General features: G+C 39.2%; 2 protein-coding genes across 2 annotated transcripts; one reads left to right on the top strand and one right to left on the bottom strand.

Annotated features, from left to right (window-relative positions):
- Nucleotides 1–12,105: 12,105 nt before the first annotated feature.
- On the bottom strand, nt 12,106–42,526 carry PLPPR4 (phospholipid phosphatase related 4). Its single transcript, XM_033067272.1, has 7 exons — nt 42,395–42,526; nt 28,713–28,898; nt 24,285–24,414; nt 23,530–23,725; nt 20,278–20,335; nt 18,840–19,013; nt 12,106–16,863 (listed from the first exon to the last, which is right to left on the bottom strand). The coding sequence occupies exons 1-7, from the start codon at nt 42,470–42,472 to the stop codon at nt 15,526–15,528; spliced, it is 2,160 nt and encodes a 719-aa protein (XP_032923163.1). The 5' UTR covers nt 42,473–42,526; the 3' UTR covers nt 12,106–15,525.
- A 50,123-nt stretch (nt 42,527–92,649) lies between these two features.
- PLPPR5 (phospholipid phosphatase related 5) lies at nt 92,650–135,938 on the top strand. The gene is made up of 6 exons (XM_033067730.2): nt 92,650–92,942; nt 112,484–112,616; nt 114,815–115,065; nt 123,816–123,992; nt 125,465–125,584; nt 133,757–135,938. The coding sequence occupies exons 1-6, from the start codon at nt 92,712–92,714 to the stop codon at nt 133,787–133,789; spliced, it is 945 nt and encodes a 314-aa protein (XP_032923621.1). The 5' UTR covers nt 92,650–92,711; the 3' UTR covers nt 133,790–135,938.
- Nucleotides 135,939–144,179: the final 8,241 nt, after the last annotated feature.

The raw sequence follows: 144,179 nt of genomic DNA, 5'->3' as shown, positions 1-144,179 counted from the left end.
ATGGGTAAAATGAATAGCCATTAAATATATCACTGATTATCACCTATATTGCGAGGCTATCCCATTTCAGAAAAAATCCCCAATAATATTTTAGAGAAAATAATACTTAGCTGCCAGGTAGTTGCTTTGGTGACAATTAATCTTTTGCTGTTTTGAAGGAGGGCGTAAACATTAAGATTTCTCTAGTTGAGGAGCAATAACGCACACAGGGGAGCCTTCCTGCCATCACTGGGTAAGAATGGATATTGTGGCAGAGATATATGATACCAATACCACTGTGAAGTCGTGGGTGAAGTGAGGAAATAAGCTCGAGTTTGGTGATAAAATTAAAAAATGTAGGATGGAGATGTCAAGTCTAGAGTCATTGTACTTCTCTGTAAATAATTTAGTCCTGAAGTAATGTCTTCTGTCTGAAAATAGCTATTTGGCCATTTTATAGCAAAAGACTAACATTTTCAGAAATAGAGAAGTTTGGAGGTTGTTTTACTTTGTGGTAGGTGACTCTATGCTCCTTATGAATGTCTGTGTCTGCTGAAATTAGAATATCTAGACTCTTAATGAAATGTATCTTGAATAATTTTCCACCTTTTAACTTTCTCTTGAAGAAGTTTAAAAACAAGTTAGAAGAGTTGCCAACATAACTGATAGAAGAGATGAAATTTTAGTTATGTAAAGCTGACTCAAGTTCTGAGCTCTTATGCTAAAGGAGAAATCAGTGCAGTGCAGGCTGGGGACCCCTTGTAGTCCATTGATGCTCAGTAGGTGCTGAGAGTCTTGTACACACACACACAGACACACACAGAGCCCTGCATGGACATTCAGACCATTGAGAAAAGCCATGCTAGGAGTCTTATACTGGTTTTGGTTTATAACCAGAGATACTATCAGAATAAAGCTTTGCTGTTGAAGGACTGCTTTACTTTTGATTTATTTTCTTCTGTGTAATTTGATCCTGTTCTCATTTTATTTCAGTGGCTTTAGATCAGACCCTATCACTAATTTCAGTTCCATTCGGTTTCCCTGGTAACGTTTTATTTTTAGCATCATTATGCTTCAGAGATCTGTCATGGAGGGTTCATTTTAGTTTTATTTTATATGTTTCATTTCATGGCAAAATGGTAAAAACCCCAAACCCTAGTCTGCTCCACAAAAGGTCTATAAATATCTAAAAATTGTGACCATCTTACATGGTTAAAAATTTTATTACTTTGCTGCTGCCTCCCCCCATGGATTCAGTGGAAGATTTTCAGAGTACAGGTTGTTAGACATCCATGCATTTTTAAATCTTTTGAAAATCATTACCCCTTTGTGCACTAGTTATTCTGATTTTTCAGATCTACTACCACAGCGGGCCCCAAACTCTTAGCAGCACAGTGATTATAAAATAATTGGTCTGGCAGAAAAGGAGGAATACTTCTCTCATTCCTCTTCAACACTAGTCACCTCCTCTCTCTGCAAATTATCTGGACAGAAGTAAAGAAACTGTGGAGATTGTATCTGTTTCCTCTTCTGGGTTCTGTTTAATGACATGTACTTGTATAGTCACCTGAGTGCCTTGCCTAGAAATTCCTTCAGTCTCTGTTAGGAATATGGCTGGCTGACGTTCTTGGTTTGGAGTCTCCAGCAATGATTGCATAATGGGATTATAGTTGGAGATTGCAGGTTTGTTTTTTTTTCCTTTTTCCTTAAATATTACTTGCTTGTCCTTTTGACATAAAATGACTCTGACTTAAAGAACAAATGTAGCACTTAGAAATTTTATATATTCATTTAAGTAGCTAATGTTTATTAATTTTAACCCTATCTGAGACATTGGCCAGGCACCCTGACAAAAAGCACTGCTTGAGAACTTAGGCTGAATTTAGAGGGAGTGAAAATAACTCTGCTAGATATTGAGTGAAAAATTATAAAACCCACACAAAAAGACTACAACACTCTGAGTAAAATATCAATATGATGTTCAGTGATACTACTTTGTTGGAAAAGGAAAAAATGTAAAATTGTATTTTAAAGCTGTCAGTGTTTTTCCAGGTAGTTTGGATTTAAAGTGCTATTAGCCCATTAACAGATCAAGGACTTTCTGATTGTGTCTTTTACTCAAGCTGCATGGGAAAGATGATCTGTCAGAATTTATCAGCAGATGAATAATTATTTATCCTTTTATAGAGGCTTCCATTTATAGTATTTGTCAAGCAAGTTCTCTTATAGGGATTATAATATGAGCACTCCATGGTGTGATGAAAGCCTTCCCATACTTCAGGCTTTGTAATTTCCTTTTATCTGAAATAATTGCCATAATAAGACATAAGGTCTAAAAAGCTTTAACTAAAGGTCCCGTGCTTTTCAGAAAATGCCTTGGTTACAAGCAGATGCTTCTATTTTCTGGCAGTCCTGAAATCAGGACTCTTCTATAAATGAAAAAGAACCCAAAATTTTGATGGTTGCTAAGGAAAAGGGGAGAGAGAAATAATCCTTCCTCTTCCTTGAAGAAATGACCAATTCATGTCATAAAGTGTGCCATTCTCAGTATTTTTTAGCTTTGTATCTTCATCTAACAATCTTGACTTAATCTGTTCTAAAATAGTCTGATGGGACTTAGATGTTAGTTGGCCAATAAGATCTCATCACTATCTCTTGAGAGATGAAGAAAAATAATGAGGAAGTTGCCATTTCTGGCCTTTGGCCCATCCCAGCTGCCTACCTAAGAGCAGGGCTAATGGGAGTTAATGGGTTCCTTTCTGCCAAATTTGCTTGTTTTCTTCCCACAGACACCTCTTGCAGTGAGCAGGAGTGAAAGGCTTTTAAAAGAAAGAATTGCTGGAGCTTACATATTACAAAGGTTCATACAAATTGCCTGTCAGTCAATTGGATTTGATAGGCAGGAAAGACAGATTGGTGAGAAATGGGGTTAGGACATTTGCGAGGTTCCAGCTAGAACATTTCTCATTTCACAGTTTTGAATTTTTCCACTAAGGGGAGAGCTGAAATGCTGCTGCTTCTGTTTGTTGATGTGGGTTAATAATTAGTCACTGCTTGATTTGATGGTTTTGTTAGTGCTGATTATTTGATCTGTTTTGGAAGACATTCCTGTTTTGAAAGCTAAATGTGATGGTACTGCACTTCATTTGCACTTGGCTCCTGTAGAATCTTTTTCTTAGAAGAGAGAGGAGAAATGAAGAGCAATAACAATAGGTACCTGGAAGAAGTATCAACCTTCTAGAAGCATGTGTCAGTCACTTTTTGTTTCTGTAGGTAAAGGGGCACAATGCTTCCAGTGATTCATGCTGCCAGTACAGTGGGACCCAAGAGTGTCTCCATGGGTTGTGGTGTAGCAGTTTGTGTTGGGTGATGCAGAACCCTCTCTGGAGTCCTGGCTGCCAGGATTAGCCTCTGGGGTCACCTTTGAACACAAATATTTTGGCCACCTTTACAGTTTACTGTCATGATCTTCCTCACCATGTAATGACAAACACAGGAAGAGTGTACTTCCCAGAACATGTGCAATTTAAGAAGAAATAAAAGTAATGATATGGTAAAAAGGAAGACATGGGTAAACACAGTCTATTGTATAGAGTTGTAGTTTTTGTGAGAAAACAAGGGAAGGGTACTAGGACATGGCAATAATACTACAGTGAGGAGTAATAGGTATTATAAAATCTAAAAATACCTAGATTTCCACTTTTCTAAGAGCATTAAAGGAGAACGGAAGAAACTGGAGACAGCAAAGATTTCCATAACTCATTGTCTGCCCCTCTTGTTCACATTCTTTCTATATTCTTGTCCATGTTGGTGAATCACTGACTGTGCTGAATCACTGAAACTGCTACAGGTTAATCATTTCCCAGGCTCTTACTGCTAACAGTTTTCAAAGCCCAAAGCCTCACACAGGCTTCTTATGCTGGACCAAGGACAGCAAGGGCTGCACTCAGCCCATTTGTATCCACATTCTACACAGCCACACTAAGGATAGTGCGATGGGTTTCTTACTGGCAGCTATCAAGTAATTCTGGCAATTTCAAGGGAATATTTCTTTCTATTTTTAAAAATTGTTTAGAAGTTAATTTAATCCACTCATCGATCTTATATGTGTCCATATGTGTGCCATATTTTGACATTATGATTGCTTACCTGGGCAGAGCTGTAAGTTGTAGCAAGAGCTAGAAGATTTGCTAGTTTTTGAACATACAAGGTTACTTGATAATATACATTTCCTCAAGATTGATTTGGTTCCAGCGGACTTCAGATGATGAAAAGACTGGGTGACTATGTTAGCTAACACACAGTTCCAGAAGTTTTTAACATTTGCTATGATAGCTAAAGGATCTTGTTTATTGTAACTGACTCTTCACTGTCCCAAGAGCCGCTAGGTTTTAAATTTTTTTAAGGTGATGCAGACCACAGTTTGAAAAGATACAGCATACAATATCCAAATCTTCTGTCCTTTTGTCTCATCTTCTTAATATGCACTCATTATTCTGATACATACTAAGCACTCTCAAGGAGTAAAAATGAGGCCAACCTGAATTAAAGTATTTTCTTCTTAAGATTCCTTTCAGGCACTTGATAGTACAGAGATTTGAACTCTGTGTTCAGTGAAGAGACAATATAATCAACTAAATGCTCAGCAAAACATCTAAAAATACGTATTTGGAAAGTATATGCTAAAAAGACATAAAGTACTTTCAACACTTATGCTTAAGTGATAGATCTGTGATGTTCATATCCAGAAGCTTCTGCTTGCATAGGTTGTTCTATGGTATTGGTACCAGAGACATGTAAGTATTGCAAATACCTGGACTTCTGGATTCATAGCACCTTAATCCAATTGAATTTCCTCTTCTGGGAAAAATGAAGGATCTTTTCATTAATGCAGGAACAATTACTGCAGTTTACATAAGGTCAATTCATACTTTTTAGTAGAAGGCAGCATTACTGTGCAAACTGCTGCCACAGAGTATCATTATGCTGTGAAAACCACGTAGGAGTGCATTTAAATGGAGCATTTTATTTTTGTCTCTCAGAAGAGAGAAAAACGGAATAATTTTACAACATGCAGTTTTTTTCCTATTTAAATGATAACATCAGAATTCTACCAGGAATTGGCAGCACTCAGTCAAGATTAATACAGTTGCAGGCATGTACCAAATGTCATCCTTGTGCCCTAAATATAATACATATAATAAATATTACATTTCTACCTGTAATTTATTATACAACTACTTTGTTTTATGTAGTCCAGTCTTTTAAGAAGTAATAATCAGGGTGGACTCAAAATTCAATTTATTAGCTATATATCAGTGCTAATCAGTGCTATATCAGTATATCAGTGCTCTCTTTGGATAATCCAAAACTCCATGTTACCATAATTTAAAACCAGAAATACATTTTCACTTTTCTAGAGAATTATGAATAATGACATACTGACTACAGAGAAATAGCATTTCAGCCTTGAACTGTTATCATTATTTTTTTTTCTAAAAATAAACCCTAAAGTCCTGTTTCTGCAGTGATTTAGACAGTGGCTTATTTTTATTTGTTAAAAATGTTCCTTGATTCCAAATAAAGCAGTTGCACTGTAGGTGAAACAGGCTGATTAAGGCTCTACAAGACTGGAACAATACTGGGTGTAATAGCAATTGGAATGGGCACCCTTGTAAGTGTGTGGTTCTGATAGTTGGATTCCTTATGTACAAGAAAGTACCATCAACTGGAATAGGAGAGCTGGATTAGAAATATGGAATTTCAACTTCATTTTCTAGCAAATAGGAATAAACACTGCAAAAGTAAATACTCTGTAACTGCTTCAGGAGCAATGTCTGGATAAGAAACGAACGATCATGCACTATAGCTTTTTTTATTTTTTTGAGAATGCAAAGCACTATGAAAATCAGATTAAAGCTTCTGAATGATAATTATTCCTTAATTGTTTAGTTTTTCATCTCCAGTTTCCACTACTCCTAATAGAAAGTATGCTAAACCTGTGCAGCTACACTATACTATGAATAATAACTGATCATCATTTATCTGTTTCAGATTTTAAATTCTGATTGAACAAAGCAAGTTACATGCAGTCTGTGGTATACTGCTGATCCATGGTTTTTCCTCAGTGTAGCAATGATGCAGCACATCCAGCAGCTACATCTGTTTCTATGGCAGCAGATCTCTTGCTGTGTCTCTCTACATGCATTCCTTTATACAACAGACTGTACAGTCTAACGTGGCTTAGTGGCATACAACTGACACTGCCCAACTCACCAGCCTTGCTACAAATCCACTCAGTGAGCTTCACTGGTAATATGTTCCTTCAGGTTCTGAAGTACAGTAGTTTCACGAATACAAGCCGCACGGATTATAAGCCGCACCCCCGGTGCCTCGACAATGTTGCTGTCTTTGTCAATAGATAAGCCGCACCCCGAATATTAGCCGCACTTTCGTTCGTCGCGAGAATCCGTGCGCAGCTTTCACAAATTGGCCAATTAGTAAGAGGATCGCGGCATAGCGGGCTTTACTGGCTCGGGGCGGGGCCAGGCAGGCTCGGCCCGCTCATGGTTGCCGACGGGGCCGGGTGGCCCAGCTCAGCGCCACGGCTCGGCGGGGTGGCCGGGTGGTGCTGCCGCCGCCGCCGCCGGGCTCGCTGGCCCCCCTCTCCCGTCAGCACCGCCCCGCTGCCGCGTTCGCTCGCCCGGCTGGCAGGGCTGCCGCCGCCGGGCTCGCCCCGCGCCGCGCCTCGCGAGCGCCGCGCCCGCCCCGCGCCGCGCCCGCCCCGCGGCGCTTTCGCGGCTCGCGGTTCGCGGCTCGCGGCTCGCGGTTTGCGGCTCGCGGCTCGCGGCGGCGCTTTCGCGGCTCGCGGTTCGCGGCTCGCGGCTCGCGGTTCGCGGCGGCGCTTTCGCGGCTCGCGGTTCGCGGCTCGCGGCTCGCGGTTCGCGGCGGCGCTTTCGCGGCTCGCGGTTCGCGGTTCGCGGCGGCGCTTTCGCGGCTCGCGGTTCGCGGCGGCGCTTTCGCGGCTCGCGGCTCGCGGCTCGCGGTTCGCGGCGGCGCTTTCGCGGCTCGCGGTTCGCGGCGGCGCTTTCGCGGCTCGCGGTTCGCGGCTCGCGGTTCGCGGCGGCGCTTTCGCGGCTCGCGGTTCGCGGCTCGCGGTTCGCGGCGGCGCTTTCGCGGCTCGCGGTTCGCGGCGGCGCTTTCGCGGCTCGCTGTTCGCGGCTCGCGGTTCGCGGCGGCGCTTTCGCGGCTCGCGGTTCGCGGCTCGCGGTTCGCGGCGGCGCTTTCGCGGCTCGCGGCTCGCGGCTCGCGGCGGCGCTTTCGCGGCTCGCGGTTCGCGGCTCGCGGTTCGCGGCGGCGCTTTCGCGGCTCGCGGTTCGCGGCTCGCGGTTCGCGGCTCGCGGTTCGCGGCGGCGCTTTCGCGGCTCGCGGCTCGCGGTTCGCGGCGGCGCTTTCGCGGCTCGCGGTTCGCGGCTCGCGGTTCGCGGCGGCGCTTTCGCGGCTCGCTGTTCGCGGCTCGCGGTTCGCGGCGGCGCTTTCGCGGCTCGCGGTTCGCGGCTCGCGGTTCGCGGCTCGCGGTTCGCGGCTCGCGGCTCGCGGTTCGCGGCTCGCGGTTCGCGGCTCGCGGTTCGCGGCTCGCGGTTCGCGGCTCGCGGTTCGCGGCTCGCGGTTCGCGGCTCGCGGCTCGCGGTTCGCGGCTCGCGGTTCGCGGCTCGCGGCGGCGCTTTCGCGAGCGGCGGCGCTTTCGCGAGCGCCGCTTTCGCTCGCCCCGCCGGCAGGGCTGCCGCCGCCGCCACCAGGCTCGCCGGCCGCCCCCTCCCGTCTGCACCGCCGCCGCGTTTCCTCGCCCTGGCCGGCACTGCAGGCCCCCGCACCGCCGGGCTCCCCCACGCTGCTGGCCCCGATTATGCTGGGCTTCCCCCGCTGCCAGGCAGCCCCACCCGCCGGCCTTCCTGCTTCTGCCATGCTCCCCTGCACTGCTAGCCCCAGTTCTCCCGGGCTCCCCCGCCCTGCTGGCTCAGGCTCTGCCGCCCGCCCCCGACACTGCTGGCCCCGCCTCTGCCAGGCTTTCCCACCTCTGCCGGGGCCGGCCGGGCTCCAGCTTGGCTTGGGGCTGCCGCGGGCTCTCACTTCCGTGTTGGCAGCTTTTAGAATTTTGTTAATAGATTAGCCGCCCCGGAATATTAGCCGCACTTCCGGGTTTCCACCAAAATTTTGGTCAAATTGGTGCGGCTTGTATTCGTGAAATTACTGTATTTTGGTTGTGTTAGCTGCATGTCCAGTCCTAGATTAGCTACTCTTGTAATTTTCAAAAAATTTGATCTTGAATATCATAAAGTACCCATTAACTTCTGTATCACTTCCTAGATTAAGATATACTCTCACCAGTTCTTTTGGTTCCTCCCCTTACCCTTCTCAATGACAAGAGCTCAGGGCTTTGTAAACTAGGCACATTTTGTATCTTAGGTATGGAGGAAATTAATTGTGTTGCAGTGACCTAGTCTTCATTTATTTGATGAATAACTGAAGAGGAATTAAGAAAGCACTGATTGTACTAATTAGCTGCCTACACTGCTTGATAAAAATCACATGCAAATTTAAAAATTATTATTTTGTTCTTTCACTGCTGCTTACTCTTCTATTTTGTATAGCATCTTGAACTTTCTCCTGAATCACTTTTTTTTCTTGGGTAAGGTATAAGTTTTGGGGCTTTTAAACTTATATCTGAATTGTTCCGCCTGCATCATAAAAGAAGTTGGTGAATGGAGAACTCTTTCATAAAAAATAAAACTCTTTCATTAAAAATAAAAGCATTTTAAGAAACCTCTTTCCACTGTTTGCCTTGGTTTGGCAGGTTAGACAAGTCTGCAATCTGTTAGGCTTACAGAGCTCACAGCACATTTGTTTTGTGCTACCAATCAGAATGTGCTATATGAAACTGTCCTGATCATTTAAACTGCGTGCTTCTCTTCAGTTTTTCTGTTCATTCTTTGGTAGTAAACCAAGGCATAATTTGTCATCATACCCATAGCAGTTCTCAGGAAACTAAAGCCTAGAAGTGGCCAAAGCCTGCAACTATTCCCTGCCAGGCTGGTTCATAATGAGTGTTGGGAGATATAGGATGTTGGAATCACTTCTGTGAAAACTCTGTCTTGCAAGAGCAAAGATACTTCTCAAATGCTATAGGAAGAAAATAAGTATCAGAGGAGACTGCAACAAATGCACAAGTTTTCAGACCCTGCTGATGCTCTATGGAAAAAGTGTACACCTGGACTCTGGTAAGTATCCACACCTCTCCTTGATAAAGCAAATAAATTTCAGGGTGGCTGACCCACAGGATCAGTAATGTAGCTCAGGCAAAGAATATTGCATCAATGTGTACATGAAAGAACACCGAATACTGTGAACTTTGATAAACCTAGCCTGTACTAATTGAAAACATTATAGCTAATTTTAGAGAACATTCAGATATGGCTATTACTTACAAAGTATAGTTATATAGTTTACAGGTGAAAATGAGCAAAGCCATTGCTCCCAGTTGTGTGATGTTATTCACATAGCAGAGATGATCTGGCCCTAGCATGGGGTAGGAACAGACATCATAATCCACAAACTCTGTTTGAAGCAGAGCAGGAACAGGATCATGTTGCACTCAGACATGCTCCAGTCTCCTCTGAATGATTTGGTGAGAGAGCAGAGCTTTTCCTTATGCATCATTTAGTACCTGCAGAGATTTGACAGATCCACAAATCCCCAAGACTCCCATTTCCTTCTGAGCAGCACTGAAAAAGTAATAGAGTATGAAAATGCTGAATGACACCTGACCTTTGAAGGTAGGGAGAGGTTTGGAAGGGGGATGTTTTTTTCCCTTTGAACATGAGACAAGCTTTCTAGGACTGAGCAGACTTACTTTAGTCATGGATAAATTCTTAGGGTTTTTGGTTGTTTTTTTTTTAAACAGGAATGTGCTGATAAAGCAATTGAATGTGAAGATTTGTGTTATCCTTTATGGCAAAAATCACAGATTTAATATATGGGAGGTATCATTAAATGATGTCTATATGCATATTTGGAATGCCTGAAGAGATTACTGCAGGCAAAGCAGAAAAATTTTAGAGAGAGTATTTGCAACCTTGACAAAATTTGTTCCTTGATTTAAACTTAAGGTTTAGCTTTCTCCTTATAAACACTGTCTTGAACATGTTAACTTTGTGTTGTGTGTGTTTTTATGCACATGTATGCAGCTGGAGTTTCCTTACTTTTATTTTGAATGTAGAATATGAAGACACTTGGAATTTTTATCGCATGTTTGATACATTCTGTGCTTTAAGGTTTGTGAAAAGATTTTATTCTTAACTTTATGAACAAGAGTTCTAAAGCATTTAAAATGTTACTGCCAAATTAGGTGTGCACTCATCTGTCACACCAAAGGCCTTCATAAATCTGCACCAAACTGATTCTGGTATAGTCTTGTCTTATGCGACTTCTTATATGAAGGCCTCTGAAGCTCTTATAAGCCCAGCACAAAATAGATTTAAGTTTCAGTTTAATCAGTCATACCTTTGTAAACGTGACCACGTTTAGTCATCAATCTTGATTACAGTGAGCAGCTCTCTTAAATTAGTGACACTCTTGCTGTAGCCAGAATGGTCTAAGAGAATGTGACAAGGTTTGTCATCTTCATCTTAGATGAAGTTTTATAATATAATCTCTATCAAAGATACCCTTCAGAGGGGGACTTTGTTTTTAGCCTAAATTCAGATGTTTAAAATGTGCCCTTTAAAATGTTTGAGCTAATTGTCTAGGCCCCTTTGTGACCCATGGAAGGGGCCAATCCCAGGGGAGATCTCATCAGATTTGCATTCATCAGCTTTCAGCAGTCCTACCCTAGTCTGTTTTTCTCTCTTCCATCCTTCACGAGGTCTCTCCCAGCCATAGCTGCGTGTAGCTTTTCCAGGCTACTAACACGTCCCAGAGGATGAAACACCGTAACCTTGGGCCACAGCCCTTATGCTTCACACAGCCTCACTCACGGCATATAATGCATCTGCTGCTGGCCAGATGAGAGGCCTCTCCTGAAACTGGCTGCTCATGCCATGGGCGCAGGACATTCTTCAGCCCCAGCCACAAGAAGAAAGCACCTTCTGTCACCACAGAGGGAATAGTATCACAAATGTACAGACACTTGCCTTTCTTTGAGAGACAACATACTGGTTTTTTATTACTTTCTTGCTTGAGGGCTTCCATCTTAACTTGTCATGAAAGTCATGGCACAGGGATTGCCAAGTGACCCAGATTTGCACCACAGCTTGAGGCGATGTCAGTCCACCCACCCTGTGCCTTGGCGTGGAGCATGGCACATGTGTGACATTGTCACCACTCAGCTCTGCACTGCCTGGCTGGAGCCAGCAGGGACAGCAGCTGCCCAGTGCCCCCAGCCACAGCAGGTCACCTGCTCCAAAGACACACAAGTGCAAAGGCGCAGTCTGTGCACAAAGGCCCAGGCACACTTGGGTTCTCAGAGTCATTTGCTGTGCTGCCATGCATTGGAGGGGCTCTGCCGCTCCCTGTGGTCCTTATTATAGGCCATTGGCAGTGCCAGTGCAAGCCTCAGCTACAGCTGTCTTCCACCCCAGGCACCTGGGCCCTGCTGCTGCCATTTCAGTCAGGGTTTTTCAAGACAGGCTTGGAGACAGTCTTTGCTGTTTGTTTACCGCACTACCTTGTTTGCCTTCTAGGCTGCTCCTCTCAGGTTTGCCTCTGACATCTGCCCTGTTCTCATTCACAAATCCAAGGCTGGCCTCACTATGTCTGGCAGCTCTACCCAACACTAGCAAGATGGTTTAGGGGCATTTGGGCTTAGCAATGCAGCTGGTGCTGCAGAATGATTGAGCAGGCATGTCCTCATATGGCTTGATGTTCCCAATTCCCTTGGGGTTTTTTGTAAAATGTTTTTTGGTTAGAGAAAAGTTTGTTTGGGCACTGTTCCTTACAAATTCTTACTGCTGTGCAGGTGTCAAGGTTTCTCACTGATGACCACTTTTACACGTAATGAGATACCTAATTGTGAAAAACGATTTGTGGGGGGGGAATGAGACTTTTCTTCACCACAGATAAACAAACATGAATGAGGAATTTTATCTTTATTTCATGATGTTAGCACAATAAACTCACACAATAGCATTGATCTGTACTTATTTAACAAAATACATTTATAGCAATTTACAAATTATTTTCCATTTGAAAACATGGCATAACATTTTATTAAACACAATACTTTATATAGAGAATTCTCATTTAAAAACATATTTTATTTTAAAGTATTTTCTTTTCTCAGTAAAGCACAGCCTAACAAAGAAATTCGTGCCTGTTAGCAAGTAAGAAAATCAGAACACTAAGAAGATGTCACCTGTCAATTTATTTGATTAATTTTAAATTAAGGTACCAGTGGAATGTAAACAAAGAGTAATTTTACAAAAGGCTCCTTATCAAATATACATGCAGAGGTCTGAGTTCCAATGTATATATTATTACACTTCTGCTCTCTAACGTAATATAATTTGATAAGCCATTATTAAAAACAGTAGCCTTTGGCACTTTGAGTAAAAAAGAATATATCAATATTTATGTATAGAACATAATTTCAATGATTACACAAGAGCTTTAAAATCTTTTCTTAAGAAATAGGAAACTTTAGGAAAAATATCACACTGCACTTGAAATAGTGCAGCAAGTTTTAGAGTAATAAAAGCAACATATATGCCAATATATATCTGACTAAAACCAAGGAATAAAGAACAAACACTCCCACCAGGAATCCTGCTGTTTCCAAAACAGCTAAATTGCCAGAGGGAACATTTTCTAATCTTTGCTTTATTGCCATTATTCTCCATTTCAATTTTCCTTTATTTCCAGGTTCATCTACTTATGTTCTTTTCCCCTGCACTTACAAACTAACAAATAATTGCATCTTATTTCCCTGCATTGATAGGCCAACAGTGTTTGTGTCTTACCCATTCCTTTAAAGCTAATCCTACCTGCTTTATCCTGTACCTAGACTAAACTTAAATCCAAAGGGTTTTCTTCACGACAGTCCAAGTGTTTGTAATTCCTTGGAATCTTGTACAAAATTTCATATTAAATACCAAGGACTAAAGATACATCCTTTTGAAACAAAAAAACAAATCCTGACTTGGAAATACTAGCATCTGAGAACTTATTTCTAAAAAAATTACGTACTTCTTTTTCTTTTTCTCCTGGTATCTAGGATTTTTTTCCCAGCTGATGTGCCTTAAAGTGTTTCTTCAACATATAGTGCCGTTAACATAGACAATATGCTGCAACCCTACTTGGTAGCTTCTTACATGCAACCTGCAGAATACTTTCTCCCAATCATCCTAAGTATGATGGGGTCATCTTGTATCAATAGCAGAAGGAGTGTGGTCATTTCTTTAAGGACTGGCACTCTTCCATAGCACTGGGTGATGGGCAGGTGAGGGAAACATTGCTTGGCACAGTTGGCTTGACAGCAAGCATTCAGTAAGCCTGGAGCACCTGAAAAACTGGGAAGTACATATAAAGCTTTCCATTGACTCACAAACACCATCCTCATCCTTGTGAAATTACTTAGGTTTGGGTTGGGTTTGGGATTTTGTTTTGGTTTGGAGGTCTTTTTTTTGGGTTTTTGTTTTGCTGTTTGGTTCGGGGTTTTTTTGGTTTTTTTTGGTCTATGTGTTGTGCTGTTGATCTTCTTGAACAGAATGATTCTTCCTTCTACCTCCTACTTGGCTGGGGTAGGGTGGGCTTTTCCTTAGAGTTCTGTGGGATAGGGTCCGTAGACAGGTTCTGACTATAGAGAACGTATCTGGTCTTCTGATACCCTAAATGAGAAGAGGACTTAGACCAAAACACTTCTCTCAAGAAGCCAGAGAACAGACCTGATCTACTACTTCTTATTCAGTGAGAGGACTGCTAAGCTATTCCCTTCCCCTCCTAGCAGGGGAGCTGGCAGGTGTCTGAGAGGAGTTCTCCTTCAGGTAGAAATAGGAGAGAATGAAGAGCTGCAGTGGGTGAGCACTGCCCCTGGCTTCCTTCAGGGTTTAAGTCAGAGCCAAATGAAATGAGGCATTTCTTCTAGCAGGCCCATTCTAAGACATGCCATGTTTATTCCTTTCAAAGCTTATCCTTTCAATAACTTTTTGGCAATGGAGATTTTTAGCAGGCAAGGCTTTTCATTATACCCAAAGCTTGGTTTACTAAGATAATTCATGTTCTCTCAAGTGCAGAGACCTTTTATATTCTTAAGTGGCAGTGGTGGGAAAACTATCACGGTTAAGAAGGCTCTGGAGGGTGTCTCAAGGGAAGTGAACTGTAGTAGTGGCACAGTGCAACACTTGTTCAGTGATTCTGCTCTTTTTAGCGAAGCACAAATCCCCTCCATGATGGTGATTGGGGTGAAACTTGTGATTGTTCTTGTGGCATACTAAGCAAGTGAGGTGAATGACTGCTTCTAAGTGTGAGCTATGATATTAATTCCTGTCTCCTTGGAAGCTGGTCAGGAAAGTTGCCATCTATTTTTATTTACTCATGGCTCACCTTTCACATTTGCACATCTTGCAGTTATTGGTGACCTCCATTATTTGTTTAAAAACTAATAGAAAAATGGAAGGGCCGCTGAAGGACAGAATAAGAAGTTTAAAAATGTAAAATCTTAATTACTTGTAGTACTTGATAAGACCCCTTAAAAAATGTAATTGAAAACAATTCTACAAGTTAGCCCACTAAGAAGCAGCCTCTTCATTAGTAGCACCTGTTCTTAAACAAAAGTTGAGCAGTAGCAGCAAAACTATTCAAAATAGATAGTCATTCCATTCTAATGGAATGTCACCCACACACTTTTTGTTGCAGTAGACATCTTAAAGAACTACACAAAACCTTTGCAATCTTTGAATGTGACAGATCCACTATAACAAAGCTGTAAATATTTCCTACGCTAAATGAATGCAGCCAGCATCATCATAGTATTAGCAATATTACTTGTAAAGTAACTGCACATCAATATGTCATGTTTGCAGAGTCTATTAATTATGTAACTTTTCAAAACATGTAAAGTTATCATCAGCACCATCCTGTATTAAAGATTTGGTGCAAATTCTGCAAAGGTGAATATATACCATTGATACAGCCTTTGCTGTGAAAAAGTCAGTCAATATTGGACACAAATATAAAATAAAAAGTTGGCACATTCAGGAAATACAGTGTCTGTGTTCAAGACCATTCTTTTAATTGACATCGTCGCCCTCAGATAAATGTTTTGAATCTGAAGAAACAAGTTGCATGAAAATGTTTCACATTAGTTCTGGCATTGTGCTTTTCCCCCCACCACATGCTTTTCACAGGCTCATGCACATTGCACATCAGCAATGCAGGGCTGCTGGTCAATAATTTGGCACATAAAGGTAAATATCAGCTCAAAACAAAGAGAGCAGAACCTGTGTCAAGATGTGTTTACTTTGTGGTGGTATGGTCCAGCTGATATGTCTCCTCTCAGTCCTTATATGCTCGTGTGGGGGATGTGCCTTTGTAGAAGATGTTTCTGGTGTTCTCTGGACTGCTCCCTCTCTCAGGAATTAAAATGATGTTACCTTTTCTTCGAAGTGTTGAGTCCCGGCTAGAAGAAATGGACAGAGTCTCTGAGCCAATCTCACTTCCCTCCACTGGTGTGACTCTTATCGTGGTGATTCCATGATGGTGATGCTCGGTGTTATCTATGTTGCTTCTTTTCCTGTCACCTGACCCGTAACTGTCTTTTAAGGAGTCACAGCTCTCAGAGTCTCTGTTAAGATCATTTAGCTCATACGTTTGACGAAGAGTGACTTTTTCAGGACCTTTCCACTTCCATGACCCACTTCCTTCACCTTCTGATGGCATTTGAATTACAGGTCTGTTATTTTCTGGATGGGCCTCAACTCTTACAATGCTACTTGGCTCATGGTCTGTCAAGGTTTTATATCTGATGGCTCCTGTACAGGTCACTGTGCTTCCCTCTGAACTCTTTGGACTGCCCTGAAGCACTCCTTGCTGCTTAGACATGGCTATTACTTGCATGATTCTTGGCTGGCTATTACTCCTGCATGCAACACTCTTCTCAGCAGCTTTCAGCCATTTAGCTCTTGCTGAACTACTTTTGGGTGATGTGTTCACGTTCTCCTGAGTCTCTTCAGGAATGTGTACTAGCTGGGATGAGCCAGGACGGGACTGAATAGAGACCCTCGGCCCACCAGTAAGACCTGAGTTGTTACAACCTGGTACGCTGCCAGGTTGGATTTTCAGGTACTGGCTAGTTGGGCCATGATGGTCACCATTTACACCCACTCTGGAGGGTTCTGAGCTTGACCTCATTTCGATAGCCCTTGGTGGTGACTGGCCAGATTCAGTCTCTATTACCTGCAGTGACAACTTTCTACTTTCATTCTTGTTCTTCCACTGGGACAGCAGCTGTTTGGAACGGGCAGAATCCATTGATGCGTGTATTGTTGCATTTCGTCTTGCTGGATCTTCCAAGGATGGTGTGTTGACTCTTGGCAAAGTGTTGCTGAAAGTAACCATGTTTTCCTTTCCCATTGGGCTTCGTGGTGTTATTATTTCTACATCAGCATTTGCTCTCTTGAGATTGGTCAGAGAGCCTGAATCTCTGTGGTTTCTATTCAGGATACTTTCTCTACGGTGAGAGACAATGCCATCGCTGCTGCTGCCATTTTTACCTGGCAGGATTCTGTTGGCATCTTGGCTGAGGTCTGTCAATGACCTTAGAGGTTCTCTGTGAAAATTTGGATGAAACACATTCTCGTCGCTTGGTAAGAAGTTCCCCACAGCATATAGGCCCTGATATTTGGACAGAAGCATCAACAATTGGTTAAGTTAAAAAGGACGCATTTTAAGGTACTTTAATTACATTCTTTTGCTTTTAAATAGAATTCAGTGACATAATTACTCCAGCTAAACTGATGGGTATGCTCACTTGCCCTTCCTCTCTAGTACAGCCTTAGTCCAAATTCTGTCCTCAATCTGGTACCTCTAGGTATGTATGAAGTAGTCTCACTAGGATAACTAGGGCATATTATTCATGGCAATAAACAGCTGAGGTATGGATTATCTTCCATGAGCTTTCTTTTAATCAAGCAACAGATACAGCTACAGAAGTAATGTTTTAGAGAAAAAGCAAAATAGATGTTTCCAATCTGTTAGGCAAAGCTATTTTACAGCTATACTACCGCCTGTCCTGATTTACTGAATCTTGTTACAGCTTGAGTTGTTCTCTGCCATTAGCAGATTCTGCCCTTTCTACTGCACAATAACCATGTAATACAATATCTACATCATAGAAACATTTATCAAATTTAAATCAATTGCTTTCCAAGCTGTGCAGAACTTTAATAAGATTTAGTTATAAAACATTTTCCTAATCAGTAGACTCACTCTAAAATGCTTTCATTTAAAAAAGGCTCCACTGAGGGTACTCTGTGAGAGGGTCAAATATCTGACTCAATCACTTGAGTTAGTCGTTCTTTACACTCCTTTCAGAATTATTTGTAGTTTCACATTATTTCTCCATCCTCCTATTGATGTGTAGTTTTGAGGGCAGGTTTACTGAGTACAGGGACAACATATGAGGACAACATACCCTGTGCTGTGTGATGTCACCTAACAGTAAATTAAAACCTAACAAAGCATACTTGTTTGTGTATTTCAAACATGGGGACAACAGCTCCATTTAGTAAATCTACAACAGAGAGTCATCTGAAATAATAATCTCAACTGAGTGCCTTTCTGCTCACAAGGCAATCATAGAGGCTGACTTTAGTAGCTCATGGAGTTTCTGTTATTACTCTGACTGCTCCTTCTTCTGCCACTGTGAAAAGCATTTTTCCTGGGTCACCTCTGCAGACCATCTGCAGGTACCTCAGGTTATGTTATCACAGAAGATAGGGGGTCAGGAAATGAACTTATTTTAGTATTATACTAAAATTCATCATTGACTGCTTGGAGGTAAAACCATCCCACTGTCTGTTAAGACCCTTCTGTTCACCTGCTTACACTCAAGCAGGGGTGTCAGCAGAAGCTCTGCTCCCAGGCACCTGTGGTGCTCTCTGAGCAGCCGGGGCAGTGAATTCCTGCTGGAGACATACTGAGAGCAGCAAGCAAAAGCAAGTGTTTGATGAGCTTCCTTTCTGACAGATACAATCAGGCCTGACCTACATGTTTCCTCACAGGACTCTTGCAAGGTGCTTCATCTCTTTTGACAAAGTACAAAGGAAAAGAAATAATATGATAACATAGGAATAACCTGATTTGACCATCCTTTTTCCCTGGCATGGTTTCCTTCAGAACTCCAAAGAATCACAAGTGTACAATATTGCCTTTAATTTCTTGGAGATTCAGCAATTCACTCAGCTGAGTTGCTCATACTAATTAAATAATTTTTTGAGATCATAAAGCAAATACTGTCAGTATCAACTCATGTCAGCAACAAATACCGATTAGTCAAATATTTTTCTTATGTTATGCTTTTAAGTGTGGATTAGAAAAGAGTGGTTTTTTGTATTTAATAAACACATAAAGTTAGAACTGTTTCTGTATACAATGCCGGAGGATTATATTCCACATTGAAATACATGTTTGTTTTTTCCTGTTTACTTTTAAAGTCATTATCCCTAATTCATCATCTTCAATACATATTGACTTTATTTATACTTATGGCATGTGAGCATGATGAAAAGTTTTCATAAAAATACCCACTACTCTTATTCCAGCTTTAGAAGTTTAATTTGCTAAAACTTAACCATGACAATTATATTTACCAAATAGAGAGCAATTCCTCCTCCTATGAGAAAGCCACAGTAAACATCAACTGGATGATTCTTATACTGGGTGATACGAGTCAGACCGCATATAATTCCACAGATGATAAAGGCAAAGACCAAGAGTGGTTTAAGAAGTTTTGAGGAGTCTGTTAATGTAGAATTGAAGTACATCTTGAAAAATAAAGAAATAAAGAAGCAGTTGAAGAAACTTAAATATACCTAAGAGGATGTTTATTTCTCACATTCAGTGTTCCTTTTATATATAAATCATTAGTACACAGTAATATTACAAGTAATCAATTTAATTTTACTTTAAAGACCTGTTAAAATTTGCTGACTTACTGCAGAAAGATCTGAAATGATAAGGAATGGATTTCCAAAAGCATAGGCAGTGTTGCTTATTGACATCAATTAGGATAAGTATTTTATGCCTCAATACTGTTCGCAATCAGCATCTAAATGTTCTATAAATGTGACTAAGGAGCCACCACTTGTGAAATACAAAAGCCAGATGTCACACCAGATGAATGCAATAACCTGTTCCAACAAAAGCTACCACCAGATGCTTTAGAGAGTCATTTCTCAACTCAGGGCCATAATATCAGGGAGGTCACAAAAACTGAGTGGAGGTGGTTCATCAGTGTTATTCCAAATTCTGGCCTTTCCCTGGGCAGAATAAACACTGTCAAGCTCCCAGTACATGCACAATACTATTATCTAAGTCATTAACTGGTCATTACTGTTGTTTTCCTCTGATTTTTACAGCACCAGTGATGGAATTACTTTTAAAACTTCAATTAAGTTGTCTATAGTACTAGCACTGTGGGCCATACTGAAGAAATGTTGCTGCTCAGAGGTGCAAAATCAGCTGTGATTGCTGCAGCATGTCCCACAATTCTCTGCTAGTGACTGATGGGTTTTATTCACTTGCTTTGCAGTAACACCTTGAAGGCCTCTGGGAGTGATTGTGCCATTTCATCCATGCTGCAAATCTCTGGAGGTGAAATCAAACTACATCACATGGATGTATGGCCCTTAATGCTTCAAGTTTAAAAGCAGAAAATCAAGAGAAGACAGCAACAAAGAAAAGGAAGCACACATAATGATTAATTTGACTGGTAAGTTAAAATACCACTCTAAGACAGATAAACGCTGCATTTTATATGAGGATAATATGAGGTATCAAATATACTTTAACATAACACTTTTGTTTGCTTCTTAACAAAAGATATGAAGCAGTTGATTCTTTTCCTTATTCTTTAACAGCTACAATAAAAACAGCTTTATTAATAGTTTTATTTTGCTTTAAAATTGCTAGGATAAAAGCATCCATCCATCCAAGATATCCAGGCAACACATAATTTTATACTATACAGCAAATTACTTTCTGACTTTTGTCTTGTATAAATGAAACTGAACAGAGTTGGTTACTCACCGAAACGTACACTGCTGCAAAGGCTGCTAGGGTGGCATGTTGAGAAGGGAATGACTTTCTGCCAAGGAAGGACACTCAAATTATACTTCTCAGTTCAAATGCACAGTGCTAGTGCTCACTGATAAAAACACTGGGTGGTACAGCCATCTTATACTTCCTAAGCTATATGTGATCTAGCAGTAACATTTGTCATTGCGTGACATTTTTCTCAGAGAGAGGCAAACTACATCTTTATTTTCTATGTCTATAGGTTTATTTAAATTTTAAAAAATTCAGAACCTTACATCATGACAGCAGCTAATGGAGCACAGCAACACAGGGACAGTATTTTAAGAATTACTGGGCCCCTTCTTGAAGGCCAGAGAAAGAGAATAAATGAAAACATGTCCAAACTCTGAGACAGTAGGCAATATCTTGAAATTGTTGAGGGCCTTCCGCTCCAATTGAAAACCTGGAGACTTAAGTTATGTGGACTGGGTCTTGAGTTAAAATCTTCAGATATGAAGTTTAAAAGTGACAGCTTAGCTTCTACTTTTCTGACACGAAAAGGAGGTTTTGCGCATGCAGGAGCTACACAGAACCATCACATCAGGCTCTCTAACATTTTAGTATTATTAATCTTCTAGACCCATTTCAACTCTCTAAAAACAACTAAAGAAAAGTGATGTGAATATGAAAGAGGTTTTTACTTAGCAGAGAGAAAAAAAGCTGGGTTTGAATTCAGTAATACCTGTTCTACAGTGGACATCTAGATCACAGAAGCCCTAAAAAAAGTCTAAGCCTGCACATCTTCATGAAGAAGAGTATGTCTACCTTGCAGTCACTACAGCAACTTTCACATGACAAAGGCCAGTTTGGGATTAATACTTGAACTATAATTCACAGAGAGTCTTGCCATCCTAACTGGGCTCCACATACAGCCAATTTCCTAACAACACCTAAGTGAGCTACTTTAAAACAGCAGAGACAGAGTCCTTTAACTTTAGACAGACATTTGTTCTGCAAAGCAGCAGTCTGCTTTCTAAATTTCTTTCCTACGCATTTTGCCTTGTCTGTTCTACATAATTAATTGGCAGTTAAAAATGTGCATGTAGTTCAGTGTGAATGCCATACTGCTGACCTGAATTTGAGCCTATGGCTCCAGCAGGTTCATGAGTCTGGCCAAGATGAAATCTGCATGGTTCCTTTTGCATTTCAAAAGACAGAATTTCTAAATTCTTCTTCATGTTATTTTATTTTTAACCTCCCTGAACAAATCTTTCACAAATAGTATTCCTGCAGAATAAGCTCAGGGCTGAGGACAGGGGAATAAAGACATGACGAAAAAAAAGGTAAATGTTTATAATAGCTAATCAACTCCTTTACCCTGTGCAGGTTTTAATGAAGCATAAATCTACTTAGAGTCTCTGTGGAGCTAATGAGTATATTTTAGTCTATGAACTTCTCTACCACTTAACCTTAATCTGACGGTATTTTTGTAGTATATAAGGTGCACAATGGCACAGTCAATCTTCTCTTTATTCTCTTTTCTATTCACATGCTTTCAGGGCAAACACAGACTAAATGTACTCTCTAATGGTGTCACTGCTTTTGTTCCTCTATTTGTTATCTTTTAATCTAAAATGAAAATAACTCCAGCTAAAAATATGTAGGCTTTTTGTATGGCTCTGTATTGAAAAGGTGAACAAAGGTCTCAAAGAAAACATGTCCTGAACTCTGATGACAGGGTATCACTCTAAATGCTCATGCATGAGGATGTGTAGAGGGGCAACAATGAGAGAGTCCTACTGAGAGAGAGAGCCATACTGAGTCAGAACATCAGAGATGACAGAGGACAGAGACCTCCCTGGAGAGCTGAACAAAAATGACTGAAAAGGCTCTTTGAAGATAATAGAGGAAAAGATGGACAGTAGGAACCACTGGATATTTGGGGATGTTGCATAAAAATGATTTGATGTAATCAGTTGGATAATTATGTGCTCCTCTCTATACCATTCAAACAGGAGTTCAGAGGCAAATTTCTGGAGCCAAAGTTTCTGGGAAGTACAAATCAAAAATGAAGGCCATTAGCAAACTCAGAACAAGTTCCTTCCATACGGAAGTTATTGAAGTCAAATTAACCTCCTGTACTGTAGAAGTTGTACCATAGTTTCTATATAGGTGACTGAAGGAAATAGCAAGCGCTACCCTAGAACAAGTAGCAAGTGCTGCTTGCTGTGGTAAAGTTGAGATTGGCATAAGGAAATAACAACATAATAAAGGAAAAACACAATAAAATTGAATGAAGGAGAAATTGTGGGTGGTGTCAGAATATTACAGATTGCCAAATGTATCCTCTATGATGGGAATAACTTTGAGACATTGATATATGGTTGCTTTTCTAGGGAAACAGAAACACTCAAAACCTGATTGCTTAGTATTAATATTTTGCATTTAATTTCACGGTATTTTTTCGAAGTGATGGTACTTAAACTTAGGAGTGATTGGTGGTTTTGTAATAGCTACAGGCAGTCAATTCAAAGCAGTAGACATCATATTTGAGATAATGAAATTAATGAGATGTAACTGTGAAAATTTTTCTGCTTGCTCCTATGTAATCATGTCCTATTTTCCCTGGGACACCATGCAGTTGCAAAACACTGCTTGCAAGAATCAGGCTTCACTGGCAGTATCCCAGTAACAGCAAATGGTTATGCGGAAAGAAATAAAAAACCAGTTAGAAATACCATGCAAGAAAAGACAGGTTTGGGAACACACAGCTTATTACTATTGTTGTATTTCCTCTAATAATACATATTTCAATGCGATTAGTATAAAAGAATTAATTAGAGAAACAGAAAACAAACTTGTCCAAAAACTCCAAACACCTGAACTGTAATGTATGTTATACAGAGGTCTCAGACCAGGCACTTGAGAGACTGCTTCCCCTGCCCTGCGGGTAAGGGAACTTACCCACAGACCACTTTGGATAGCAGAAGTTATACATAGTGATAATTGTATAGGAAATTGTCCCATTTGAGGGGGCAGGACACCTTGTAGTGACTGTGCTTTGGAACCTGACAAAGTCTTCCAAAGCCTAAGGCTAAACTAATATCTTTATGGAGAAAATTGAACATCACTATAAAGACATTCATGCATTCACCTTTAACTCTCATTCAGACTTTAACTAGGAAAAAAAATCTTGAAATTGGAACAGAAAATAAAAAATAGAACAAATACTTAAAAACGTACACAATGAAGAACAGAACCAACCTTCCAGCATTGATAATATTGAGATCAGCTCCTGAGCAAATATCTTCCACAACATACGAATTCTCAGAGCAAGATACGTTTAAGGATGTATAGTTGGGCTTGCAAACAGTCAGGAAATATGGTGCCTGATATCCTGTTGATAGCTGTATAATATCAGTAACAAGAGCAGTTGCACAAAGACCAAACACATGAACACCTAGGAAAGAAACAGAGCTTGTTAATTATATGCATTAATTATGTTGACTAATTGTGCAAACGACATTCAACAGAGCTCTGATGGCTTTTAAGTTGCTAGATTCTAGCCCTTGTTGAGAGGCAGATAAACACATTCCAGAAAAAGAATGTCAAATCTACTGAGAGTTTCTGACAAGTTTTCACTGTCATGTTGAATAGTGTGACAGGTGGGTTGAATCCTTATGATGCACTGAAGACAGGCAGGGGAAGCTATACACTGAAATCATTAAAAGGCAGCCAGCTCGAGGTGGGCAGGGAAGGAAAAACAAATTACTCTTTTAGAAATACTGACAAATAGTGCAGGAGAGGAAAGGAAAAATGGAGAATGTAGATGCTCCATTATGAGTATAGGGCTGCTCTGTTGCAGTCTGAGTTTCTTCTCATGTTTTCTAGCAGATCTATGCTAGTGATAGCTCTGCAGAAGAGCTGTTCAGAAAGGCTATTTCAGAGAAGCAAACCTGCATGGTGAAAACCGAACGTATGTGCAAAGTTCTTTTCTGTAACGACCAATTGAAACCCACCAACAAATCGGACAGCTCTTCTAAGAAAAGAATTGAAGTTGCATCCTCCTGCATTAATATTGGCCTCTGTTCCAATCCCATTTCTTCTTTTGGACAGGCAACAGTAGAGAATTCCTTCTCCTATCATTATCTGCAATGACAAAGGACCTATTAAATTGAATATAGCACTTACTCAGAAGATCCTGATTGGATTTAAAGGGCTGTAATACAACTGTAACACAACCAGTGTCATCCACTGACATGCACTCAACTTTAAAAGATTTATATCAGTATGTAAACATAAAGTAATGCAACTTAACCCGAATGAGGGCAGGCAAGAAGATGGCCCTGAAATTAAATGCAAATGGTATACAGTATACAGTGCTCAGTGCTATCCAGGCCTTGATCTACAGCTGAAACTTAATGCTTCTACAGCAAAAAAGTAATAATTATAAAATATAACCTCTAAAATAATCCAGAGCCACTGCAATATCGTAGTGCTCCTGAAGTGGTTTTAGCATTCAGTCTTGGCCACAAGCCTAGCAATCCTGAGCAGCTTCTAATTATGTGACAGCCTGTTCTTCTGTATTTGTTTAATTTGGCTTGGGTTTTAACCAGATTCACAGCAGCAGAAAAAGTTCTGTCCTTATGGTCCCTTGCAACACACCAAGCAAAACAGATTATGACCAAAACCTTAGACGAGAGTGTATAAAAGGGAGAATATAAATAAAAAATAGTGTCACTTGCTGGAAAATCCAGACACATTTATACATTTGCAGTCTCAGATATAATTGTTTTCCTTGTTCAATAGAACAACTATATTTGGAATTCTGTACAGGGTTTGTACAGAGTTCAGAGTAAGGGTTGAATTGAAATATTGCAATTAATGAGGCAATTCTCACCAGCAAAAGTCGATTCACTTTGCCTATCCGCAGCTGCACTGAAAACTAATCCATGGAATGCACAAAGCTTATAATGCAATGAAATGCTGAAGCATCCGAATTATGCTGCATCTGCTGTAATTGCCAGTGGTGTTATCTATACTGACACCTCCTTCCTAGGAAAAGGGAGTTAAAGTGGAAAAGCTTAGTCTAACTCTTTATTAGCTGAAGTTTAATAAATGGAAATTTCTTGACTAGGAATATCAAAGTAGTGAAGGTTCTCTTATGACATGGAAAAGCCAGTGGTAAGGGTTATTTAAGGAATTCTAATTAGCTGAGAACTATAGCCACTATTATCTGTCTACATTTGATCAATTTATTGCTAAAGCTTCTCAGAGAAACCAGTAGTATTCCAAACTCAGTAAAACTCTTAGCAGTTTTTAGCCAAGTTCGAAGGAATGTCTGGTACAGGGAAAACACCAGACAGATGGATTAGCTTGTGTGATAGAGCAAAAAAACAACAAGGCCTATGTCAAGGAAAATTCAGAGGCTGGCATTTTCACAAAAAAAGCCTCCCAGAGTAGAGCAGGCAGTAGGAGCGAAATTGCCAGCAGTGAATTTCTCTCCTTGAGAATTGATTTCCCAAATCAATGTGATTTAATGTGTTTGTGATCTCTGTTGGAAAGGACATTGTTACCTCTAAGCAGGTTTTTAGTCAGTGGCTGATAAGAGTTTGAACCTTCACTGATAAGATTAAATAACTGGTCCTAACATTTCTGAATGAGTAACTAGAGAGAAAATCTATCAGAGGATCAGATTCAGAGTTCTTTGAAGCAAATTGAAATCATGCTGCAACTCAGGTGTATGCATGTTCCAGACATAACATATCTATCTTGAAATTATCTTCTAGTCCAGGTGTTCCTCACTAAAGTCTCCTGCAGTTTTTGAATACATACACAAAATTTCATCTATGCCACAAGCTATAAGACATATATCAATAATACATGTAGTTATTTTCTGTAACCCTTCAGAACTACAGAACAGACCTGTTTAAATGCATTTGCTACTTACTAATAATGAGAAAAAAAGCCCAAAGAGAAAAAACAAAATGCAAAGCCCCAAAGCAAAACAGATCCTTGTGTAATAATGACTTGGGAAAATAAGTCATAAAATGGTAGAATATTTTTGATATAAAAAATTACTCTGGAGTGAATAGATTTATATATGTTCTCCAGTCCTGGGAAAATTATTATACCAACATAGAAAAAAAAATCCTATTCTAATATTTATACAAGGTTTTAAAGAGGGATTGAGACTGGAATTTGCTTGTCTTCTTCCCCATGCACACTTTTTCTTTTTTTTTCTCATATATACTCTGCTAGGTAATATTTAAAATGTGACTTAATCACACCTGTATTTTATTGAGTCTTGATGACCTGCCTCATACTGCAGTAAATCCCTGACATGTGGACAGAGGCCAGGATATGCAACATTACTGGAGTTCCTCAATTCCTCACACAGCTCATACTTTCTTTTCTTTCTTTTACAAGTTTTATTGAGTGTGTCATGAATTGAAGTGTATATGAAAACTAACTCACAACATGTTAAACTTTACAATATGACAATGGCATAATTGTTATTTTTTACACTGAGCTTCACTGGCCTAGTTTTCCAAAGAAAAAGAGAAGGATTGGACAAAAATGTTACCTAGTTCCTTACTTCCAAAGTGGTATTGAACAATAAGGACTCAATGCCTTCAATGCTTTCACTGAAAGAGGTTGTGTATTTTGCACTGTCACTGCCCAGCCTCTAACACAGGCATCAGATTCATGCTCACACCAATACAAATGAGCTACACCTTCCTAAGGCTTGCAGATTTTAGCTAGTTATACTTTGAAGCTTTGGGATTTACTTTCTTTATCAAACTTTCCTTTTTATAGGCATGCTCAAGTATGGATTTGAGTTCCTCACATGATATGCATCTGATTAATTTTCTGTACTACTGGTAGAATGATTCAAGCAAGTATAACATTTTCTACTGCAAAATGTCATGCAATGCTGAAAGAACTAAGTTATAATCAAAGCCCTTAACAAATACTTTATAATGAAACAGACATCTTTTACCCTGATTTAAGGTGTTTGATTTTACCTAGGCTTAACATAAACTCTCTCAAATAAAAGCCAGGTTTTCCCACCTACTGTGGCCCAGGTGAGCCTAGACAGATTCCTTCTACAGCTCTTTTAGAAAAGTCCAGTTTGTTGTCAGAAGACACACTTAAGAAATCCAGCCAAACCCCAATACTAACATTTTGGTTTTATCACAGTATTTGGTGTTCGCAGCAATCTTTTGCACCAGAATCACAAAGACTTTTAGCTCCCAGTTCCTAAATGTATAATTTTTAGCCTGCTGAATCCTTCAAAAATGGTTTCTAAAGCAACGAAAATCAAATGCAGTAAGAACTGTTTCGTTTAAAGAAAAAAAAAAGACAAATAAAGGATAAACATTCTGGAAACCAAAGAGAGAACAGCACTTGGTAATTTTTATACAGGCATCACATTTTATAGATTTTGTAGCTGTAAATTGGATAGTATTATAAAATGAAATAACTGACTGAAGTTAAGGAAATTAAGAGAAGCTGGAAGCAGAGTTATATTTGCAGCTGGCCTTTGAGAAGTGCCTAACAGAGATGCATAGTCATTGCTGTCAGGGGGAGAAGAGATCCTTTCAAAAGGTTGATCATGTTTTTAGATGCACAGAATTACCCACTCAAGGTGAACTTCTCTCTCCATTTGCCAGACAGGAGTAGTGCAAGAATAAGGCTCCTATCTGAACTGCTAAAATCAGACAAAATGAATTCTCTCATCTATCTATCTATCTATCTATCTATCTATCTATCTATCTATCTATCTATCTATCTATCTATCTATCTATCATGATTTCCACTTTTCTTTTCTGTAAAGTACTGACCCATCTGCTCATTCTGACAGGATATTTCTGTTCTGTTGAAATCATCTCCTCTCTTTGGGTGAATGATTAAACCAGCCCACTTTTGCCTGCTCTTAATGACTAACTTATAATTTAGAGGTGTTTCAGTTCTATTTGGGAAAATGTAATTAAGTTCACTGACAAGATTGATATACCTTCTCTCTGAATAAAGCTAGTTCAAACAAAAGTGGCAAGTTTAGGGCTGTGAAAGGACTTGCATTTCAGAAAAAAAAATCTTGCATTTTTGATGTATCTGAGAGTATGGAGATGCCCTGTCTGTAAAAGTTCAAATATTTGTACAGCATAACAGAATGATTCAAGCTATTCTCATCCAACTGTAGATGCTGTTTCTTAACATTAAACCCACCATCAAGACAGGGAGAGCATATGAAGTGCAGTGTGGAATGTTCTAAGGAGTATATCTCCTTTTGTTACAGAAGAATGAAACATGAATTTAAAATCCTAAGGAAACTAGCCTGGATGACACTTTACAGCCTAACTGAAACCAAAGGAGCTATTTTCTTTATGCCAACTGAAACAGTTCAAAATCTTTATTAAGTGACAGTAGCACTTCAAACTTACCGTAACTGATGGTCCAGCAAAAACAAGACTAAGCAACATCAAGAAGGGAACAGACTCTTGTGTAGGTTCAATGTATGGCATACTCAGACTCTTGTCATAGCAGTTAAATCCAGAGTGAACCGGCTTGAAGACATCAGTAAGTTCAAGAAAATAGAGGCTAACAACAGAAGATGCCAATATGGGCAACTAGAAGAGAAGAAAGCAACAAATTACTGTTTGGAAATAGAATAGCAGTGCTTTTGCAAAGACAACACAGTCTGTTAACAAATCTCTTTGATATTTGTAGTTTATATCTCACTGCTCCTTGTCATGCCTCTTTTACTATCTCTAAATAATTAATTCTCTAGAGATATGATACTGTTCAGTTGATATCAATAATCCTGCTGTATACCAAGCTAGTCAAAACACCCAGCCCAATCTTTAGCACATATAATTTAGCCTTTTCATCTATGAATCATTAACAGAAAAACTTTGATTTAATTTTTTTTTAAGGAAAGCATGCAGTCTCCCATGTGGGGCCTTAGCACTCTGCTATTCATCAATCACCCTTTCTGGTTCTTTAGCAACTCTCTGTCATGTATGACAGTCTTTACATCAAAGCCATTTTGCATTAAGTTTCAAAGTAATAGTTAATGAAAACCAGTATCCAGTCCTTCTCTAGAATCTAAATATGTGATAATGCACATCCATTTTGCAATTCTATCAAAAAAGCAATTAACTTTGGCAAGACTCAGTCTGTTTAGAACCTTGATGACTCTGGCTCACAATTCTTTTATCTTCTAGCTATTTAGTTATCTAACCTTTCGCAATTACTTCCACTAATTTATTAAGAGCAGAGTTGGCCCTTCTGGGAGCCTAAATTCACCTCTGCTCACCACGAGCTCCTTAAAGCACAGGATCAACTACTAAATCTCTGTGGAAGAAAGTAATTGAAGAGAAGATATAGCAAAAAGGCTTTAAAGCTATTGGTTTAAAAGTGAACAAAGGGAGCACCCTGGCACCCTGGCAGATGGGCACTGGGATATTCCGAGGTGACCAGCAGGATGTGAGGTACCTATGGTTAAGAGCATCTGAGATTATGAGAAGCAGCAATTTTGAAAAGAATTTTGAAAAAGCCAAAAGAATTTTGAGCATACTTGATTATTCTTACAATGCTCAGTTCACATTTACAAAAACAACTGATTGTTTAAAATCAATGTCATTCATGCCATTCTGCAATGCAATATAAAAGCAGAGGTAAAATGGGATCCATATGTACTTTGAGAAAATGATGAATAAAATCTGCTCTGCATGAGAGAGGGACAATGGTTTCTTGCATTAATGGCAATTTTCCAATTTTTAAGCATTGAGTTTATAAAATTCAGGCCCTGGGTGATTAAAGAAGGAGAATTCTTGCTAAATTTATTCAAAACATCTTTTAATGAGTTTTTGTTTAAAAAAGAACAACTTATCTTTGATGTGCTGATTTGAAAAGGGTGACTTTTGTCTTCAAAGTGTTACAGGCAGAATCTGAAGAGGGTGGTGAGTGGAAGAATGTTGCTTGTCTGGTTGTATCTGTGTTCAAGTTGATTATATTGTAATGTCACATAGTATAGAGACTGTGATTGTGTACTAAGGGAGGAAGTGTGGATTGGCATCCTTAAATACTGTGAGCATTACAGAAATAAGACCAGGCACCTAGGAGGTTTGCTCCATTAAACAGTGTGCATATATATATATATATATATATATATATATAAATGTGTGTGTGTGTGTGTATATATATATATCCCCAAACACATCCATATTTGCACTCACTACTATATCATACATAAATATTATTTACAGCATATAAAATACACAGCATGTAACACACGTGAACACATAATATATAACTATTATATAATCTGACAGATATATACATGGAATAATTATATACAATCTCACTAAATTAAATCCTGTTTCTTGCCCATCATAGGAAGAAGTCCAGTTCTTTAGCAGGACACATTATATAATAAATATTATATATATATATGTAACATGATATATATATAATCCTCACTTCATGCTGGATACATGCATGATTAGTCAACACGGGCTAGACTCCTTCCAGTCATTACATAGATGTGCAGGATAAAATAGGACTTCCCTGAACTCTTCATACTCTGGGAATAATTTAGATTGCTGTGGAACTGGGTGTCCTTCTTTCAACATTTGCCTGCACAGAGACCTGGTGTGCAGGGAGCTTGCACTGACTCTGTGCTACTCTTGCTAGGACATTGAAATTCTACACAGCATTTGAGCTCTCAACTTCCCTTCTGCACTACATTTAACTCTTGAAACATTTGCAACATCCTTTATTATTAACTATTTGAAAGTCATACCTAAGGACTTATTCAGGATTCATGTCCCATTGAGCAAAGCACCTTACAATATGACACAGACTTACTCCAGTGGGCTAAATGGAGAAAACACGCAGATGCCTATTGTCCCTTCTTTTCAGAAATCATGCCCTTTTATCAAGGTGTCCCCAAAGGTTAATTTCCCAGAACAGAAACATGGAGCAGGCCACTCATGGAACACCTTGCATTCAGAGTTTAATCTTCACTAATTTTCCATTTCTCCAATATCAGGAAGGGAAAGTCTCTCTTGAGCAATAGCTTATGCATTAACCACAAGGCAAACTCTACTTGGATCACAGTATTTTTAGGCAGGCAACTGTTTTTCATGACAGTATTCAACTATCAAAAATAGACAATTATTTGAAGTGGTATTATATTGTGGAGCACTAAAATAAAAGGTAGTGAATAACTTTTTATTTAAACTACTGTATGTAAGGTGCAACTATTATTAATTTTAAAATAAGGAATTTTAGGAATTGCATTTTACTGTCTTATGACTTCAGTACAGGACTCATGTTATTTCTGACTGTAATTATCCATTCTGCTAAAGAAAAGATATAATTCTAAAGGATTATGAATCTCTGAAATAACTGCTTACAATACTGATGAATAGGTCTGTAGTCAATTTGCTGTATACAGTATGTCAGATCCCAAAGGACATTTTTTCCCATCTTTTTAAAAATACAAATATAAAATGTGTCTTCTAAAAGTCTAACAGTTCTAAAAAGGAAAAGGCAAATGTTTCTAAAATCTTCTAAACAGTCTAACTGGCTATTTAATATATGAATATTTATGGAGTGTTCTGCTTAAGGCAGCAGCATTTCTGTAATTATAGACTTCGGCGCCCAACACCTTGAAAATGTCAAATATAATTAGGTGGTAGAATGTATATTGTTTTAATTACAAAATGGAATAGGAATTTTCCTGTGCCTAATTAGAATAATAAAACCCCCAACGTCAATTCTTGACTAATCCTGACTAATAAGTCTTTATACACTTACTTCCTTGGATGGATAATGGAGAAAGATCCCTCTTTAGCTTTTAATTTAGACCTGTAAATTCAGAATTTGACCAAATGGTCAAACTCTATTCAGCTTAGAGTCTTAAAGTCAGAAGGATAATCAGCATAGCTACTGAAAAAGTTTGATTTATGGTCTATTTATATTTTAAGAAAGATTTTTTGTCTTTTCACTTCTTACCATTTTCTTAAACTGTAAGTTAAAAGCCTTCATTAAACCACAGAACTTTGCAATTAAAAATAATTAACATTATTAATATTTTAAAAGCTTTTGCTGTATTTAGTGAGGAATCATCCAAGCATCCAAAAAGATGTTTTCTGTTCCCAAGAGTTCAACAAGGATGCAACCACCCAGAGATATTGTAAGGAGAAAAATTCCTGTGTTACACAGTGCAGGAGAAACCACAGCAGCATTCAGCAGCACAAGTTCTCTGAACTGATGGGGCATGTAACAAACCTTTCTGCTGGCCAAGAGCCACAGGACAGCTATCACAATGATAGATCACAGAGGACTGAAAGAAGAGATGGCTAGGAGAGGAGTTCAGAGGTGGGGGTAACAGTTCTCCAGGCTGTTCATCTCTGTTCTGTGGGACATGCTCTGATTGCTCTGGGGATCATTTTGGGGTGCTTTTGGTTTACCTGTGAGGATTAAGATTGTCCAGGATGCACAAGTGCAAGCACAATTTGCTACAGGTCATATAGTACCACCTATGCACAGAAGCCATGCTGGTCCTGCCCAAAACTCAGAATTTGGTTACTGCTTAACCTCTGGGCCCAAAATTGCTGGGGCACGTCCAGATACATAGAAATACTTATGTTAAAACTTGCCTAAGGTTAGTTTTCCATGATTTTGAATGTATGAAACAAGGAACCTGTAGAGCTGTAGCCCACTACAGACTGTATCATCACTCCTACTAACAAGCTACAGGTTTTGTACTGAGTTTGCAAGGACTCAGGACTGAGGCTCATCAAACTGTCTTTGTCCTTAAACCTTAGAAATCAGGCTACAGCCAATTTGTTTAACTTTCATATCCTTCTATGGTATATCTCTGCATGATTTTTTTATTTATATCTAGCAGTAACAAGTAGTTATTTAGTATAAAATGAGCTGTAGTGTAGCGCATCCCAAATTTCTTTCTCAGGAGCACTATAATATTGATGGGGATTCGGATTCTTCCTCACTCTAGGAACTACTTTGGTTCATTTTTATGTTTGCTAATGCACTTTTATGCCTTCCTCTCTCTTGGTCTGTCTTTTCACATTACATCCCAATTTACTATATGTAGCATGGTTTGCATACATTGGATTCTTGTTTTTGATCTCTTTGTTGCCCTTCATTTTTGCCAGGTCCAGTTCTGCATTTCTTTAGCTGATCACTGGGTCAGTTTTTATACCCTTGAGGTCTCCAGTACCAGTACATGCCCCATCTCCTACCTACACTTACAACTCCACCACATTGCTCTCTCTGTAATGCAGAATACAGGTCTGGTGTGACAGCAGCGGGCTTGCAAACAGGTCAGTGGAAGGTCAAGTAGTAGGGAAGTCTTATGGGAGTGGATAGAACCTGGGAAACCCTGGCTTCTATAAATTCTCTAAAACTGTACACTGCTAGTTCTATATTTTACTCTCATATTCATCCACACTTAACTAAGCAAAAAGTTCCTCTTTTTCTTCAGGAAACTAACATCTTAAAATTCATGGGTTTTGGGGGAATTCAGCCATGGAATGTCACATACTCAGATACCTGAACCTGTTTTGTAGGTAACAGTTATGTGACTTTTGCTTTGCTAAATTACACTGTCTGGGTGTCCTCTCTTACACTGAACTCATACCCAGATCCTGTGGTGATGTTGCCTGTATAAAAGGTAGGCAGGAAAGAGAGGAGCAGCATGGATGTAGCTTTCAGAGAAAGTCAAGACATGATTTGCCAGATGCAGACTAAAGACAGTAAGATTAGCCCAGCTGTCGAAAGAAAGGATTATGGGATGCCTGATACACTGTTTGGATATATTTTTAAAATAAATTTTAGACTTGGATGGCCAGGAACTTCTCAGTTTTTTAGATAGTTCTGCAACCCTTCCACAGCAAGCAAGGGGTTCCTGAGTATGGGAGCTGTCTCCTGATGTTTCACTTGTTTTCTGGGACTTGGGAATCTTTGTAAGCAATCAAATAAATAAACAGGATTGCCTCAAAGAGACAGCAAATGAGTGCCATTGGTTTCCCAGCATGATAAAAATATCATCTAAGTCTGAGAGATGGATGGTTTAATTAATAACTATGTTTAGTTCCCATGACAGGGCTGTGGCATCGTGGAAGATTCTATTAAATTTATCATAAATGTCAATTCTTGTGCCAAGGAATTCATGGTCTAAATGACAAGGCACAACAGATGGATGAGACAAGAAAGAGGGTTGTAGTGTGTTGGAGGAGACAAGGTGTTCCTTATCTAACTACAAACAGTAACTACAGCTTTCAGCCACCCTGGTTGTTGTCCTGTTGTACTTTGCTGTGGGATTCACAATGGACAGGAGGAGAGAATGGAAAGAGGATAGAATTATCTTATTCTGACAGGGGTGAATACTGAGGTCATTGCTGTGATTGAAGACCTTCCAGAGTAGGTCAGTATTAAGAAATGGCATCAGCCAAATTCTGCCATTTTCTCATTTTTGAGAGCTCATGACTGTCTGAAGAGAAAGTACTAAGCAAGGGATGACTACAGAGCAGGGGACTGGCTTGACAGAAAAGTGAGATTTTAGATTTAATTTTATGTTCTAAACCTAATTCTTAAATGTCTCAGGCTCGTAAAAGAATACATTCAGCCTTTTCCGAAATTGAAGGCTTCCATTTGTATAAAGGCTTTTTGCTTTCCTGCCTGAACTTGAGTTCCTGCTGCTCCTTGTCCCTTTTCTGGATGCAGGTTTCATCTGCCCCGAATCTGTAAGGATTTAGTCTTTTCTCTAAAACTTGTCCCTCACCATTGTCTAACTTTTGTGGAAATTATGTACAGATAAAATATAACTATCTTTCTTCTCCTAGACTTAATGCAATTTGATTTAATTTCAACCTAAAGTTGAATTTCAAATCCCAGATGTCTTTGAAATCTATTATAATTACCATTTTGGAAAATTAAGTTATCTATATTTCCAGCATTGGTTTCAGAATTTAACTTAATTGTTTTGTGACTGCCAATTACAGTCTAGCTTTGGAAATACAACAGCTATCTTCCTGCAACTCGTCAAATTATTCTTATCTTTTGCCAGATCTTAATAGAAAGTTCTCAGTATGTGTAAGACCAAAAAACAGAGTTTATATATCAGTGATACAATTCCGATTTATTTCAGAAATCGCAGTCATGCTGAATGCACTATAATCCTAGAAGTGCTTTATTTCTTTTTTTTATAAATACATGTGAAGCAGCAATCACACAGGGAGAAACCAACAAAATAAAAATTGTTTAACAAAAATATTTTGGGCAGGAGTAATCTATAAATACTTTACAAATTTTATATATTATATATTTCACATATGTATTATATAAATATATGTGTTTAAAGTAAATTCTCAGGCACAATTTTAAAACACAAAACCACCAGTAATGCATTTCTTTTCAGTGTGACTTCAAAATAATTAATTACTCCTTATCTTAATTACTATTGTTTGATTACATGAATTATAATAGCAGTCAATTAATAATTGTTATGATCAATTAATAACTGCATACAGTGAGATTTATGATATTACATGTACTTTTGATTACAAAATTTATTTTATGCTCCTGCTGCAATGTTATGGTAAATCAAGAACAGCGGCACTTCCACAAAAGGCAGCTGTTTCCAGGTCAGTGTCACCAAATTTCAGCTAGAAATTTCTACAAAAACCCCATCTCGAAAAGACAAAGCTGCCAGTCCCTACACGATGCTACAATTTATTGCACTCTCGAAAGCATGCTGATTTCCATACATACGAAACAAATGTAATCCTGTAGGTGCCATCCTTTCACCAGTGGCCTCCTCCCATGCTGTTTGGCCACTTCTGAACTCCCTACAAACTGAACTTTGAGGTGGCAGGATCATCAGACAAGATACCATGTTTGTAATAGCTCAGCTCCTGTGCATGTTAAGGTTCCAAAATATGCTGGTTTTTATTAACTTTGCCTCCAGTGTAATAGATTTTTAACAACTATAAAAGATGATCAGAGATGGTAGGATTATAGATTTTTGGAAGAAGCAGTAATTCAGAAAAATGTATCTCCATTAATTTCTAACATATTCAGGCCTTCTTTTAGTACTGGAAGTATTAGGTCAAGAGGATGTTGCTGGACTGAAAAGGGAGAAGAGCGTTCTTTCACTGAGAGCTACTCAAACTCTACACTAGCCAAGCACATAGACAAAACCAGAAGGGACATCTAGCTTGTGACATTTGCATTTGTTTTCCAAAGACAGCCTTGGCACAGGGGTGACACCTCCCTTTAATTCCCCTTTTATGGTCATCTCCTGCTAAAAGCTGGTACTGCTTAGGCTGTATGGCTCTTCCATAAGCACCAAAGTGACAGGGCTGATGCAACATTGATTACTTGACCAATGAATTATACAGCTGCTGTGAATGCATAGCAGCCTCCTCAGGTCTTGGATAGCCCCCTAATATTTTGGGGATATTGGTCTGTAATGCAGCTTTATAAACGCATCTGTCATCTCTCCTCTGAGAGTCAGCCACATGACTAGATCAGCTCAATGAGCTGAGAGCTAAGTGTATTTCTCCTTCTCCTCTCACACATGGATGACTCTTTTGAGAGAAAAAGATGTATTTGGAAAGTATTATGCTACTTTGACAGTAGCAAAGGGATAATTTCATCTACTGCCATTGGGGATCTTTGTTGGGTGCAGCTCCCAGTTAATTTAAGTATAACAGAAAACCTATCTAGAGAGGACTATAACTACATTGTGCTTCTAAGGCACAGCATTACAGTTTAATATCTTACATTAGGTCCAAAGATCCTGTTCTTAGGAAGCAAGATTTATTCCTACAGCCTATTATCATTCTTATTCTAATCACTGCACTCCCCTAAATTTAGTTTTTTTTGGCAGTCACACCTATTACAAGACTTGCATGTCATTGTAATTTAAGTATTGTGGGTCATACATGGCTGAACAGCTGAAAAGCATTCCAGATGTGACTAAGAAGTGCTACTGAGTATCAAATGATATTTCAAGCCCAGCTCTCTCAGTGTATGTTAGAAACAAAAGGAAGTAAAGCATCTGTTACTGAGACACAGTGGCCATTCTCTACATGCATTTATTTCAATGGGGTCTCATGACCTCCTGAGTTCTGCAGCCTGGAGTTCCACAATGATAACAGATCTTTGTGCTTTCTGCTGGTGAGAATTCCAACTCCTTTGGGGAACAAGGAAAATAAGTGGTCTTCTACTACTGGAAGAAGTGTTTCCAAACTAATTAAGGCCTGGCTGAGCTCTGGAAAATGTAGAAAAAGCAGCTGTATTCATATGTATTCACAACAAAGAGCCTAGAAGACAACATAAGGAAGCAAATTTAACTGCACAAGGGACATTTCTAAATATCTCCAATTTTAGTCCCTGGAAGTTACACAACCAGCAGATGAAGGCTGTGCTACAGCAACACAGTTTAGCTGGAGAATAAATGCATTGAGTCATGCAGATTGACAACACCTTGACCTTTTGCATTCCCACATATTAGGCACTGGATGAAGCAGTAGTGCCACTGAAGTCAAAGGCAGAATTTATGCAACTTCCATGAGAACAAAATTTGAACCAGGAGTTTTTGAAATGGGAGAGCATAAGTAAAACTATTTCCTTCACCAAGAGAAATCTGTCTGTCCTGATTCCAAAGTGTGACCACTCTGCCAGGAATGGAAACTACGTATCTCTGGAAGTTTTCCAGATTGATATTAAAATTCAAGACATTAACATTTCTTCTCTAAGTGAATATAATAATGATATATTCTGAATATGCTGAAAACAAAGTCAGTTAACAAAACCCAGGAATACTTATTTTCAAGGTCTCCCAGAGGTATGTAGACTTTTTACCATGAAAAGTAATTCCCACTAGGCCAGAGGGACATGGAAAGCTTTGTCTTTCTCAGCTATGCAAATGAAATTCAGATAACCCATACATTCAGTCTACAGAACCCTAAAATGCCTTAAGCATAATTAGGAACAAAAGAGACCTAACTGCCTGGCGGTGATGATTACCATGTCCTTCAGGTAAGTGTGCACAAGGCAATCTAAAATTATTCAGCTCTCAGGAGTGTGTGGTAATAAGAGGTTCTGCTAAGCAGAACTATTACCAGTCCTTTAAAATAATCCCTAAAACATTCTTACGAGACATAGGATAAGTCATCATGTTATTTTATTTTATGAATCATGAAACTTGAAAACATGTAATTGAAAGTGTGTTGAGATTTATTTCATAATGTTTATTTGCCCCTAATGCTTTTAGAGAATGACCCATCTACATTTTTCAGAAGCTGTATCTTCATTTTCTTTCCATTTCCCTGTCTTTCAAAGCTCTAGCCTAATTCTCCTTTTGTTTTTCCCATATAAATGAAGAATAGTTCTCATAATCTTAAGAGGAGGCTGTTAGTTTTATGTCTTAACACTTTTTTGGAAACACTTGCCAGTTTGAATTGTCCATCAGTTCATAGAATATGTTCTGAGTTGAAAGGGACCCACAAGGACCACTGAAGTCCAACTCCTGGCCCTGCACAGGCCCATCCCCAAGAGTCACACCCTGTGCCTGACACCATTGTCCAAACACTTCCTGAACTCTGTCAGGCTTGGTGCTCTGACCACTTCCCTGGAGAGCCTATTCCAGTGCCCAAACACACTCTGGGTGAAGAATCTTTGCGCAATATCCAACCTAAACCTCCCCTGATGCAATTTCCTGCCATTCCCTTGGGTCCTGTTGCTTGCCACCAGAGAGGAGAGATTGGTACCTGACCCTCCTGTTTTTCTTGTGAGGAAGCTGTAGACAGCTTTGAGGTCTCACCTCAGTCTCCTTTTCTCCAGAGCAGTTGGCCTGCCTACATTGTATGTAATCATATTTTTATCTAAGCCTGAAAGTCACTGCCACTAAACACATTTGTTTACTGGAATTAATCTCATTCATAACACATTCTTAAGCATCTTAACAGTTGAAACCCCCTAGTGTCAGAACTTATTTGTGTATTGCTGTTCCTAAGGTTCTGCATGCTTGCATTATTTTGGTTGTTCCATGTATCATTTCACTCTTTAAAACATATTTCATTTGTATAACATGAATAGATCCCTTTCCTACCACGTTGAAAAAAATTTAAACTTTCAACTCAACATCTTTTTTTCCAAGTCTGTGCTTTTGTCTAGCATTCAAGAGGGAAAAAACAAGCACATCTTTAGAATTTTTTTTTAAACAATGTGCTTTTCCTTGGGCCTAGACCTTCTAAATAGGTCTTGCTGGAAAGTGGATGTCAGCATACCTACTTTTCTTGTTTGAAGGTGGAAATTTAATGGGCTATGGGGTTTTTTTGTTGCAATTCAGAATGGAAAGGCACTGTCTGCTATGATCAGGAGTGGGAAAATAAAAGAGGGATGAGTGCCAAAAGAAAAAAAACCCACATAAAAGAATTGACAGCATTCAAAGGCAAGAGGTTGAAAGACTGTTTCTTACCATCCATTTATGAAAGTAAAAGCTTTAAAACTCAGAAAGCCTTATTTGAAGTAGGTAAATTTTGGTTTAAATAGTTGGCTGTTGTTGGATTGCATTAGGACCTTACCTCCCGCTTACAAAGGAAATCCTTATGACATGGTAATGCCTGTCAACCACACTGGGTGATTGCTCTATCCCTTACACTTCCAAACTTCTCATTGCAATTAAATGATCTCTGAATAAATCCCTCTTTATGGAGTACAACTTAATCTGGTTCTGTTGGAGCAATCACAACAGAAGATTTGAAGTCATGTCCTTTCCCTGATGCTGCTGAAGTGCTGGCATTTGCTGTGCTCCAAAGCTTTAGAAAGGCATTCTTGTTAGTCTGATTGGAATTAGTGCACATGTGCAAACGTGGAGGGGGAGTTCACAGGGAACACGAGCTACATGCTCCTTTCAAGTATCACATGAACTGCTGTTACCCTTTCACCCAAGTGATTTGAGTACCCAACTGAGAAGTGGGAAATGATTTCAAATCCTCCTGCTATGTAAAGGGACAGGGTTGATAACTCACCAAAAAGTTACCTAATCAACGTTTAGATTCAGGTGTATTGCAGCCAGTTTTTTCTCTTGATGCTGCTTTTCCTTTTCAGTTCAAGAGGGGCTGTAAATATGCAGTTCAATAATTGGAAATTACTCCTGGCAGGGAAGGGCTACACAGGCTCTTGATTGCTCCTGTGACTGAATAACATGGAAGTCTTAAAAGTTCATTAGGACACCTTTCTTTGACTCCCTCAGAGCAACAACTGAGTGTTGAAAAGATCTCCATCTGTTTTTAAATGAATCTGGAAATGACTTGCTGAAGGAGCTAACAGTCCAGATCTGAGTGGAGAAGTTGTCTGCCTCATGTGGGAACTGTAAGCAGAGCTCAGTGTAGGTTCTTCACTGCTCACAGAATCCTTTACCTTATTCCTTGTAACAGCTGCAGGGAGCTTCTATATGTATGTAATCAGTATTACATAAGGCAACTCTCAAGAGCAGCAGGCACACACTTTGTGCTGTTGCTCTGCATTTCATCCCATCTTGCTGCAGGCCAAAGCACAGCCCACCTAACGGCACAAGTTTTGTTGTGTCTTGCAGGACCTCTACATCATTTCCAGCATTACAGTCCTGCTCAGGTTGAGGTACAGTAACCTCCCTTCCTGTCTGGATTCCCAAAGCAGCAAAGAGAGCACAGTGAGTGAAGAAGCCCCTTCCCTGTTATTAGGAGCTTCTCCAAGTTTGACCTCTCCCTCCTATGTAAAGTTTATATAAGCTATATGGCACAGCAAGTGTCTTCCATCAAAGGGCTTGTCTTGAGCAGGCCTAATCACATTGATAGTATGAGCTTGATGTTTCCATATTACCACTCTCTGTTAAGCTTTCCAGTTGGTGCAGCTTAGTGTTAGGTGCTGACCATGTCCAGGTGCTTATGGAACAGAAACATCCCACTGTTATCTAAAATTCCCTGAGAGCCCAATCCCCTTCTACCTTCCAGAGAACCTCCATAGCACTTCAATTGCATCTGAGAGAAAATATATTTTGTTTTATATTTCACCCTCTGTTTATATTTTTGTATTTATATATATATAATTACTATATATATGTAATGATATATATCTATATGTGTGTGTACATATACGTGTGTGTATGTGTGTATATATATATATGTAATGCTTTTGATTGCCAGGTATAGTTAACTTACACTATATTTTACCATTAAGTTCTTCACATTATTATCACAATCTGTTTCCTACCTAGGTATGAACCTCAAAGTGCCTCAGGCTCTCTTCCCTGTGAGTAGGTCACATGAAACACTTTAGTCAACCCATAAAACATTTTTACCTTCCTCTTTCTGCCGTGCCATTAAACAAATCCACATCACAACGGTTTCTTTAAGCTTAAACTATGTCTACTCATGATCTTCCAGAAGTACCCAAGTGACTGTACTTTCCAGGGAGGCTAAGTGCCTCCAAGTGACACGCCAAGCAGCCAGTGTCTCTGCAACTCCACCTGCTACCAGCTGAGCAGCCATAGCAGGTTTTGCCCTAGAAGATGTGCCGAGAACCTCATTCTGTTTTCCAAACAGACATTTTTAGCTCTGATAGAAGAAACACATACTCCAGGGGTCAGCAAAAATATATCAGTGATTACATATTTGAGAACATTTCTATTTTTCTAAGCATTCCCTTATGAAGGTGATTTTTTATTCTATCAAAGCGATACAAGGAGCGTTTGCCTGGAAGCCAGCCCTTCTTGAAACATGTCTTCCTCCCGAGAGGTTCCTGTGCACATAGCCCGATTTAGTTGTGCAACCCTTTCATGTTCTGAGTAATTCTTAGAAATAATTCCTGCTTCAGAAGGCTCGAAAGATGAGATTAATTTTTGCCCGCTCCTTATAGGGAGCTTCGATGCTGATTTCGGCGATGCAAAGCATCACGTAAGGGTTTTGCACCAGACGGTGCGGACAGCGCACCGAGGCTCGCTCGCTGTCCGCGCACCGCGTTCCCCGCGGATCGGCTCCGCGCCGCTCCCCGCGCCCGCCGCCAGCCCCCGGGCAGCCCGCTCGGCGCAGCGGCCACTCACCTCCACGAAGTAGAAGCAGGGCAGGAGGGTGACGCTGTCCTTGGTCACTTTGCCCTTTTGCCGCTCCTTGGCGGACATGCTGGCGGGGCTGCGGGCGGCGGCCCCGCGGCCAAGCGCAGCCCCGGCCGCTCGCAGCCGCCCGCCCGCCGCGGGTCCCCTCCGCCCGCCGCCGCCGCGCCGAGCGCTGCGCCGTGCGCGGGGCTGACGTCAGGAGCCTGCTCGGTGGCGGGCGGGGGTCCCGGCCGGCTTAACCCCTTCGAGCCGGGCCAGGGAGCGGGGGCCAGGGGAGCCCCGGGCGGGGCGCCCACACGCGGGGATGCTCTGGCTGCGGCAGATTTGTACGCACCCGTACAGGTTTGAGAGACCTGAACAGGATCCCGGCGGGCATCGGGGTGTTTGTGATGCTCCTTGTGGAGTCTGCTGAGTTTATCTTGTTTCTGGGAAATATTTTTTCTGAAACAGAGTAGTAGAACGTTCCAGGGAATAGCATTCCTATACAACTAGTGTTCTCTTCTTGCAGGTGTACTCTTTGAAATCAAGAGGCTAATGACAGCTCACCTCAGTCTTAGTGCCAGTCAGGGGGAGTAGTGCAACCGGGACTGAGCCAAACTGAGCTCTTCAACCCCATGTGCAATACTGAGGCATGTGATTTCTCTGATCTGTGAAGTATCTGGTGCAGTTCCTGCTACAGTCTTCAAGAGAACAGAACAAACCTGAGCAATTGTTTCCATGGTGAAATGTGCTAAGATCCTATTTATGGATCAAAGTTTGCAGCCTTTTCTCAGGCAAGCTCCTGTTGATGTCAAAGAGAGGTAACCTGGATAAGGCCTGCAGGAATTCTCTGTAAAAGATAGCATTTTCATTCTTTAGGGCGTTAATAAGGTCTGCAGAAGTTGACTTGTCCCTATAAGCTTATTCTTGCATCATGATGTTCAGCTTTAATGTACAAGGAGAGAAGTGTGACTCAAACAGTCATTGTTTATTTCCTGTCTTTCTCCTTTGGGGGGAAAATGGGAGATTACCTGCTGTTCTTGTTCAGATGGTTGTTAGTATTTTGGCTGCTATGGCAATGGAAGTGAAGGTTCTCATCAGCCCGTTTTCTTTTCTAGCTGTTCTCTTTTCATTTATCCAGAGTGGATATGTGAATCCATGCTCTGCACTGAGTAGACAAGCTGCATGAGAGGGTAAAATCAAAAATATGCTTCATGCCTGCAGGCAGGTGTGGAAGGCAAATCTGTAGTCTGACTTTGAATCATTGAAAAAGACTTTTCAGAGCTGCAATACATGTTGCCATACCAACACATATTCTTGTCTTAACCCTGTTAAGAAAGATTTACAGGTCTGCTGCTGGCTCAGGAGGCAGGGCAATTGTTGGTAGCCTTGTAAAAGGCAGGTCAGGGGCCTCCAGGTAGTGGAGGTAGCTGGGAGGGTTACTGGGAACTGAGAAGCTGTGAGCAGAGGAGGTTTGTACCTGTCTATCAGCACTAAATTCCAGGAAATTACTCTGAGTGGTGTGGGGATGTCTAGTAGTGGTTCATACCCATCAGTACAAGTCTAGCCTTTAAATAAAATTAGTCTCTTTTTATTAACTTTTCTGGTGGGTTATCCCAAGTAAAACAGCAAGAGTTGAGGTGTTGTTGTAAGATTTTGTTCTTGCCAAATATGTAACTATTATTGGGGAGAGTGGGTAATGAGTGATACCACTTAAATTGCATTTCCTGTATCAGCCTTGATTGTGAAATCATGAATCTGGCTTGAAAATAATCAGCACACTCTATTAAAAGTTATTCAAGACTACTTTTTCTGCCCATTTCACACATATTCTGGGAGAATCAGGGGGATCAGGTGCTTCTCTGGTAAAATGAACCAAAAAACTCACATTGTGATATAACTTTAGAAACTGGAAAAATTCCTCCTAGAAATTATATCATTGAACTGCCTAAAGGCCTGTTAAGAATGCATTTATAATAGGTACAGTGAAACACAAGTAGTAACCAGCTTCTATTCTACAAACTCACTATAAAGATGTGTCTGGCGAGCTGTGTCGCTGCTGTAAGGGCACAAAGAGTTGTGCTAATTCTCTCTGTTTCTTATAGAGCTAGGAGAGGGGTTATATATGAGTTAGCTGAAGTGGTTATTTCTTGCTGGTGACAGACCTTGCTACAGAATCACAGAACGTGTTGGCTTGGAAGGGACCCACAAGGATCATCAAGACCAACTCCTGGTCTTGCACAGAACCGTCTCCAAGAGGCACACCATGAGCCCGAGAGCATTGTCCAAATGCTTCTTGAACTCTGTCAGGCTTGGGACTGTGACCACTTCCCTGGGCCAGTCAAACACTGAGAAGGAAGATGAGCCTTCCTCCTGGTGAGGAGTGACCCAGTTTCAGCCTTAATCTTTAACAGACCCTTGACTAACAGTCCTTTTGCTAATTACCCTGTAGGGTTTAGAGTCCACGTGCCTCTCCACTACACTGGAGGTTCAAGACTCCCAAAAGTCTTGAGACTGTAGTGTCTCTGGAAACAATCAGTCTGTCCCCTTAAATACAGTATTCCCTCGAATACTGAATAGCCTGTTCACTTCCTATAGTTCCTTCAGCTGGTGACACAGCTCCTCACCCACAGCACACCTTCTGCAAAAGAACTGTTCATCATGCCCAGCCTCACAAAGAGACATCAGGCACTCTTGGAAACCTGTGACCTGGACAGCTACATCTACTGTCAGCATGCTCTGGCATGGCTGCTGAGTGACTCTGTCAGCTACACAGGATTCTAGTCCAACAGAGGAGGAGAAGGCTCATCAGTGCCTGTGTCCCAGCATGGAGCAGGTCTGTCTCATACCAGTCTAAAGGTGGCATTGATGGGCAAGTATGGACACGTGTAGGGTACATTTCCTACCCTTCTCTCTGGGCTTTCACTTAGGTCCTCACTTGAGACTCAACTAGAACAACTTTTTCAGGAATAAGTAACCAAGGTTAAGGTACCACTACACCATTTTTGATGTGCTGCCAGCAATGGATTCCTAGCTGCCAATAGGGTTGGCAATAAATTTACTGATAAATTGATAGTAAATCAAACTCATTTCTCCAAATCTAGTCTGTTTTGCCCAAGACAGCAACTAGTGAGTGATCTCTCCCTGTTCTTGTAGGGATTAATGAGGCTTCTGTTATATTTTCTGTCCTCTCTCAAACTGAGGAGGGGAGTGGTAGAGAGGCTTTGGTAGGCACTGGGTGTTTGTCTAGAGGCGGTTCACCACAAGTGTCCGATCCATATGATCTCCTAAAGGAAAACATGTTGATGGTAACTAATTCAGAAACACCTCCTGTCCATTTCAATCATGATAGTCTTACAAGACGGTGTGGTGATGTGTGTCTTACAAATGAGATGGCTAGTCATCTGTACAGAATCTGCACTATTCCTGACAGCTTTTCTACCCACCTTCAAGCAAACTCAGGGAAGTGTCATAGAACATTTAGCATAAAGCATAAAATTGTTTGTTTATGCTTTGCTTCAGCAAAACCAATCAAATTCATAAAAACATTTAAAGGAGTTGGGGAGCTAAAAGATAAAATTCATAGATGTGGGCAATAGGACTCTTCTGACTCATCTAGAATGAGTTTTTAGGAGTGATTTGTTATTACGTCAACAAAAAGAAAACTTGGCAATCAGTGGGTACTGCTGGTGACTGAAAGCTGATTTTTTTAGAGCTCAGTTTGACCTAAGATCTTGGCCCCCTAAAGTACTGTTGGTGAAACTTCTTTAGGTGAAGAAAGCACCTTTCTTTGTGCTTGTCAGGCAGACAGTAGCTGCCAGAGTTATTAGAAACATGATATGAAATTCTTTTTCAGTACAATCTAGTGTGTTGGCAACGTTGCACTGCATTAAATGTGATTGCAGGTCATTGTCTCTTTGTCCAGGTGCTCTCTTCCCTCTGCAGCAAAGTCTGCCTTTGCTCCCAGGCTTTGGTAAATGCTGGACACAGGCAATGGCTGTGGTTTCACTGCTTCCATGGCAACAGAAAGCATACTGCAGAAGCTGGGACCAGTGTCTTATCAGTGAATAAACCCATTTGCAAAAGCAGTATGAAATAATATGACAGAGATTTAGAGGAACTGGTAAGTCTGTGGCTGTGCAGATTACCTGGTCAGAGAGTGGCTCTGGGCATTTGTAGCAAGCAGAAGTTTGGCCAGAGGCTGCAGCAGCAGCTGCAGTTGCAGCTACCATTGCTTAGTGACCAATAGAAATGGTAGTTACCATTGCTTAGTAGCCTAAGGAAACCTGCTTTCTTCTGGTCACCACACAATTTCCCCACACAAAGGCCACTTCTGGGGCTCTGTACATGGATCAGGGTTAAATCATATTATATAGATAGATTTGTTTGTTTGTTTGTTTGATTTGCCCACTGAATGCAGAATAGATGATGTGAACTCGGCATATTAAAACAGTAATCCTCTCTTGAGAAAGGGTGGCATATGGGAGCTGGGCTTTGCTATGTGGAATTGACAGATGTTTTTTGTTCTGCTTTACTTGCCATATCAGAATTCAAAAATGCAGCAGTGTGTTTGTATATATATTCTTCTTCCCCCCACACCTCCAGTCCCTCAGGAGAATCTGGGGGAATTTCCTGTGTGTATTGAATTTGCATGTTATTCTATAGGTAAATCTGCCCTGAGCAAGTGAGGGAATGTATGAACAGGCTTTCTAATCTTTGGTGCAACTACCTCAGTACAGTCTGTTATTTGGAGGAATAAAACTGCTGGCTTCTAGGACAAAGCTCATATCAGACAACATGGCAGCATCTTTCCCAGCATCTAAACAAGGTACCTTACGTATGAAACTGATAAATACTATGAAGGGAAAAAATTACTGGATATAGCAAAGTTGGATAGCTAAATGGTATCAAGGGCATCTGCTTAATTATCAAGATTTGCATCAGCTTTCTTCAAATGCAGAATCTTTTTTCCTTGTTTTTTCATGTTAGGGCAAAATCTTCCTCTTTGACCCATCTGTAGATCCCATGTTGGCAGCACACAGCACTCTTGGATAGATGGCATGTGACAGCGCTGGGACATTCATAGTGGAACAAGTTCAAAACATACAAAAGAGATGCACAGTGCAGATGGGAGAATTAAATTCTGCTTTGAAGTTGTAATTACAACAAGCAATTGTTTCTCTGCTATGCCTAATAATCTCCTGTTGTTGCAAAGCTCTGTCTTCTAATGTCTTTTCCTTGGCTGCTAGATATAGGTCACAGCTTTAAAGTAGCAGATGACTCTGAATGATTCCTGGCTCTCCTGCTGCCTTTTACACTGTAGTGTTTGGTTTGAAAAATGAATTTTGCATATTTTGCATGAGTCATGCTAAAATAATTTTTCTGAATCTGTGGCTTTAAGTTCTATTTATGAACACATCTACAGAGTATTTTGCAGACTTACATGCCTGTGCTTTCTGGCCTTAGGCAAGTTATGGGTTGCAAGCCTTGTGGCTGCAGAAGCATAATTCTGGACTATGGTTTGGATTGTGAACTGCTTTCCCTTAAATCAGATTTAGCAAAAGGCTGAGTGGTTATGTGACTTTTTTGTGAAGCTGCCTTGTGTCTGGCTGGTGTCAAGTCTGTGTTCACTATGGCCTGTGCCCAATGTGTGTTTTCTCTGTCTATATTTCTGTGCTGATAATGGTAGATTCTTGGTTACCTACACACATCTGTATTTAAGATCTTAGTTACAGGCATGAAGGTGTGAGAATGTCAGAATGTGAAAATCCCAGCCCATTTCTGGGATATCAATGACTCTTTAAAGCAACTTTGTGTAGATATCAATGAAAAACAAATCTGGATTATTGTGCAATAACCTGTCACAAATATTTTGCTTGAATCTGGGCAAGTTATTGCTAGTTAATTAGGTGTCAGCCATTTGGTGCATGAGCTCAGGCAGAGAGAGGTTCAGTATGAAACAACAGTCATGCAATTAACAGTAGAATCCATTTGTCTAAATGAAAATGCTGGAGGCCCAGCAGAAATTCTCTTTGCCCTGCAGTCTGTATGAAATACCATGTCTGAAAAGGACTGGTATACTTGTCTGACATTTTCAGGACTACAACAGTCTATTGATATTTATTAATCCACCCCTTTCTAACCACTGCACATATTTGCTTCTCAACATAGTATTGCCATATCCAAGGCTCTGATGTCACGTTTTTTCAGCTTAAATAAACACCTTCTCAAAACAGAGAATTTTTATGAAGAATGCATCTTTCAAATTCCTTGAGAAAGGCAAACTGCATACATGACTTTGAGAAGGAAGTTTAGCAAGTGAATTGTAACAACACAAGATAGTATTTTTCACAGGAAGTAGTAGAAAAATATCTAAAGTACTAAAAATTGTGTTTTTCAGAATATTCTTAGATGCTCCAAATTCAAAAGGACAAAAATCTTTTGTTTTTATGATATTGAAGTCCAGTATTAATTTCCATATGAATACATCCATTATTTTGAAAGTCTATAATCAAAGTGCTGTTTGTTGTCAAAGACACAAATGAGGTAGCCTCATAACTGAAGAAAACTCCTGTCCCACACTATTAAATAATAATTTTCACTGTTAGTAAAACCAAAGCATAAAAACCTACCCTATGTGTATATATGCACATAAATACGGGTTTTTGTATTTATGAGGTCTTAAAGTAATGTGACAATTGAATGAAATCACATCAGCTAAAAATGACTGCAATTCCACAATGGCACTCAACATATATCAGGATTAATATTCATATTGCATAGCACCAGAAAACTGACTGATCTAACAGAAAGGAGGAAACCATGAAATACTTATTTTATTATTTGTATAACATTTTCCTTGAAAAAAATCAACATCATCAGGCAGCAGAAAAACTCATTGTCGGTAAACGTTTGAATAAATGCAGAAATAGCATGGTGCAAGAATCAGTCTATCATCTTGTTAGAATAAAAATGAATAAAAACCTGATCTGTGAATAAGCTGAGTAGAAATACCTGGATTATAAAAAGTAGTTGAATATTCCTGGAGACAGCGTTCTTTACAAAATTAGCACTTTGGCAAAAATATAAGAGATTATACAATAATTTTGTACCTTGGTTCTGTAATGTGAGAGTGAATAGCTGTCAGGTGGCTTTCAGCCCCTTTGTGATCATGCTTAGAAGGCTGTTAAAATCAACCATTGCTGAATTAAATGTGGAAAAGTCTGTTAAGAATGGAAATGTAGATGTGAACAGTCAACAGGTGTTCACCATAGAAGTATCTTGCTGAAGTTCAGAGTGCAAAGTCTGAACAGAGATGTAAGGGCAACTGTAACAGTAAGATATCTATCGTGTACAGAGGTGATTCTCCTGGTACAGTTCTTCATCTCTTCTGACTGGAATATCCTAAACACCTTCAAGCCATTATGCATTCTCACTGAATTTTAAGGATTGTAACTATTAGATGTAACTTGCAGGAATAAACGAAGATATGTGGAAGATATTAGATGATTTTGCAACAGTGCAAGGAGAAGCACAGACTGTACGGTTGAGCTGTTTGCAGGTCATGGCAGAGTGTACCAGTAAGTGCTTGTTTTGTGTAGCTGCTCCAGTAAACACAAACAGTAATGGGGAAAAACAGGGAATTAGACATATCTCATGGCTTAATGAGTGCTTTTAGCTTCAAGTTCTTCCCTTCAGCACCTGGCTTTCCCTGAGTGGTTGCTCCTGAATTTGACAGATTCTAGAAACAAAATGGTATAAAATCTTGGGAAATTGGAGCTCAAAGTGTTACCTAAGATAAAGCCAAAGTAGCTCAAATGTACTTCTACTTTGTTGCCTGAACAACAAAGCTTTCAGCCTGTGGAAGCATTCAGGAACACCAAATATTAGAATAAACATAATTCCTGCAGGCCTCTGCTTTGTAGACTAGCTGGTGGAGAATTCTCCTGCTGGCCTTATATTTCTGCAGTGTGTCCCTCAGCCTAGTGAAATGCCTCCAAAAGGAGATCTGACATCTTTATGGCTTCTGTAATATCAGTGTAGGAAACCCCTAAATGAGGGACTAATGCTTTGCTCATATAACTTTAGAGGAATTAGTTTTTACTGCAGATTTTGTAGATGTATAGAGGGGAGAAGCTGTGTAGCCCAAATTCAGTAAAATTCAGCTGCCATTTCCAGGGAGTTCCACCCTGAGGGGACGCTTTATGAATTAGATGGTGAGATCTACAAAAGGAGAGAAGCTCCTTTTGAATGCTGTGGGAGTAAATGGCTTTTATGGACAGACAAACAGCTGTCAATTAACTGAGGAGCAAGGAGCTGTGCATTGCCTGAGGCAGCAGATCATTGTAGGTTAAGGGAGTCCTTAGCGATTTGCTTTGGCAAAAACTATATTGAGCTAAAACACTAACTTCATCCAAACACTTGAAAATCCATAAAAAATAAGGCATTCCTTCTTGGAGATACTCCTTTAAAAGGCCCACAGCATTTTACATACTAGGATTTCAAATTGCAACTTACTTAGAGACCAGAAATCCATTACAATCTGTTTTCCTATTGTGGACAAAGGGATGTGACTCTGACCAGTTTTCAGAAGTACCCCTGAATTGCACTGAAATATAGTTATTGATAGCTTTAATCTAACTCAAATTAAAAAGCAAACTCTTGAATTTTCAAAGAAGCAAAACCTTACAAAAATGTTATTAATTCCAAATTAACTCAAACATGCAGTAGTGTAGTTTTATTCATCTTTCCCAGGAGTTCATTTATGTTGATTGAAGGATTTATTTGTTTGGAGTTTAAATGTCTTTGATAACAGAATATCAATAGAAGTACTTATTTGGTAGAATGTAATTTTCACATGCTTTTCATTACTATTATTTGCCTTCCTGCTCTGGTAGGATGCTTTCTGGATACAAATTCTAGTGATAAATAGGGAACTGTGACCATGACAAATTACATGTCTAAACCCAAGGAAAATAAATGAAGGAGGTATTACTTTCATAACTGCTAGATACTTGATTTTACCATACTTTAAATGGGCTCATCTGTCTATCTAATGGCAATAATTTATTTCAACTATTTTTTCTACATTTTGCTGCTTTGGTAACAGAAAAGTTTACCATTTTGATGTAAAATTCTACATTTAATTGATAATAATTAAATAAGAGTGTAGGAATAGTTCCTTTCATTCACACTGGAATTTAGTTCAGGGAGTCCAACCTGCTGTTAAAAGATTGGAATGTTATAAATTTCACTATAGTAGAAGAAGTAGGGCACGTAATCAGCAAAACTTTCTTGTTTATGTTCGTGCAACTTGATGAATATGCAGATGAACCCTGTCACCATCTTTGGTACCAGAGGAAAATTGTTTGTGACTCCTGGATATCATCAGCTAGTTTATTTATAGCACAAAAGCAAAATTAAAAGCAATGAATGCCCTTATCTTCTAAATTCAACAGGTTAAAATGTTACATTTTAAATTGCTCTGAAGTCAAGATTGTGAGCATTGTTAAGAGGATGAAAAGTATTAATGTTTTCCCAGGACTTAAAGTGTATCCATTCATCTGTTGATGGATTGGTGGCTGGAATAATGAGTATTGATTTGTCTTGGGATATAGATGTGAGGTTTAGAGATTTGGTGTGATGTTCCAGAAGCAGGTATTACTGCCCATAATATGGATTACATATTTCAGTATTTCAGTTCTTCCCATACGTTTTTGTATGTTTGCATTTTATTTTATGCTTTCTAGATACTTGTGCACCTCTTGTTCTATCTCTTTCACATATTTTCCCCATTTTCCTTGCCATTTCGCCATCCCAGTTCTATCACTCAATTCTGTATAAACCTTTTCTTTTCTTGTGCTTCAATGTCTTGTTTGCTCTCTCCTCTATAGTTTCTTACTTTTCTTGCCTCTCCCCATCCTCCCTTCCTTATCATTTTCTGTCATCCAGCTCTTCCAGTCTTCCATTTTAATGTTTTTCACCCTTCTCTTTTTACCTTTGGCAAATCTGTTTCCGGACTCCCTGCACCTCTCTCCATAGTGCTCCAATTCTTTGTTTTTCCCTATCATGCTGCCTCCTGTCCTGCCAGCCAACCAGCTCTGCTTAGGGCAGTAGTTATTTGAGACAGAAAGCAGAAACCAGGAGACTGAGCCATGGAAGTGAAGAGCAATATGACACCCTTCTCTCTACTTGGGGCCATGTCCTGTGCTTACCATACCCCTCAAAATATTACCTGTACCCAGGTCACTGCTGTGCAGTGGCACTGTCCCCTGCTCATCGGCAGAAGTGGTGCTGAGGAGCTGTCCAAGGTATGGCTGGCAGTCCCATCTGTCTTGTTCCATCCTGTTTTGTCCTGTCGTTCTATCTCTTTGTCCTTCAGCATTTTAGCACGGAGCTTTTCAAGAAAGTGACTGAAGATGCAGCCAGGAAGCCTCTCTTTCTCTCATCCTAGTAACTTCACTGCTGTCTGTGGGGCGGTGTGTGTTATCTGTGAGCAGCTAATAGAATCCAGGATAGCAATCTCAAGGTGCTGGAGTCAGTAGGATATTGCAATGCAGGCAGCTCAAACACCACTTCAGCTGGGTAACATAAGGAACACAGTGGAAAGCTTTATCTCTTACTGCAAAGTCTGGCAGCAGAAACATGCAGTTTATGCATGGAAATGGAATTCCAAAGAGATTACCAGTGTCCTGCTTCCCTAATCCCTCGCCTAGGGAGTTTCTAGATTTCTCAGATATGCAGGTATGTTGTTCTACATCAAATTCATACCATCCAATTTGGTTGTCTTTAAGTGCTAGGAAAATGCATTTAAAATGTTTTTCTGTGCATTGCTATCAATATTGTGAACTGACACCTAAGGGCACTTTTCCAGTCTGTTGATCCAACCTTTCATTTAGAATATATGTAACGGATATCTGGTGTATCAAAGATGTGGTGAGAGATATTGTCAGGTACAGGATCAACATTCACCTCTCCTTGTTCTAAACAATTACCTGTTTTCATGGGCATTCTCAATTAAGTAATCTCAAGTCTTGCCTGGAATATTTTTGTCATCTGTTTGACAAAGTAACGTCTCTACACAGAGGATTAGGGAAAGTTTGTCTGTTGTTCAGTTTGCTTAATTTGTACATTTGAGAATTTCTTGTGTGTATTTAGTTTGTTCCTCCAGAGGTTCAGTTTCCCACTCATTTATGTGACTCTTTCCAGGAGTGATATTCTCAAAACCTAGAAAAATAGGGTTATAAACTCTGTTCTCACGTTATCTCAGATTTTCCCTTTAAACATAACACACAAGATTATTATACATATGTAATAATGTATCATCTTTTACTACACTTAAATTCTCAAGTACCTTTTTCCTCAATATATTCCAAATCTCTAAGTAGTCTTTTAAAATGTAAAACTTGATAGGCAAGAAATAAGGGTTGGCAAAGAAGTGCTGAGATTTTTTTTATACAGAACAGCTATTTTTCCAATTTTTTCCTGTTATGAAAATATGGTGAACCAGTAGTGTTAGCAATGTAATGACCAAATGTCTTGGATATCAGTTCTGAGTAAGATCAGCTTTTTTATTTTGGAAAACTGTTGAATGTGGGAGAAATGGAAGCTGATTCTTAAGCAGTGGTATAAAAATAGTCACTTGTGATTTATCAAAACTATTCCTAAAAGCATACCTCTGGCATGTAAGAAAAGAAATTTTCCAGGTTAAGTGTAGTATTCCTCTGTGGGTTTTTACTTCAGGAGTTGTGTGGACTCTGGGGATAGGAGAGAGGACAATCCCCACATGGTTCTGTAGATGAAAGTTGTATTGATTTAAAGCTCACCCCTGCCATCACAAAGTCTCTAAAGAATAGGTTACTTCATAATAAAAAGGAGAAGAAAGAGCATTTTTCTGAGTTATTTACTACTAGTTAATCCACCCTAAGAAAGAAGAATTTCAATAAGATACCGAGCAGAGTGGTGCAGATTACATCTGACATAATGGGGCATGTGTTAATACTGAATTAAATGCAAAAATTAAAAGGAAGTATTCATAGCTGTTCCTCACCTTTGACCTTTTCCACCTCCTCAACCTACACAAAGTCTTGGGAGTGAAATGCTACTTTAAGTGCTATTTTTATCTGGAATGCATTTTACAGTAATCACTATAACAGGATAACATAATTTCCCTCAAGAGTTTCTCTGTGAAAATTGTTGAAAACCAGCAGCAGTCATTTGCCTCACTTCCAGTCTCGAGTGCCTAACCAGAGATGGAAGAATCCTGCTGAATTCTTTGAGATCCAATGAATCCTCACCTGCAATTAAATGCTGCAGATGGCATTAGTTTTTCACTTATACTTGATAGCATCAATGCCTTCAGATGATACTAAACTGCCCCCTGTGCTGTGCTGTTCTCCTGCTATTGATGAGAATTGTGCCTAAGCAGTTTGTTCTGTACAAGTGCAGCCAGGGTGTGTGTGGAAATATTGGTTGTTGCTCACTTCAGATGCTAGAAGTTTCACTGCAAAGCTGAAGGAAAACCTTTACATCTTCAGTTAGTAATTCTGCTCTCCAAATTTTGAGGCAATGATGCTCTATTTAGTGCCTGGGACACTGATGGTATTTAGTAAAACAGCCACAATCCCTTCAAAAAGGATGTTGCTGTGCAAGAGCAAATAAACAAAAAATGTGTGTTTGGTTCCTTCATGTTTTCTTAGGAGATGCAAAGAAATAAAGAAAATAATTTTGTGGCTATGGTTAATGGAAAGTACACAATATTTCAATACAGGTAATCCACCATGTAAAGCCTGAGTATTTTAGCATGATCACTTTTTAGATTAGTACTATATTACACTTAAAAGGGAAAAATCTGGGCCCAACTGAAGATAAAGACTTCAGCGAAATGGTATTTTAAAGTATTTCATGAGGAACTGCACTCCTATGTCTTTCTAAAGAAACAGCTTACTGAAATGAGTCCACGATCCCTTTCTAGGCTGAAAAAAAGGGTAAACGGGAGAAAAAAGTTACATACATCCATAAAGATCACATATATTTGTTATACATACAGGGCAGTTTTTTCTAGAATTGCCTGAGATTTTTGAATAATATCTTATGACTGTTCCTTTCTGAAATTTGGATTTAGCTTTCAAAGGACTAAACTTTGCTATAATGGTATTGATATTTCCCACCCCACTGGTATTGCTTACATTACTTCAGTACCATATAATGTTGGATCATAACTACAAAACATAACTCTTTAAGCAGAAAAAAAGAAAGACTCAAAAAGGCATACCCAGGAGAAAATGTTTCTGTCTCTCTTCTTGAATGAAGGAAAATGTTATCACAGATCAGACTACACATACATAATGTATGTATTTTTTCCTCCTATTTTCCCTCAATCAAGTCTGATTATGAAGGGAAACTAAAAAAATAATGGACAACTAGGAATTTCTGGGCTATCTTGGCTTAGAATGCTTTGATTATTATTAAATGAATTAGTTATGCCATCAGGTGGAGAACAGCTGCATTCTGAACCAGAAAATTGCCTGATTCTGCCTTCATTTTTATTTTAAGCCTGAAGTCAATGCATCTAATGAATCTTTCGAAATACCTTCCTGGCAGGAACTACTCAAAACATGGCCACCTTGTGAGCAAAAACCACTAGAAGCAAATATTGCTTCCTGGTGTTTCAGAGCAGCTCCTTTCATTTCCAGTAGGATTTGGGAGCATAGTCTAGTGCTTTGTTTTTTATGTCTCTTCAGACTATACATTACAGAAAGAAAAGGTTACCAGTTCAACAAACTTATAGAGCTCCATGTAGTAAAGGAGCTGACTTAGTATGGTTATAATACAGAAGAACATTTGGAACACTTTATAAGAACAAAATACTAATTCCCTTACAATGTGTGTTGTAGACATTTATTTATTGCATATTTTAGGTCATATTAATTTTAAAATTTCAAATAGACAAAGGACCCTCTAAGGTCACATTTCTCTGACTGTCCTGGGTGCTTGCCCCAAACATGAGATCTGGGAAAACTGGGACAGTTGCTCTGAAGATGCAGCATCAAAGGGAATATTTACTTTGAAATATATAAAGTTGTCTTCATCTTCCTCTGTCAGGATTTTCCCCCTCCTACTTGAAAAGGCAGGACTATCTTGGCACCTATAATGCAAATTTCTCAGAGATGTGTGCTGTGATGAAAATACGTAGGGTCATCTTGAGAAGAACTGCATTTTATAATTTATATAAAGCCTAGTAATGCTGGACAGAAGACTGCTCATTATGGAGTGTTTGATGGTCAGTTGATATTTTTTTAATGCTGTCAGCCCAGCAGTGCAGTGATCTGTGTTTAATGAAAGTAGCTGTGTAAGAAAAAAAGAACTCATGGTAAAACTGTGTTAAGCATCTTTCACAGAAGAAAAGAGGGGTAATTTTGCTACCTCCCCAGTGAGATGGATACTGAGGAGTTCTTGGATGTCTCGTGTTCTGTTCTCCCATTCTTTGTCCATCACTACTCTTCCTTAGTGCTGTATTCTTCCATGTCTCAGGGAGGCCACAGATATCTGGGCCAGATACTTGGGCACAGATTAATTCTGCCCACATTTAGGTACTCAGTGCCCAAGTTTTCCATATAGTCAGTAGAAGGAGTGGGTGTGTTCTGTGAGACAGAGGCATCTCCAGAAATCAATTCAGGTTTTAGGAGGACTTAATGTACTCCCTGAGTTCTCTTGACTTATGACTTTTGTAGTCAACGAGTTGTAGTTGGAAACCCTTAGCTGAGGTACTTCAGTTAAATAACTAAATTTGGACAAACCCAGGCCTTGGTAAGTATTTTATCCCTCAGGTTATGCCAGGAAAAATCTGTCTCTTAGAGTGTTAGGCTTAATTTGAAAAGAATGCAACCCACATATATAGCACTGAACTAAGATCCACTGAGAGTAGCAGTCTTTAGAATGTATCTTCAATTAATGTCATGTCAAATTATGTTTGTGGTGGAAACACACACATATGACATTTCACAGGAAATATGAAATCACAAGCTGGTATTTCACTGAATAGAGTCCTCCTTGTTAGAGCAGCTTGTGTTTTGTGTTTATCTGCACTGCAATTGTGGAAGCACACCAGGCAGCACTGATTTCATGGCTCTTTGCCCCACCATGGTAACTGCTACATTAGTCTCAGGGCAGAGACCTTCTTCCTGCTTCTTCCAAAATGTACCCATTTGTTGCCCACAGATTTTGAAGGGATAAAAAATGTGATAAATCTGTGGGGGTTAAACTTCTTGCCCTTTCTTGGTAAAAGCTGGGCATTTTAACTGCACTCTAACATTTAACTCCCAGGTGTGGACTGAACTGTATGATGCACTTTCAGAGCAAAGCTACATTTGCTCTAAAATAGCTATTAAACTGTTACATTTCTTTCTCTGCAATAGGATAATGGAGCCCTTAAAAATTACTGACTTGGTCCTGATCATTTTCTGTTTAAAAAGGAGAAGAAAAATTTGACTCCCATTACCACAGAAACAAAGCTAACCAAAGAGGAAAATCGGCATGATATGGCATTGTGTGTATTTAGCACCTCTCATCCTTAGCTCTAAAATGAACTCCAAAATGCTAATTTTCGATTTCAAATTGCTGGTGGTGTAATTAAATAGAAATTTTTGCTGGGGTTATATACTCCTTCTTTTTACAGTGCCATGATATTTTAATATATGATAGTCTTAAATCTTGAATGTACTAATGTACTACCTTGTGAAAAGCTGTTATGGCTATATTCACTCAAAGTCTCATTTGTGCATATATCTATAACTAACTATAACTATAACTAACTAACTAACTAACTATAAATAAATAAATAAATAAATAAATAAATAAATATACTGTTTTCATGGCCTACTTCAGATATCTCTATTAACAAAACAGGACAAAGAAGAATAGGAAGACACATGTTAAGGATGGTGTGTTTCAAATCTTCCTGCTTTAATTTAAATAGATTTCTTGAAATAAATTGAACTTTCAGGCCAAGGAATGAAGAACTTCTGTTTATACTAGGTTGGAAATATGCAAAAATTCCAACATTCCCCTAAATTCACTTCTGGTCCAATGCTCCTTTTTTTACTTGTTTCTAACCTTTCAAATTCAGCAGGAAAATAAATATACAAATCTCTCCTGTGTGTATTCCAAAGGGAAGGGATGGTAACCATCCCAGGCATTGCATGGATACAGCTGCCTGCTGTTAGTAGCCTGCTCAGAATTGTGTGCCTGCAGTTACAGCTGTGACATTGGGGCATCTTCTGCCTACAAATTGGCTTTTAATATCCCCAACAGCTCAGTGCACCAGTGGTCTGTTGTATTACAGGGACATTAGGGCAAGTCTTTCCCTTTGGATTTTTTACCTTCTGAACAGATGATTTGCCACATGTGTCACTGAACATCATGAGGAGTAAAATCTCCCTATTTTGGACAATATCTCTGCTAAGAGAAAATCTTCATCTTCAGGGTACAACTCATAAATTGAGAGTTTCTCAGTGTGATTTCAGCCTTGCTAGAATGTCTATTGAGGGTTGGAGGCTTGTTTTTGCAATAAATACTAATAATATAAGCTACCCCATATGCAAAATTCTCTAAATTTGGATAAAGCTGAAAATGTCTATTTTCAAGTGGACAATGTCATAGAGAAATAGCACAGAGATCTTAAAGAAAAGCAAAAATATGTGAAATTCAGTAGGAATATCATTGCTGTTCTAGAGTAAATACTACAAAACTGTTCAAAATGTGTTAGTATATACTTAATTCAATGACATTTTCTCATGGGGGATCAATATATCATCAGAGTCCTTGGGGTCTTCTTTACAGTTACAGCTACAGACAGCTTTCAGTTCAGATAAAGTGATGTGTGCCTCTGTAACTGCTGCATCTCAGCTGTGCATGCTGCATGTGAAGGTTGTCCACCTATGTACTTCACACTCCTTTGTAACTGCCCAGCTTCCTGGGTATCAATCCATATTCATATTGAAGCACTTGCAATTAGCCTGCTTGTTGGAGCCCTGAGAATAAAAATGTTAGTGTATAAGGGGAAGTGAGGGAAAGGGTGTACATTTGTCCTCTATTATACAATTAGCCTCTACTGTACAATTAAGGACCCAAAAACAATCAATGGGTGTACCACTAACTGGATAAAACAGACAGCACGAAGCACAGCTCTTTTTTTTGATATCTAACAATGATTGTAACAAAAAAAAAGAAATAATAATTGTTTTTATTACCCTCTAGAGAACATATTTTGCAAGGCACAGTATAAAGGGTGGGGTGTAGACTGAATATGCTTCTGAAGAGGGTTTAATTTAGAATTCAGCTGATCTACTTGCAGTGGCACACTTCAGGAGGAACTGTGCTGCACTGAAGGGAGTAATCCCAGCACACACTCAAAATCAGGCCAGTCAGATTGCTTCTTTATTTCATGTTAGGCTCTATTAAGTAGCTGTTTCAAGTGTTTTTGAGGTGGTATTATCAACAACCTCAAAGGTAGTACCGCTGTTCAGTACTAAGGCTCTGCATTTGGCTCCTTCGTTGTTTTCCTGTAGCCGAGAAAGCACTCCGTGAAGAAGATGGAAGCAGAGACTGACATCCAGGCATGTTTTTTAACAGCATCTTTAATAAGAGAGAGAACCAGTGTTTCACTGTGTTCACTCGAGCAGAAGCAGTTACGATATGTCACTAATGCAGAGTGCAAGGGCACGTGAACCCAAGCATGCTTCCTGCTCTGCTGTCTGCTTTTGTCTGTGTGGTGGAGATCGCACAGGAACAAAAAGGACATGAGCCATTTTATTTCAGTCTCTGCAGCTCCTCAGTGCAGGAGCACCACAGATCTTTTGTATTTTCTGCTAGGAAAAAATTATCTCCATACAATTGTATGAAGAGAAATCATGCAGCTCGTTTATTCTTTCAAGGCAGCAAACAGCTTGTCCGTGCGGCGCGGGCGGTCTGTGCTCGCTGTGCCCTAGCCCGGGCGGTGCTCCCGTCCCGGAGCGTGTGCGGCTGCGGGGCTGGAGCCTCTGCCGGGCGCGGCGCTCCCGGAGCTGCGGGCTCTGCTGCCTTCCTGCTCATGCCTTGTCACGGCGCAAGGACATGGCTGCAGTGTTTTTATCATCTGCCCGGCTCTTGGGCAGGGGGATCCTGCTCAGTGCGGAATGAGGGCGAGGGTGAGCAAAGGGAGGCTGCCCGAAGAGCGATGGGCCCGGCTGGGGCTGTGGTGGCATTGGGCGGTGGTGGCATTGCCTGGGACACAACAGGAGTGACACCAAGGCCCACGTCCACCTTGAGCCCTGGAGTCCTGGCAGTCAAACAGGAATTCTGCTGTGGGAGGTGGAAGTCTGCTGTCTTTTCAGCATAATTGATTTATAAAAATCAATCAACAGTGATTTGCATTGCTCCTTGCTTAGCTGTGAAGGACTGTCAGTCATGTGTGCATAATCCTGTTTCAGTTGGCACCAACAATCCCTGTTGGGATTTTCCACTGCCTCAACGCAGTGCATTCAGAAGTGACTATGCATCAAACTTGCTCTGTCGAAAAAAGACTCAAATATTTGGCTTTTAATTTTTAAAAAATTTTCTCAGTAAGTTCGTGTAATGTAGAAGCAGTCACATGCTATTAGAGCTTTTCATGTTTATCCCATTATTCCTCTTACTCCTGGCAGCAGCTGTGTGGGCAGGCAGCCACCCAGAGCAGCCTCTCGCCATGCTGCCCATCGTCCTGACTCTCCCCAGCCCAGAGGCCATGCCCTGCCTTTTCCTTTCATGGCCTTTTAAAAATACTTTGGGCACCTTATTTTCCTTCAACACAAGCATTTAATTCCATTAAAAGCATGTTAAGGTAGTTTGTTTACCTAAATGCCTAATGCATATGGATACTTCCTAAAGACTCTTGTTACTTTGTACCTGGTTCTATTAATGTTGATTTAACAGGCATAACGAGTAACTGATGTTGCTAAGGATGGCAATAATTTTTAATATTTTTAATTACCTAAAATTATCTATCCTCTGGAAGAAATGAGCTAGAGATTGAAATATGCAGTGAAATGTTTTTTAATGCATTGGGGAATTGAATATATTCTAAGAACTCACATAGATGAAATGCTGATTAGTATTTAGGAAGACTAATTATAGCTAAAGATTGCTCTGCAGAGCAGAGGTTGATATGCAGCCTTGCTGTGTCTACAGAAATCTTAGAGTGCAGGACATACAAGAGACTTTACCTTTTTAAAATCTGGTACATGTGTCTTTGTATCACTTACAAAATGCTTTTTGTATGCAGTGAGTGATGGATTGGTATGTAAATAAGGAGCCAAAGCATCACACAGCTGTAGCAAAACTGGATACAACTTCCCTGGAAAAATGGAATCTGATTTCTAAGGGTGTTCATCTAACAGGATGAAACTGTGCAAAGCTTGCAGGATGTAAACAGGAACATTTTTGCTGATTTCAAGGGCTTTGTGAGAGGGGAATAAAGTGTTCTGGAAGGCAATATGTGGGATGGCTTTTAAAAAAATATCTATATTTGTATATATTTTTTGAGTAGGTTTTTCTACTAATATACAGTTGCAAACTCATAAATGATTTCTGGATTTTGACAGAAGATACTTTCTGCAGTAGAGCTGTTCCATTCTATATATGATGCTTTTTCATACTGAACTTTACATATATTTGCATGTTCTGTGGCACCAAGAATGTTTAAGCCTTGGGGCATAAAATGAACTCAGAATAGGAAGAAATTCATCCTTCTACTAAACAATACATTATTGGAGTCAAGTGTTTTCTGGAGCAACAGTGGTTATTCAGAAAAGATATAAATCTAGATAGGTCTTTAGTCTTTTCTTACATAGTGCTTCCAATGTTTCTAAATTGCTATGGACAGCTAAAATGGAAAGAAATGTTGCAAGTGTTGATCCACGAAATAGTTGCTTCCTTTACACAAAATGTTCCACTGAAGGCAGTTGGGAAAATCTCTGAAGTATTAGGATTTGGTTCAGAATATTAGTTTTATAGAATATAGAATACTAAATAAGTGTTCAGTAACATTTATCAGTAAAAAATTGTAAAGCATATCTCATTTTCCAGCCGACAAAAATTCCCTTTCCTAAAGCCTTTTACTCTGAAAATAGAAAAGGAAACATAAAATCCAGTAAATGCCTGAGTGGCCAAAGCATTTTGGTTGAAAGTCCCTGATTTATATTGAGAGAGTGCTAGATGGCTTTAATGGCCTTCTGCCTCACTTCAAGCTAGACACCCAGAATGGGATCCAATGAGACAGTTTAAAAAGGAAGAGCTTAAACAGTCACTGAAGTGACCAAAATAGGCCAAATGGATATACTCCTTCTGGTCAGGATATTATTTTTATATAGTGAGTAGGATAACCAAACCAGATGTATAATTTCCATAGTTCTTGAATATAATGCTTCCCAAATTGCAGCAGGTGAAGTGAGAATTTTATTTGTGTCTCAGATGAATATTAAAGCAACTACTTTCCTAATTATTATGAAAAATTTCATTAGAAACCAGACCGAGGTTTTATGGGTGACTTCCTATAAGTAGCTGTATCACATATCACTTTTCCTCTAATTTGCAGAGAAAAATTTGTGCAGACACACAAATTTCCTGTCCCACAGAGCAGTTGCCTGCCCACTACTCCCCCATCCTCCTGCCCTACTCAAACAAGCTTTTTGTACTGAATTCATCCACTATAATCATGCTTAGGTTTTCTTCCTGTAGGATGGGACTAAATTAGGGAAACATTTGCATCTTGGTTTTGACATGGGGCTCTGGGCAGCCTATTGGTTGTGGCACATCATCCCAATGATGACTGAGTTCTTAATGGAAAATTAGCATGTGGTCTTTGGCTGTGATGGAAGAACAGTGAAGTTTGTATGCCCAGAGCTGCGACCTCTGAGAAACAATTACACCTTTGTCATGGTCCAGGTACAGAAGGAAACAAAAGGCATTGGGAACATGAAGAGTTGCAGGTGTAGATAACAGCAATGGATGGAAGCACAATGGACACAAGTTTTAGCTTCCTTTTTAAAATTTACACTTATAGCTAAAAGGTCTTGATCTTCTGTGTGAAGTCTTTCTTGAGCCACATCCCTTAGCCTTAGTTTCATAGGAAAAGACTTCCAATAATGAAGCTGAGGGGTGCTAAGTATTTGTGAAATACAGGAGCATGGGGCTCTAAAACAAGTGTCATTCCTTGTAGTAAATGCTATTGGGAAAGTATGGCTGTAAAATTTTACAGAATTTGTTTTCAACTTCCTCTTGCCTAGCACTTCCCTCAGGCTGCTTCTACAATACCACCATCTAACACGTTGGAAAGGAATCAACCTTGACAAAATTTAATACAATACAATTTTTTTCTACTAGAGATACTTAGAGATGCATGTCACTGGTCATGTACCATTCATAAAATCCAAACACAAATGAGTCTTCTCATAGGAATTACAAACTTCAGCTTCCTACTGGCTTTCTACTACTTACCTACCCCGAGGTTTCTTTTATGAACATTAGAAACACTTAGAAAAACTCATTATTCTTGGAAGTCATCAATTACATGTTTGTGTATCTTTGGATAATTGTAAGAAAGTAATTATTCCAGCTGAAATGGAGAGACGTCTTGGTAGAGATTGACTGGTGAGGAAATAGTGAGAAACCAGCCAGTGTAAGACCACCCAAAGAAAGGCTCACCTGGTGGACCTGTGGTGTCAGCAGTATTTATTTTCCATCTTTTTTTAATCCATCATGCCCATTCCTGACTGCTGCATACTCTGCAAAATTTTTCTGATGTACCATTTGAAGTGCCTGGAGATCAATCCGTTGTCACTTAAAATCTCATTTTGAACAACTTGGAAATCTGTTTTATAATTCACTATAAGTAACAAGCAGGTTTTCAAGACAACTGAAGCTAGCACTTCACTAACTAGTAAGTCTGGATGGATGCCAATGTGAACAATTCCAAAGACCATTTTTAAAATGTATGAATTACATCTCAAGAAATCGTATCACCAAGTATTTGATACTAAAAGAATGCAAAGTGTTATTCCCAAAGTAAAGCCACAAAGTTGTTAAAAAAATAGCAATATCTTGAGATCTGTCTTTCTGCACATGAAGGCTAGAAGTCCAATTCATTTCAACAGCAAAAGCAAGGTCATTAATCCTTCATTCTAAGAATGACAAAAAGAAATTAAAAAATGGTCTTACCAAGAATCATTAAGTTCTCTCCCAGAATCTTTCAAATATCACTATTCAAGTTGTCCTTCAAATGTCAGTGTCAGATTTCAGTGTGAGGTAGTCACCGCCTGTTCTATTATTACTACTACTGCCTACCTTGATAAAACTCTATTCATAATACACTCTTTTTAAAGATCTGCAGCAAAATGTTAATTTGTCTTTCCATCTATCTCTTGTACTGTTTTATTTCAGTAGCATCTGGACCTCAGGAACAGACACTATATTAATGCTAATTAAAACAAAATCAGAAAAAAATTGTGGCTGTCTGTAACAGTGGGGTGCATTTCTACTCTTTTTTACTATGTGGTATTTAGCATTTATTCATTTTGTTTAGGGAAGTTAGCTAGAAGCCAAGGAGAAATATAACTCACAGCTGTAGCTAAACTGAAGATGGATCATGCTATATCCATAGTCTAAAACTTTTTAAAAGGCCAGTTTTCAACACAGTGTGTGTGAAATTATGAGCTGTATGCTTAATTGTGTAGAAGTCATTTTAGACTGCATCCCTCTTTGCCCAGACAGTTGTTCTCCCAGAGTATGTTAAAGCTTTCAGTGGTTCATTCAAACGAATACGTCACTGCACATTTTCAAGTACTGCTATTGTCCCAGTAGTCTTTGTTAGCTGCCTACAAGCCTTGTATTTTCTAGTAAGTGCCTTGAGGTAAGAGCACTTATATGGACATTTTCTGATCTCACAACAAAGACCCAAAAGGCAGTTGTGGTGATCACATGATTTTAACACTGCTCACTAGAACTGTTTTTACACCCTGATTTGGCCTACTTAGATTCTACTTCATCCACAATAGTCCTTCTTATTTCTTTAGAATCTGTCACAGTGAAATGTCATTTCACTTCATTTACACTTTTATCCCTTTCCTGGTGACCAAGTTTTTTTGATACTGGTATCCTCATCACAATGCTATTTCAACAAACTTTCCCTCTAGAGGTTCTTTTCCTTTACACAAATGCTTTTCAGATGTTGCCTAATGTTGGGGTTTTTTAAACTACTTTATCTTAAAAGTCAGATTTTAGCAGCTATGGCACTGACTTGCTTGATGATATGAGTTAATATTATCTTTTATGTCTCTGCTTCTAATCTCTTCCTTAAAATGTCTCTCATCAGAAAAATGTTCTCTATTGGGTGGCCAAGCAACCAAGACCATTCCTTCTAAGATTAGGCATTGAGTCACCTTGCAGTTTATTTAATGCTGTAGTTCATACATGTTGCTTCTCCTGGGTCTGGAAGAATTCCATTAAAGACCAGAGAAGGCAGTCTTTCCCATCTGGCAGCTCTTTGATCCTGCTCTGGATGAAACTTTGCAGTGACATTTATCAGCATGAAGTGGGATTAATGAATGCTTCTTTTCTCCCATGATAACTTTTTGTAGCTCAGGACAAGTATTCTTGCTCCTGCCACACTCTTTGCTTTTCTCCAGATCAGCTTTGATGACTTGCTCATAGACACTTCAATGAAAATCCCAGATCATTCACACATACCTGGTTGTAAATCTGCTTCTCCCCTTATCCTCTATCAGCTCTTTCTTTATCCCTTATTTTCATCCTTTCCTTGTCTCTGTTATGATTTTCTGCATAATGCAATTCATTGTCCTCATGGTCCTGGTTATTTTCATTGCCCCTTCCTCTTCCTATGGAGCTAGCGGCTCTTCTTCGCCTCTTGATGTGCCTTCCAGTTTCTGCTTTTTATTTCTCCACCTCGATAGCACAGTGAGCTGTCTTTTATCTTGTGTTCATCGCATGAATGACTACTTTTCTGTGTCTCTGTGTTTCAGATCATCATTTTCTTCAGGCATCTACAGTTCTTGAATCTTCCATGATGTGCTGTCATTCCTCCTCCTTCATGTCCTTAAATCCCTTTAAAATACTTGATTCTATGTACCCATGGCAACAGCCACTTCAGATTCTGTGACCAAAGCAAGCACTGAATTAATTCTGCAGTGCTTTTCTTGTTTACCACATCACATAAAAATGGGAGAGCTGGTTTTTCTTATGTGATGACTCATAACTCTCCAGTAGAACTGATGTTTAAATCCTTTTCTTTGGAGCTGAGTGAAGAACTCCCAAAGAACAAGTAATTCAGTGAAAGTAACCTTTTTTTTTCCCCTAGTTACCATGAAACAATCTGTTGGATTTTTACAAAGAGTAAATATTGAATGGTTCAGAGTGTGTTGAGCTTTGGAATATTCTTTGACAAACCTTAGGAGAAGAATGTCAGTGACGGGCATCACGTACCTGGTGTGGTGAGAGAGGAAATAGGATAGACCAGCTTGGTTAGCAGCCATCTGTCACTCCCACAGACACTGCCTCTTGTGAATGAGAGACTGAACACATGTGGAACAATGCAGTAGGTTCAGTCTGAGGGGATGGCTTTGCAAATCCTTGGTAAATGCTTGTAGGAAGCTGCAAGCATCCCTCAGTCGATAGGGACAGCTGCTGATAAGCTGATCACAGCACACTGAATGATAGAGCAGCAGCTAATGTGTTAGGAGAACTGTACAGCTGCTACATATAACATGCGCCACAGCAATGAGAAAATTAGCAGTGACATGCAGGAGTGGCTATGATACATAGAAGGATGCTTAATTAAGCAGGGGTGTAGGTGTATAAAGAGTTGATTGAACTTGTGAGATAAATTTCTGGTGCAGTTTCTCGTGGTAATAATACTAGGAAGAGCCTGCTTATCTGATTATACAGATTTTGAAGACTAGTTCTTTTAGCAGACAACTCTCCTGCAAATAAGATCCATCTTGACCATCTGTTGCCAGATGGAAGTGTTCTACTTCTGAATCACTGGCTGCAAGGACGTATTTAGACAATGAATCTTTCATGGTTAGATCCAAAGCACAAACACATATTGAGGTTATGTTTTCTGTTTACTTGGCCTGAAGTTATAGTATGGCTATATACTCTGTGAACAAGCTGTTAGATAGTAGATAGAAAATCCAGCAGTTCACACCCACCCTTAGTGATGTATGCCAGTTGCTTGGATAAAAAATACATAATTTATCACCAAAAGATGCAAAGACAACATAGAGGACTTATTTCACTATTATTTTGATATCTGTAAATTTTTTTGAGGAATCTGAATGATTCAGCATATGTGATGGGCAGTGTAGGCAGTGTTTTGGTATTCAGGCAGGCCCAGAATACAGCTCATCAACTCATATACCTTCACTTAGAGGTCTATTCTTAAACCTCCCTGGTGAAAATAAAATCACACTCTTTTCTCACAAATTGTTTTCTGTGACTTTTTTGGGTTTTTGTTGTCTATTTTTAACGAACAGAGAGTAGGAGGAAATTAAAAAAAATACTTAAGCTAACCGGGAAGTTTACAATTATGCAGTAAAATTTTTAATTATTGGTGTTTTAATGAAGTATAAAGATGATTATCATGGTTAAGTTCTTTGAAGTTTAATTGTGACTTTTTGCACATTTTATTATGCACAAATTCGGTTTTATGCAGAAGTTGAGAACTGTCAGTGAATTTTATTTCAGCAGAAATAATGCCAGGTTTTAGTCTTAGATTATCTGAGTCTATTTGGCATGAAGAAAATAGAACAAACAAGTGGATTCTGAGCAAATAGCATATAGAGATTTATACATGCCAGCCTCCCTCATGCCAGCCTCAACTTCCCTTTAGGAGCCTTCCCTCCTAAATGGGAAGGAATTGATAAATTATTATGCAGCAATGTCACAGAGACTCTCATACTGCTGACATTGTGCACCACTTTGATTTTGAAAAGGAAGAACGATAGCTGCTCCCATCTGCAGTTGTATCACATCTTATTGCCAATACAGAATTTGCTTAGATAGTCACATGAGGAAAGTACTTAATGTATTTTAGGATACAGTTGAAAGAAAAACAGAAGCTAAAGGCTGGGAAGAAAACTATTACAGTGTATTCAGCCCAGCTCCCTAAAAACCACCATCAGAAATTCTGCAGATCAGCAGTTCCAGACAACTGGGGATGCAGCTATTCTTAAATACAAATTATTTTGTATTGTTTTGATATACATGTGATTGTAGTGACTCTATGCTTTTTCTTTGCACTTTTGGTGAACATTAGTGAAATTGACTTTTTCTGCAAAAAAAATTGGAAGTATTTCACAGGCTCAGCTAACTTTTAATTAATACAAGGTGGAATTGACCCTTGCAACAAAAACAATAATGTGTGATATTTATGTGTAATCATAACTAATCAACATTACTCAAAATGGGAATATTTGCCAATTAAGATGATTTTAAAAATCAGGACAGAAATGTCAATACTGAATAAATTTAGGGAAACTGCAGTATGGCCTCACTCTACTATAGTTTTGTTCTAACAGTACTGTCGATGAGACACAGAGAAAGTGCATTAATCAACAGGATAAGTTTTATCAGCAGCTGTCTGACATCTGATTCCAGATGATGACAGGCAGGTCAATGTCCATTACTCACAGTGGCCCAGCACAACATCCATTGCTGGATAGTGGCTGTGACTGATCACTCCCAGAGTTGAGATCAGGAATGCCCAAACTGGAAAGAACAGAGAAAGTGTGACTGGCCAGAAAGCACTTCAGTGACTCTAAACACTCAGCTGAGCACTGAATGAGGCAATGAACTGTGGGACAGAAGATTGTTATCATATGTAGGTACAACCATGGATACATCAATCAAGCTTGACTCACCCACTGCCTCCACAGCACTCCAGCCATGCCTGTGAGGAACTCTTGGCAGCAGTAATTCTAGTGTCATCAGTGTGTAATTCAAACAAATCCATTTAAATTTGCATGTTTTATTTGTGAGTTATTTCTTCATAGCTTTCAGGATTGAAGACTTGGTTCCATTGAGTTTAAAACCCATTGTAAATAGCCCATTGCATGGCTGGTGTCATTCATACCTCCCTGGCCATTGGTAATGCATTGAGAACTGCAGCTGATTTGGCCTTGCCTTGTAAATCCTCTCCTGACTGGAGAGCAAGCTGCAGACTAAGACATAACATTCCACGTATTTGAATATTTTGATTCTAAATCAGAGAGCAAAATGAAGACAAAAAGCCATTCCAAGATCTATATTATTCCAGACAGTTACTCTGCACTAACTATTCTAGTGAATTTCTAGAGATTCCCACAGTCAGCTGCCTGTGTGGGAAGGTGTCTGTGTAGATGCCTTCTGAGTGGCAAGGGCTTCCTGTTATTATGATAGAGAGTTGCTGCTACATCCGTGGTGGATGGGATTTTATGTCAGCACCAGAATTTTGCTCTTTCACTACAGTGGGCTCTTTTTTATGTACAAAGATATGGGATTAAGATTTGTCTTGATTTCACAACTGGAGTAATTTTATGGAACTCTTTTATTGTTTAATCCCACATTAATTTGCTTGCTTGCAAAACAAGTGCATTCTTCCTTCATCTTCTTAACAGAAAAATGACCTTGTTATTTCTGATACTGCAGCTTGTTGGGCAAAACTTAATCCTGTCGCTACAAACATAATCCCATGAATCCTCTTCTTGCTGATAACACTTTTTACTGTCTGAACTCCTGTGGGAGCTTTTGATTTGGTGTTTGACAGGATTCCAGGTCCTTCTAATATTAATCGTCAGATAATGAGTAATCTAAGAAAGAGAGGGATATAGTTTCTCTAGTTCCTAGCTTTCATCTTTCATGGTAATAAGATTGTCACTCTGTGCTGTTCCAACTGTTTCACAGTTTTTAAAAAACTAATTTTATTTAATTTCAAGAGAGGAGAGCACAGTTTAGCTCTCAACATCATCACAAATTATATACCCATCAGAAGGTCAGCAAAGAATGAAGAAACAAAACATTTGTGCAACATATGTGGAAGCCACTGGGGAAAATACTGTGTTGGTATATATTGCACTGCTTCCAATCTGCTGGTGACATTTCCTCCTCATATTTCATTTACCTTGACATAGATGTTGCTGTGTGTTGGCAATCACTGACAGCCTGGCAGATGTTACAGGGACCTTGTTGCCTGTGGATTAATACACTTGTGAGGTGGAAGGTTATTTCAAGAAAGGGGCAAAGAGAGTAAATGCCCTGGGCTTCAGAAGGAGAGAGCATCTGAGTTCATTACTAAAGTTCACCAGTTAGTGGCACTCATGAATTTTCAGGTGGCAAAAGCAGCCAAGTGTGTCATTCCCTGCTCTAATCAAGGTGATTTGCAACTGTTCTCTCTCATGTGTCTCTCAGCTGATAGCAACCTATTCTTGCATATTTCATATGTCATTGGTTTCACACTTCACTTTTGAAAATGCATTAAATGCTGAATTTATGTGCATGATCTTCATCCAAGTTATCTTAAATACTATTTCTCCCCCAGCATCTTTACCATCAGTATGTGTTTCTTCTGTTCCTTTTCCTGTTATGTATATAGAGATAAGCTCTCTCTCCTATTGGAGAGAAATGCTTCTCATGTACTCCTCTAGCAGATCTAAAGCCTGGAAGGATCCTCATTCCTAAGTTTTCATTTTTGTAAGAGAAAAGCAATTTGGAAATGTCACATATTTGGCTGAGAACAAACTCCCTAGCATTTCACATGAAAAGGTATAGACATTAGTTTACAAAATTCTCTATTATATCAGTCCTATCTGCAGATGAATTCTTTGATATTCTGTAGTTTGGTTTGATATTCAGGTTACATTACATACCAGGCTCATCTCTGTTCTGTCAGTTATTCAAAGAATGTCTTTGCTATTCACAGAGTTAGCTTCCCACTGCTCCCTCTGTCCTCTGTCCTTACACCCTGGGATCAAAACTAATATGCATGTCAGAGAAAAGAGACTTTCAGTTACTGCAGCACCAAGCTTAAAATGTAAGAGAAATCCTCTTGGAGAAAGAGGAATAAAACTGTGAATATGTAGAATAACTTGATGAACTCTATTCCTCCAAAGATGGTTCTGAATATACATTTCAGTATTTCCACCATGAATATTGTTCAGATTATTACAGTATTTTTCTCTGATAGTTTTTCAGCTTTATCTGATTTATGTCAGCTTTAGATCATGTTAGAATTCTTTCTGATATAAGAATTGACACTTTTTTATCTGTGAAAGCCTGAGCAGTGTTTGAAAAAGCACCTGTCTCTGTGTAAATGCATGGAACTGAGAGGTAGCTGGAGCACAGATAGAAATCAAAAGGAAGATCTTCACTAACAGTGGTTTTCGTAAGTAAGTATCATTTACTGTAAAAATTAACTTAAATTTTTTCTCACCCCAATGACATTCAGCACAAGCAAGAGCCATGAAATGTAAGTAATAAGTTTGAAACTCCTCGAGTTTGCACAGCAACTCTAATTCCTGTGCAGCTGAGTATCAGGGCTGTGCCTTTGTGCTCACCAATCTACTGCCACTAGGGGCTGCAGCAACTCTCAACCCAGCCAACTGCAGAGACAAAATACTGAACAATTTAAATAATAGGCTAACATGAAATAAAGTGGTTATATATATTCTTAGACACCTTCACAGCTAAGTTTTTTACTAATTAGTACAGTAACTATCTTGGTGGGAATTTTGGACTGTCCCAAAGGTTTCCCCAAGCAGCTCCTGCCATTCCAGAGCAATTTATGTGTTTCAATGTGTTGATTACCAGCTGGGCAGGAAATCTGGACCTTCCAGGAATTCTTCAGCTGGTTCACCTTAGAAAATTGATTGAAGTGTATACAAATACTCTTTATGCATAAGCTCTTCTGCATTATACTCATGCAGCACATTTACTTCCTGACAAATAGGTATTGATGATAAATAAATAGATATGATACAAAAAGGAGATAGAAATGCCAGTAACTCAGAGGAAAGCATCAGCATTCTTTATTTTTCTTTCTCTTCATTGGAATGTCATAATCTTTTCTATTCTCCATTATCTCTATGAAGACTTCATAGATTTGGCACATAAAAATGGTTTCTTACCATGGATATTTTCTTCACATCACAGTAACCTTATTTCCTTTTTCCTTGAGTAACTCAATGTTCCCCAGACACATTCTCTGTTTAACTTCTCACAAGCCACTACATTTTTACACACTGGGGGGCATAGGTACTACTGATAGTTCTAGTGAGCTTTATTTGAATTTTAGTAGATTCTTTTTTTTAAAGTTTAGAGCATATGTTACATCTCCTGATCTGTTGGTAAGCCCTTTTTTATTGGTATAGGTGAATTTCACCCATAAATGAAAAGAGAGAAATGAAATAGAATATGCAATTTGTATTTCTAGATAAATCCTAAGTTACAGGGAAACCTGTGGTGAAACAGAAAGCTTGTAATGATACTGTAGTGCCTTAGATCTGCTTAGAACTTGTGTAACACATCAAAAATGCCAGGAGATGGACTTACAAATAGCAAATGTGATAATGGAAATAGCAAAATAGTGAGATTAGGGAACTCCAGTTCATAACTAAGGATATTTGATTTTATTTTTTCTGGCTGTGAAATGCAATATTAAATAAATCCCTTGAAGTCATATTCAAGCTATGAGCACAAGTACTTCCTCTTCTGTTTCTGAGTACATTAGAAATGATTAAAATCTAGGCATCTTTTTGCACTGAAAGTTGTTCAAAGTTTCCCAGGGCTTATTGCTGCTGTTACATTCTAAGGGGATGTCTCCTTGTGTGTCTGAAGTACCTGAGTCAGTAGATATGCCTAGAAATTTCTAGGCATATACAGTGCACTGACTTCTTTTTTGTAAAAACATTCTGCTGTAGCCCTGGTCTTGCTGCCCAATTCCCACCCCCTTTACAAGAGCTAAGAGTTCGTGGTTTAGGGCTAACAGTCAAGGTACCAGGTTGATGGTTGGATTTGATGTCTTAAATGTCTCTTCCAAACTTTATGATTCTGTGAAAACCCCACGTTAGAAACACGAGTGCAGTTGTCTCAAGTTGAGGATAGGTATAAATTGAGTGAGTTTTGATCCAAATGGGATCAGAAACACTGAGAGTGGGTTTGTATCAACTGTGCTAAGTGAGGCTGTTCAGCTGCCAAGTGTGAAGTTCACCCTTGGCTCCCATGCTGCTGTCGTTCAGAGCTTCTGCTGCTCAGCCAAATGCTCTTGTCCAGAGCTCCTCCTGGAGGTGTGTTCTTGCTGTCTCTTCCCAAACCAGCACAGCTGGGATTATGACAATCTAGTCTGGCAGCGAGGCAGATTGGTGATGATATGTGGCAGGAGTAGGCTTGTCTGGAGAGGGATCCTGTAGGTTGTTGTTATGCATGCCCCCAGAACAGCAGCTCGAGAGAGACAGGCTGCCTGATGCATACACTGGGGTACTGCCAGAGAAACTGTTTCATAGGCTGCCTAGTAACTACTTACATAAAAAGACTTCATATCACTAAAACAGAACTAGTTCCTTATCGAGAGATATTTATAGGGATGCTTGTAACATTTCAGCCGTGCTCTCACAGATGGCTTCTTGATGTCTCATTCAGGCTCACTCATCTTTTTCCAAACTCATAGCAGCAACCTCTGGAAAGGCAATTTCACATATGTGCGTTTATCCTGTGTAAAAAGTGTTCCAGGCTCTGACCAGTGCCTTCCTCCATGCTATGGAAAAAGAAAATTTGGGATACATCTCAGTCTCTAGAGTTCCTCCCTGTTTGAGTGCACCAAGAGCTTTTGACACTGGCCAACACATCTGCACAACACTCTTACACAACACTCACAAGAACATGTTGCTCCTTTGGTGCTATTCTGAAGAAGATGAATCTTAGTCCCTTTTTATTCTTGAGCTAATGGCTGAAGAGCAGACACATACTGGTCTTTAATTCTCAGTGCTTGTTCCCTTTCCTTCCATGTATTGTTAGCACTCAATAAAAAATAAATAACTGCTATGTTGGTGTCTCTTTAATGAACTGAGCCTATAGTCCCAATGTGCAGTAGCTGTGCATGCACATCTCCATATGCAATATTAATGGTTATATTATGTAACTGTATAATGGACTGTCAAGGAGTCTCTGGGACTCTTGCCTGAGAGAGTATTTGAAAGGAATATGAACAGCAGAGTTTGGCCCTGGATTCATAAAAGTGAACTGATCAACAGCAGAGCACCATTTTCTATTTACTTGATAAATAAGTTCAGCATCTAACAGTCTGAGAGAAATTTCAAGAATGTAGGCATATTTGCTTGTTTATGATGCACTATTTTTTTCATTGCTTTGGATAAACACAAGCTGAATGCAGATAATTGCTGCTGTTGTTTTATAGCACCAAAGACAGGGCTAAAAATGCCCAGAGTGACAAGGTCACAGCTAAAATTCTCCCAGCTTCCAGTGAGACCTGTCTGGTGCATGACTAAATCTAACAGAACTGAGCAATTACTCTGCTTCACATTGCTACTGACTCCCTCATGAAGGGAGGGAGGGAGGCACAATGTCAGGCTGCAGCCACCTTCACCAGGGGAGCAGGGCATCAGAGATGGTCAGTGCATTGCTGGGAGCCAGGCTGTACGCACAGAGCTCTTTGGTTTTTTGATATTGCTTGCAAGCATCTGCTTTCTCTTCTCTTTAGCCTGCTGACTCCTGGACTGCAGAGCCCCAAGCCCTGTCTGAAATATGCACATGTACAGGCAGGGCGTGAGAGGGAGAGAGTCAGCTGCAGTTTACTAAAGCGTCAGAGGAAGAAAGGGAATCAAAGATGAGTTTGGGAGGCCATGGAAGAGAGAGAGAAGGAGATGCAAGATGCTGGAAAATGTGCTACATGCAAGGAATAGAATGAAGGAAAGGGAGTATGTAGAAATACTAAAGAGAAACTGGAGGGAGAGCACCAGGACACCAGAAAGAGAGAACATAAAAATGGGTGAATGGTGAGACATAAATGAAGTACAGTGAGGGGAAACAGCTGGGGAAAACAGCTAATGGATGATTTCAGTATCTTTTGGGAAGAGCCTAGAGGGAAGCTTTTAAAGTAGAGTTTTAAAAATTAAATAATCAGAGAAATAGTAGTTATATTGGTTATATGGGGGGTTTTTCAGAAATAAGAGAGCAACCTAGAGGGACTACCCAGCACTTAGAAGTTTTCTAATTCTTGAAGATTCTACCTTCTCTAGAGATTGTAGTCAATTTACTATACCAGTCATGGACTGTTTCCTACTATTATTTACATCCACAGTACTTGGCTTTCTGCTCGACTTTTTGCTATAGCAGAGCTTAGTAGTGCAGGTTTTTCTTTCAGGCAGTTACTGGCTTTTTTTGTTTTAATTTTAACAACAGATCCTAATTTTCTTGCAAGGGAATAGGAAAATTTTTGTAGGTGCAGTGCTGAGAATAAGGATTCTGTGGATCCTTAAGAAGCAAAAATCCACTGTACTGAGATTGCAAGACAACTTCACAGCTTGGTACTTCCTTTTAGTCCTGTGTTCCCATGCTTCTGTAGAAGCCTGATAGATTAAAATTTAAAATTTGAAAACCTTTAAGCCTTCAATTAATGCTTCTTCAGCAAAGTCCTCTTGTTTATACTTTAAGAACATGCTTAAATTTCTTTGAAGTCAATAGAATTAGAAAAGCTGTGCCAAAAAGAGATAAAGGATTTGTTTTGCTGACATATGCAGCATATAATTAGTACAATTTTAAGGACAAATCTTTGTATAGATACTATTATCTTGAACAAAAATGGCTGTAATACATGTAACAAAATAGTAAAATCTAAACTAATTTGAAGATCTTTCATACTGGAATAAAGAAGTGCACATGAACATTTCTCTTCCTTGATGTAATGCTCACCACTCCTTATTTTGGTACAAACCTGTGTTTTAAGCTGGTCTGTTCTAGTTTACTGTCAGCACATTATTATAAACAAGGCCAGCTTCTGACAGATGGACACAATATCCTGTGCTTCCTTCACAGGTGAACATGATTTCGAGCAGCAGGCATCAGTCTCAGAGAAGCCACATGATGTTGCCATGCTCCGTATTGGTTGAGGTAGGAAAATACAATAGATAAATTGCTACATTCTTGGGTATATTTTTTAATGAAATACTCCCAGCAACTATCAATATGTTTATGTTTATGGGCTGCTCTCTGCTAGCAATCACTTGTGACAACTGGAAAAATTCCTGTCTCTATAGTATTCTTTCATGAGAGGGAATGGAGTCCCTATGCCTGCAATTAAATTTAAAGTGATTGTGATGTTCCAAAGGGCCACAATACAGGGAAGTGAAGTACCTCTGAGCTGGATCCATGGTTTCAGTGATTAAATCTTAATAATACTCTATAAGTCTACAATTATTTTCGTTCTTAAACCACTTTACATTAGAGAGTTGCATATCTTATAGAGTCCAATAAAATATGGTTATGAAGGAGAATGTAACTCTCCATGGGCAGGTTTTACAGGGCAACTCAGTTTAGACTATTTGTGCTCATTTATATTGGCAGAGATTTTGTTCCCCTTTTTTAAAAACCATTTCTACTTCCAAAACGTTTGGATCACACAAAAAATTCGAGCAACATTTTTCTTATCTTTTAGTGCATGCTCATTATAAAGAAAAATCCTGATGGTTCTTCTCAGTTTGCCAGCTGACTTGGTATGAGGGAGCCTGAGGGAAATTATTAAGCTGTATTTTCAGCACAGTCTTTCCTGACTTGCATGTACACACTGGTATCATTGGATTCTGTGGGCTGCAGATCAAAGTGGAGCCTCTTTGGATAAACATTTCTTAGGCTGAGTGAAAGTGAGGCATTTGCATTTAATTTTCTGCTCAGCTGTGGCTCATGCATTGTACTGGACATGTGCTTGGGCCTTGCTGCAGAGACAATTAGGTATTTTTCCCTGGATTTCAGGCAGTCAGTTGTTCTACGGATTTCAGTGGTGTTCAGTATTAGACTTCAGAAGTAAAACTTGACAAGTTTTATGATTTCCCTGTGAATCTAATTCCTAGACTCTGCATCTTGGTACCTATCTCCTTACCTCATACTGGTACTGAGAAAGCAGTGCTTTGGTTCCTGTGGGATGCATAGATCCTTCTGTGATACCTTTAGAATTATCTGATAAATGGAGAGTGAGGGATGTCATAAATTGAGGGAGAATATAGCAGCATGTCAAGCAGAAGATTTTTATGGTGTAAACATTATGACTTAAATGACCTTTCCTAAAGAAATTCTCATCCTCAATGTAGTCATGGAGCCTTCTTTGCCTTTTGAATTAAGGCGCTTAAGGTTTTTTTATCAGCACATACTGGAAGTAATTTCTGTGTGGATAGAAAATTGCTTCATTGTCTGTCATTATTTCTGTCACATAATTTCAACAAGTTTTGTAGCTCAGCAATTTATGTTCACTGTTTTCAAGTGATGTTTGTGATCCATTGTGACACAAATCACTGCAGATCCACTGCCTTTTCTTGCTTGTGCTATGTCACACTGAGACAGCAGCAAGACTCGTGGCCTCTATGTCATCACATCTAATGGCATTAGGGGATCCAAAACTCTGACGATATCATGATGCCATTATATATGTTTGTGATGAAATTTATTGGGGAGATCATACAGAGAAACTAGATCTATAGATGGAGATAAGGAAATGTGATTTCTCTTCCTGAATGTTAGAGGGTATCAGTTAGCCTTGTTCCAAATCTGGCATAATTTGAAAAATCTGAATAAGAATTTTGTACCCACATTTGATAAGATACCCAGGTAGAAAACAACAAATATGTTGTAGCAGATTGTATTCTACAATCAGTTGTTATTATCATTGTTCTCTAGGATCAAAAGGTGATCCAAATGTTCTATCAGCTGTAGTTCTTTTTTTCAAAGCAACTGGATAGGACAAGTATGCAGAATTTGTACATCTGGGTTTAGTATTTGAGTGATTAAATGTCTGTGAGCTTTCTTAAGCTTCCTTTAAAAGCCTAATTGTGTGTTCCCTCTAACGTTAAAGTTGAATAGCAGCAGTGGTAACTAATTTGGTGACGATTGCTTGGAGTGACCTGATGTGTCTGCAGTTTATAGGACTGGCTATCTGTCAGAGAAACTGTTTATTTGCAGAGGCACAGTAGTAACTAAGTGGCTACTGAGTGTGTGGCTTTGCCAGTCTTTATTTCAAGTACCTGTTTTGCATGGAGCCCAAATCTGCTTTTCTGAAAGTCTGCCTATCTGTCAGAGTGTTTGAGCAGGTGTAAATGGAGTGTGGGGTATGACACTGAACTGTATGTACACAATTCCGAGCTTGTTTCTCAGGGAGGTGTGCCTGAGGTGCTGTTGCTCTCCATACCACTGATGTCCTGGCAGCACTTACTCCTGAGCTCTCCAGTAGTGGGTAAAGAGAGGCTTAGCCCTCAGCCAGGGCTTGGCCTGGCATCCTGGCTGGAGCTGAGCAGGGCCAGCACAGCGTGGGGCATGAAAACTGTATGATGGTCAGTAAGTACTTCAGCCCAGCAAGGAGATGGGAATGTGCTTGTTGGAAGTTACAGCTGGGAAAAGTTACATACAGGTTAGTCAAGTTCTATTTCGCTCTTCTCAGAAAAATATTATTTTTTCATGAGTAGCCTGCAGGTTAGGAGTAAAAGAAAAGGTGGAGATCAGAGTGATTTACATTAGAGGAATACTAAGAGCAGCTTCTCTCTTGCAATAAGGCAGAACTAGTTTTTCTGAACTTCTTAGAGCTTGCTCACAAGCACAGCTCATCTGCTAAGCAATGATGTTATAACAGGGAGATCTGCTTTCTGTGCTCTTGCCCTTTTTAAGAATACTTAGTGATTTTTTTTTTTCCTAATTAATTTCTAACCCTTGTGTGAGAAATTATCTAAGCAGATGTACAGAAACTTTCAGGGTCTCTGTTTGCTTTGTTCTTTTTGTGATACTAAAGTTTATACCTCTCAGAATGTCAGCTTTCCCCCACTAAACAGCCTTGTAAATTACTACTCACAACATTTCCAAAAATTTCTGTCCTATTTAATTCACAAATGATAGAAAAGGTGCACCTGGGTATTCTGACTTCTGTTTCAGATTCTTTCATTAGTCAATTCAAAGACATGAACCTCATTTAATCTGTTGATCCTAGTGGATAGAACTAGAAGTTTGTATCTGGTTATCCAAGCTGGAGGAAAGAATGTAAATTCTGTAAGACTTTGCAAGCTCAAACCTGAATCTGCACATTTGGGCTGTAGAGAACCTAAGCTGTACAAACATCTGCTTCGTTCTATTGATGTTAAGAGCATCTGCTGATTCCATGCATCATTTATACACTCTCCTCTATAACTTGTCTTCTGTATCCTTGAATTCTAGTGGTATGTTGTTGCATTTGTTTATTGTTTTCTTGCTAGTAGCTTTTACATTAAAGAAGTTAATGGGACCATTAGGTTTTGAGATTTATCTCCTAAAAACCATGCAATATCAGAAGTTAGTTTCCCCAACACTACCAACTCATGCAGCTGTTATGACAGACCATATATTTAGATTTCAAAGGCCAGGTATTTTTCAATTTTTCTTTAGCCTGAGTTTTCCCTACCTTGTACATTGTTATGCAAAATCTGATATATTTCTTTTTCTCTGAGATGTTTAAACTCATGAGTTGATAACTGAAGTATTTTTTTTCTACCATGTATGCTGAAAACAGGTGTCCAGGTAGCAGCTGTGAGGCAAGCTTAGCTCTCTGTCTTTTAGGGAAATACCTGGGACAAGGCAGTTACCTGCCTGACTGCCTGCTGGACCCATCCTCAACTGCCCAAAACTTAATGGTCTCAATTTGGAACTTCTGAGTGTCACCACATGCAAACTTTTGCCGATCTTTAACACTTCAGTAATTTTAAGCTTAGGAATTCTCACACTAGAATAATTAAGTGTATTATTATCATCTAGTAATTTAAACTATAATTTTTTCCCTGGCTTTCACTTTTTTCCACTTGTGACAATAAGTATACTCACTGGAATCTCTAAATTAGGTATAATTTTTTCACCTGTTATTAACTTTTAGAAATTCCAAAGCTTGCCTTTTCTGACAGAAGAAATTAGACTATTACTGACTCTGGCAGTGGGCAAAAGGTTTGATATATGTATCTATGAGAATATTGATTTCTGTGTACTTCAGATATGTCATCAACCACATATCTAAATTTTGTGAAAAATTTATGGTAATGTGTAAGGAACTTCTGAATTCTTACCGAGAGCTATGAACTGTGTTTAACTACACTGACAGGCTTTGTCCTTTCTGGTTTTTTTTTGGGGGGGGATATGTTATGTAGCAATACAGCAATATCTTATTTTGGTGCCTCTCAGGAGATCTGACTGACATTTGTCTCTGCCTTGGATGTACACTCTGCAGAGTTCTTTATGCAGTTTACTCTTCACTGAATTGGGAGCTTTTTCATATCTGAGCATCAACATGACACAGACAATTTAGAGCTGATTCAACAGCAGAAGGTCAATCTTAGCTTCTTCTTTACTCTTTGGATTCTAAGGATTTATTTTCTGCTGAAGAAGGATATAATTTATAATCTCTCTCTTGTGCAATTTTTCTCATCCTACCTATTTCTTCTCCTTTTTTTTCTTTTCTGTTTCCAATTTCAAAGTAGCTTTTCAACAGTCTTAAAAGCGGGCCAGTAAGTCCTCTAGCATAGGATGCTAAAACTGATTGTGTGAATTTGTGGTGATACTGGAAAGCCAACAGTATTTCACATCACCCATCAAAGTAGCCAGCCTTTGAAATATCAACTTTTCAAATGATCTATATTTGAATTTATAACCCTGAAAATATATTTTTTTCTTTCAATCTAGAATTTTCATTTTTTTTTAATGGATCCTAAAGATACTGCACTGAAGTGAAACACTAGATATGTGTACTGAAGTTTGCCCTTAGATGAATAGAATTAAAGTATGGCTTCTGCTTCTACTAATATTTGTTGGGTGTTCATTTACTTGTGTATTTATTTCCATTCCTAGGCTTATAATTCCCTTTAGGTGTGGAGTAAGATTTTTCTTTTTCTTCAATGAAACAGCACATGAACAGGGCAATACAATTCTGAAATTCTATGCAGATTTATTTCTAATAATTTCTAATAATACTACTACATGTTGTTGATTTTGTCCCATGATTTAACCCTTAAAGCTTTGCATAACAATTTGAATGCAAAATGTAGATCCTGAAAGGAATTACAGAAGATCTAAATATTATTAAAATAGCAGATCTACTGTAAGAGTAATAAAAATATTAACAAAAAATTGGAAAATATATTCAGCTGTTTTATTAAGTATGTTGTAAAAAAATATAAAGCCATTTCAAAACTATGTAGTGCTTTACATACCATAGATAAATGTAAAATACCAGGACAGGATCAAATATATACAATATTTATACAAATAGATACAAATCTTGGATACAATTGAAGTTATATGGAGATTTAATAGAAAATAAATAAATAAATAAATAAATAAATTATAACTAAAAACTCTACTCCATACCTTCCAGTGACTTTGACTCTCTTTGATTCAGAGTTGCTACTTCAGTTAAAAGTAGCCCTTTGGCTCATTTTGACTTAGGGAAAATATACTTTTGACTGTCCTGCATATTTCTTAGGGCACAAAATTGCTTAGGGAAATACATGAGTTTTGAACTAGGAAGTTAATTGCTTAGGCAGTCTTTGTCATGAAATTTACCCAAGTTGTTATAGAGATCATCTTACATGACAGCACTTGTGACTGTCCCCATAATCCCATTCCACAAACAGAAAAAAAATTACTGGGCCTTTTAAAATCTTGCTGAATTTGATGTATCAAGTGTTTGTCAAAGAGCATGGAAGGAAACTGTGAGTTTCCCATCCCAGTAGACTCTTCTTTTTCTTGTGAACATAGCCAAGTTTGCAAGCTCAGGTTCTGATCTTTGTGAAACTTATTGACATATATTGATTAACCTACACTTATTGTGTTGTTCCTCTAAGAGGCTTTTGAATTGAAATTACCCTTCATGGTAGTAATTCCATTACAATTCTTCTCAGTTGCTAATTTCTATTATTTATTTTAGAAATGCTTTACAATGAAAAATGTATGTGCCATAATACAGATCTGTTCTGTCACTGCTAGGAAGGAATAGCCTGCTGTTAGAAACAGGGGAGGCTCTGATTATCTGTGTAGTATTTAACTTTGAAGAACTGCAACACATTTTATTTGACAATGCCCTGAAAAATTAAACTTCCAGCCATATCCAACAGGATGATAAACATTTAAAGAGAAGAGGATTTCAACATTAATCATTCACTGAGAGCAATGCAACTGAGAGAGAACAATGATGCTGATGAAAAGCACTAACTGTGCTAATGAAAGTTTTCAATGTCTTCTACTGACAAGGCAGGCAATGGAAAGCTTTTGCTGCTTTGAAATGGATAAAGCATAGTAATTCAATAAATGTTCTTTATTTGTAGTCTTCCCAATTTCTGAGCTTAGCTCTTGTAAGTAACAGTAACACCCTAGTAAACATTTGCACCTTAGCAGGCTATTTAAGATTTGTGTAATAGAGACTGACATGCACTGAAATGTCCTGTGCAAGAGCTGTGTCTGTCACCCTAGGCAATGCAGGTAGAGCCACCTCCCCCTCCCTGCTCATCCTTCCCTGCCAGCACTGACTGATTGTGGTAACCTGTAACAAGAAGCAGTTTCCCCTGCTTTTCATAGTGCTTCTTTTACTTATAAGAAATAGATCAAAGCACAAAAAGACAGGAAGACAAAGTGTCAAGGACAGTGGGATCCAAGTCAGCTGTACTCTGATGGAAACTAATTAATGAATGATTTTTTTCTGGAATCGTCTCAAAGTGTGAAGAGGTTCCCAGACTTTTTGCTCTTCTCTGTAATGCAATGATTTTTTCAGCCCTGATCATAGGAAATGCCAGGAGAAGAAAATTCCTGGTAGCCAGTGAATGCACTGTGGTTTGCCTTTCCAGCTGGCTCTCCTAGAAGAGAGGGCATAGTGAGTTGTGTACCTATAGGACATGAACATGTAGTTGAATTTTCCTTTCTCTGGGGGATATTTTCAGTATGCTTAGGGATATTTTTAGACAGTGGAAGTATTTTCTAAGAAATTGTGTATCATAACTACCCCAATTAGTTTATAGATTTTATTACTCTATAGTTCTTTAAAACATCCACACTGGTCATATTTTTCTTAAAAACCGAAATGAAAAGATTATGTAGAAGTATCTATTCATTGCATAAAAGTAGTGAGATTCAGTTGCTTGTGCAGAACTAAATTGCTGTATATCAACAGCAATGAAAATTTCTCCATCCAAGATTTTTTTCTATCTTTGGGGAGGATTATATGACAAAATCTGCTCTGCATCTCCATTTACATTATCCTTGTTTCTGGAGCTGCTAGTTGCAGTGTTAATGTAAATTGAGATATAAATTGGACAGTGCATGATTAAAACTTGTGTGGATGATATACATTGTTTAAAGTTGTTCATAATACATCAAACCTGGCTTTCCCTAAGCTTACTGTTGACTTTGGTGTGTAATTAATGCCAAGGTCAGCTGGGACAAATCTGATATTGCTTTCATTTCTGTGGGTTTACTTTTCTTATTTTGTTTTTGCCAGCTGAAAGTTTAATTGTTCCTAATGGAATTAAATACTGGACATTAGGATACCTAATAAGCCAAATAATTTACTTAAATCCAATTTGGATGCTGTCTAGTCACTGTAGATGCAGTATTCAGCATGTTAGATATTAGCATTGCTATTTGAAGAAAACTTTAATGCCATTAAAATTATGTGTCCTAAGGTAGTTGTATCTTTTTAGCAACTGTCCACTCAATTTTCCAAACATTAATTTTTGTGCCAGCTTAGGGAAAATAGGATTCTGCAGCCCTTATGTTCTGTTCTCAGGTCTCCTACTGATTTTAATTTATCTAAATCAGCAGAATTCCTATAACACTTATAATATTTTAATGTCTTTCTATTTTAGAGCTAGTTATACCACATTTACAGCTTTACCACATAGCAGTCACTTCTAAGGAAATGAGCCTTATATGCCTCTAAAAATGATAATTTCTGGCAATATGAAGAGTGTAAAAACTGCATGATCCTGTAAGGGCATAAAAGTAGTCACTATGCAGTCATAACAGAAATGATACATGAATTTTAGTTCTGGTAGATACTAATTAATCTTTTCCCAAAATGAGTCCTGCAGACATTTCACATTCCTTGGCTCTGTCCCAGTGATTCAGCTTTGTTACCCCTCTATCACCTGCCAGGCCTGTGCAGACTCAAACTCTCCTCACACTGTCCTGCTGCCACATTGGTCACTAGCTGCCTGTATGAGTTGTTGAGCTGCTCCTTTTAATCCTTTTGCTCCAGCAGGAGCCTCCAGAATCCCCTACTTACTGCATTTTCCCACAAGAAACCTGTAATTTCAGCTTCTGATGTTCTTACCAACTTTGCAAGTGTACCCTTGCCCAAATCCCTTCCTCCACACACCTTTCCTTTTCTAATCATTTTCCCCACATGATCACTTGCCACTTCTTTCTTTTAGTAGTCAGTTGTTTGTGGTTAAGCTGGGCAGGTGGATGAATAAGGCACTGACTGAGTAAGGATTTTCAGCAACAGTGATCAAAGTGATATCAGTGATATTTGTCCTATTATATCAGTGATAGACTAATTTTTCTCATCCTTTAGCCTATCAATTTGTTAAACAGAATATTTTTAAATGAGGAGAGCAATCTTATGTAAGTTAATTTAGCAGAGCTTGAAAACTTTGGTTATTAATAATTCATTGTGCCAAGTTCCCACAAAGAATATTCAAAATATGGTTTATTTATTATTTTATTATTATTATGGCTCTTTAGTTTTCCAGCTGTTACTTTCAGTTCAGGCTTCACTTCTGAAAGCTGCAAAGGCTGTTGCCTTCTCTCAGAAGTCACTTTTTGATGCTTTAGTTACTTCCTTGCTGCTCTCGTGAATGTTTTGCTAATGCTTGACAGCTTGACAGTATAGTTTTTGCCTGGACAGTAATTATGATGAAAAATTATGGTTAAGTCAAAGGCATAATCTCTTAGATTACTTTTTAAGAACCAATCCTGTAACAGGTTTTATGTAGCACCTTACTGGAGCACATATATATATATATAAATATAAATATATATACACACACAGTATTGTCTCTTCAGAAAGTAGAAAATTAAGAGGTATTTTTCTTGCTACCGCTTTAGGTAAGTGGATGAGCAGCTTCAATTTGTATCAATCAACCAATTTAGAGGAAATACAATTTTATTTTAGATATGAATTACAATAATCAAGTGAATTAAAATAATTTCAGTCAACCACCATTAGAACAGATTGTAACCATTAAGATTAAAGGCAACAAATCTATGGGTTGGAGTAAATCAAATGTAATTCACAGAACCAGAGAAGATTTTAGGTTCAGAGCAGGGCTGACCTCACTTTTTGGGAAGGTTTCTCAGAGCCTTGTGAATGGAATTTTGGATATATGTCCAAGGACAGAAATACCTTACTGGGAGGAAAGTATCTGAATAATGATTGAAGGAAATGAATACTTCCTGCAGCAATGGTTTTGTAGGAATCCAGTCATTTGGAGAAACACAAATTTCAGTTGTGAAACACACGTGAGCATATCTAATGCCTTAGGAATGGTTAGCCTTGTCTCTGAGCTTAGCCTTGTAGCCAAAAAGGACAGTGTAGAGGAGATACCTGCAGAAGGTAAGAGTTTCTCAAAGTGCAGAGGTGTCTGTCCTGCAGGGAGCATGAAAAGTGTGGCTCTAGGAAATGAACCAGTGCAGGAAATTCCTGTGAGGTGTATCCTCAGTGGGCTGGTGAGGATGTCATTCATGGCAGAATCCCAGGGCTTACAAATGCTTTGTGTCTTTGAAGCTGACTTTTGTCACTTGGGTTTTCTACTTTCTTGAGTTTTCTCTCTTTGCTGCACCCTCATGAACAAGCTACAAAAGAATGGGAAGTTTTCAGAGGCACATGTGTGAAAACATAAATGTCTTGTGAATGGCTTGGTGTAAAATAAAATGTGTGATACACATTTCTTGTATCTCCATGGATCATGAATGTGGAGGAATACATGTGGATACCAAAGAGCAGGTCTGATGAGTATTATGAACTAAACTTCAAGTATTTTTAATATTTAAATTTTTCAAAGTAATCTAAGAAAATAATCAGCTCTATTTCATGTTTTCTTCAATGATTACCTGGTAGCAATGGGTACTGTTTGTAATTCTTTTTGGTAAATTCTATGGGCTTGGGTTTTTTTTCCTCTTCTCCATTGAACTGCTGCCTATGTATCCTGAGCTTGCTCTTTCTGTGCTTTTCATTGTAATTTTATGAAGTAACGAATAATGTCCAACTCGGGAATGGGATTTCGGGTGTAATGCTAATGAGAAATGTCTGGTATAATTTGTAGGAACATAAGTAGTTCTACAGCACAACTGTGTGTGAGCTTACCCAGCAGAAACTGTTACAGAGGAAGTGTGGGACTCTTGCCAGCATGAGCCGCATACATTAAACTACAACCAGAGCTGGAAGGAATCCGTGACTTTGGTGCATAATTTATTGTATTAGTCTATTTGTCTTTCCCTGCTTAAAGAAAGTCATTAAGTGGGTTAATTTAATCTTATGTCCAGATTTGTGCTTGAAAGTGAAGTCTTGTCTACCTTCCCTGTTCAGGATACAACTACTAGGGGCCAAGCTGGAGTAAGAAAAGAGGGAACTCTGCAAGTTTTACTCTGTAACTGCCACTGAATTGAGGAATCATCAAACGTGGAAGGAAGACCTTGCAGTTCCATGCAGAGTTCCATGCCAAAGTGACACTCTAATTTCTTTACACACTTTGAGATGGTTTTACATTTCCCCTCCTTAGTATCGCAAAATATTTTATTCTCCAGTCATGGAATTAGCAAAAGATAATAGTAGCAAATATGCAGAGCTAAAAATGAATCATCGTTCTGTTAAAGTGTGGAACTTAGAGATGAGAGGGTGGATTCATCCAGGTAGAGACCAGCAGCCCTGGCCACTAAAACAGCCTATGAGTAGACAAGGACTGATTTTTACACAAGTTTTCCTGCAAATGGAAAAGGTCCCCTTCAGTTAAAACAGAAGTTTATCTCCATCTCTCTGGTAACTTCAGCTGTTGTTCATAGATCCTTGAGCAATATCTCTACAGTATTTGTAAAAACACTGGGGAGTTCTAGGGTCCATTTTCTGTGGCTAGCTAAACTGGGGGTGAGAGCATAAGGTACCCCAGAAAGGTCCTGATGAGCTCACCATTTCCTTCCTTCACGCTTGTGGATTTTCAGCTTGATATGAATTTTATAATGACAACATAGAACCTTGAGGAGAGGGCAAACATTTACGTACTTTCTGTGTATCCCCTTAATGGCAGTACAGAATCTTTAGCTAATAAATTATCTTAATTAGTTTCACTATTTATAATAAAAATGTACAAAGGAGAAGGCAAACTACAGTGCAGAAAACTGTCATATTCAAATGAACAAAATTAATTCAGTAATATGTAAAGAGAGTTTTTGAACTGGTCTGTAAAACCTTCAGGCGTTGTTCAAATGTCTGAACTAATTTTAGATTATGTACAAAGTCAACTGTATGAATACATAGTGTCCTACACAGGGTAGGTCTGTGTGATTTTTCTTTTTTCCCCGCTTGAATACTGCACCATGAATAGGATAATGCTATGTCAAATATTGTGCAGTAATCTGCTATGTCAGTCTTTCAAGGTATCATTAATTACCTTGGGAATTGGCTTTCTTTCATTACAAGAAATTATAGGAATTCTGGGTGAATGAGATGAGGTAGCTTACTTACATATTCTGAGGCTAGTTATATGATTTTTATTGAGCCAATTCTGTCAAGGATTGCCAAGTTTACAGTCAGTTTGTATAGCATTGCAGTTACCAAAAATGAGTCTATCAATGAAAATAAATTTGTGGCTTTGGTAGTAATTTTCTGAGTGGTAGGCTTTTTCCTAAATTTATCTTAGGAAAGATTAAATAATTATTGAGCTTTCAAGTATCAATGATTTATTTAATTTCACACTGACAAAACTGTGTCTGTATTTTTTAATTATAAATAGTGGTAGATATGCTAATGAAGGCTTTAATTCTGGGAATGTACAGGCCTTAGGTACATGGTGTTCCTCTGATATCCCAGGTTTCTCTTATAACCTATTAAGAACTATACTTCTTAATTTGAATACAGAAAGCATTTTTTAAAAGATTAATTATATTATTGATGTAAATACTGACTAGGCAGCTAATGTGACTGCTGCTCATTATATCAAACTCAATAATTTCATTGCTGCCTTGTCCTCCTCCTCATTTGTTTCATCTCTGTCTGCTCACTCTCTCATATTACTTGCACTGCATCATATGAAGTACCCAAGTTTACTGGGGCAAAATCTTGTCTTCTATGAAAAATATGGTCCAGCTCTACATAATAGTGCAATATAAATACAACAGTAATGCTTATGCTGCTACTAGTTTGACCATTTTTCTCCCTGTTTGAATCTTGGAAAACTTAATTCCTATTTTGGAGCTAGTTTATCTATGTGTAAGTGAAAGTTAAGAGTAGAATTGATGACATCTCACTACAGCCCTTTAAAAGAAGGGTGCTAGTCTAAGCTAGTCATCAAATCTTGTGTCATTACTCTTACAAGTGGCATCATAAGAGGCTGGTACTTCTTAGGATGTAGTGAACGACATTTTCAGAAGATGATTCATGCTACCCTAATGTAGTAGAGCTTAGTCACCTAATGGAGTTGTCTCTGTGAACTACATATTAAGACCATAGGAAAAACTAAAATCTGGTGCCTAACTTGTTTGAATCATACTGCAAGTGTTTTGGGCGAGCCCTCTTTTCTGATTCTGTGCTGATGCTGCTCCAGCTGCTAGGAAATTATTTTTATCTTGCATTATCATTGTCCTACAAGCATAAATTAAGCAGTAAATGTCCTGGGTTTTTTTACAGCATAATTTAAATCATGATGTCCTTTTAGCTGTCTCTTAAAAATATGGGTAGAGATTACAGTTCATCCTGTCTCTTCCCTCTGCTGTGCCATGAACACAGATGCAGTATTCCTCTCAGAAAGGGCTGGGTCAATGTATTAGTGTAGCAGTGTGCAGATGTAACAGTGAAACAGTCATGGGGCTTCAAGCGGCTGACACTCTGATAAAGCATGAAAGAGATAAACAAGAAAGATAAAAATAGTGGGGTGATTTGATATCAGTTCTTACTTTCCTTCCTATTGAGAAGGCTTTCTTTGTCGGGTTGGCCCCGTTTCTTTACTGCCATTTGCCAGAGCAATGTTTTATAACTAGAAAATACAATAAGCAGTGGTGATGTCAGCACATGAAAGGTTAGTAAATTTGGTGTGGAGTTGGAAATACCTCTTTGTAATAAAGGTCATGGTTTCAAAATATTGCAAAATAGTGTGTCTAAGGTTTATCTTTGTCTTCCCTGCTCTACATTGTGTCTCCTGAGCTGAAAATTCACTTAAAATTGGGTAGCAAATTAAAAGAACAAGATAAATCTATGAGGAACATCAGGGGAACTCTTAATCTGAGATCAGTGGCACTATTCTCAAGCAAGTTAATTTCAAAACATGTTTGTCAGTTATCTGAGTTTCAGCTGCCAATTCAATATATGAATAGGCTTCTGAAACAAAAATTGTGGGTTCTGGGCTTTTCTCTGCCATTCTTCTGTCATGCACATCACTGTGGTTGCAGCATATATTTAGCTGGTTGCAGTAATCACTGGGGATTGTGTTCTTATGCTTCTATATGTTTGATTTAATATATGTTTGCATATTCAACTGGGCAGGCAGTAAACAGGATGTTCATTATAATAAAAAGCTATCTCTGCTTTTACTTGATCAGCTAACTGTGGTACATTGGTACATCTATAAACAGAAGTTGGTTTGTGATAGCAAAATGCAGGACTATTTTATCAGCTGGTTTCTGGAAAAAGATTGATTTTCCTCAATGCAAATTTTTGAAAGAAATATGCCACCAGCATTTCTGTGGGGCATGAATTCAAACAGAACTGAAGAGCTGAGTCTTGTGCTCAGTGCAGTGTGGCTGTTGACTTTTGTCTTTGGATCAAGCCATACATCCTAACAATGAGGGTGTCTGTATGCAGTTTCCAGGATAATGATTTTTGTATGTATGGTAATGTGTATTAGACTGTGCTAAAGAAATGGGGAAAATAAAATTTGTGCTAGGCAGAATTCACCACAAGATGTCTCATGTCTCACTGCAGATTTTTCACATAGGTAGGGAGCTATCCAGCTAAGTCTGGTGAGTGCAGTGCAAATGACATGATTTAGATTCTTCTGCAGAGTGTGTTAAAAGCACATAAAAATAGACTGGATGTGGAATCCAGATATGAAGAGCGTGTTCTTCAAGGGCTGATTAAAAATAAATGCACTGGGACTAACATCACTGAATATTGAAAAAATTCTCAAGAAAGGGAGGAAAATTAACAGTTAAAGCCAAAGTACAACAACTAGAAGAATGGTTACTCATTATAAAACAGGGTGATCTAATCTCATTTGTTATTTCTTACTGCCTTTACTATGTAAGATAACTGGACTCTATGGTTGAAGTGTCCATTAAGGGTGTTTTCAACCCTTGTAATATTTGGGGTGGGCTGTGTACCTTTAAGTAACTATTTTATCTGTTGGCTCTGAGAATCCAGACTAGAGCCCACACATGCGTGAATCTGTATAAGCCTTGGGCACAGTTGTCTATTCTTATGTGTATTGCTGTATTCGTATTTTTAAATAGAACTCTTTTGTGCTCCTACGTGTATGACTTCTCTCAGCACTGGTGCAGACTCTCCTCTTACGCTTGGGTGTTACTTGAGTGAGGATAGATTCAAGCCAGCTATCAATTTTCTTTATAACTGTTAAATAAAACCTTGAAGTGTTAATTTTTTTCATTGCTCTCCATATACAAAAGACTCTGTATTTCAATTTCCAGTTTTGGAAGGATTGGGTGGTCAGGTAGTTGTGGGACTGTGGGGAATTTCTACTGTGGCCAGAAATGAGCCAGAGCACAAGTTGATTGCGTAAGTCAAATGTATTTCATATATCTGATGACCCAAACAAGCAGATATGCTCAGGATAAGTGCTATGTATCGACAGGTTTCTTAATATAAATAAATACACTAAAGTTATTGGGTTGGAGGTATGTTAAGGAATCTAATTTTAAACTTTATGATGGACTCTTTTGTTAACATGTAACTACAATGTATCTCCAAAATTGAGGGCATAAAAATGTCTGGCAAATCACAGGGCAAAAATGAAGAATGATTTCCTTGTAAAATCACAGAATCACAGAAGAATACGTGGAGGTGTTTAAGGAAAGCCTGGATGAGGCACAGTTAGTGCCATGGTCTAGCTTACATGGTGGTGTTAGACCATAGGTTGGACTCAATGATCTCAGAGGTCCTTTCCAACCTAACAGATGCTGTGCTTCTGTGATTGCATGTTGAGGTCTTTCCCACCCCGGGCAACAGCGGCGATCCGTGTGCCTGCCCGGCCCGTCCGAGCTGTGCCTGTCGGCAGTGCCGGGGCTGCTTCCCGCCGGCTCCGTGAGGGGACGGGACGGGACGGGACGGGAGGCGTGCGCCGGCAGGAGCTCCCCGGCCCTGTGCGTACAGGTGTGTGTGTCGGGGCACAGAGGGACCCACGCTGGCCCCCGCCCCGCAGGAGGCAGGGGGGAAAGCGGGGAGGGTTCCCTTAACTAATCACGGCCCCGGGGCTGTGCCGGGAGCCGTCCGGGCGTCCAGCAATTCCCTTCCCCGCCGGGTCCGGCGCGGCCGCTGCTCCCCGGGCGGGGCGGGGCGGGGCCGGCTCTGCCTCCTCCACGCTCCGCCCGCCCGCCGCACGAGCTGCTGCCCGCGCTGGAGCCGCTGCCGGAGCGGCGGGCCGGGCCCCCGCTGCCCTGCCCTGCCCCGTTAGCCTGCTCTGGCCGGCCTGGTGGCCCTCCCCGCCGGGCTGACCGCGCTCCCGGCCGCCGCTGAGCCGCCCCCGCCCGCGGTGGATGCTGCCGGGGAGCGGGCGGAGCGCGCCGCCGGGCACAGGGGCTGCCGCGGCCGCCGGAGCCCACGTACATGCGAGTGCCCTCTCCGCTCACCAGCATGCTTTACTTCCAGATGGTGATCATGGCAGGGACCGTGATGCTGGCTTATTACTTCGAGTACACGGACACCTTCACCGTCAACGTGCAAGGCTTCTTCTGCTACGAGGGCGCGTACCGAAAGCCCTACCCGGGCCCGGAGGACCGCAGCGCCGTGCCGCCGGTTCTCCTCTACTCGCTGACCGCAGGCGTGCCCGTGCTGGTGGTAAGCAGGGGCCGCCGTGCCCGCTCTCCGTGACTTGTTGGGCCGGAGCGGAGCCGCGGGCGGGTTCGGGCCGGGCCCGGCGGGCGGGGACCCTGCGCGCTCCCGGGACTGCGGCCCGGCCCCGGGCCCCGGCGGGCAGCGCTGCCGGCCCCAGCCCCTGCCCCACCGTGCCCACCGCGCCTCTCAAGTTTATTTTTAGCACCGGTTTATGTAACTGCCAGTGCCGGTATTTCCAGCCCTGTGCGACTCCTTTTGGTAAAAAAATTTCGAAACGCGCGTCGCTTGCAGATGGATGGGCAACTTGAGGAAAACCCGGTATTAGTAACCACTTACTGGTGTGTCACCCGCTACTGATTAGAAAACCCCTCGGTCAGATTTGTTTTCTAAAAGTCAACTGGTACGTGCCAAGAGCAGGAGCTGTTTTAGTTGATTTAGTTGTCACGCTATGTCACAGTTATTGATGTGTGTGCAAACGGAACCTGTGTCTCTAATTGAATATGATCTTCTATCCGTCAGTTTTAAACAGGTGTGTCTAAAAAGTGATTTATTTAATCGATTTTCTTTGGGGATCTTTTTTTGGAAAACAGCCAAGAGAAAGCTTTTTGGAAAAGCAGTGAGATTCCTTTCAAGCTGTTGAAGGTACTCTTTGTGTTGTCAGATAACGAGGGCATTAGCATCGTTCAGTGATCCCTGACCATACTGAGGAGGAAAGACCCAGAGGGGAACATTTGACTATTGGAGATGGATTATATGTAGGTTTACCGGGTGCATGAACAGTTACACATGCAGAAAACCCTTGTAAAGAGTTTATTTTAATTATCTGTAAGCATTAGAATAATAAAATGCAATGAGAAGAGGCCTTTTAAGATAGCAATTATTTTTTTATCACAAAAATTATTTTTCAGGAAAATATAACAAAATAGAAGTACAGAAAGCCTCATCAGGATAATGCTATGGTAATTCCAGACACACTTTCTGCTTTTGTAGCATCATGACATCTCAGATGGTATCACACATAAAACCTTGTGGTCGGGATCTCCCTTAGTATTGAGACTTGGTTCTCTTTTTAAGTTTTTTTGTTGGTTTTTTTTTTTCCTCCCAAGGGTTTGAACCTCTTCATTTGGCAAAACCTATTATGTAGCATTTTGACTTTGTTTTGTTCTTTTGATTTGAACATCAATTACTTTATTTACTTGTTTGTTCTTTTGAACCCCTAATTATTGTCGAGATTCAAAAAAGGAATTTTTGTTGGTTTTTTTTTTTTGGTGATGTTTCTCTGTTGTTGGCATGTGATGTTTCTATTGCTTTTAATTCTATTTCTTTTGTTTGTCTCGGGAAGTTGTAAAGATTATGTGAGATATTAATGTTGAGCATCTTTTTCCTAATATGTGTCAGCAAGATGGATTGGTAGTTTCCATTCATTTCCTGGGTGCTAGATGATTACGTCAGAGAAATCTCCATGACATTTTGGGTTGGCAGTCTTGTAATTAGCCTTCCTGAAAAGCTAATAATAGAATTTAATTATACTTAACTGTGTTTCATCTCCCAATCACCAGTCTTTTGGGCATATAACATGCTTTGGGATTTCAGGGAATGCAAAACCATTGTGGGTGCCTGTGTTCCACTCTTTTAAAAAGTATTTTCATTTTATTAAACAAAAAAATCAGCTCCTGGGAATCTCATGGATTCAACAGTTTTAAGTCTAATAATTAACTTTATTAAATAGATGCATTTTTCAGATTTTGCATAGAGTTTTGTTCTGGTTTGCCTTGGGCAATCCTCTTGGACTTAGTGTTTATCCGGGGTGGCACTTACTCAGTTGTGCAGGACATGTACATTGTCTTTGCTTGTTCTTTTCATTGAAAGGAGTGGTGAAAGTAAGATTTCTTCACCAAACAACTTACATGTTTTAGTTGTAGTAGATTTCAGAGATGAGGTTTTTTTCTATTGCGTTTATTTCTGTCTATGACATTTTGGACATACATGTTCTGTGTATTTTTGTTTCTGTAAATGAAATACAGAAATGAATAATGTAATGCAGGCATATTTTGGTCTGTAAAGATGCAGCTGTGGACTAGTGAAGGAAGTAGATTTCTGTGAATGCAATTTTCACTTTTTTCCCCTAAAATGAGTATTGTCCTTGACCATAGGATATTAAATACTGTGATTTATGAGGATTTTTTAAAAAACCCTTTTTATTTTTTTCTTTCTGCTTTTTTTGGTGTGTGGGGTTATTGCTCTTTCTGGAGTTTTGAGGTAGAGCAACAGAATCTTTATCTTGTTCTTCATGGCAGCTGAGTTTATTTTGACTGATGGGACTTGAATTGGAGCTGTAGAGCGCTTCAAGATAAGCCAGGTTATCCTAATATGACTGAATTAATGGTTCCAGTGTGTTGAGTTCGCATGAAGTTGCTCAAAAATCATACAAAAATAGTTTTTCTGATGATTTTCCTTTCTAAATGTGTGCTAGTAAAAAGCTAAAAGAAGTGAAGTAGCAGGACCTGTCTTGATGAGCATCTCATCAGCAGTGAGTGTCTGCTGTGAGGCTGTCACATAGCTGCTCATCCAAAACCCCTGTGCCACATCAGAGGTGCTGCAGCAGCCCTGAGCGCCAAGCCATGGGGTTGAGCTGGGTCTGCTCACAGGGCAGCAACCTGCATGTGCTGAGACTTAAATAACAGCCTGTGTCATTTGACAGGGATGTACTGTGTTCATCTGCAAATTTTCTGTAAAGTCTTTAAAATGCTGCTTCCTGCTCGTACATTCCTACAGCCCTGGTGCAGCATTGCTGCCAGGCTTTCATTCCTGACTCAATCTGCTTCCTCAGCCCATCTGCCCCCATGCCATCCAGGGACAGATGCAGCTGGCTGGCAAGGCAAGGCACAGGTGCTCAGGAGTGTGATCCGAGAAGTGCAGTCCCAGGGCAGAAGCAGTCTACTGGAATGCATGATTTTTTATGGGCTTTTTGGCTTTTTTGTTTGGATTTTTTTTGGTGTGTGGTTTTTTTGGTTTGTTGTTTTCTTGTTTTTTGGGGTTTCTGTTTGTTTGGATTTTGGTTTTGGGTTTTTTTGTTGTTGGGGGTTTTTTTTTTCTTTTTTTGTAATTTTAATCTTTGAGTCAAGTGCTCTGATATGGGAAAGGGAAACTGTGACTGAAAGAAAGAAGTTGTGTGCTCTGTACTTGAGACTTTCTGGGTTTGTATATCTACAGTCTTTGGTCAAGTAATTACTTTGTAGTTACCAAATATTTGGTCAGTCCTGACTTGATGGGCAGCTGGACTAGATGATTATTGTAGGTCTTTCCCAGCTGAACTATTCTAATTCTAAATACCTCATAGGTTGTGTAGGATCTAGTAAGGAGTCAGATTGTGCTATTCACTTTGGCTGTAACAAATTTGTCTGCTAAGATGTCTCTGCAGCTTCAGAGTTGCCTGGAGAAGCTGTGGATACTCTGTCCCTGGCAGCGTTCAAGGCCAGGCTGGATGGGCTTTGAGCAGCCTGGCCTGTGGAAGGTGTCCCTGCCCGTGGTGGGTGGGCTGGAACTAGATGAGCTTTAAGATTCCTTCCAACCCAAACCATTCTATGATTCACAGGTGTTGAAGCGATTGTAGGAAACCTGGAGGAATCCAGCAACTTTTCTTCTCCCTTTTTTTCAACTGGTTTCCTGGCTTTTGTATAGGGTCCATGAAATGGAGATACATTATAATGTTGGTTTTCTGTGGATTATCTCTAAAGGGTGTAGGCACTGTTTCGTATATGTCAAATCTGTACTTTGAGTTCTTCCAGTTCTTCTTTGAGAATTTTGAGGGTCCAAACAGTTGCTTTTATTTAGTCTGTTTTTTAAAAAGTGCTGAAAACAACTACAGCTTAACATATATTAAAATATATGGTCCTTTCCAGTGTTAGACTTTCATTTGTTGAAGGTCTCTTAAGTCACACTTTGAGGCACAGGTAATGACTTGAATGAGTAGATGGGTTTATGTAAGGAGCATTAGGCACACAAGCAGTAAAATCTTTTTAAAAATGTAGATGAGGTGGAAATTACAATCAGAAGAGTGGAAAAGCCCTAATTATGATATTCAGGGAGAGAAGACAGACTTGGACAGAGGCAGTGCCCCTATGGGCTCCCTTTTTCCCCTTTGTGACTCAGGTTTGGAAAAGTACTGCTGGCTCTGTGCTCCCATCCTTTTGCTGTCCATAGCACTAATATCCTGAAATCTTTGGTATACTGAGGAATTCTCAATGCTTTTTTTTAATTACTATGTTTTAAATTTTTATTATTATTTATCTGAAAGTCAAATGTGAAGGGGACAGGAAAAAGGTTCCTGATTTGAGTCCATTCAAATATGTAATAAGCATAGAAGTGCTAGTTGAGGGCTCAGTGCTATTTAAGCCATTTCCCAAAGTGCCAGTTCTTGCTCAGTGGGCTGGTTGCTTTTTTAAACTTGTTATGACAGATGTAGCTTGGGAAATGCACGTCAGTCTAATCCTTTAACTTCCAGTAGAAATGATTTCTAGAACGGTGAGGCTAGTGTCTCATGTTTTCAGAATCTATGGAGTGACCAGTTCTGCGTTATTTCTTTCTGGTAGGTGTTAATAATTTCAACCTCTTTAAAATACTGTGAAGTGCACTCAAGGATTGTTTTAGCAATTCCACATGCTAATATGGATTATTTGAAATGTCAAAACTGTTTAAGAAATATATGGTATAAGATGTGATGTATTGGACCTAAGATGTATGCTGACTGTCATATAAAAGCCAGGAGGAGATACTGACACACTTGCATTAAGATATGTAAATGGTTCTATTATGCAAATGTTGTTTGTTTTTATTTCCAAGTAACAAATACATGATTACAGTACTTATCCATAAAATATACACTTCTGTTTGCCTAGGTGAGTTCCTAGCATATTTGTATTTTTTCTGCAAACCAATTAAAGACTAATTTCTTTTAGGATAATACTTTTAATGTCATCACTGAAAAATTATTTGCCATTTAGATTGCATTCTCTTTTTTTTTTTTTTCTTTTTAGTGGACTGGAGGAATCTTTACATTTGGCACATCCCAAACAAGGAATGTATGTCAAAAACCAGACATTTTGCCTTGAGCTTAGCTTTAGTCGGTGACTTTTTTTCCCCTTGAGGAGGAAATTTTGAATCCTGTCAAAAGAAAGACTGTAGAGTGAAAGATGCAATATCATTGTTCTTGTATCAAATTTACTGTACCCCAATGCTTAAGAAAGAACAAGATCATTCTGTGAAAGTTGAAAAAGAGAAGCTACCTTTTGAAGTATCTGCGCAGTTTTCCTAAGTCCCTTTTCTTCTTCACTGTCTTTGCTGCTGTCTTAATAGCTCCAGGTGTTGAGTAGCTCAAGAGCAGTTGAAGAATATGCAGAGACCTGAAGGAGATGCACCACTTGGTTCCAGCAAATAGATCTAGCTGATGTGGTTGGACACTTCCCATCTCAGTCTTCCTTTCTGAACCTGCTAGTACCTTTTTCCTTCTGACATCTATGAATCTGTGTGCTGTGGCATCAGGGACTGATCAAATTTTATTAGGCTGAGTTCTCAAAATGCTCCTGGCAGAGAAGCTTTTAGTTAACTTGTAGTTCACTGAAACTATTCTACTAGTGTGTTACTTAGTGCTGTACATGCAAAAGGGTTCTAGATTGTGGTATCTGGGACATCAAAGTACTCAGTTGTCTGTTATGTGAGGAAAAGCATAATCTAGAATTAAAGTCCTGAAAATATTTTCTGTGAATTTGCCGTACCTCATGCCTGAGCTGTTTCTTCATTCCTCAGCTTAGTCAGAAAATGCACTTCCTTCACAAGCGTTCCTTCCATGTACTGTAGACTGATTATTTTTCTACTTCATGGCTAGTACCAAGTTACTTTGGCTTCTATGGACGCCTTGATAGTATTGGAAAAAACTGAAACGCGGGGACATTCCACTTTGGTGAGGCCCCACTGGAGTACTGCATCCAGCTCTGGGGCCCCCAACATAAGGGTAACATGGATGTGCTGGAATGAGTCCAGAGGAGGATCACAAAGGAGATCAAGGGGCTGGAGCATGTCTCCTGTGAGCACAGGGTGGGAGAGCTGAGGTTATTCAGCCTGGAGAAGAGAAGGCTTTGGGAGGACCTTAGAACACCTTCCACTACATAAAGGGGGCCTACAGGAAAGCTGGAGAGGGGCTTTTTACAAGGGCTTGTAGTGATAGGAAAAGGGTTTAAGCTGAAAGGGTGTGGATTTAGAGTAGACTTTAGGAAGAAATTCTTCACTGTGAGAGTGGTGTGACACTGGAACAGGTTGCCCAGGAAAACTGTGAAACTGTGGATTTCCCATCCCTAAAGTTGTTGAAGGCTAAGTTGGATGGGACTTTGAGCAACCTGGTTGTGGGACTGGGAACCAAGTAATCTTTAAGATGGTCCTATGATTCTAAGAATTGAACAGACTTTTTTCCTGGTCTGCTACTCAAAGAAGTGACCTCTGTGTGTCCTGTAGGAGATTAAAGTGTTTTGTCATTTCTGCCAGAAGAGAATCAAGGAAGCTTGATAAATAATGCAAGGATGAACAGTTGCCAGCAGCTGTATTACAGGGCAAAAAAATCCCAAGGATATGTAGCAAGGTAGTCAAGTTTTCAGTTTTATGTGCAATTTTCTGTGAAAGTTGAGGAGTTGCCCCCACACAGGTATACAGTCTATCCTAGTGCTCTTTTTTTGGGAACAGTGAACTTTTATTATATTTGAACATCTCGTGATGCTGTTTTTGGTAAGACAGTGCTAAAGCAACAGAAGATTGAAGTTTTACATCCTGACTCATATGAATTGGCTAGACTAAGCAGACTCAGAAATCAAATGGAAATGGTTTATTTGAGAAACTAATTAGCTAATCAAATAAAATAATTCCAGGATTATTGAAATAGATTATATATCAAGAAGCTAAAGCTTTTTAGCTTTATGTGCCTTTCACTTGCTGGCCCATTTTTCAGCTGTTAAAACTTTACTTGAATAAGATATTGCCAGAATACTTTGTTTACTCTGTGATCACATTGTTCTTGCAGGGATAATTTGGACCCTGTCGGCATAGCTCTGTTTCAACCTGTGTGCACAGCTGCAACTTCTTTCCTTGATAGGTTTCTTTTTCCATTCCCATGTACTTGTAGGAAAGATTCTTTTTTTTTTTTTTTTTTTAATATGCAAGTACTGGGGACTTCAGGAAGCCATTTTTTTGGGAGGAGGAATGTCCTTTTCTGGAATTCAGGAGAAGTTTGAAGCTAAGGGACAGTTTATTTCATGCTCTTCCTTTGTGAATGGATAATTGCTTTGCAACTTTACTTAAGAATAAAAAAATAAATCATGCTGTTAGGTCTGCAGTGACTTTGTACCAGATGTCAGTGTTGGCCTGTTGAGACACATAGCAAGACAAATACATGATTTGATTGTCTGATGCTGGTTTTATCTCAGCATTAAACCACTAATCCAACAGAGCTATAACCTGGAGAAACAATTAAAAATTCAGAACCACTGTGTGTTTTCTTGGGAATTCTTTATCTGTGTGTCTTCCTGTTGTGGTGTGATGGCTTACATGAGCGGTGCCTGTAGAAGTTATGTTTGTACTTCCACTTGAATGTATTTCTGCTGTGCTTAGTATGCATGTGATTTACAAACACTAACAATATCGAGGCCATATGCTTCATCCTTTGATGGGCTCTCTGGAAGTAAAGTGGCAAGCAGATGTGCACGAGGCAGGCAGGGTTCTGTTTGCAACAGCTGAATGCCTGCTTGTCCTACAAACGATGCACTTACGTTTAAGTGAGAAATTGTTAATCCAACTAATCCTGCATGATTAAGGAATTTGTATCATTGTTTGTAATCTAAAATAGTAGGTTTAAAGTAATAATCAGTTTTTCAACTAAACAATTCTTGCTCATTGTACATCATGCAGGATTGAGGAGATGGGTGTCCATATGATACATAATAAATGACGGCCAAAGTAGAATTGTAAGTAGCTTTAGCTGTGTTTTTCAGCCTTAAAAGCAGAGTGATGTTTAAAAAGCTTTATATGCGCTTGCAGTATCTCTCAGATGCACTGAAGTGCATGATGGCCCAGCTTTCATCATACATGGTTTTTATTTAGCAGAGATGTGACAGCCATAGATTGTTAGTAAAAAGTCCAGCTGAAGTGGGTATACCATATTTCTGGCACTCAAAAGTTGTACATGAGACATAGTTTTAAGGAGGAATATCTGTTGAAAACAAAGTCCTTTCTATTTGCACATAGTACAATGAGCATGGTGTTGGACAGTGACAAGGAAAGAAGAAGTTCTAGCGCTTGCTATCTCTGATGGTTAAACTCCCTTTGCTAAGAGCACTTCAATATGCCTGTGAATCAGAATATATTTATTTTCAATGTAAAATGCTAAGAAAATGCTGTAGAAAAATGGCTGTATATATTAAGGCTTTTTAGAATCTATTTGTGTAAAAAAATCGTTCAGTACAGATTCAAAACTGACTGGATGTCAGTTAATGTCATCTTAATTCTGGATGCCACTTCCTGGGGTATGAGGTGCTATAAAAAACCTTCCTGGTTATATGGTATGAAACTTGGGTTGTGGATTCCACTTCTGGTTGCCAGTCTGGACAACGTACAGTTATCTATAATTCTGTGTGTATTGTGTAAATGTATCATAAATATCCATAGTCTAATAATTATACATTGTGTATTTATATGAAAATTTTACTAACCATATGCACTTGCTAATGTACAGCCAATTATAAATGCAGTGTAACTATGTTTAAAAATATTTTTTCTTTCTCTGCTGTTACTACTTCTTGTCTCTCATCCATGTCAAGCTGAAGAATATGTATGAAGGCATTCAGAGTTTTTAGTTTTCTAAATAATAATTAAGAAAAAGGCAGCTACCAAGAACAGAATTTAGCCTATTCAGTATTCTGCTATTCAGATTCTATTTTTTTTTTCTTTCTCTATACAGCATATTGAAACACCTGCTGTTTTAGGTTGGTAGGTTTTGTGTTGTCTCTAGAAAGTATCAGTCATATATTTTATTTTTTATAGTTCAAATTTTGAGTAGTAATATGAGGATTTCTTTGATCAATGTATAATTTGGCTCTTTATAAATAAAGTATTGAATATTAGAATCAGTACGGGGAACTCAGATTCCCAGTATAGTTATTTTGGGTAGTAATAGGGATTTCTGTGACCTGTCTGCACCAATTTAGGGCTCAGACATGACAGAATTAATTCTGCTTAAAGATTTCTTAATCGTGGGTCAGCTGAGCTGCAGTAACCAACAACATGAACTTGCAGCCTGTGGGGAGCATGAGGTGAAGAATTTGAGCTTGACCTGCTTTAATGTAGACTTAGCCCAGGATGTGTTAGTTTTTTGGGTTTTACAGAGTGCATGCATAGGCTGTCCATAACATGACTCTGCTGAGAAGGGAGCATCTCACAGAGTGCAGCAGCTCCTGGCGGGTGCCTGACCTCCTCAGTGCAGGACTGTGCACAAGTTCAGCTCTGTGCAGAGCAATGTGTGGGCTTGCCCAAGCTTCAACACATACATAGTGCTTTGCTCATACTAACACAGATTGAGCCTCTCTGCTGCTCAGGTTCTGCTTTTCCTGTTCGTGTGAGGGGTTTGGTGTATCAAGGCTCTGCCATGAGGCCAGGCCTGAGGCTACTGCCATCATGCATTCAAAGTGTACAGATACGAGTCTGAGCATCCGAGAGGCCCAGGGGAGGATTGGGGAGATTGTGCTGCATTGGACTGCAGGCCATGAGCCTGTTCCATGTGAATGGTGTGGGGACATTCCAGCTGCTGGGATGGGCCCCTTTGCCAAGGGCTCACGCTTGATTGAAGTCAGCGCTTCAGTCGGTCCCAGGGACTCTTTCCAGAGCTTTTAGCAAAGGCAGATGAGATTTGTAGGCAGATTGACCTTGGGCCATGTGAGTGGCTTGGGGACATCTGCAGCTGGCAGAATGAATGTACAGAGCTGGGCTGTGAGCTCTGTTAGGCTTTGCCTTGGTAAAGGGATCTGTCCACTCAAGCAGGATGGACATGTAGCCATTAATGCCTGACTGTCAAATGGTAGTTGTGAAATTAGGCTGCTCTGTAAAGCACTTGGAGATTTGTGCATGAACAGTTACACCAGAGTGAGATTGTTAATTTGTTGTCTTGGTATTGTTAATGAATTATCTTGGTATTGATGGAGTTTAATCACGTGCTTCAGTGCTACTTGAAATCACAAGCTTTCCTGAGGTGGAGTGCTGTGTGTGAATGAATTTGGTGCTGGTAGAATCTTTTTCTGGAACCACATTCATTTGAATAGTCACTACTGCAGTTTTGTCCAGTATTTCTTTTGTTTCTGAATTGAGTGTGATTGTTGTGTGATTAGGAGTAGACGGAAATCATAAAGCAGATTGATTATTATTTCTTTAAAAAATATGCATGTTTACATATGCAGGTCTGTATGCATAATGTGTTGCCAGGAAAACGTCATGTCTACTTGGTTGGCTTATATTCATAGCTCAGTTCACAGGTACTTTTAACCTTGAATACAAATAGCAAAAATTTAATGCCTCAAAGAATTGATTCATTTACACCAGAATACTAAAACTGTTAGACCAAATGTGTGCAAGCACCTTTCATTTGAACTTCTCTTTTGTAGTAATTTAAATTGCTCATATAATAAGATTGCATCCAAGGCTGGCTAAAAACATGTGGTTGTACGTTTACATAACAGTATGTATTTTATATAATATCCTTATTGTCTTCACAGAGAAGACCAAAAACCAGCTGTTATAAAGTCTACCTTGAAGACAGTCAGTGTCAGAGCTTCACAAGATCTGAAAATTTTAAATAGACTCATTTGTCCCTAAAACACTTCTCTCACCGCTTGAGCTTTTTTCAAGATATTTGATAAAGCTAGCAGCATATTTACTATTATTCTACAGATCTGTGACAGGAGATGATCCTTGCTAGGGTAAACCATTATGCACTATTTCACAAGTGGAAAGGGACACAGTCACATATTGAGGAAGAGTAGCTGGGCTTACTTCGGCCAATGGACTTTGCAATTAGTTTTGAGAATACCATTGCATGCCTTAAAGAGCTGTTTTTATGCTCTGCTGTCTTCACAGCTAAGTATACAATCTCCCCTCTGTCTTGTAGGCATTTCCTGTACTAGGAAATTTTTGCTGAAATTTCCCACTTGCTACTCCTGTTTCAGCTCATTGGCTGCAGTGCCAATGAGGGCACTTGGGACTTCCTCTTAATTCAAGCACTGCATTGTGTAAACTTCTAAACAGGGTCAGACAACATAGTGTTGCCAGCTGCACATCTGCAGCCATCTGGATTTGTGGCAGGAGCAGTAAATTAGACATTGTGTAGCAGAGTTGAAAGAGTGACAAAATGGTGCAAATCATATTTGCAGAAAACCCACCATAAAGAAAATCCACCATATTTGATCTACAGAATATACAGTATCATTATTGAAAAGATCTTTCTTCTTGTGTATGTGTCAAATAAAGATAAATGGGATATACCATTGCTGTGCAATATTTTGTGAAAAAGCTTGCTGGCTCATTCATTCCCATTGCTTTGTTAAGAGCAGGGGTAAGTAATTATGAAAGCTTCTGGTGCTCATAAACAGGCCTCTATCCCCATTTGTATGACTTCATTAAGATTCTGTTTCTAATAAACATCACTTCAGTATCTTAATTTATTATAATAGCATTCTTAAGGAGAAATAATTGCACACTGTGAAATTACAGCTTTCAAGTCAGGGAGGTGATGCAGGGGAGATGCAGAGGGAATGGTCACACATTGTTTTGTATCTGGGCTTGCTGGTTGTTTGAGGTGAGGCTAGAAGAGGCACTTCTGACCTCTTTTCGTTTGGATCCTTTCTCCCAGACCAGCATCTCTAGTTCGTGAACTTCTATAGAGTCATTCTCTTTGATTCTGTTACTCAAGCATCAGTACAAGGTACAATCTCTACATTTCTCTACTTGAAAGCTTTTATTTGGTCACTTGTTTCCTGGCTCTCAGAGGCACTAGAAGTGTGGATTAATGCTCTGTGTTACTGAGTAGTTTTACTGCTGAATGAACAAGTAACCCAAGTGTGAGACAGCTCAGAATAAGTCAGTTTTAAACCAAATGCTTCTGTGCATGAACTTTTGAAGTGTTATAACTCATTTTTAGTGACACATGGATTCTTTAAAGTAATGCTTACAATGTAAAGACAAAGTATATTAGAAAAATGACTTATAAGTTAATATGTTCAGGAGTGGACATTGCATTTTTTGACTTGCCTCTCTGATTTATCTGACCTGTTAAACCTCTTTCTCATGTATTTGGTATTGCTTCCCTGTAAAATTGGATTATCTTCCTAGTTTTGTTTTATTATTTTCTTGGGCCAGTGTTCATAGCTAAAATCTATTTCTGGACTTTGGGTGAGGCATTACTCTTAACCTAGGGTGGTGCCATAGTTTTCACAACTAATCCAGCTCCTGTTGAAGTTAGTGGGGTTACTGCTTTGGATTTCAACTAGAAAAGGTTAATGACCTTAATATATTTCATTTGTTGGCAATTACACTGTAGCTTAAGGTAATAGTAAAGGAAGAGATGCTTATACAGAGGCCATTATTAGTAGCAGTGGAGCTACTTATGTTATTACAGGGAGAGCTATTTTATTTTGTAGGTAATTTTTAATAAAAAGCTTAGAATTATTTTATTGAGGTGTCTACTTCAGTTTATCATTATGAATCAAATACTAGTTGATAATAATAAACATAAGTAATAAACTAGTTGTGTAGACATACATATTTTGCAACAAAAATCCAGAAGACAATTTTTGTGGAATCTTACAGGTATTAATCTTAGGTACAGAATGTTTTTCTCAGAGCTCTATTAAAACACAGGATACTTATACCATTCCAGTGTTTGGTCCTCCATTTCCCATTGTTTGATGGCAATGGCAATTCAGTGAAAGTGGCTTTCCTTGAACTGATCTCAGGAATAATCTATCTGCAAAACATATCTGACCTTGAATAGAAGTGAAGACAGTGGGAAAAGCGAGAAATACAGATATCCTCCTTCTTCAGAGCCTCTGAGAACAGTTGGCTACAGTCATATACTGACTGTAAAACCACTACTTTGTGACCAGAATCTTTAAGAGATGCCTTTTATGTGATCAGATTTTATTCAAACAGGGATGAAAGACCGTTTATGCTGAATTTTGCAATTGAATGTTCGTCCTGGGTAGAAAAGCGCAGTTGCATAGATCACCTAAGGCTTAAAAGACAGAGTCACATTGCTGTTGGAAATGATCACTGGTATGGGTGTCAGATGCATTGATATTGTGTTTATCAGGGAATCATATTTTCAGTATACACAGAACAATGTACAATTTTCTTGGCCAGTGAATAAACCAAGGCCAGGTCATAAAGAACCACAGTCTTTTCCACATGGCTCACTTGAAGTCCAATGGAAGACTTCATTGATACAGCTGAGTGCAGAGATGAACATACATGAAATTCATCTTCTGATAGAGAAGATAAATCATAGACCTTTGAACATTTTGTTTTTCCTTCAAAAATGCCACATTATTTTAAAGATTCAGTTAAGTGCTTGAAAAAAAATGAAAAAATTTTGATGTAGAATTCTTTTTCAAACTCCTTAATGAAATAATTATATTTAACAACACCTTTTTCTTGTATCCATCAGAGATCAGGAGACTAACATCAGTTGATATCTGGTCATATTACAATTCATTTTCCCAAGGAGATGTGTTTCTAAAGTGTGGAGTTTGGAAACTTTGCATAATGGCATCCTTGGTTTTTGTAAAAAGAAAACGAGAACAATTTAAAAGCTGTAAGAATTTCCTGTGATAACGTTATCTGGAGTAACTTCACAGTTTGAAATTTGAATTTTATGCCTTTAGAAGGCAGTTTTGAATTTTTCTCTTTCCCTCTCACCATTTACTAGGGTTTTTTTAGATGTAGAGATTTTTCTCTAGATTAACATTTTTCCCCTAGTTTTTTGATGTTAATTTTTTAAAATTAGAAGAGCTTGATGCATAGGCAAGAATTCTCATGAATGTCTCTTATCTACTACCTTTTGCAATGTGTTCAACAAGAATACTTGTGTCAGTATTGTAAAACTGTGCCAGCATTTAGACAGTTTTAGAGCCAGGTGCCAGACGCTTACTTGGCCCCCAGGCTGCCACACTGGCATTCCTGAGCATGTTTTCCTCCTGTCCTGGCCATTTCTAATCACCTGGAGGGCTGCAGTGTGGAGCAGCTGGGTGTTCTTCATCCCACAGTGGTATGAAAGGTTCAGGAAAGCAGACATGAGCAGGTGGCAAATGGCAAATGTGCCCAGTGCCCTGCCTCGGTCCCGGAGCATCGAGTGCCATGCCAGGCCTTGCTCTCGTGTGCCACCAGTTGTGGCCCTCTGGTGATGGCACAAGGCCTTGTCCTGATAGCTGTTTTTCTAAATGACCTTTTACATAACCAACCTTTGCTCTGGCATTGTGTGATTCCAACCCTAGTGCTGCTCTGCGGAGGCTTTGCGCTGTAGACACCACAGATGGGCTCCAGAGGAGATGCCATTTGCACACATGGTCACTCTGTTAAGGAAAAAAGGAAGCTCTTAAGAGACTCTGTACTTCAAAATATTTCATTTTTTTCTTCTCATGTAGTAATGAATGAAGACAAGTCAGTGAATGAGGTAGTTGTCCATGTCTCTGTGATTGTTCTCATGTGGTTCATTTCTGGTTTTCCTGTTTATAAATGATTGGTTATAGTTTGCCTCTTGCTTTCTAATACCAGTAAAGTCTTCCTGAAGAGAACAGCCTTTATCGTTACGTATTGAGTGTCTGCAGTATATTAAAAAGGGAAATATAGAATATTTGTTCCTGTCAAAAGTAACATTACTTTTAGTTTAGTAGCATATAGCCTTACTACAGAGAAATGAGTAAAGCAGATACTATATCACTCTTAGATATGTAATCTTTTATGTAATTTTTCTTTTGTAAGTGGATATGACCAAATACATTAATTTTTAGTATTTTTCTAAAAAAAAATTTGGGGACTACATATTTTTTTAAAAAAATTACAGGCTCAAAAGGGCTGACTTTTTTTTTTCAAAATCTTTTTTTTAGAAAAACAGTTTTCTTTTTGACATCTTTTCTGTAGACCTTTAGAAGCTGCTATGCAGTAGGGTCCTATATCCTCATGCTGAATGCAAGAGAGGATATTTGTATTTAATCAATACCACACAGATTTTTCCAGGATTTATTTTTTCATTTTCTGCAAAACTACTGGTCATTTGTTACTATAGAAAATGTACTTCTCTGAAAATTGACCAGGGCATTTGCTGTCAGTTTAAGCAAGCAAGAAGCAATGAGAACAAGAAAAACACAAAGAAAATAACCTCAAGGGAAAACTCTGCATAATGAGCTTGAAATTGCTACTGCTGGAAATACTGTTGCTGCTTTTCCTGCCAGGGCTGTCACCTCACTCAACAATTTTAGCTTCAAGTGGAGAGTGGAGCTTTACTTTCAGCATCACTAAAGGCCAAGGTTTATGCTCCTAGATTTCCCAGACTCTGAGGCCAGTATGCTCATTGGTACATGGATGGCATTTTAAAAGAGGAAATAGGCCAGGAATAGCCCATAGTCTCAAAAGCTAAAAAGACAGGGTAAAGAGCAGGAATAACAAAGCACATAGAAACCATATTTTTAGAAGAGTGTGATGCATCACACTAAGTGGGAACTCATAAGTGAAATTAATAGAGAGGCCATGCAATTTAGTTGATAACAATTTTCCTAGAGGTGTGTAAATAATTCCAAAGATTTTTAGCTCCATTTCCTACCTTCCCTTCTTGCCTGATAAGGAAGAATGAGGAAGCTCATTCTAGAGAGAAGAGCAGACCTATGGACTGCCTGAGATGCTCATTCCCCCAAGGTTATTTCTTGAAGATGGTCTCATAGAAGACTTGGTTACTGTTCAAGTCATGCCTAAATGGGGGAAACACAATGAATGAAACGAAGTTCAGAAGGGAAACTACAATGCACAGTATTGTAAAATGTTCTTAACTTGACAAATTGAGCACATGGATGAATATTAAGTGGTCTTTTTAATGCAGTAACCACTTTTGAGTGTTACTCATCAATCCGAGTGGTTGCTGTAGTTACAGCGTTACCTTGAGAATTGGCAGAGAGGGAATTGTGTATTCTGTGACATTCCCTGGCCTCTGTGAAATAGTTCTTGAACATTGTGTAGCCTAAAGCAGGTGTTAGCTGGAAAGGTCTATGACTGTAAACACGGAAATTTATTTCCTAATTCCTAATTGAGATTATCAACCTTACATTTCAGGATTTCTTTTTTAACCATATTCATGTACCCTCAGATACCTTGTCATGCAAATGAATATTTAAGTCTCACTTGAGTCCTGGAGCTTTATAGGGAGTTACATGAAATATATGAGAATGTAGGTCATAAAGTAAACCTCATCAGTATTTTAAAAAGTGCAGATTTAAGGTCATTTATTTATATAGGTACTGACTGTTATAAACCATAGGAGACACTAGGGAAAGTTTGTTTATGGAGTCAGTTTACTGGAAAATCAACAATGTCAGAGCTGCTCTAATATTTGGAATGAGTCAGGCTTGACATTTTGAGTTGAAAAGAATGCAGAATTTAGAACCAAGTTAAGAATATACTGTATGGAAGGACAAATTAGATTTTTAAATTGACATGCAGTGCTAAAACTAGGCACAACTTGCCTGAATTCAGAAAAATGACTAATACAGAAAAAACCTGGACTTACTTGGGAGGAAGGAGTCAGTGTAAGGAATGTATGCAAAATGCTGTAAGAATCCTGAGAAGAAAAGAAGGAAAGGGACAGGTATTAGTGGTTGGCAATAAATGCAAAAAATGTATTGCTAGTATAACCGCACCATGAAAATTGATCAGTTAATATATTAATGTGTAGTTAAGAGGTGAAGCAAGAAGAAATAGTAATTTTAGATCTTATCTCTCTCAAATTCTGTTCCTGGCTGTCAAATGGGTTGTCACATCACAGACAGGATATGATTGCCATGGAGATGATTCCAAGAACTCCTGTAATTTAATTTTTGCTGGGTTAATATTTTTATGTGCTTCCATAAGAGTAAATGATCATTCTTGTCTTGCTTCTTGTTGCAACACTTATGTGCACTGTGTTTTTATCTAAGGACTGTGCAAGATTTTTTTTTACATATATTCTTCAGAATACTGGAGAGCCTGAACTTTGTAGTGTTAGACTTCAGATTAAAATTGTTTTTGCCTTATACTTTGTATGTTGTAGCTATATGTCAAAATGGAAGGAGGGCCTTAGGGAAGAATGACCTCCCCTGCTTTTAAAGTTAAAGTATCTGTGAGCTAAGAATTTTAATGCATACCTTTGGGAAATTTGTAGAGTGATCTAAACTAGTATGACCCTGTTAGAATAAAGAAAAAGATGGTTCTAATATTCTCTCTTTTTTATTGCAATCATTTTTCTGTACCTGAACTTGTGTACTTTTGTCCAGGCATTTATGTTGTCAGAACATTCAGATTCTTCATTGCAATCTTTTATTGCCAGTTTTGGAATAGTCAAAAAACTTTCTACCCCAAGTCTTAGAGAAGAAGTACACAAATAATTCTGTTAAATGTCATTTGTTGACTGGTTACAACTCGCATATGCAGTGAAAGGGGAATGGTGGCTCCTGTGCCAGCAGGAATACAGAAATTACTCCTTCCAGCAATATACCAGGCATGCAAATTTCTGTAAAGTGTAGGAGGATATTGCTCTCCTTTCCTCTGCTCTGTAGAGCTGATTATTGCCAGTGATGCTGAAGAGAAGAAGGGGAAGGAATTGCGCTGAGAAGCAGAATTTCTCCTGGGTTTTATTGAGATTGAAAAGGATTTTTCTTACATTTCTGAAACATCAATAGGCTGATTATTGAGATGAGCAGTGCTTGTGCAGAAGAATGGAGGAAGGAGAACAGCTTTAGCTGAGCTGCCAGTACAGAAAAATAAAGAACCTGTATTTATTGCCAAATTTTGGAAGGAATCAATCGAAATGAATCCACAGAAGCATAAAGATGAATTCCTTGTGTGCTCAATGACTCTTACTACTTCTGACAGTAGAGCACTAGGCCTTCTGTAGCAGAAGTTTTGTCTTTATCTGAATTCCACATCCTTCTGACCCTTGCACCTATGTGCCCACCCTTAGAGTATTCTTGTTCAGCTAAGAACTTGTATGCTGCTGTTTTTGGAGCAGAGGGTTTTCTTCATAGAGGTCACCATCAAAGACAGGAAATGTAACAAGGAGAAACTGTTGGCAGCAGCAAAGATCTAGCTGCACCCCATGAAGACAGATTGCTGGAAGTGAGGATCTCCTTTCCTATAACTGAACAAGCAGTTCTCTCTTTAGTAAACCCCAGCTTCCCTACTAGCCAAGAAGTCAGCCTTTATTCTTAGATCAGCAGATTCAGTCTCTGCTCAGAGCTGGAGAGTTGAGCTTGCTGGCACTCTTGGTGTTCTTGCAAAAGGTTGAGCACTGTATCTCACAGATGCTTCCTTTGAGCTGAATTTTGCTCTTTCCTGGAATTTTGAAATCTGTGAAAATTTTACTGAAATCTCTTGAGTTTGGCAGGAAGAATTAAAGGCAGAATCTGACTCTATTCAGGTTGCCTAGTCCTTGAGAGGAAAGAAAAGCATTACTGTGACTCAGAGTAAAAGTATTAGCTTTTCTGTTCTCACCTTTATGAATCATGTTAAAACTGATATTTTTGGTATGGTTTTTTTCATGAGAACTATAGGGATCACTGGGTTGAATTCTCATTCATATAATTTGGATGATCTTGAATCTAAGGTTGAGTTATTTTTCATGTTGATAATTTGCTAATTATGGATGAAGAAATTCTACTTCACTGGGCTGAAAATTTACTTGCATCACAATAGAAAGAGGATATTTGTTAGTTCAGGTATTGAAATTTCTGTTTTATCTAAAAATTCCACTAGAATCTGAAACCAGTCTAAAGTAATAGATGATGACTGTTTTGGTGACAAATTAAATTTTACTTTTTTTGCTGAGTGTCAGTGAATGCCATGTGGGAACTGAAATGTTCAGCATCTTCTAGGATCAGGCCTTTACTTTGGTCCAGATTTTGTGAACTATATGATCTGTTGTTCTGGAACTAACAGATTTCTTTCTCTTTCCCCTCATCCTGAAAACTGGGTTGTGTTATGTCGACTACAAATCCTGGTTGTAATAATTTATTCTCTTTTAAGGCAAATAAAGTAAAGCAAGCCATAAGGCATATTTCCCTCATAAGAAGATTACTGTACAGAACTTAATTCACTTATGCTGTCTTTTGTGCTGGTTTGGTCTCGTTTCTTTAAGATGAGATGTCTGTGTCTGTAATATTAGTGTCTTTTACTTGCTGTAATCTGATGCACCATTTCTCTCCCCTTTTTTCTCCTCCCTTAAGATTATCGTTGGAGAAACTGCAGTCTTTTGTCTACAGTTAGCTACAAAGGATTTTGAAAACCAAGAGAAAACAATATTAACTGGAGACTGTTGTTATATAAATCCACTGGTGCGCAGGACCATCAGATTCCTTGGTATGAGCAAAATTACTGCTTTCATTTCCTGAATGGTGAGAGTGATCAATTATGTCTTAATTTTGACCTGGGGAAAATACTCAAATAACCATGTAACATTTCATATGTTCTCTTAAGTCAGGTGTCGTTTTCATTTTAGGTAGCAAATGAAGCTTTTTGGAAGTTTGGATAAAAACAGTTGCAGAAACAGCAGTAAAAGTAAAAAACCTAGGATGCCTACAGGGGAAAAAAACAGCCAACAGGCCTGAAGTGGGATGAAGGGGAGAAAGGTGATATCCTTATGCCGTATCTGCAGCTGATAGTAAACATGCACACACCTGAGTTGAAGACATTTGGATATAAATGTGTGTTTGAAGCCAAGCCATTTAGCTTCCTTCTTGGCCTGGATGTTGTGTTATAGTCCTAGCAGAAAACTGTACAAAACTCTAGATTGATTTTAGCTGAAACTTTCCCATTGACTTTAGTAGATATAAGGCATCTTTTGGTGGATGTATGTCATCTTTTCTACTTATTTGTTCTAAATGTATTTAAAAGAAGAAATCCAACAACATTTCCAGATGGTGCTTTTTAATACATGTAGGGATGCCATAGCAGGTCTCAGTTCTGCTGTTTGCTTCTCTCTCATGGTTGTATCTAAAAGAAATAGCTGGAGAAATGAAACCTTGGGGCAGCTAATCCTGCTGTGTGTCCCAGTCTCAGGGGGAGGGAGGGCATGTGCAGCTGTGTCTGTATTTGCAGTGTTTGTGTAACCACCGTGCCTGCATTCCCAGAGTGCTATTGCTGTCTTGTATAGATCTAGAGGAGGTGGGGAGTGATGATGAGGAACTCTTCACACTACAGTTCTTCTCTATGTAATCAGTGCCTGAGTTTTCTTCCCGCTAGGTGGTCCCTTCCTTTCTCACAGAAGCAAAAACGTTTGGTAGGGGTGGCAGGAGTGAACAAAGGCCTCTCTGGCTGTGCTAGCAGATGAGGCATCATTACCTGTTATGCTCCCCCAGAGTGATATGTCCAACCCCAATGTGCAGTGCACACCCTCAGGCCTGGCTGGAAGGCCCTTCTGTGAAGTGACATGCCCAGGTGCTGCTTGCTAGTCTAGCGTCTTGGGGGGAATTAACATTTGTGTGACATTGCTAACCAACCAGGATCCCAGAAATCACCCTTGGTCCTCTAGCTTTGCTAAGAAAAATTCTGACCTTGAAAAATGTATGTTTCTGTGGAGTTACGTCTGCTGTGATGTTGGTTCATTAAAGTCCTCGTCAAAATCCCCATGAAACTGGGATTTTCCAGAACTCACCCTATATTCACAGTGAATTAGAGTATGGGAAGGATAAGGTGATCTACCCATGGAAATACAGGGAGAATCTATAGCTCAGGTGGAATTGGAAGAAGCACCCACTGGCTTTGCCTGCTGGTCAGGCTGCTGTGTTTGCATGTTCTTCCAGAGCTCATTTTGTATTTACAGGATAGAGAGGGACCTCAGAATAGCAGAAATCTGTTTTCTTTCAAGTAATCAGTACATGCATTTACATTCTAATGAATGAGTACATGTGCTTAATGCTTTGCTGATATGTCTAATTAAAAAAACTCTTTAGCATAAGTAGTTCCTCAAATATATAAATCTTTAGCTCACTGTGTTGATACTGTGATTAATATGCCATGCATAGAGATTTACCCAGTAGCAGGCAGATGAAGACAACTGGTGCATGGCAATATTGAATTATTCAGTACTTTAAATTTTTTACAGCTGCAAGGGTAAAAAAAAAAAAGTTTTTCCAGTTTGTGCTATGACTTTCCAAGTTAATTCTCCATCAGGGTCTGACCTTGGTTTTCAAACAGATTTATTAGGTGAAGAATTTCCCTCTGTTGCTTCTGTTTAGTGAACATGGGCAAAAGTTAGGTACCAATAAAGCCAGCTACCCCAAACAGGGGATGTGCATGGCTAAGGACCTAGGAAAGCAGGCTACTTGCACAAGGGGAGAGTTTTCCTCTGAAAAATTGGAGAGACATCAGGTGTGTGGGTACATTGCAGTTCTGCTGCTGCAGTTTTGTAGGGAAATACCATCTCCAATATAAGCCATAGTCTTCAGGGTACAGTACCTGGGGGTATTGTTCATGTTCCTGAATGGAAGAAGCTGGTGTATTGCTGTGATAAATACTGTAAATTGTCAGGAAATGTAACTCTTTGTTTCCCTCTCTAGGAATTTACGCATTTGGACTGTTTGCTACGGACATATTTGTAAATGCTGGACAAGTAGTAACAGGGAATCTTGCGCCCCACTTTCTTGCACTTTGTAAACCCAACTATACAGCACTTGGATGTAAACAGTACACACAATTCATCAGTAGCGTACATGCCTGTACTGGAAATCCAGACCTTATCATGAAAGCCAGAAAGACTTTCCCATCCAAAGAAGCAGCACTAAGCATATATGCAGCTATGTATCTGGCTGTAAGTATTATATTATTTAATATCACTGTGTTTTTGAGAGCAAATGGCTGGCACTGTGAGGGGGAGGAGGGAGGAATGGGCAGAAGATAAGACCCAAAATTGGCTGATTTTCTGCATGCAAACCTTCTGTGAGTTACTGTGAGAATGATTCATTGGGCTTAATTCTGACAAAGTGTGGTGGGGTCTGAGCCTTCAAACCCAAGACAATGCTAAGAGAGAGCAAGATATTCTTAAAGGGTTTGGATTACTTTTTCCCCATTTCCAGAGTGTGTGGGACAATCCTTTGCTGGGTGCTAAGAAGTAAGGGTGGGGATTTCCTGCAGCTGATAATGGTACCGCTATGGTTTTTAACCCAGTGCAGATCAGTGGAATCACATGTTGCCATGCTCTTTGGTGAGGTGAAGCAGAACGGTGAGCTGTGTGTATGTCTGATTTCTGCATGTTTCTCAAGATCCCTGTGTGTCTTTTGGTACCAGAATTGGTATTTACAGGTACCTCATGCAAAGTCAGTTTGGCTTTTATGCAATAAAGTTGGCTACAGGACAATCTACTCTTTTTTCCCCTCTCTCTTCCCTTTTACAGGAAGTGATGAACAGTGCTGGGATAAAACCTGGTGTTTACTGCCTGGATCAGAGCTGCTGTATGGGTTGTAGAGGGGCAGGACAGAAGAGAGTCACCATTTAATCTCACTCTAGTCACTCTGGCTTAGTTTGGAGTGCATATTGTTCTAATCTCAAGCAGGAGCAAGCACATCTTATTTCTGTGCTGGGGCCAGCACATGCCTGTGGGGAAGTGTCTTACCTGATCTGTGCTTGTAATCAGAGCCCTGTGCAGCCCTTGGATGAGCCCAGGGCTGCCTTCATAGTGTCAGTGGGAAACGAGGCAGGTGTGTGTAGCTTTGTGGTCATTGCAGGAGTCAGCCCTTATGTTCCCTCAGTATTTGAGCAGTGGCTGCCCATAGATGTGTGTATATATGTATGTATGGAATTGTAGATAAGCATGTGAGTGAGTGTGTGTTGCTTTTCAGCACATACTAGTTGAACCAATTTATAATTCCTGACTGATCTGGAAACTAATACGTGACTCCATGGCAAAGATCCCAGCCCCAACCACAGACAGTGTGTCAACTTGGTGCTTCTGCACAGGGTTTGAGAACCAGTTGCTTAATATCTGCAGCACTGATGGTAACATTTGCCAGGTTCCTTGTGAACAATGTCTATTTAAGGGATGTTGGTCATCAGTCAGTACAAGAAGTTTGCAAAAAAGAGATGAACAATAATATTGTATTCTAACTTGAGGCAAGTATAAATCTTCTACTAGAATTGTCTTTATTTGGGGATGTATCTAAGGATGAAACACTCTAAATTTGATACAAGCTATTTTAGAAAATACTCAAATTTTTTCATTTTAATTGCTCCTATTTTGCTCATCCATCTGTAAAGTTGGATTTCCACTGTTGCCATGAGTCAGAGTAACTAGGAAACCAGCTATTCAGCTGCTGCAAAGCAGAAAGTATAATAGTATCAATACATTTTAAAAACAAAAAGTAGACATAAGTAAGGTTCAATACCAATATAAGTGGCTTTTGACATGAGCAAGAATGCAAACCTTGTCTATGGACAATATACAGTTAGCAATATAAAAGATTAAAACTGCTGAGATCCATTTCATTACCATTTGCTCTTTCAGTAAGTATAAAAATGAATATATCCTATGCTGTTACTACACTACTATCATTTAACTAAAGCACTATAAGCTATTCTCAGGACTTCTGAGTTCCTGTGGCTCCTTGTTACAATATTGACAGGTTCATTGTTTTTTGTTTTTTTTTTCTTAAATCCTAAGCATGACTGAAGATAAAAATACTGTTTATTACACTCCAAGGGAAAAAATATTCAATGTTCCAATATCTGGGGTCATGTCCTTACACTGCCATGATGTTTATCAGGATAGTTGGCCCTAAATAACAATTTTCTCATCACTGTTCACTGGAGTACAAGATTTAAAACAGTAGCCTAGTCTTTGTATGAGCCATGCTACAACAGTTATTGAGAACATGGACATAAAGACCTCCATATATTACTCATTTCATTAGCATATAATCTTTGGTACAAAATGTGCTTTCTTTTTGGTTAACAGAAATTTTGGAGAGAGGGAGGGATTGTTATGGAATCCTCCCTGGATATTTCAGCCAGCTGTACACAGAACAAAACCAGCTTAAAGGAAAAAAACCACATAAAGAGCTGACCCGAGGGTCCTTGCGCTCTAAGGTGGTGAAGTAAATGCTTCTGACTTGTGTGATTTCACCAATCAACCCATTTAGAAACAAAGCCTATGATTTACCTATAATTCCCCTATCTTGTTCCATTTAAGTGCAGCCCTGTCCTTATCACCTAGCATCTGTGCATATTGTCTTGTTAACAATAGCTTCTTTTTTCATCTAAGTTCTTGAGTCTCTGTTTTTCCCCTCTCCCCCCTTTTGAGAGTGGGTGGCTGCTATGGTAACTCAGAATTCCCCTCCTGCTTGAAAGTGCAGTCGTTTTCAAACAGTTCTTTTGCTAATATTTAGAGCTTTGTAATGTTTGCCTCCATTACTTCCAGTACCTTTTCGGAGAGACTTAAGCAATGGAAATGTTGAATGGCAGTACTGTGGTTGGATGTTTTCCCTACCCTGCTCCAAACACAGATGCATTGCCTTTCTTCTTCGGACTTCCAGGTTCATTTGTTCCAGTACACCAGTGTTTTCAAAATGAGCTACTGGAAATCTGTTCTGAAATCTCTAACTAATCTGGCTGGTGCCTGGATTTTTCCTTTGGTTTCTGCTCTGATCTCATTGGAGATCTTTTGTTTGTTTTTGGTTGAGTTGTGTTAATAAGTTGACTGCATCTGCTTTCATTTCTTATCAGCATTGCAATTCACCCTTTCTCAGCTGGAACAATATTTGCTACGTAGGTATTAAGGCAAACACTGCAGCTTTATTAAACAGTATGTAATTGTGTGAGCCACATTTTGATATGCATAAGCTGACATAGCCTGGGCAATTAGAGGTAAGTTTTGAGGCAACCAAATGTGCACATACTTGGGGTGTTTTCCACAGCTGAGACGCAGGAAGTGGAAATCACAAGTGCTAGGATTTCAAAGTGATATATGAAGATTTAGTCAGCCTATTTTCATAGATATGAATATAAGACTTGTGACTAACAGTTGTCCTTTGGTACTGCAGACCTAGGGGATTGGTCATTGCTAACTGTGGTTTAAGGGAAATTTCAATTAATTCTATAAAGTTTTGCCCTTTTTTGTTGTCCTCATTGTATTGCATTAAAGGTTGGGTAGGGTAGTGTATGAACTTTGTGTTACTGCACTCATGGCAGACTTGCTTTGGGTTTGTAATGACAGAGGAACAGACTTCATGTCTTGATAGTTGACACAGCCCTTAAGTCTGTAGGCACCTTTTGTTGCTTTGTACTATGAACCCTTGGCCTCAACTATGGCTTCAGACAGGACTAGCAGATTGCCAAGCCTACAAATAGTTTTTTCTTCTCCGCAGAGCTTTTCTTTGGCCCATGATCATGTTTTCTGCATGGCTCTTGCTCCTGGCATTTTGCTGCATTGATTTTGCTGTTTAGAGTGTTTATAAGTCACTGGGAAAAGACAACAAGACAGTCTGGGTAACAGTGCTGGTAACATGGTGGCATTCTCCTCAGGGTCACTCCTTGATCCAGTTGTCAGTGTAAGTCTAGACTCACCTGTCCTTTGCCTTGAAGTGCCTGTTAGATTCCAGCTAAATGGGCAGCTGGTGAAGGCATGATAGGCCTCTCAGACAGACTTAAGGGAGCGCTCAGGAGGCAAAGGACTAGCAGAGCCGCCTCATTAAATTTCCATTTTTTGTTAGGAAATGAAAGGATTCTTCTGGCTGCCTTTTAGGGACAGTGCTAGGGATGTGGAATTTCTTTTCAGTATCTGGTGCAGCAAGTAACCCTTAATACTGATAATAAAACATATGTCATGTGCTTCACATATTGAGTGTATTGGTTTCTTTCAGACCAAATAATAAAATAATATTACCATTTGATCCTGGAATTTATCCAAAGACCTCTATAAATTTCATGTCAGTCAGCTTTTCATTACGATTCAATTCCTCAAGAAAACAGCCTCTGTAATAGGTGTATCTTGTGGTCTTGGTACAGTGAAAGTTATGTCTTACCTTCACCAGTTGTTTTACAGTTACAGCTGTGGGGAGCTTATAGTGGGAAAATTAATAGTAAGGTCCAGAATTCTAGAGCTTTCTTTTCCTTTTGCCAAGCCAGCCCCTGACTTTGAAAGCTAATTTTTTTCTGGGGTCATAAATAATTCAATCAAAGTGTATAAAGCTGGAGGAGGCTTCAGAAACGCTAGAAGACATCTTCAGTGGACAGTTGCAGAAGGACCCAGATGATTTGAGAATACGACTTTGGTTTGCACTAGAAATAGTGTGACCCATTAATTATTATCAAAGGAAGCTGAAATGATTTTTGATTGTCAAACAGGTTTCTAATTGAACTGTTTATGGACTACAACAACCCACTGTTTTTTCAGCTTTTTGATATGAGTGTCTCTTTTCTTGTAGGTCTGATGAATATGGAAAATCCCTTGGGTGGAATTTTTATACCATTGCTTAGATTACTTAAATAGTTCGTGATTATTTTTTTTAATACTAGCACGTTGTAAAAGCAAAAGAAAACACAAGATAATTTGTTTGAAGTGCTGCCTGGGATGGGTGCGTGTACAATGATTTCTTCCCCATTTTTCTTGTTGCCTTCTGATTCCTTATTCACTGTCCACTGATGGACTGGTCTTTGTCAGTCTCCCAGGCTGTCTAAATAATTGAGAAATGAAATAGCAGATGCAGAAGGGATCCTCTTCCCTGCATCCCTGGGCCCCAGGCTGATGAGATCAGCAAGGAAAATTATCTTCCCTCCTGGCTGGAGCACCCAGCCTGATGTGTAGCTCCAGTGTAGCTAAAATGCGATTCTGAGACCTGTTACACCTGTGTTTGTGTGCATAGATGTTGGTGTGGGTGGGCCTAAAGATAGCTGAAAGATGCCTAGAAAGAGTTTGCAGCATAGCCCAGGAATCCACTTCTTCCTGCACTTCACACACAGTTCCTGTTCTTTATGTTAACATATGTTGCAATGATTTTATTTGTACTAGATTTAGGACAAACTTCACATGAGACTTGCAGCCTGACACTTTTGAATTACTTTCTCAGCACAATCTAAATGGCAAGGCTGTGGTGGTTCCTTACAGCATGGCCTGAGCCAGTGACATCAGAAACCTTATAAGGTAGCTTGCTTTTTCTTTGGTGGTGATGGTGATAATTTATTTCAAATTCATATTTTCAAACCCATTTCAATTAAAGGTTTTCTTTCAATTTATGAGATTCTCTTACAGCTTCGCTTCCAGTATCTTGAAGACTGAAGATCAAATGTTTCTTTTTTCTGAAAATCTAGTAAATATTGTTATATTGTGTGATCAGGTAACAATTCACCTCCTTACATGACTCTGCCTGTGTCTACTTACTGGTGACAGCTCTGTATCTTTTAATATGAAGATCTTATTTCAGGAAAAAGGAGCAGCAATAGCAGACGTTCTTTGAGAGAAGATTCACTACTGTTCTGATGTTGCAGGAGAATGTGCAGCCTGCTATATTAATTCTAACTACTGTATCAATCCTTGACCTACATAGAAGATCGCTGCTGTTGGTCTTGTTATTGAGTCATTTAAAAGTTTCCTTTCATTAGAAAACTCCTCACCCATTTTTTGTTCTTAGAAGGAATGGAGATGAAGTTGTTCAGTAAACATTAGCCCTGTAAAATGTTATACTGTCACTAATTTTTACTAATATTTTAAATCACTGAGCTATTTTCCTTTGTTGATACTGCATTTAGTATATATTAAAAGTAAGTGAAGCATTCTGTCATCTTTTCAGGTTGTTTATTCTTTGACAGCTACTGAGTGTGCTGGTTTATAGTTTTTCCACCAGAATCAGGAAGAAAACAGCTACTTAATTATATTTTGTTCTTAGTGTAAATGAGGTCACTGACTGTTTTAATATATTACACTGGAGCTGTAAGAGGCCAAGTTTAAAAATGGGTCCTGAATGAATCCTGACTTGGAGGAGGCTATATTTGCTTTACAGAGTTTTTCAAATACAGACTTTTTGTTGCACTGTTTCAGTAAAGTTTGACCTGTTTTTGTTGATTCTCTTGTAATATAATGCTGTTCCTTACATGAGTGGTACCTGTTCTTTAAAGAAAAGAGAAATAGTACCTATGCTGGCAAAATGCTCAGGTTATTTTAGACAGTGAACTGAGCATGACAACCATGGCTGCTCATATAAGGGAGGGGAGTTAACAAATGGAGGTCTCTACTCATGTGAGGCACAGCATGAATCTGCAGTTGTTTTTCCTCAGTGCTTTGAGTTGGGATTTGAAGGACATGCTTGGTTGTAAAAACGTTCAAAGAATTTTATGCATAACATTTTTTGGGTTCAGCTTTCTATTAAAAATGTTGAAATTAGATTGAAGCAGAATCAGTTATTTGTACTGCAAAGTGTTTTGTCTTATTAAAAATTGAGATAATCTTCTTGACCGATTGTTATAGATAACTGAATTATGTCATCTTGACCTGCCTTATCAACGAGTTTTTCCCTCTCAGTAGTTTCAATTTAATGTAAAACAATACAGAATTAGATGCAGGTTACCTTCCTTCTAACTCCTCTGTGTCACCTTCATCCAAGCTGTATTTGAAGTTTGATTTTCTCATTGTGTATGAAAAATATTCCAGTGTCTTTCCTAGCACCAGCTGTCCTAACATGTAGTGTGAATGTGGATAATGGTAGTAGTATCCAGTAGAACAATGAGACTTGCTAAAACAGATGGTTGCTGAGTTAATTCAGTGTGCCGTTCTCTATCTATAGCTTGGAGAAAACCAGTAGGGCTGAAAAGCTGGATGTTAAAGTTGCAGTTCTCTTATCACCTTTCTGCATGGTAAGAGTAACTCACTTGAAGACAACCTGCAGAAATATGAGGAACTAATATAGATAGAAGAATCAACAAAGGGAGAGAGATGGTTTCTGAAATGGTCTAGGAAGAAGAGAATGTGGCTTGGAGAAAAACCCCAAAACTCTTTTTTCAAAACCTTTACTTTGTCTGAATTAGTGGAAATCTTTCTATTATGTTTCCTGTTCATCATACAAAGTACACTGAACGTTTGTGTGTTGCACTACTCTGATGTTGTCTTAAGATTATGATTTAAGATAAACAATCTTAAGATTTTAAGAGTGTTTCATCCTCTAAACGGTGGTTCTTTCTCTAGTGTTTTGAACAAAATTACTGTTAGATGTTACTCTCTTTAGACAAGTACTGACCACTACTTAGTTGCTTAATTTATTGTAACTATAACCACACTTTCTAAACTGCTTCTGGTGTGGATTATTGCAGCAGTTCTAATCTGATTCCCTGGTAAATTCCACTAAAGTTTCAGACAGTACAAAAAAATCCTCAGACCAACCCAAAGGACTGCGCATTTGTCAGCCGAAGAAGTGGTGCTGGTTCTTCAGTGCAGACTCATCTGTTTTTCTTTGCAGTCCGAAGTAATGGCATTAAAAACTTGGAATTGGCAATGAAACTCCATAGGAAATACTTGCCGCCTTCTGTTTAAAAACTTAAATCCAGTTTAAAATTTGAAGATTCAGGGTGTCAGTAGTTTAATTACAGAAGTATCTTCTGCAGAGAGTAGAAACTTTTTTGTCAAAAATCTTGTTAGTTGAAGTATAATTTACTTTGGGAGAGTGGGGAGGAGGAGTGTTGCAAACACTCTTAATGAAGAGAAAGGAAAGACAAATATTTGGTATTAATTTATTCTATTGGCTTATTAGAGCTTGGAAAGTGCTGGGTTAAACCTGGTAGTCACTAATGCACTCTTAGGGCAGAAGAGCTGCTCTGTTATCAGGCACTGCTTTTAATTCAGTAATATTGCACAGGGAGAATTGGACTGCAGCAGGGGCAAATGGATTTCTCAGTCTGATGCATAAAATCTGCAGCCTTTAGATTGGTTTGTGTGAAGCATGGGGTTGTATTAATTCAACACTTGTTGAAACTATTACTAAATTCACTGGTTAAAACTATATTTGTAAAAGTAGATGCTGGCATTTAGTTCAATTTTCACTGCTCTTTGACACTGGTTTTTTACCTTTTCACTGATTTTTGACAACTCGCTAATTAGTCACGTGCAGAAGCAGTGTACAAGGCTTTTGCTAATAAAAACAAGGTCTTTCTTTATTCCCTTTCTTACTCTGCCTGGCAGGTGGTAATAGTACTAATAATACTTCAGGGTAAAGACATTTTTCTGTTACTGTCAACACTGCACAGTGAAAAATCAATCTCTACTTCTGTGCATCAATAAATGAATACACAGACTGAGAGTAATCTGGTAGGATTTTCTAATTTGCCTGGTTTTCTATAGGCTTTTCAGGTTCATGTAAAATGCAATTTTACTGTATGGTCTGATTCCTTTTCTATATCCCCAGGAAAAAAGGTGTGATGACTTTATCTACTACTCCCCTTCCTAGTTTCTTTACACCCTCCCCCCACTCTCGAAAAAAAAGCACCAAATACACATAGTCTATTCAAATAAAACATAGAGCTTCTATTCGCCGATTAGTGGGAGACATCCATCAGTCTTACACTTTCTTCCTTTCTAATTTTCAGATGTATATCACCAACACAGTGAAAGCCAGAGGAACAAGGCTTGCAAAACCTGTTCTGTGTTTGGGTTTAATGTGCTTGGCCTTCCTTACTGGAATCAACAGAGTAGCAGAGTATCGAAATCACTGGTCAGATGTAATAGCAGGATTTGTAATTGGAATATCTATAGCAGTATTTTTGGTAAGTGTGTGTCTGTGTCGCTTCTGTTTGGAAAACAATCAATCTATAGGTTTGTATCTCTCAAAATTCAGATAACTAAATAACAAAAGTTCTTTAATTAGTCATCAGTTTCCTTAGTAATATTTACATACACTCAGAAATGTGAAGTCAAGAAAGGACTGGTCCAGTTACCTACTTCAACTTCCTTATAAACCGGATTGTAACATTTCAAATGGTAATCTTTGAAGCAAGACCCACTTGCAGGAAGTATATATTCCTCAGAATAACACATAGTTATGATTTCATGTATGAAGTATTAAATGCAATATAATGGTACCCACACTGATCAGAGAAGAGGTAGCATTTGTTTTTCTGACTTTACAGTAACTTTAATGAATTTATTTCATGGTGATTCAGGTTTATATTGAAATTTCACATTATTCTGTAGCAAGAGGTCTTAGTTTAACCTTTTCCTTTTCTGGAGCTGTGTTCCAAAACCAGATAGTTAATCACAGTTGCCAGTGACTACTGTGTGTGTCAGAAAACTATTTCTAATCTATTAATCACCTTCACTAATATCTGCAGTGCAAGACTGTAGAATAGAACAGTCACTGCTGTTTAATGCCTGTAGATTTGTCTGCCTGGCAGCTTGTAATAGTACTAAATACACCTTTGAAGTTTTTCCCTGTGAAAACACTTTTGAGCTTGACTCTTGGATCGCAGGATCTTGGTCTCCAGATCTTGGATCTGAAAGCATGGCTTGGCTGAGCACCCTCCCAGGGATGGCTGGGGTGGGTGTTTTCACTCCTGTACACATGCAAGGGTGGCTGCATGTCTCCTTTAAAATACCTCTGCTTGCATTTCCAAATGTTCCCTTCCACACAAGGTGTCCAGTAGCATGACATCAAATTTAGTTGTGTTTTGAAGAAAATGCAGTTGGCAAACATTGCTGCTCAGCTGAGTGTCAGAATCAGTAGAAGCACAAACTGTTACATATCACATTTCTGAGTGCCTGTGTGAGAATCTGCTGCCCTGAACAGATTTAAAGTTACATTCTGACTTGGGCATGTTCCTTGCCTTCTTAATCCCTTTCTTACTCTTCATTTGAGAAAGGCTTTGGTGATCAAAACTGAGATGGCACTGGCCTTCCCAGGAGTTTAAGGTTGATGCCATGTGATGCTACAAGATATCTCTTCATGAGATTGATAATAATTGGTGATCTATTATGCAGATTCTGTCATGGGTTTTCTTTGAGATAAGAGGTTTTTTTGCTTCTCGGATGATGCATGTACCAATGGATTGGTTGAACGTCTTTAGCCTTGAAATATTAATTAAGGATTTTCTGTAAAACATGAACTTTACATTTCAGTGTTTCTACTGTAAAGCTGTGACTAAAGCTGGTGTCATTTCTGCCTAATGATAATTGTCAGGATCAAAGCTTGGAAAAATGACTTGTTCCTTAGGTATTCTGTTTATCTTCAAATCCCTTCTAGGTTGTTTGTGTGGTAAATAACTTCAGAGGACGTCAGCCAGAACATGAACACTCTCATCTGGATAATCTGACCCAGATGCCCATGATCAGCATACCCAGAGTAGAAAGCCCTTTAGAAAAGGTAATGTCTGACTTCTTAAAAAACAAATAAAATGTAGCTCTCTGGAAGGATGATCACAAACTATACTGACAAGAGGGCCGAGGTAATCAGATTTAAAATAAAGAAATGTGTCAGTGAAGGAGAAAGAAGGAGGGAGGTTCTTCTGTAGCTGCTGCTAATGGAGATAGGCTGAGTAGATCTGAGACCCTCTTCCCTTGTGATCCTCAAGTAATGTGATTAATGTTCTGCCCAATAGTCCACAGAATGTAAAAAGTTCTTAGAATGCTTAGAAAGAAAGTCTAACCCCTGGCCCAAGGGGCTTTGCAATTCTTGTACAAGTGGCATTTATCCTATTTGTGGTGTGTCCTCAGCCTGGTGTAGAGCATGGGATGCAGTCCCTTCTGGATCAGCTGTGGGACTTCTATCATCAGACATGAGCTAATCCCCAGGACAGGGTACCCACTTGGAAGTGAGAGTAGCATGGGCCATACAGTAACTGCACTAATCCCATGATGATCTGTCAGAGTACATGGGATTTTAGACTAGGACATACTAGTGAGAGTCTCCTGGGTATACCAAGACTTTTTGCTTTAGTATCAAAACAAAATTTATTTTAATTTACTGTGATAACCATTTATATTTTTTAAAGATGATGTGTTAGGTAAGATTGTCTGACGAATTTTATGAGCAAATAAATAGACAGCATAACCAAATACAGAAAATATTTTAGACATTTTTACCAAGGGGAAACTTTAAACTAGTAATGCAAAGTTTAAAGGAAGGTTTACTTTTTCTAATGACTGTGTTTGCACTGTTCATTAAAATCTATTGGGTTATGCCCATATTTGAAGATGGTAAACAATCCTACATTGGGTGGAGCACCAAAAGTATTTTTCTGTGGTATTATTTTAATTCCATATTAATTTTGATAATTTTTCAACCACTTCACAATCTGTCTTACTCACTTGAAAGTGGTGGAAGTTGTCCTTTGATAAGAATTGCTGCTAGTCCTGGGTTTTTCATTCCTTTCTTTAAAGGGACAGAAGATTTCTTTTCAAAATGGTCTAACATGCCTTTTTTGAACCAAGTATGTCTAAGCTACTTCTGCAGATATCTTGTTGTAAGGAGGTCAGAGTCTCATTTGCTTGAACAAGCGTTTAGATGATGAATGTGTATCTTCGAAATAATCCATTCAGTAAACTTTCTGTAAGATGTAAAAACAAAACAAGCTGTCAGCTGGCCAGAACATACCACATTATTAAGAACATGTTTTATTTACATGCTAGGCTCTCATGCAATAGAAGCTATTTCCGTGGCTCAAAAGTCATTACAGATAATAAATATAAATTCTCTGGATATTGAAAAATTGTAATTTTTTTTTCTGGGGAAAAAGACTTCATGTTAACTTCATGTTTCTATCTGGTTTGAGAACCTCTCACTCATGATCAACCTTGTTCTTTTCCTGAGATTTGTCCTAATTTGAGATGCTGTGGGGAAAGGTATGGGAGAGTGTGGGAGGATGGTGGCAGGAATAATGTTTGCTCTGCTTGAGGATAACCACTACCTTTTTGAGCTGCCCAGGACTGTTACATGAAATGAGCTTCTTTCCTCCTGAACCCATATTCTTATGGCAGTACACAATAGCTGTTTGCTGTCATGCAGCCTCCTCTCTAGATAATTAAACTGGGGACTGACCACGAAGTGATACCACTTGCTGAGATCCTATTTTATGGGTTCATCTTTCTTTGTGTTGCAAAGCCTTTCTCCTTTTCAGACAGAGAGGATGAGAGGCAAGGACACTAAAGTGAAGTGCTAATTGCTTGGAAATGCTTTCTTCTGTTTCCACTTCCAGAAAGTTTAAAATTGAATTAGCAAATAATTGATGAAGAAGTTACTTACATGTGAGTGCCTTGGGGTTTGAGTTTCTATGGATATTTTTAGCTTTTTTAAATGTATTTTTTTGTTTAATCTAAAGTTTTAGGTAGCAGACAGACCCTGTTAAATAAAAGGCATTAAGAATAATACTTTAGGGAACTAAGGTCTAAATTAAGTAAGCTAATCTCAATTAACTACCATTGCTACAGGAATTCTTGAATTGGTCTTTGCTTTTTAACTCCTTTTTTATTTTACATCATTTGTTCCCCACTGGAGAGAGAGTGATGCTAAATAATTTGTGTGCTATTTGCCTCTTCCCTCCTTAGGCACGAGTACTTTTCACTGCATTTCAGTTAGGACTGTTCCAGTTTAATATTCTGAATGCACATAGATTTACATTTTGCTTATTTTAAAACTGTTTTTCCTTATTTTCAGTCTGCAAACTCCTGCACCAATATTAAAGACAGGCTACTGTCAGAAATTAGCTACTGGGGGTAGCACAAATCCTAACTGTCTGAAGTTACCAAAGGCTAAGGCAGTGCAAGTGGGAAGCAATGCAACTATGTGACTGGTACTAAAATATAGTAACTATATAGGTATCTGGGAGCAAGCAATTAAAAACTCCTGCCTTAAAGAATGACTTCATTAGAAATGCTTTCCAGCTAGGACCCCACTCATTGCTATTTTGTGATAAACTCACCCCTAAATGAGTTAGCACATCATGCATCTTGCAGACCTGGAAGCAGGTTACTTTGCTGTTTCCAGATCTGCTGCTTGCTATTCCGGTGCTTTCTCCATGGAGAACAAGTGCTCCTGGCATGCTCACCGTGCTGCCACTGTCTGAGTTCTGGTGGAGCTCTAGCTAGTGTGCTTTGAAGTGCACTTAAATAGGCATAAATTCTTGTAATACTTCGAATTGAGCTACTGCTGCTTAGTGACAAGGTTAGATCACTGTTTGCATGACACTTCTGTTTCATTGTGGTGCATGCAGATGGTTTAGCTGTTCTGCATGGGTACCCATGCAGTCAAACTGTAGTTGCAGTGTCTTCATGAGGGACCCTTTCCAGAGCCTGCTCAGCAATGTAGACTTAGTGTTTTTACCTTAACTATAATCATCCTCAGAATTAATGAAAAGAATGAAAACCAAGAAACCTCATCACTCACCCATCTGCTTCTTTTTCTATTCTGTCTCTGACCTTCTTCATTTCTTGCAAGACAATTGGTGTTTCAGGTAGCTGGCAGTCTCCTACAGAGGAAGCTCTCATCCTACCACAGTCAAGATTAGAGAGTCCTGTTCTTTTGCAGGAATAACTGAGAAATGGGGATATTCTGGATAGTATCTGGAAGAGTTTGATGGTTCAGCTTCATCCAAGTGCAGTCACAAACTATGTTTCCTGATTCGGGGTAGGCTGACAATATTTCATGCAGAAGTCACCTGAAATTGGCCAGGGCTTACAGAGATCTCCTACCCATCATGTAGTAGCTTATGCATTTGCTAGTCTTATTAATTTTTTATATGTATTCTAGCTTTGAAAAAATCAAATACAACATGGAACATTTCAGGACTAATGGAGGTAGTAGGTAGAATACTGAGATGGAAGGTTTCAGAAGAAAGCATTGAGTTAGGAGATGCACCATGGTACATCTCCTGTGAGATAATTACTGTGTGTGATTATCAGTGCTTTCTGTAGCTATTCAGTATTACTTATTTGCACAGTGGGTTCTTGGCAGTGTTCTGTTTGACAGCTAAACTGCATTTATTCCCCATGGTTCAGCTTGGCATTCTTTCATACTGCTGCTTCTGTCAGCAGTGCTCAGACCTTCCCAAACAATGTTACAGTGTTGTTACGATGAAATTTCTTCTACTCTTCTGTAGGACTCACTCTCCAGCATGACTGAACTCAAAAGAGATAAGTGCTCTCTTCTTCTGCCATTTCCGAGTTTCAGTGGACATAAGTATTTGGAATTTCTCTGACGACATGTGACATTCTTGTTACCCATCATATCAGTTTTTAGTGACTATCAGGGTTAACTTCTTGAGTCTGATACAGTAATTATTGTTCTATTGTGTATGTGCCAAAGGTTAGGATGGTGATAAAACATTCTAGCAGTAGTAAGTCTAGATAGTGCAATGAATTCTGCTGGTATTTTTAAAACTGGGAAAGCTTTCCTCTTCAGAATTTAAAGAGTATTTTTTTTTTTTATGGCATCTTGGTTATTCATGAGACACAGAACAGCTTCTTCACAATATCAGAAAATTTTAATTCTCTATGTTACTACTTTTTTCTTGATCTTAAACATGTTGGTGCCAAGTCTTCAATTGTTATGTGCCATGGTGTGCATGCAGCACCATGCCCTAGGGAGCCTGGCCTGCTCCCTGCAGCTCTCCAGGGAGATCAGCTCTCACTGAGCTCACAGCTAAAAGCAAAACACAAAGATGCTTTAGCTCATCATACTATGGGCAGATGGGAGAGAAGGTTGTGTCCATTTCTGTTGCTTCAAAATATGTTAGTTTAGAGGTCTCCAAATAATGTAGTGATTGATGTCCAAAAGCATCTGTAGATGTCCATACCTCTTTCTCCAGGATGGTTTGATGAGAGCCTGTGTGCTTTCATCAGCTTATAATTAGTGTTCGGCATCATTGTTCTTTCTTGATAATACAGTCTGTTGAAGGAGATACAATACACCATTGCTTCACACACATACCACAAACCCATAGCCAGGAGAGTCAGCTCATAAAAAATCATAAGCAGTTTTGTTTCAATGTCAAACACTTGAATTTACATTCATGTCCTACTTTTCTGCTTAAATCTGCTTCTGGGAGACTGTACAAGAATTCCTTCTGATTGAATGCAAACAGCGATCACTACATCTAATGCTCAGATAAACTAATACTTAATCATGGGAAGTGGAACAATATATTCAGTGTGACCTCCTCAAACATCCATATTGTAGGTGTTACAGAGTCAAGGCGTTAGTCACAGCCAAGAAGATGGTGTGCAAGGAGCCTCCTTGGAAGCACGCATCCGTAGGTTCTTGTGGTGGCTGTCGGGGCCGGAGCGCTGTGAGCACCTTGCTCCAAGGCAGTGAGTCCGTGTGCAGCTGGGCACAGGCGCTGCCCCTTCCGTGCAGGGCTCCAGGGGCAGCTCCTGCACTGAAACTCTCATTCCTCCAGCAAGAGCACAAAATGCACTCTGCTGCTCAGAGACTTGTATGATGACATTGCTATTGTTGTTTGATCAGTTATCATTTGCCTAAAGTACTACAGTAGCATTTTTCTATTTAACAAACTCTACTGTGGGAAAGACTACAAACAATTTTACAAATTCCCATTTTCAAAGAGACAAAAAATGTTATTTTTAGAATGATGACTATTTTTGAATACTTCTGACTGTATAGATAAGAACAAAGCAACAACAACAACAAAAAAGCTAAAAATATTTAATATATATGATGAAACCTGCAAGTCACAAGAAGTTTAATGTATGTTTTCAATACTTTGGCATTATAGCATTGCTTATCAATAGAAATTAAGTAAAACTTATGTACATATATAAGAAGATGATGATATACAGGTGTGGATCATTTCCCCCAGAAACCTGCACTGAAGGCTTAGCCTTTGACTTTCCCTTTTCTGTTAGTGGTGTGAGAGCACAGTTATGATGCATGCTTTACTCACCAGCCTGGTACTGTCCTCTTAGGATGGATGGTACAAACGCGGTCTGCCTGTCTGTGAGACTGCTGCCACTGAGCAGACCCTCAGCATTTCTGATTCTTTTGAGAACTGTAGGGAAAATAATTTCCAATGGAGTTGGAGAAGAGGAGGTCTTGTGCATGGTTTTTTGCTTGTCTTCCTGCATCTGTGTGAATCTGTTTGCTGACAGTAGTTAGTATCTCACTCTGACCCTTGTCACAGCAAATCTAAGCAGAATTAAGAGAGTTGAAATGTAGTTATTCCTAAGGGATGCTGTTTGTTTGGGTTTTCTGCAGAGTCTCAGCAAGGCTTATTTGTAGTTTTGCCCAAGACGATAGCATGAAAAAGCACAAGTAACCAGACGGTTGCATGAATCTGTATCAGTGATTCTTGCCGTCAGCAAGTGATTAATTTTGACCTAGTTATGCATCACCCTGCTGAGTCCATTGGAAATGGATTGACATGCCTTCAGTAGGGTCCAAATCAATAGGTCCATGATCAGCAGCTTATGAGTTCTCTTTGAGGGCTTATTAAGAAAGAAGGATTTTATTCTGTGTTATTATATCCCATGCTCTGCATGTCTTCCCAGGATGGTGACCTGCTCCTTTTGAAAGTATAGCTGGCAGGAGTGTGAACCACGTTCTGCTTTCCCTAAATAATCATTATCCACTCTTGAGTTAATGCCACATGAAAGAGCATTTGATTCTCTGCATCACTGACAAATGTGTGTCACTTAGAGACTGGGATAGCACAGGGACCTGAAAGAATTGATTGAAATAAAGAGGAAGTACTTTTTTCCCTCCAATTCCTCTTTTTTAGACCATCTTATGAAAAAAGTGAATAATTTTAGACTGAGGATAGTTTAAGTTGACAGGATGACTCTTGAGGTAAGGAAAACAAAGTAAATACTATGAAGAAAACATCATCATAGCCTCACAGCAACGCCAGAGTCGTTGAGTCTGCCCACTATATCGTATTTTGTGCACTCAAAACAGAAGATGGCCAGCAAAACAAAATGCTTGGAGTTGATTTTTTTCCTAATTAGGAAGTCTAATATTGCATTTCTTCTGCAGAATAAAAATCTACAAGCAGTAACATTTGTTACTATTTTTTACTGAAAACTTTTTCTTAGAAACTTGCTCTCTTTTTTCTAATGCTTTTTAAAAAAATCTGCCTATGGTTTAATAATTCTCTTTTGGGGAAAGAAATACGTAGATGTTTGCTGTTCAGTAGTATGCTTTTATGAAAGCTGTCATAAAATACAGCAAGAACATTGCTGGAGTTAAATTGCATATTGTAGGGAAGGTGAAAGAGAACTTCTCCCCCTGGACACAGTACAGTTATGGCACAGTGAGAGAGGGAGCAAAGCTGCCAGCCTGGCTTGGAGATGGGGGGCATAAGGGGCAGCTCTCCAATCAAAGTATTTCTAATCTCCTCTCTCTAATGTGAAAAGGAAAGATGCCTGCCTATCTTCCCACCGCTCAGACTTATAGACAGCTATTGAGGCAGTTCAAAGAAGAATTGAGAAATAGAAACCTACATGGTGGGCATTGTTTCTCTCCAGCACTTTTTATGCTGTGTGATAAGAGATTTTCTGAAGGACTTCCTCAAGCAAAAAATGGAATGTCCCACTCTCCCCAGGTTATCCACATGCCCTTCCTCTTCAGCTCACATCACCTCTTCTGAGTTTAATCCGCTCCAGGAGGCAAAGTGATGAGAAAAATATGCAGTGCATTGCTTGGTATTTTGCCCTCCTGTAAATTTTTGTGCTTGGGAGCAAATGCATGGATTAACATCGAGGTTCCCTTTACTAATTTCACTGCTGCATGTTTTGTAAAAACTGGTGGCAGTCAAGGATAGTGTGTGCCCAAAGGGAAATACTCTTCCTCTGGATCCTGCACATCACTGTGTGGTTGCCTTCCCCTTCAGATGTTTGCAGAGTCACTTGCTTAGGTTCAAGTATGAAAAAGTAACCAAGCTCTTTGGAATGCTGCAGGGTTTTAGAGTTACACATAGACTGTGTTCCAATACACATCTCAGAATCGTCCCATTGAAGGAAAATGTTCTTAGATTGCAACTGGACACTGGTGATTCTAAAAGAAAAAGTTGAATATGAGTTCGTAACTGCCAAATGCCACTTGATTTCAAACATTTTGCTACCTGATTCAGTGCCATTGAGCTCATGAGGAAAAAAAAAAAGTCTTAAAAAATGAATATTAATATTGTATTTACACTGAAATAGGGTATGATAATCTGTCAGAAACTGTCATTTTTATTTCTAGGAATAACATAGCAATAAAAGTACAGCTAACTCAATTATTCACTTGTGATTTCAAATTAATTTAAAACAAACCAAAGCCATCTAAAACTAAAATATAATGGACCATCATACATGATTACTTTGTTCAGCGTACTTCCCTATCCAGTCTTTCAGCAGTTAAGAATTGCTATGGGAGTGAGTGAGAGCACTGCAGTGGAAATCAGTTTTATTTACATCATCCTGCAATTCTGCAAGTACAAGACTGCCCCTCAAGCACAGGAGGCAAAAGTTTTGACAATGGTGACTGCTGTCTATCTGTGTGGTTTTGTGGTTTTTATCTGTTTGTTTTTCCTTTAACTTGTAGAACCACATCACGGCCTTTGCAGAAGTCACATGATGTTGACGCTGATGTGTATTCACTCCATTGGACTTCATCTCTTTTCACAGCCCACACATGATATTTGCAGTGTATCAAAAATAAGAAATTTTTAGAAGTCCTATTTCTGACTTGATTTTTACATCACTAAAATGATACCAACATTTTGAAGAATTCTTAAATATTAGAACGTCACTTTACTTTCTAGCAAAAATATTAACTGTTTACTTTTATGATGGAATGGGACAAACTGAGCACTAATTATCTGACATTACCCTCTATTTTGGCTTCTCGTTGTTTTCAATGGTTCATATACCAACAGTACTTTGTATTTTGATTTAACTTTGATTTTTAAAATCTACATTTTTAATTCAGCATGAACTTGTTTCCATTTGAGGCAATTTCAGTGTATAAAACCTAGACAAATATTATGTTCTGTATGAAAATGCTGTTTGCACATTGTATTACGCTGTATTCCATGTAAGATATCATTCAAACAGTATGTTATATGTAAGACTGGTGCTTCTGCTTTTGAAGAGAAAAAAATGCCAATTTTTACTGTATAAGTATTGTATCATAATTAAAAGTTTATTTATTTGAATATTTTCCTGACATAATTGTAGTTGAATTGTTGTTTTGTAGTTCTTGGATGTCTTGAATGACATATATGTATCTAGGTTAAAAGAAATGAGAATAATATAGAAAGTTTGATCTTTGATATATATCTTTATTACTAATGATATCCCATGAAAGGTTAAGGGCTCTGTTCTTAGCTTAGCATATCTGATGGGCAGCCATGCTATTCATAAATCCTTTAAACAAATTATTCAAGGCAGCCTGCATCTTCTCATGATTGTTGTACTCCCTGGTACTATGCTGGGAGAATGGGTGCTAAGATAAGGAGAGGGTCACCAGCTTAGTGAGGAAAGTTCATCTGAGTTTCTACTCCGTTTTCATGGAAGACTCATGGAAAAACCAAAATGACTCAATTAATTCTTTTCTTCAGCCTAAGTGACCAGGACTGGCAGACCTTCTCTCTGCAAAGCTGTTTTATCTCTGTTTGTGTTTGAGGCTCATATTCTTAAAACAAAGAAAAAAGTCCTCTGCCAGTCTGCATGGTGTTGATGAATTGATTTTTCTGCAACATCAGCCAGTGTTACCATATCTCTGTTATTGCTGTGAATATTCAGATTAAGCCTCCCCTTTGGAAGAGTCTTGCTGACCATTGATAGCGAAGTTGTCCTATAAAAATTGAGCACCAAGTGGATCTGAATATTGTAAATATTGAAGTCATTCTTAACGTCTGCCAGAAAGTTTCCCTCTGGCAAGAGCTGATAATAGCATTATAGAAACATTGAGAACACTATTGGTCAGTGCAGGCTGTTGAGCATTTTAGGCCTTAAATTTTCCAGAGTTCAGTGTATTTCCTGTGCATTAATCATTGTTAAAGTATGTTTGAAACACAAGGATGTAGAATCAGGTATATTTTTTCTATGATGAATTTTAATGCATTCTCACATAGTCATGAGGTAATGCCTGCTTTTAGTTTTTGTTTTAACCTCTAAAATACAACTACCTAAAGAATGCTTGGCAAACAGGGCAAGACCAAGTGGTCTCTGAGTGCAATAGAGCATATGCCATGAAGTCATTGTGCTAAGCTGAGAATTAAGAGATGGAAGAAATATATCTGTGGGGAGAAAAGACCTAGAATATAGTCCTTAGCTACAACTAGGTTACTTAGGTGATTGAAAATCCACCTTTATTAGACTATCAACTGTGTTTACAAAATTGTAGTAGATCCAAAGTTTGTATCACCGTGTTAAGCTCACTTACCCTGCTCTTAGTCTAGCTAGTTAGGTTCCAAGGTACTAATGATTTCTCTGTGTGCAGATTTAAATGAAATCTTCACTCATTTTTGCATGGTAGCAAATCTGCATTTTTTATATCTGATTTATAAGATTACCAAGAGATTCTTTTATGTTAAAAGAGATGACTCTTTTTCAGTGTACTGTATATCATCAGCTTGTAACTGGTCTCTTTCTCAGGATTTTTCCCAGTCAAATATTTGGGTTAAATTTATCATATTATCTCTGTGAACCAGCAGTGAGAAAACAAAAAGAGAGACACTCTGCTGTATAATGTATTTTTAAATAAAATAATTTTTCATTCATATGTAGTGTATTTTTGTAGATGTCTCTTTTACATATATTTTGGTTGATAGTATGCGTATAATGAATTTGTGATTTTGTGTGAATTGCATTTGGTGACATATTTTCTCAATTAACCAGGATTCCCCACAGTTAATGACCTTCCCTTAGAGGTGGTTCTGGTGAACTTGAAAAGCATGAGAGGAAGAGCTGCATTGCCGGGTCCACAGCCTCTTGGGGAAGGACATTCCCCAGAATGTGGACCAGCCAAGCTCCAGACACTACTCTGACTGATTTTCAGAAGTGGCAAGAATTTGCCTTCCCACATCTGTAATTCTGCACTGCCCTGAAGTTTGGGCTTTACCTCTTCCAATCTGGGCTCACAAGAGCTTTGAGTAGGAACAGTTTGCCAAAACAAAAGTAAGTTGGCACTTTTTAACTAAAATAGCTTTTTGGTAATTGCTTTTAAAAAAATCCCACTGATGAGCAAGCATCATTCCTCATTCAAGGAATATTCTGGTAGAGTGGTTCCATTTCAGTAGTTTTGAATGCAACTGGTTTTATTATTCTTGTGGACCTTTTCCATGTATACTTCAGTGAAACAACTCTGCTCTGTTTATAAGTGAGATATTTGAGAAGCATCCCTAATGTTATATGCTGCTGTGTTCCTAAAAATGGAATTTCTAAGGCGTATGGGGACACCAGCTGGGCTCCTATCCATACCATTTTAGATTCTCTTATATGGATTCTGCTGTTCGTTTATGATCATGAACTGCATAAGACATACAGTGATAGCATCTGGGTTCACATTTCTTTAGATTTTAAAAATGTTCATTTTAACTATATATATTAAAAGAGGATACTATTGGTATTTTTCAGCTGCAGTTTTATTTGATGTTGCTGCTGACTTCTAATTTTGTTGCTGCCCAGGATCACAGTAAGTGCAACAGTCCGTTTGCACATTATGTTAGCGGGGATCTTTTTATACTCTTCTGAAGTCTAATTTTGGTATTTCTGAGGCTTGCCATCAGACAGCAGAATGCATTACATTTTAGGAGCAGATAAACTGAGTCTGTTTTGATCAAATACATCCCTGGCCATCTGCATAGCCTTGGCCTTGGGGACACTCAGCAGCATTTGCTGGCAAAAGGACGAGCAGACCTGCAGCGCCTCCCTCCAGGCACATCAAGAGCATTTTTACCCAGCTCTGCCTCTGACAGCTGCCTCAACCCCAGCATACCGGATTTTCCTGCTGTACACCAGCATGAACAGGTTTTTTTCTCCCCTCAAGCACCTCTGAGAGACTGGACAGATCATCAAGTGCACTACAAGCACGACTGTAGCTGGAGCCACCGGCTGCCTGGTTCTCACTTGAATGAGGGGAAAGCTAAAGGTGGACCTAGTATGACTTCAGCTTTTGGCCTTCTCCTCCACTTTCTAGGCCTTTTGGTTTTCAGGGATTTCTACAGAGAAATGCAAAGCAAATATTTACAGTCTCTCTGCCACTTCTGCGTGCCTGGGGTTCTAAAAGCTTTACACTTGCTATTGGCCACTGGGGACTTTCTGGTATAACACAGTGTTGCCTTTTTGACATCCTCTCCTGTGTGAAAATGGCTGATAAAGCTTCTTAGAGTTTCCAGGTTTAACCTGATATTCGGGGAAGAAGACCCTGTGAACACCCCAGAAAGACCTCTGCCAGGGTGGGAATTGAAGCCCTCGAGTGACTGTGGTAAGCCTGGCTTTTGCTCAGTTGCCAGACCAAGGTATGACTAATAGGTTTGTTGCTTATACTAAGCTACCTGTGTTTGCCTCATCATGAAGTCTCAGTCCCGTTCCAACACAGAGGATTAGGTGCTTGGTTCTGTGGTCAGCATTGGGACTTTGTTCTTTCTCTGTAGAGAATCCTAGGAAGTGCAGTATATCCGGCATGAAGCTTGCCACCTGTGTCTGCTGATACTCTTCTAGTCAAGGTGGAGGCAAGCAAGGCATCATTAAACCTTCCAAGGTGCTTAGCTTCCATTTGCCTGTAACCATCCCATGATCCAGGAGTTTGGTGATTGCTGTAGCTGGAAGCACTGTAACTGAGCTGTGCCCATGCTCCAGCTGCATGTTTTCTGAGAACTGACACAGTTCTCTGCCTATCATGTCCTTGAACTCAATTTCTTCTGTTCCAGTAGTCAGCTCTTGATATTGCTTTCTGCTGTGAGATGTGATGTTCATGAGGCATAAGGGGAGCATGGCTGTGTTCATCAGCAGACCATGTTAGATACCCTTTCATGCCTTCTACTCTGGTCTGTTGTCACTAGCTGTGTAGAACATTTGGAAGTAGCTTAATCTAATTTAATTAGGATGATTTAATTCTGAACAAAAGTTTACACCCAGAGGTTTTATTTGATTCTGACTAATCCACAGCAAATCTCTAGCTAACTCAGATAAACTGCCCAGAATTTTCCCCTGTGTGCATAAGTCCCAAGCCTTCCCCCCGCCCCAACCCCCAGAGTAGGTCTGCTGTTTTACTATCTTCCCTTTGTGACTACAGCTAGAACAGCGTGCAGCAGTCAGCTTCCTGAAGAATTAGTGAGTCCGTCCTCTAAAATGGGGTTGTAGAAGCCCCACTAAGGAGCTTGAATCCCCATAACCAAATTCTTGGCACCAGTGTTCTCTTTGACAGTGTTCACAGCAAAATATGTAAACAAAAATAAGAAACCAAGTCCTTTTTCTGACAGATTTCTTCCTACATACCAAAGTTAAACCTAAATACATACATTCTGCAGGTACAGGGAACTTGTAGTCTTGGTGGCAGTCTTCAGTGTGGTTCTGAATGCAAGATCCTTAAGCTGAGAATTCCTAGGATTGCTCTGAAGTAGGAAAATAATCCTAAAAAGGGAAAGTGAACATATCTACAACTGTAAAACAAAAACTAGAGGGGTGGCATTTCCATGTTTTTGAAATACCACAGTAGAAGAAAAGTACTCCTTTTAGTCTGCCGTTTCTGCTAAGAAATCATCTGCTGTTTCATATTCTTTTGCTACTGTTGCTTGAGGAAAAGCAGCTACTGTTCCTTCCTTAGCAACCTCTATTTATAAAGCAGAACTGACAAAGATACTCTATTCAAATATTCTAAAAATAAGTCTGATGTGATGAGAATAAAGTGCTTATTTAGCAAAACAAAAGAAAATGCCCTTTCGTTCTCTTTGAAGAGGGGACTGGAAGCTAATCTTAGTAGGAAACACCAAAAAGATAAGAACCATGCCTTTTGGCAACAGTTTACTATATTATCAAGACAAGGTGATAGATCTTCTTTGAGATTAATACCTTTTTTTTTTTCTCCTCTGAGAATTTAGAGAAAACATTGTAAGAATGTTGGCTTGGATCATATAATCTTACCAAAAAAACCCCATGAAATGCCATTGGTTTTGTATTATGTGTATTTTGTGGAGTTGCTCTCAAAGCCAATGAACACCAGCCCAGCAGAGGAGGAATAGAAAGACTAAACAAACTACTTCTTGTCAGTTGGAGGGTGAGAGATTTCCCACGCTGTGTCTTTTCAGGAAAGAAACCAAATGAGTAGGGAGACTTGATAGCAGCTGATTATGTGACAGAATTCTGTCATCCTGGGTCTCCTATGGGAATGCTGCCTGCTTATAGTGTATATGTTTCATTCAATTAGCATTTTGCTTAGAGGAACAGATAATTGTGTGATGTTCTTTGTCAGATTAAAGGAAGCTGATATTCCCATGGCATTGGACACTATGCTGCTGCCTTTTATTATCTACCTGATGACCTGACTTCCCTGCATATTGAAGGTAAAAGGCTGTATACTGCATTTTAATAAAATTATTAAAATGGACTTTTTCTTCAGCAATCTGGTGACCTGCATATAGTGCTTAAGAAAATCTCTCCCATGGATGTAATTTTGTTTGAAAATTTGGGATTGTAAACTCACTTCTACCTGTATACTGCTATAAACCTGAAACTAAAAGCTCCTTATACTTGAGGAGTCACCTCTCGGGGCTCAATGGAAGAGCTACAAATTGTAAGCACTGTGGTGGAAGATACCACAGGAGTTTGTTCACCTAAAAGTCTCTTTATGACTTGCTTGATCATATGAGTTTTGATTTTCAAATGTCCCACTCACTGCAGTGTGGTTGTGGTTTCAATTGGAAGGAAGATCGTTGAGAAGCATACATGTTAACACGAAAGAGAACAGTCCTGTGGCTTTCTTCTTCATCCTCATTAGCTTTTAGTGTACCTGCATTACTGCCTTTTGCTACATGGCTCTCTGCCCAGTCCTCCTTTTCTGACTCTGCTTCTGGCATTTGTATTTCTCAGTAGATACCACATACTGCTGTGTCACCTTGTGTAATAACCAGCAAGTGAATTGGACTTAGGCCTTTGCCAACATAAAATTGCTTTTTCAGATGCAGGTATTAATATAAAAATAGAGAAATATGGTGTGGTACCAATTATTTTAATGGGAGTAGAGCAATAGCAGAAAATGAGATTGTTTCAGAAGAAGAACAAAGGGTAGTGATGAAAATTTGATAACAAATGTGAGATAATTTCAACTAAAGAGAACTCTGAATACGAGTTGAGATTTCGAAGGATACAACTTGCAATGACTTTATCGACAGTGAATGAGAATGTTCTACACAGCTGCTAAAGCAAATAGATCCATGACACTGCAGATCCCATGGGGAGTTATGTTTATAGGCACAAATATGGCCTGAATTTCTGATGGGAAATTTTGTCATGGGAAAGCCACAATGTTCAGGACAGTGTGTAACATACCTTCTGCCATATAACTGGAAAGAAAATTGGTCAAGAAAAGCCTAGCTAGTGCTCTTGTTGATTCTGGTTTGTTTAACTCTAGTGGGAGTTGGGGAGGAGGGATGCTGGTTTTGTATCTTTTTGTCATTTGAAAATTGGACAGCGACATTGTATCCTCGTGCTTTGCGAGGCACCCCATGCCCCATGCTGATCTGGTTCGAGTTAGACCTCAGATGCAGGCCTCCTGCTGCGCATGCAGCTGTACCTCCTCTCCTGCGCATCTCTCCTTTGCTCTTGCTACTTCTCCAGCTGTGCTCACAGACCATCAGCAAACAGAGCTGTTGCATTAGCTTTGAGGAGGACATGGGGGAACTGCACCTTCCTCTGTCACTGCTGATCTGTAGCCAGAGCTGAGATACACAGCCGTGCTTCCTCCTGCTGGGGTGAAAGGATAGCAAGTGTCTTCAGCAGGACAGCTTGCTGGGGGGAGCTGTGCCATGGTGCTAGCTGCTGCTGAGTGTTTGCACATTTGTGTTGTTACACTTGCATCGTTCTTCCTTACAGACGTGGTTGTTGCTAGAGCTGCAAGCTCACCTAGTCGTTGGTTAGCCTTGGAATGTGGGAAGGCTCTTTCACCTGCCAGATGGGGACTAGAATTATGATGACAATTTAGCAGCTGTGGCTCCCAGAAACTTCCAGATGTCCTGGCATAGCCCTTTCCCAGGACAGTATGTTACAGGCTTTCAGTTTTCCTTATTCCCTGAGTATGAGATAGATGTGATTTCTTTTCATTCTCTGTAACAGATGACATCTTGTTTTTCATATGCCAGTTTCTTGTTCTTGATTAGTTTTTGAACTTATTCACTCTTCCATGTTGGTTTTTTATTGCTCTTATTTCCAGATGGCAGCATACATTAACCTGACGTCAAAAATTTTCCATTTCCCTTCAATGGCATTTCTCTTCTGAGCTTTACACTCCAGCAATGTTTAAGCATTTGATCTTCCTCATTGTTTGATGTTGGTTTGCAGTTTATAATTTCTTAGAATATATCATAGACAAATACATATCTTCTCTTTGCACTTTTCAACACCTGGGCTCCTGGCTCCTTGCAGCAGTGGTGGAACTTCAGCCAGGTGCTCTATTGTTGGTTGTAAGTGCTGGCTTAGGTGGAGAGGTAGAGGCAAGGACGAATGTGACACTTTCCAAGAGCAGGGAGAGACCTTCTGGCCTGGGCAGCAGTGTCCTCGTGGCTCTTGGATCCCATGGCTGAGCACAGTATTTGCAAACCTGGAGCAGTGACTATAGCACAGGGCTGCTCCTGCTGGTCTATAAACATGAAGGAGCAGCCAAGACATATCTGCATGCTTAATTCTGCTGAAAGCTTAAAATTGAGATTTCTGGGAAAATGAAGTTAATTAATTTATTAAATTAAAAAGGAGCACCACAATTATTTAAATATTAAAAGAGATATTTAGATATTAAGATTTTGAAGGGAAAGTTGCTTACTGAATCCTGGTTCCAGCTGGGAGAGTGCTAATTTCTTCCTAGTAACTGTGTTTCGGATTTAGTATGAGAATGCTTCTGGTGACACGCTGATGGTTTAATTGTTGCTAAGTAGTGCTTACTCTGTTTCAGTTTCCCATGCTCTGCCAGAAAACAGGTGCGCAAGAGGCTGGGAGGGAGCACGGGGACCCGAGCTGGTCAGAGGCATATTCCATACCCACAGAATGTCATGCTGAGGAAATGAACTGGGAGGAGCTGACCAAGAACTGCTGATCACTGCTTGGGGGTGGGCTGGGCAGACAGTGCTGGACAGTTCTATTGTGCATCACGTGCATTTCTTTTGGTTTAGTCCTCTCTTTTTTCATCTCCATTCTTGTTGTTATTATCTATGTTTGGGGATTTTGGGGGGTATTTTAGTTTTGTTTTGGGCTTTCAAACTTAATTTTAATTGTTAAGTCGTTCTTGTCTCAGCCCACAGTTTTTTACCTTTTTCTGATTCTCCTCCCCACCTCACTAGGGAAGACAGAGTGGGTGAGTGAGTCTGTGGTACTCAGCTGATGGATGGGTTAAACTGTGACAAGCAGATCAGATGAAAAATTACCAAAAAAATCTCTGCCAAAAAGGGAGCTTTCCAAATATTTTGCTGAAGAGACAATGTAAACTCAGAAAAATGCAAATAGATTTCTGCCTTTTCTGTGGGACTGAGCCTTTTGCTGTGCCATCCTATGCAGGAAATTGCAGTCTATGATCAGTGTACAAAAGTATAAATTGTCTGTATTTATAGATTATAGTTATGTAACGGGAGTTTGTTTTCTGACCTGCTGTTTCCTCAATGGAGCTCATCATGATCACTATGAGCAATCAAGTGGAGTTTTGCTGAATACAGTTTTGCAGGCAGGACTTCCTGATATCAGCTAGATAAAAAACAGCTTAGCAGCTGGGGGTGATGACTACTGAATACATCATTCCCTGATTCCCTTATCACATACCCATGCTCCTACAAAAAGATATAACCAAATCACTCAATTTATGACCTGACCAATAGGAATTTTGACTGTTGTTAATAGCACTACAGTTTCTAATTACAGCAGTGATTAGAGACTTCTAGAAAATCAAATGACAGTTTGGTTGCAGTTTGACTTTAGGTATCAGAGTTCTGCTATTTCTTGCTGTTCATTTGTTTCTGGATAGGTCTAGAAGAGCGATCTGTTAGGCAGAGAGTGAGGAAACATCAGGAAAAGGTTCTAGAGCCATGTGAGTGCACTTTGGGCAATAATGTAGGTCTCCATTTATTGGATAAGGTACTCAGCTTTATAGGACTCTGTAGCTATTAGAAGGTACCATAGGAGGATTCACATTAATCATCTGTTAAAGCATTTAGTCACTGCGGTATCTGAAAGCAACATCATGCTAAGAGATCTTTTTTTCATCCTGATATAGTCATCTGCTCCCTGCCACACCCACCCAGCACTTAGGAGACTCCAGAGAAGTGAAAGTTCAGTTTGAAGGAACAGAGGGATTTTTTTCTCTCTGTAATAGTTGTCTTCTGCATCTTTTAGTACCTGGCCTCAGAGTTAGCCTAATGAACCAAAGATTGAGAAGTGGAAATGCAAGATCACGCCAATGGAAAATCTTGGCTGGAGTTGGCAGATAAGTAAACCATTAAGAATTGGAGACAGACAGTAAAATTACAGTGAAATTCACTGAGTTTTCTTGAAAATTGAAAAAATAATGCGTTTCTCCATTCTATTGATTTACTGTATACTCTTACGACAAAAACTAAACATAGAAGAAACACATAAAACTGTATTTCCTCAAAACAAAAATACCATTTATGAGTTGTTTTATTTTCCTGAGTTCTGTTTTCTTTTACCTAATACAATCCTAAAACAATTGAAAAAAACCTGAAATGTATGCTTGCTTATAATGCTTAAACAGACTTTTAAAATGAGTAGGGAATTTTGGTTGGCCAGATACTGACCAATGTGGT

Source organism: Catharus ustulatus, chromosome 9 (genome assembly GCF_009819885.2).
Source record: "Catharus ustulatus isolate bCatUst1 chromosome 9, bCatUst1.pri.v2, whole genome shotgun sequence".
NCBI lineage: Eukaryota > Metazoa > Chordata > Aves > Passeriformes > Turdidae > Catharus > Catharus ustulatus.
Note: the sequence above shows the minus strand (reverse complement) of the source record. Positions and strands in the feature narration are given on the sequence as shown.

Coding starts and splice junctions, on each gene's coding strand:
- PLPPR4 (XM_033067272.1), bottom strand. CDS start 42,472: ATGTCCGCCAAGGAGCGGCAAAAGGGCAAAGTGACCAAGGACAGCGTC. Junction 24,415..28,712: donor TTGCTGGACCATCAGTTACG/GTAAGTTTGAAG, acceptor TTGTCATTGCAG/ATAATGATAGGAGAAGGAAT. Junction 16,864..18,839: donor GAGGAATTGCTCTCTATTTG/GTAAATATAATT, acceptor TCCAAATATCAG/GGCCTATATGCTGTGGGGAA.
- PLPPR5 (XM_033067730.2), top strand. CDS start 92,712: ATGCGAGTGCCCTCTCCGCTCACCAGCATGCTTTACTTCCAGATGGTG. Junction 92,943..112,483: donor CAGGCGTGCCCGTGCTGGTG/GTAAGCAGGGGC, acceptor TCCTCCCTTAAG/ATTATCGTTGGAGAAACTGC. Junction 115,066..123,815: donor ATGCAGCTATGTATCTGGCT/GTAAGTATTATA, acceptor TCTAATTTTCAG/ATGTATATCACCAACACAGT.